The sequence below is a fragment of the Schistocerca nitens genome, chromosome 2 (genome assembly GCF_023898315.1).
Source record: "Schistocerca nitens isolate TAMUIC-IGC-003100 chromosome 2, iqSchNite1.1, whole genome shotgun sequence".
NCBI classification, from domain to species: Eukaryota; Metazoa; Arthropoda; class Insecta; order Orthoptera; family Acrididae; genus Schistocerca; species Schistocerca nitens.
The window spans coordinates 414,290,811-414,434,989 of record NC_064615.1 but is presented as its reverse complement, the minus strand read 5'-3'; positions in this window follow the sequence as shown (position 1 = coordinate 414,434,989).

Below are 144,179 nucleotides of genomic sequence, written 5' to 3'. Positions count from 1 at the left end.
AGGCGCCAGGTGGAAATGGCATGGCAAGCCGTTCCACAGGACTACATCCAGCATCTCTACGATCGTCTCCATGGGAGAATAGCAGCCTGCATTGCTGCGAAAGGTGGATATACACTGTACTAGTGCCGACATTGTGCATGCTCTGTTGCCTGTGTCTATGTGCCTGTGTTTCTGTCAGTGTGATCATGTGATGTATCTGACCCCAGGAATGTGTCAATAAAGTTTCCCCTTCCTGGGACAATGAATTCACGGTGTTCTTATTTCAATTTCCAGGAGTGTATATCTGAGATCTTGCATGCACCGACGTTTAACAACACAAGCACCCTTCTCCACCACAGCGTTTTCACTCAACATACCAGGAGAAGAAATCCTACCAATCACACACATACTCGCGAACGCGAAGAGCACGCTGTCCGCCGAAGGGCTCGTGACTGCACAGCACCGCAGGGAGACAGCTGTGCCGCGCATGTCGACCACGTAGTCAGTTAAGCGCCAATCTCCCGGTATTCACACACCTGCCGTATCAGACGCTCAGAGGCCAGAGAGAGTATCATTGTGGCCGCCCAGCCATTAACGTCTAGCTGATTGTATTAAGATGGCCATCTCTCCATGTGTAGGTGGGAGATTGAAATTTTGTTAAAAGATATCGTCGCACCGAAAAAATGCCTAATTACTGTCCCATCTACTAAATCACGTCCGTGGTTTTCTAGCCCTCGCTTCCGCCCACATGGTGCCACATCATTGACACCAAATTGATAGGCTAATTAATTAAATTGACCATAAGAGTCTTTTTACATGGCGAGTAATTTTTTTCCAGCAGTCGGATTACTCTCGCCAGGTAGCTCACCTGGGAACACCCTGGAGGGAATACGATGTTCTTTTCGAGGAACGCTATTGCAAACCGACATTTGAAGTTGACCGCAGAAGGATTCCAACGCCACCAACATACATTTCGAATAAGGACACAAACATAAGATAAGGGAAATCAGCTATCGTAAGCAAGCATGTAGGCAGTCTTTCTCCCTCGCTCTGTTTTCGAGTGGAATAAGAAATAGAATGACTAGAAGTGCTACAGGGTACTCTCCGCCACACACTGTATAGTGGCTTACGAAGTAAGCAAATAGATGTAAATGAAAATATAGGCTACCTATTAAGATGTCACTTCATCCATTTATGGCACACAAAAATCGCAGAAGTATGTTGTCTCTTATTTATCTAGAAAACAAAAGATGGAACTTCTGCTGCTGATTGTTTCTCGGTAAAAATTTCCATATTAGCTCTTAATTTTATCACTGCAGCCACTTCGGGAGGCGAACGTGAGAGGCTGTAACATGTTTGCCCACAACCCTTAGAAGAAGCGGTATAGAGCTAAGCTCTCAAATACCCTTTCGTCAGAGTATCGCTCGCCTGCTGTATTCCCACGAATCTTCAGTCTTTGATATATAGCATATGAATCCACATGATTTCCTCGAGTAAGAGGGGTCCCCTACCAAGTCACAGACCCCTGCTAACTCTTTCGGAATCCCATCACGATCCGACAACACTGTTCCATTACTTAGAAGTTTGTCTAGTCCTCCACCAGTCACTGACTAGGTAGAGGGTGATCACAACTACAAAAATGGCACACAGATGTGCAGGAGGAAATTCACAACCATACAGAGTATACACAGATTGCCAATAGAGCAAGGATAGTATGTACAGTTAGTTGTCAATCTCCCCTGTGGAGGAATGGAATGATTTTCGTATACCTAGGTAAGCATGTACATACCTTTGTGCCTCCATATTTTTGGTCGTATTTTCATCATTTTACGTATTTTCCATCAATTTTCGTAATTTTACCTGCTTTTCGGTAATTACAATGGATTTTACTCAATTACTAGAGGTGCAAACCACAACTCTCAATGAGTAGTCACATCAACAAAGCGTCTTACCATGTCGATCTTGTTAGTCTATCAGCAAGTGACGTAGCAGCGTTATTCTCAATTTCTATATCGGTGCTAAACCACCTCCTCCACTATTTTGCGGGGGTGTGGACATATTGCAAACTCTGTTACACTGCCGACATCACATGACAAAATGCTGTCTGTTAGTGTAGAAAACAGCTATCAGCAGAGAGAAGGTGCAAAAACTATATCCCTTAGCCGAAATGTCTCCGGCCATCCTGATTTAGGTTTTCCGTGATTTCCCTGAATCGCTTCAGGCAAATGCCGGGATGGTTCCTTTGAAAGGGCACGGCCGATTTCCTTCCCCATCCTTCCCTCACCCGAGCTTGCGCTCCGTCTCTAATGACCTCTTTGTCGACGGGACGTTAAACACTAATCTCCTCCTCCTCCTTAACCGAAACACATTTTTAAATTCGGTTAGATTTTATAACGATTTGCCTCTCCCCCTATGTGGATGAGAGCTATGAAGTATTCTCTTATTTTTGGAAATTTGTCTAATATCTTATGGGACCAAACTGCTGAGGTCACCGGTCCCTAACCTTAGACACTACTTAATCTAACTTAAACTAACTTATACGCTAAAGACAACACACACACACACACATGCCCGAGGGAGGACTCTAACCTCCGACGGGGGGAGCCACACGGCCCGTGACAAGGCGCCCTAGACCGCTCGGCTACCCCGCGCAGCATTCTCTTTTTCATAGGATAATGGCGGATATTCAAAGATCTAGCACTTCACCCTCTATTTTAAAACGAGCTAACCCTTCGTTGAACCTATTGGCTAAGGACCCTGAGCAAAAATCTAGATGGCCTCTCTCTAGGCATCTCGTAACCCTTCCTCTGTTTTTAACCAACCCTCCCTGTAATATTATCTCTGATTTAATTTGGAACTGACCAGATGTAGGAGGGTCTATACCTGCTACATTTAGTGTCTAGTGAGGGAACAGAACGAGATGAGTTCCGGGAGTTGTAGGCGCTTCAGTCTGGAACCGCGCGACCGCTCCGGTCGCAGGTTCGAATCCTGCCTCGGTCATGGATGTGTGTGATGGCTTTAGGTTAGTTAGGTTTATGTAGTTCTAATTTCTAGGCGTTGATGACCTCAGATATTAAGTCCCATAGTGCTCAGAGCTATTTGAACCATTGGAGTTCCGCGTAATCAATACACTTCGATATTTTGCATTCGCCAAAAGAGTACAACACGTGTTCCAAATTGAGGCTGACAGACGCTAGTGATATAGACCTGTATCCTTTCCCAAAACTGTAACTGCCATTCTGCGAAGACTGTTCCATACCAATGTTACTCACGTTACCCATCCAGTTACGCACGATTAATCTAGATGCCTGCATGCTGAGGGATCTAACTCTCCTTATTGGTGTATATCAGATACGAGCATGATGCATTTGAGGGTATTGAGGGAATACAACAGACGATTAAGAAGAAGAAGAAACGTAATATTTATGATAATGGAGTTTAAAACATTTTACACAAAGCCCTCTGTGCTATCAACTCTGTATAATTGTTGTAGTGCTTGACTGAGAATGTACTGAGAACGGAGAAATGATTGTAGAACATAAACACACACTCCTAATGCTACATGATTCTGCTCTTAAGCATGCTATAATGTTCATGCAGCGTGGTTTCCGATGTATAGTCATGTGGAATGAAACTCTGTTAATACTCCAATACAGGAAATATGTTCGCAACGCTTGACATACATCCCACCCAATATGGTGAGAAACTTTAAGATGATAAAATTAGTACATCCTACAACAAATGAAGATAAATCATAGATTCTTTGGGATCCATGCACTATACAGCTTTCTGGAGGAACCATATATAGTGTCTACTGTTCACAACTGATTGTTGTTGTTGTTGTGGTCTTCAGTCCAGAGACTGGTTTGATGCAGCTCTCCATGCTACTCCATCCTGTGCAAGCTTCTTCATCTCCCAGTACCTACTGCAACCTAGATCCTTCTGAATCTGCTTAGTGTATTCATCTCTTGGTCTCCCTCTACGATTTTTACCCTCCACTCTGCCCTCCAATACTAAATTGGTCACCCCTTAATGACTCACATCATGTCCTACCAACCAATCCCTTCTTCTAGTCAAGTTGGCCACAAATTTCTATTCTCCCCAATTCTATTCAATACCTCTTCATTAGTTATGTGATCTACCCATCTAATCTTCAGCATTCCTCTGTAGCAGCACATTTCGAAATCTTCTATTCTCTTCTTGTCCAAACTATTTATCGTCCATATTTCACTTCCATACATGGCTACACTCCATACAAATACTTTCAGAAACACCTTCCTGACACTTAAATCTATACCCGACGTTAACAAATTTCTCTTCTTCAGAAAAGTTTTCCTTGACATTGCCAGTATACATCTTATATACTCTCAACTTCGACCATCATCAGTTACTTTGCTCCCCATATAGCAAAACTCATCTACTACTTTGAGTGTCTCATTTCCTAATCTAATTCCCTCAGCATCACCCGACTTAATTCGACTACATTCCATTATCCTCGTTTTGCTTTTGTTGATGTTCATATTATATCCTCCTTTCAAGACACTGTCCATTCCGTTCAACTGTTCTTCCAAGCCCTTTGCTGTCTCTGATACAATTACCATGGCATCGGCGAACCTCAAAGTTTTTATTTCTTCTCCATGGATTTTAATTCCTACTCCGAATTTTTCTCTTGTTTCATTTACTGCTTGCTCAATATACAGATTGAATAACATCGGAGATAGGCTACAGCCCTGTCTCACTGCCTTCCCAACCACTGCTTCCCTTTCATGTCCTTCGACTCTTATAACTGCCATCTGATTTCAGTGCAAATTGTAAATAGCCTTTCGCTCCCTGTATTTTACCCCTGCCACCTTCAGAAATTGAAAGAGAGTATTCTGATCAACATTGTCAAACGCTTTCTCTGTCTACAAATGCTAGAAATGTAGGTTTGCCTTTCCTTAATGCCGGCCGTTGTGGCCGGGCGGTTCTAGGCGCTTCAGTCTGGAACCGCGCGACCGCTACGGTCGTTGACTCGAATCCTGCCTCGGGCATGGATGTGTGTGATGTCCTTAGGTTAGTTAGGTTTAAGTAGTTCTAAGTTCTAGGGGACTTTCCTTAATCTATCTTCTAAGATAAGTCGTAGGGTTAGTATTGCCTCACGTGTTCCAGCATTTCTACGGAAACCAAACTGATCTTCCCCGAGGTCGGCTTCTACCAGTTTTTCCATTTGTCTGTAAAGAATTCGCGTTAGTATTTTGCAGCCGTGACTTATTAAACTGATAGTTCGGTAATTTTCAGATCTGTCAACACCTGCTTTCTCTGGGATTAGATTTATTATATTCTTCTTGAAGACTGAGGGTATTTCGCCTGTCCCATCCATCTTGCTCACCAGATGGCAGAGTTTGGTCGGGGCTGGCTCTCCCAAGGCTGTCAGTGATTCTAATGGAATGTTGTCTACTCCTGGGGCCGTGTTTCGACTTCATCTACATCCTATCCCATTTTCTTAATATTTTCCTCAAGTACATCGCCCTTGTATAGATCCTCTATATACTCCTACAACCTTTCTGCTTTCCCTTCTTTGCTTAGAACTGGGTGTCCATCTGAGCTCTTGATATTCATACACGTGATTCTCTTTTTTCCAAAGGTCTCTTTAATTTTTCTGTAGGCAGTATCTATCTTACCACTAGTGAGATATGCCTGTACATTCTTACATTCGTCCTCTAACCATCCCTGCTTAGCCATTTTGCACTTCCTGTCGATCTCATTTTTGAGACTTTTGTATTCCTTTTTGCTTGCATCATTTACTGCGTTTTTATATTTTGTCCTGTCATCAATTAAATTCAATATATCTTCTGTTACCCAAAGATTTCTACGAGTCCTCGTCTTTTTACCTACTTGATCCTCTGCTGCCTTCACTATTTCATCCCTCAAAGCTACCCATTCTTCTTCGACTGTATTTGTTTCCCCCATTCCTGTCAATCGTTCCATAATGCTCTCCCTGAAACTCTGTACAACCTCCGGTTCCGTCAGTTTATCCAGGTCCCATCTCTTTAAATTCCCACGTTTTTGCAATTTCTTCAGTTTTAATCTGCAATTCATAACCAATAGATTGTGGGCAGAGTCCACATCTGCCCCTGGAAATATCTTACAATTTAAAACCTGGTTCCTAAATCTCTGTCTTACCATTATACACTCCTGGAAATGGAAAAAAGAACACATTGACACCGGTGTGTTAGACCCACCATACTTGCTCCGGACACTGCGAGAGGGCTGCACAAGCAATGATCACACGCACGGCACAGCGGACACACCAGGAACCGCGGTGTTGGCCGTCGAATGGCGCTAGCTGCGCAGCATTTATGCACCGCCGCCGTCAGTGTCAGCCAGTTTGCCGTGGCATACGGAGCTCCATCGCAGTCTTTAACACTGGTAGCATGCCGCGACAGCGTGGACGTGAACCGTATGTGCAGTTGACGGACTTTGAGCGAGGGCGTATAGTGGGCATGCGGGAGGCCGGGTGGACGTACCGCCGAATTGCTCAACACGTGGGGCGTGAGGTCTCCACAGTACATCGATGTTGTCGCCAGTGGTCGGCGGAAGGTGCACGTGCCCGTCGACCTGTGACCGGACCGCAGCGACGCACGGATGCACGCCAAGACCGTAGGATCCTACGCAGTGCCGTAGGGGACCGCACCGCCACTTCCCAGCAAATTAGGGACACTGTTGCTCCTGGGGTATCGGCGAGGACCATTCGCAACCGTCTCCATGAAGCTGGGCTACGGTCCCGCACACCGTTAGGCCGTCTTCCGCTCACGCCCCAACATCGTGCAGCCCGCCTCCAGTGGTGTCGCGACAGGCGTGAATGGAGGGACGAATGGAGACGTGTCGTCTTCAGCGATGAGAGTCGCTTCTGCCTTGGTGCCAATGATGGTCGTATGCGTGTTTGGCGCCGTGCAGGTGAGCGCCACAATCAGGACTGCATACGACCGAGGCACACAGGGCCAACACCCGGCATCATGGTGTGGGGAGCGATCTCCTACACTGGCCGTATACCACTGGTGATCGTCGAGGGGACACTGAATAGTGCACGGTACATCCAAACCGTCATCGAACCCATCGTTTTACCATTCCTAGACCGGCAAGGGAACTTGCTGTTCCAACAGGACAATGCACGTCCGCATGTATCCCGTGCCACCCAACGTGCTCTAGAAGGTGTAAGTCAACTACCCTGGCCAGCAAGATCTCCGGATCTGTCCCCCATTGAGCATGTTTGGGACTGGATGAAGCGTCGTCTCACGCGGTCTGCACGTCCAGCACGAACGCTGGTCCAACTGAGGCGCCAGGTGGAAATGGCATGGCAAGCCGTTCCACAGGACTACATCCAGCATCTCTACGATCGTCTCCATGGGAGAATAGCAGCCTGCATTGCTGCGAAAGGTGGATATACACTGTACTAGTGCCGACATTGTGCATGCTCTGTTGCCTGTGTCTATGTGCCTGTGGTTCTGTCAGTGTGATCATGTGATGTATCTGACCCCAGGAATGTGTCAATAAAGTTTCCCCTTCCTGGGACAATGAATTCACGGTGTTCTTATTTCAATTTCCAGGAGTGTATAATCTATCTGAAACATGTCAGTATCTCCAGGCCCCTTCCATATATACAACCTTCTTTCCTGATTCTTGAACCAAGTATTAGCTATGATTACGTTATGCTCTGTGTCCATTCTATATTCACCTACTACGTTACCTCCTCTTCCTTTTACTACTATCGAATCCCAGTCACCCATGACTATTAAATTTTCGTCTCCCTTCACTATCTGAATGATTTCTTTTATCTCATCACACATTTCATCATTCCGTTCGTCATCTGCGGAGCTAGTTGGCATATAAACTTGTACTACTGGGGTAGGCGTGGGCTTCATGTCTATCTTGGCCACAATAATGCGTTCACTATGCTGTTTGTAGTAGCTTACCCGCACTTCTATTTTTTTTTATTCATTATTAAACTTACTCCTGCATTACCCCGATTTGATTTTGTAACTACAATCCTGTATTCACCTGACCAGAAGTGTTGTTCCTCCTGCCACCGAACTTCACTAATTCCCACCATATCTAACTTTAACCTATCCATTTCCCTTTTTAAATTTTCTGACCTACCTGCCAGATTAAGGGATCTGACATCCCATGCTCCGATCCGTAGAACGCCAGCTTTCTTTCTCCTGATAACGACGTCCTCTTGAGTAGTCCCCGCCCGGACATCCGAATGGGGGACTATTTTACCTCCGGAATGTTTTATCCAAGAGGACGCCATCATCATTTAACCATACAGTAAAGCTGCATGTCCTCGGGAAAAATTACGGCCGTAGTTTCCCCTTGCTTTCAACCGTTCGCAGTACCAGCACAGCAAGGTCGTTTTGGTTCGTGTTACAAGGCCAGATCAGTCAATCATCCAGACTGTTGCCCCTGCAACTACTGAAAAGGTTGCTGCCATTTTCAGGAACCACACGTTTTTCTGGCCTCTCAACAGTTACCCCTCCGTTGTGGTTGCGCCTACGGTACGGCTATCTGTATCGCTGAGGCACGCGTTTCTCCCCACTCACGGCAAGGTCCATGGTTCATGGCGGGGGGGGGGGGGGGAGGGTTATGGTTCGTAAATTGTGCTATACTCACGTCAGTCCTGTAAAATGACTTCAGCAACGGAAAATGAGTGAACCAACTACAGGTTACGAGGAATTAGACAAATGGATACCAGCGGTGTTTGACATGTGAAATTACACAATACACTGCTCTAACTCCATGAATGGCACACTGTGTCTTCCACATACGACATCTGTCGAGCAAATGTATACACAGCGATTGCAGTACCTCAAAAACCTCTGTCACTAACTTAGAATCACTGCAGTTATGAAACTGAAGACTTGAGTTATGTTCAAGACGTGGCAGGGGAATGGAGTACTTCACATACATCTTGTTCGTCTAGAGGAGCTTGCCGAAATAAGCTTTCCATCGGTTTGATAGACATGATTCATCACACATGCGTTAGAATTCCTCTGATGACTGTGGTATGGGGAGGTTTGCTGTTAACCATTGCTTGTAGATAGCGCTCTGCGCCACACAAAGAACACGCATTGTATATGTGTCGAATGTGTGATAAATGGTCTGCTGCAACGACTTCCTCTCTGTAGAATGCATCTCTCTAGAAAACCTCGTTTTAAGCCTTGTCAACCGATTACACCATCTACTTTCTATCACCCTTTAACGCAGATCCATGTCAGTTTAGAGGCAGATGATCCTCTTTTCCAGGATAGCGTGAAAGACTGCATTCAACTTGTATGTATCTGTATTACTTCAATAAACATACAGCAGAATGTTGTTAAAAACCATGCAGCAACTGTTCTGTAGGATATTTGTTAGCTAACATTGCATGGTTGTGAATGGTAGTGACTGCAGAAAAGCACATTGTAAATACTGACTGTTAGATTTTAAAACAAGTAAACAGTCTTGCACAGAGTCAAACATGCGATCCATCCCGTAGTTTTTTACTGCAGCTCCCAAGCCGGTAATACAATTGTCTTTAGCTAAGGACACTTTCTAAAAATCTATAAGGTGGTGCTGATAACTTTGGGCTCACACGTTGCCTTATGATCTGACATAGATAAATTTATTACTCTACATTTGGTGGTCAAGTATGTTAAACATTCTATTCCAGCAGCCTTATCGCTGTCGACGAATAAATGACTGTTTCTCTGGTACCCAGTGCTTCCATGTCAACTTTTTCTCGTATTCATCTTGCTAACACACCATCGTTCCCTTTTAAGAGCAAGAATTTTCCTGCACCAAGCAGACATGTATATACTCCTACATTCTCGTTCAACGTCGCCCGCATTTTGGCGTAATTTTCCCTCAATTTATACGTATTTTCTGCCTTTTTTAAAATTTTACCGATTTCATGTCAACGAGTTGATTGCTGTCTTTGATGATTTCCTGGAAAACTGACATGGATCTGCGTTAGAGGATGCTATATATTCGATGAAGTAATCGGTAGCCTGATGATGCATTCCAGAGAGAGGAAAACGTTGCGGCAGGTCATTTATCACACATTTAACCATTTTTTTCCGTTGTTCTCTTGAGATGTATCAGTTGTGTTGTATAACCTGCTTTCGAATAATACACAACTGCGTGTTCTGTATGTGACTTAGAGCGCTACCTCCATGCAATCTTTGCCGGCCTGTGTGGCTGAGCGGTTCTAGGCGCTTCAGTCTGGAACCGCGCGACCGCTACGGTCGCAGGTTCGAGTCCTGCCTCGGGTATGGACGTGTGTGATGTCCTTAGGTTAGTTAGGTTTAAGTAGTTCTAAATTCTAGGGGACTGTTGACCTCAGATGTTAAGTACCATAGTGCTCAGAGCCATTTGAACCATTTGAACATGCAATCTTTAAAAGCAAAGCTCTTCATACCGCAGTCATCAGAAGACTTCCAACGCGTGTGTAATAAATCATGTCTATCAAACGGATGTAAAGCTTATTTCGGCAACGTCCTCTTGACGAACGTAGATGTGTGCGAAGTACTCCACTCCCCTGCCACATCTCGGACATAACACAAGTCTTCAGTCCAAAACTGCAGTGATTGTAAGTTAGTGACAGTGGTTTGTGATGTTCTGAAATCCCTGTGTATACAGTTGCTTGACAGATGTCGTGTGTGGAAGAGACTGTGTTCCATTCATGGAGTTAGAGCAGCGTGTTGTGTAATTTCACATGTCAAACTCCGCTGCTATGCATTTGTCTATTTCATCATAAGATGTAGTAGTTGATCCACTCATTTTCCGTTGCTAACAATCATTACATAGGACTGATGCGAGTATAGCACCGTTTCCGAACCATAATTGGATATGAACAGTAGGCGCTATATATGATACCTCCAGAAATCTACACAGAACCAAAGAAATTGGTACACCTGCCTAAAATCGTGTAGGGCATCCGCCAGCTCGCAGAAGTGCCACAATACGACGTGGCACGGACTCAACTAATGTCTGAAGCAGTGCTGGAGGGAACTGACACCATGAATCCTGCACGTCTGTCCATAAATCCGTAAGAGTACGAGGGTGTGGAGATTTCTTCTGAACAGCCGGTTGCAAGACATCCCAAATATGCTCAATAATGTTCATGTCTGGGGTTTTTGGTGGCCAGCGGAAGTGTTTAAACTCAGAATAGTGTTCCTGGAGCCACTCAGTAGCAATTCTGGAAGTGTGTGGTGTCACAGTGTCCTGCTGGAATTGCTCAAGTACGTCGGAATCCACAATGGACATGAATGTATGCAGGAGATCAGACAGGGTGCTAACGTACGTGTCACCTGTCAGAATCGTATCTAGACGAATCAGGGGCCCCTTATCACTCCAACTGCGCATGTCCTACACAATTACAGAGCCTCCACCAGCTTGAATAGTCCCCTGCTGACATGCAAGGTTCATGGATTCATGAGGTTGTCTCCATACCCGTACACCCTCATCCACCCAATCCAGTTTGAAACGAGAGTCGTCCGCCAAGGCAACACGTTTCCAATCATCAACAATGCAATGTCGGTGTTGACGCACCCAGGCGAAGCGTAGAGCCTTGTGTCGTGCATTCATCAAGGGTACACGTGTGGGCCTTTGGCTCCGAAAGTCCACATCGATGATGTTTCGTTGAATGGTTCGTATGCTGACACTTGCTGATGGTCCAGTATTGAAATCTGGAGCAGTTTTCTGAAGGGTTGCACTTGTGTTACGTTGAGCGATTCTCTTCAGTCGTTGTAGGTCCCGTTCTTACAGGATCTTTTTCCCGCCGCAGCTATGTTGGAGATTTGATGTTTTAACGGATTCCTGATATTCACGGTACTCTCGTGAAATGATCGTACGGGAAAAATCCCCACTTCATCGCTCCCCCGGAGATGTTGTGTCCCATCGCTCGTCCGTCGACTATAACATAACGTTCAGACTACTTAAAATCTTGATAACCTTCAACTGTAGCAGCAGTAACAGATCTAACAACTGCACCAGACACTTGTCTTATGTAGGCGCTGCCGACCGCAGCGCCGTATTCTGCCTGTTTACACGTCTCTGTATTTGAATGCGCATGCCTATACCAGTTTCTTTGCCGCTTCAGCTTATATAATGCATGGATCACACAGAATTTTTTTTTTTGCTTTCCTTTATAGCATGATTAAGTGCAGAACCGTTTAGCCTTAGGAGTGTGTGTATTTATGTTCTGCAGTTATTCTTTCCTTCCTAGTACGTTCTTGGTATGTTTTGCACCTCCTCTCTGCTTATAACTGTTTCCTACACTAAGAAACAGTATTTGTGTCCTGTGATGTAGGCAATGTAACAGAGTTCGCATGTCCACATGCATACTACCCTCGCAAAGTAACGGACGGGGTACCTATACAGAAATTGAGAACAATGCTGCTATGTCACTGGCTGATAGCATCACAAGATCGACATGATGAGACGTTTTCTTGATGTAACAACTCGTAGAGAGTGGTGGTTTGCAGCTCGAGTAACTGAGTAAAATGCGTTGAAATTCATGAAAATCTGGTAAAATTGCGAAAATTGATGGAAAATACGTAAAATTGATGAAAATACAAGAAAAAATGTGGAGTGATATGGGTACTTACATGCTCGCCTGGGTATACGAAAATCATTCCATTCCTCCACCGGTGAGATTGGCAACTGATGGTGCATACTATCCTTGCTCTACTGGTTTAATTCCTGCAGAATACACCCTTGGTCCACATGCGAATACCCATTGTAAGACATAAAAATGAAAGACGCAGTATTCAGAGATTTGGGGGTCAGGATGACTACCACTTAGAACAGTGAAACCGCGATCACATACCTGGATGCAATACGCACCACCAGTATGAGGAATCAAAGTTCTGGGTCTCTTCGGAAACAGAACAGCGAGACGTTTGCTGCCCCGCCACTGTGGAAGATGAGATTAAATGTAGAGATCATCACCTTCGGGTAGCTGTTTTCAAGCGTTCCACAATGTCGCAAACTCTTCAAGTTTCCATGTATTGAGATGTCTTCCAAACTTTTGTTAACGAGAAACACTGTCCCTGTCACATTGCAACCATCTTGTGTGTTGGGAGCAGCTTAATTTACAACAGGCGTGTCCAGCTTTTGTGAGAGCTGATGAAACGTGTTGATGCCATTTCAGCACTTGACACCCACGTGGTAGAAACTCTTCATGAAAACTGACAGTGGCCGACAGAGCGGTGTGCTGATAACGAGCCCCTCATCCAGTGACGCCTCTCGGCTGAGGGTGACACAGCGCTCGGTCGGTACCTTTGTAGCTTCCTTGCCCTGTTCGGAGAGAGACTATTATTGAGTGGGAGACCCCATCTGGAGTGGTTCGATGACTTGCGCATCGATGGAGTGAAGAAAATCTGTGACCTGCCTGGGAACCTAATGAAGGTCCCCACGATCTAGAGGATGAAGCTAACCGCTAGATCACGAGCTGCGTACTCAGATAATAGTTTCGAATACGAACAAGCTCAGCAAGCCGAACTGTTTATTCGTAATCGTGCTACGGTCGGGTTGTGACGTCATCAGACTGCTGCCTGTAAGAAGACAAAGTAGCGCGCACGTGTGTTATTGAGCTTGTAGTAAGGAAGACTTGGCACTGTTTCTTTCATTTAGTACTAAGGCCCACAACCTGTCTCATTTCAGTCCTCCTCCTTTTCTCTTAAAGCTGATTCTGTGCTTCTGAAGGATTCTCTTCTCTCGAGGAATTCTTTCCAGCTCCAGTTGTTTTTGTGCTTTCGCAAGACTGAAATTAGATAAGTCGTAGGCAGTTGTTTTTGTGCTTTCGCAAGACTGAAATTAGATAAGTCGTAGGCAGTAGCGTTGAATAAAGCGAACAGTGCCAACTCTTCCACATTACTAGCTCCTTAACTCATGGCAGCGGTGCTCCACAGACTTGAACAATTAATCTTGCTGGGCGTAATGCCCATAAAACCAAAATTCCTCCTCGTTATTGTATGTGCGAAGTGGTCAGTTACCTTAGAAAAATCTGTGTTTCGTGCTCTTTCATTTTCTACATACATTTGTATGCCTACATCTTCATCTTTACTCGACAAATCTCTGTAAACTGTGTGACAGAAGATAACTTTTATTGAGCCATACATTAAAGTCTGTTCACGTTCTATTCACGAATGGATCCTGCGGAGAATAACTGCTTCTACGCCTCTGTGCAAGCTTAATTTAATCTACACAATCTCTACGAAACAATCACCTAGGGGTGATGAACATATGTGGTTTCTGCGCAGAAAGATGAGTCTTGGAGGTGTCCAAACACGTTCACGAGCGCTGTACACTCTGTGTCCCATCTTTTGCAGATATTGAAAGTTTATTCAAGTATTTTATCGTATGACCCTTTCATACTAGCAGTTGCTGACAGCATACGAGTGATATGTTGTAGTGGTAAGATAAGGAAATTGTATTCACGAGGACGGAGATTTAAATTCCCATCCGCCCATATAGTATGACGTTTTTCGGGTTTTCCCTCCAAATCATTTGAAACAAAAGCCAGAATGTTTCCTTAGAAAAGGATACGGCTAATTTATTTACTCATCCTTCACGTAATTAAGTTTGCGCCCCTTCACGAACGACGTCGTCGTCGACGGGACGTTAAACCCTAAACTTCCATCTTCATTTCTGACAGTACAGTACCTAGGACGTCTTATGCAGCTGCAACCGTCTTACTCTCAGACTAAAAGGCCTTAGGTGATGTATTTATTCTTTCTAGTGATTTATGTTGAATCTGAAGAGGGTAAGCTTATGTTTTTAAGACTCCATTGCTTCACTTCGTTCGTTACAGTTTTTACTCTTACGAGTTATGTTTTTCAGAGCCATAAGATCGGCAGTGGATCTGCTTTTAGGTGTACTGTCAGTTTCTTATTTGGCAGCCAATACATTGGATTTTTGTCTTTAGTGGAAATAATAATGGCACAAGTTATCAGATCCCACCACCGTAGTACGCTGCAACCAAAAAATCTGTTGGTGTTCTCAACTGTTTCGAAATATTTTGATTAGCCTATTGGCCTCAGTAGAGTTGCTGAGCGCCCAACCTTCATTGCTGTCAGATTTTCGCCATCCCCTATGACGTCATAAGCTGTTGTTAGATTTTCTCCCTCCCCCCACACCTCTGACATAGGCCAATTTTCCTATGTATAAGATGATGGGAAATTCAAAAATAGCCTAACTATGCTAGAGGCTTCTCCGTCACTCTTGTGACACATCTCAGTGCCTAGTTGTCCTAAGTGTAAATTGGCAAAAAATGCAAATGGGATATTATCTTTTCAAATTCATAAAATTCAAGATCGCTGACTTGGGAATATGAGCAGAACTGTAAGATATTTCAATCCAAGACGGCTGACTTCAGTGCATGGTTGTCAGATTTTATGGTCATGACGTCACAGTCCGAGATGACTGACATTAACATAGCCCCTATGACATCACAGCCCAGTATGGCGAACCTTAGTACAGCATACGTGGTTTTCAGATTTCATATGTGCTCCAAGTTTAGAAGCCTATCCTAAGTGTTCAGCTGACTTTCTCGAAGTTTAGAGTCCGCTTGTGCCATGCTCATTTTAATATTTAAACAACTGTCACCACTGCTGACATGATATAGCAACAATTGAATTTTTATTCAAACAAAAACTACACTGACAAATGCCTGGCCTATTTTCCTTTCCTTTTCTTTCTTTCTTTTTTTTTTGTTTTCTTTGAGTCATCAGTCTTTTATCTGGTTTGATGCGGTCCACCACAAAATTCCTCTCCTGTGCCAACCTTTTCATCTCAGAGAAGCACTTACATCCTTCACACTCAGTTATTTGCTGGATGTATCCCAATCCCTGTCTTCCTTTACAGTTTTTACCCTCCCCCCAAGAACCACGGACCTTGCCGTTGGTGGGGAGGCTTGCGTGCCTCAGCGACACAAATAGCCGTACCGTAGGTGCAACCACAACGGAGGGGTATCTGTTGAGAGGCCAGACAAACGTGTGGTTCCTGAAGAGGGGCAGCAGCCTGTTCAGTAGTTGCAGGGGCAACAGTCTGGATGATTGACTGATCTGGCCTTGTAACATTAACCAAAACACCCTTGCTGAGCTGGTACTGCGAACGGCTGAAAGCAAGGGGAAACTACGGCCGTAATTTTTCCCGAGGGCATGCAGCTTTACTGAATGATTAAATGATGATGGCGTCTTCTTGGGTAAAATATTCCGGAGGTAAAATAGTCCCCAATTCGGATGTCCGGGCGGGGACTACTCAAGAGGACGTCGTTATCAGGAGAAAGAAAGCTTGCGTTCTACGGATCGGAGCGTGGGATGTCAGATCCCTTAATCGGGCAGGTAGGTTAGAAAATTTAAAAAGGGAAATGGATAGGTTAAAGTTAGATATAGTGGGAATTAGTGAAGTTCGGTGGCAGCAGGAACAAGACTTCTGGTCAGGTGAATACAGGGTTATAAATACAAAATCAGATAGGGGTAATGCAGGAGTCGGTTTAATAATGAATAAAAAAAAATAGGAGTACGGGTAAGCTACTACAAACAGCATAGTGAACGCATTATTGTGGCCAAGATAGACACGAAGCCCACGCTTACCACAGTAGTACAAGTTTATATGCCAACTAGCTCTGCAGATGACGAAGTAATTGAAGAAATGTATGATGAAATAAAAGAAATTATTAAGATAGTGAAGGGAGACGAAAATTTAATAGTCATGAGTGACCGGAATTCGGTAGTAGGAAAAGGGAGAAAAGGAAACGTAATAGGTCAATATGGATTGGGGCTAAGAAATGAAAGAGGAAGCGGCCTGATAGAATTTTGCACAGAGCACAACTTAATCATTACTAACACCTGGTTCAAGAATCATAAAAGAAGGTTGTATACATGGAAGAAGCCTGGAGATGCTGACAGGTTTCATATAGATTACATAATGGTAAGATAGAGATTTAGGAGCCAGGTTTTAAATTGTAAGACATTTCCAGGGCCAGATGTGGACTCTGATCACAATCTATTGGTTATGAACTGTAGATTAAAACTGAAGAAACTGCAAACAGGTGGGAATTTAAGGAGATGGGACCTGGATAAACTGAAAGAACCAGAGGTTGTACAGAGTTTCAGGGAGATCATAAGGGAACAACTGACAGGAATGGGGGAAAGAAATACAGTAGAAGAAGAATGGGTAGCTTTGAGAGATGAAATAGTGAAGGCAGCAGAGGACCTAGTAGGTAAAAAGACGAGGGCTAGTAGAAATCCTTGCGTAACAGAAGAAATACTGAATTTAATTGATGAAAGGAGAAAATATAAAAATGCAGTAAATGAAGCAGGCAAAAAGGAATACAAACGTCTCAAAAATGAGACCGACAGGAAGTGCAAAATGGCTAAGCAGGGGTGGCTAGAGGACAAATGTAACGATGTAGAGGGTTATCTCACTAGGGGTAAGATAGATACTGCCTACAGGAAAATTAAAGAGACCTTTGGAGAACATAGAACCACTTGTATGAATATCAAGAGCTCAGACGGAAACCCAGTTCTAAGCAAAGAAGGGAAAGCAGAAAGGTGGAGGGAGGATATAGAGGGACGATACAAGGGCAATGTACTTGAGGACAATATTATGGAAATGGAAGAGGATGTAGATGAAGATGAAATGGGAGATACGATACTGCGTGAAGAGTTTGACAGAGCACTGAAAGACCTGAGTCGAAACAAGGCCCCGGGAGTAGACATCATTCCATTAGAACTACTGATGGCCTTGGGAGAGCCAGTCCTGACAAAACTGTACCATCTGGTGAGCAAGATGTATGTGACAGGCGAAATACCCTCAGACTTCAAGAAGAATATAATAATTCCGATCCCAAAGAAAGCAGGTGCTGACAGATGTGAAAATTACCGAACAATCAGATTAATAAGTCACGGATGCAAAATACTAACGCGTATTCTCTACAGACGAATGGAAAAACTGGTAGAAGCTGACCTCGGGGAAGATCAGTTTGGATTCCATAGAAATGTTGGAACACGTGAGGCAATACTGACCCTACGACTTATCTTAGAAGCTAGATTAAGGAAAGGCAAACCTACGTTTCTAGCATTTGTAGACTTAGAGAAAGCTTTTGACAATGTTGACTGGAATACTCTCTTTCAAATTCTGAAGGTGGCAGGGGTAAAATACAGGTAGCGAAAGGCTATTTACAATTTGTACAGAAACTAGATGGCAGTTATAAGAGTCGAGGGGTACGAAAGGGAAGCAGTGGTTGGGAAGGGAGTGAGACAGGTTTGTAGCCTATCCCCGATGTTATTCAATCTGTATATTGAATAAGCAGTGAAGGAAACAAAAGAAAAATTCAGAGTAGGTATTAAATTCCACGGAGAAGAAATAAAAACGTTGAGGTTCGCCGATGACATTGTAATTCTGTCAGAGACAGCAAAGGACTTGGAAGAGCAGTTGAACGGAATGGACAGTGTCATGAAAGGAGGGTATAAGATGAACATCAACAAAAGCAAAACGAGGATAATGGAATGTAGTCGAATTAAGTCGGGTGATGCTGAGGGAATTCGATTAGGAAATGAGGCACTTAATGTAGTAAATGAGTTTTGCTATTTGGGTGCAAAATAACTGATGATGGTCGAAGTAGAGAGGATATAAAATGTAGACTGGCAATGGCAAGGAAAGCGCTTCTGAAGAAGAGAAATTTGTTAACATCGAGTATTGATTTAAGTGTCAGGAAGGCGTTTCTGAAAGTATTTGTATGGAGCGTAGCCATTTATGGAAGTGAAACATGGACGATAACCAGCTTGGACAAGAAGAGAATAGAAGCTTTCGAAATGTGGTGGTACAGAAGAATGCTGAAGATTAGATGGGTAGATCACGTAACTAATGAGGAGGTATTGAATAGGATTGGGGAGAAGTTTGTGGCACAACTTGACTAGAAGAAGGGATCGGTTGGTAGGACATGTTCTGAGGCATCAAGGGATCACCAATTTAGTACTTGAGGGCAGCGTGGAGGGTAAAAATCGTAGGGGGAGACCAAGAGATGAATACACTAAGCAGATTCAGAAGGATGTAGGTTGCAGTAGGTACTGGGAGATGAAGAAGCTTGCACAGGATAGAGTAGCATGGAGAGCTGCATCAAACCAGTCTCAGGACTGAAGACCACAACAACAACAACCCCCATTTTTATTAAATATTCGTGTAGTACGTAAAGAAATATGAATTTTTTAGTTGGACCACTTTTTTCGCTTTGTGACAGATGGTGCAGTAATAGTCACAAACATATGGCTCACAATTTTAGACGAACATTTGGTAACAGGTAGGTTTTTTAAATTAAAATACAGAACGTAGGTACGTTTGAACATTTTATTTCGGTTGTTCCAATGTGATACATGTACCTTTGGGAACATATATTTCTGAGAACGCAAACTGCTACAGCGTGATTACCTGTAAATACCACATTAATGCAATAAATGCTCAAAATGATGTCCGTCAACCTCAATGCATTTGGCAAGACGTGTACGACATTCCTCTCAACAGCGAGTAGTTCGCCTTCCGTAATGTTCGCACTTGCGTTAACAATGCGCTGACGCATGTTGTCAGGCGTTGTATGTGGATCACGATAGCAAATATCCTTCAACTTTCCCCACAGAAGGAAATCCGGGGACGTCAGATCCGGTGAACGTGCGGACCATGTGATTCGACGACCAATCCACCTGTCATGAAATATGCTATTCAATACCGCTTCAACCGCACGCGAGCTATGTCCCGGACATCCATCATGTTGGAAGTACATCGCCATTCTGTCATGCAGTGAAACATCTTGTATCGTGGATTTTCCGTTACCCAATAGCGTATATTATGCCGGTTTACGTTACCGCTGTTGGTGAATGACGCTCCGTCGTTAAATAGAACGAGTGCAAAAAATCTGTCATCGTCCCGTAATTTCTCTTGTGCCCAGTGGTAGAACTGTACACGATGTTCAAAGTCGTCGCCATGCAATTCCTGGTGCATAGAAATATGGTACGGGTGCAATCGATGTTGATGTAGCATTCTCAACACCGACGTTTTTGATTCCCGATTCTCGCGCAATTTGCCTGTTACTGATGTGCGGATTAGCCGCAACTGCAGCTAAAACACCTAGTTGGGCATCATCATTTGTTGCAGGTCGTGGTTGATGTTTCACATGTGGCTGAACACTTCCTGTTTCCTTAAATAACGTAACTATCTGGCGAACGGTCCTGGATGCCGAGCAGCATACATAGCACACGCCCGTTGGGCATTTTGATCATAACAGCCACACATCAACACGATATCGACCTTTTCCGCAATTGGTAAACGGTCCATTTTAGCACGGGTAATGTATCACGAAGCAAATACCGTCCGCACTGGCGGAACGTTACGTGATACCAGTACTTATACGTTTGTGACTATTATAGCGCCATCTATCACAAAGTGAAAAAAGTGGTCCAACTAAAACATTCATATTTATTTACGTACCGGTACTATACGAATATGTAATAAAAATGTGGGTTCCTATCTTAAAAAACGCAGTTGATATCCGTTTGACCTATGGCAGCGCCATCTAGTGGGCCAACCATAGCGCCATATGGTTTCCCCCTTCAAGCTAGACAAGTTTCGTTCTTTGTAGTTTTTTCGTTTGATGCTTATTTCGTGAGATATTTGGCCCGGTCACTACCAGTGGACCACCCTATATATATATATATATATATATATATATATATATATATATATATATATATAGGGTGAGTCACCTAACATTACCGCTGGATATATTTCGTAAACCACATCAAATACTGACGAATCGATTCCACAGACCGAACGTGAGGAGAGGGGCTAGTGTAATTGGTTAGTACAAACCATACAAAAATGCACGGAAGTATGTTTTTTAACACAAACCTACGTTTTTTTAAATGGAACCCCGTTAGTTTTGTTAGCACATCTGAACATATAAACAAATACGTAATCAGTGCCGTTTGTTGCATTGTAAAATGTTAATTACATCCGGAGATATTGTAACCTAAAGTTGACGCTTGAGTACCACTCCTTCGCTGTTCGATCTTGTGTATCTGAGAGCACCGAATTACGTAGGGATCCAAAGGGAGCGGTGATGGACCTTAGGTACAGAAGAGACTGGAAAAGCACATTACGTCCACATGCTAACACCTTTTTATTGGTCTTTTTCACTGACGCACATGTACATTACCATGAGGGGTGAGGTACACGTACACACGTGGTTTCCGTTTTCAATTACGGAGTGGAATAGAGTGTGTCCCGACATGTCAGGCCAATAGATGTTCAATGTGGTGGCCATCATTTACTGCACACAACTGCAATCTCTGGCGTAATGAATGTCGTACACGCCGCAGTACATCTGGTGTAATGTCGCCGCAGGCTGCCACAATTCGTTGTTTCATATCCTTTGGGGTTGTAGGCACATCACGGTACACATTCTCCTTTAACGTACCTCACAGAAAGAAGTCTAGAAGTGTAAGATCAGGAGAACGGGCTGGCCAATTTATGCGTCCTCCACGTCCTATGAAACGCCCGTCGAACATCTTGTCAAGGGTCAGCCTAGTGGTAATTGCGGAATGTGCAGGTGCACCATCATGCTGATATCACATACGTCGACGCGTTTCCAGTGGGACATTTTCGAGCAACGTTGGCAGATCATTCTGTAGAAACGCGATGTATGTTGCAGCTGTTTGGGCCCCTGCAATGAAGTGAGGACCAATGAGGTGGTCGCCAATGATTCCGCACCATACGTTTACAGTCCACGGTCGCTGTCGCTCTACCTGTCTGAGCCAGCGAGGATTGTCCACGGACCAGTAATGCATGTTCCATAGATTCACTGACCCGTGGTTTGTGAAACCCGCTTCATAGGTAAACAGGTAGAACTGCAACGCATTCTCTGTTAATGCCCATTGACAGAATTGCACTCGATGATTAAAGTCATCACATGTAATTGCTGATGTAGCGACACATGAAACGCGTGAAAGCGGTGACGATGCAGTATGCGCATGACACTGACTCAGTCCACCGGCTCTCGCAATGTTCCGTGTACTCGTGTGGGTTCATGGCAACAGCAGCTAACACACCAACTGCACCCGCTTCTCCTGTGACGGGCCTGTTACGGACCCGTTTGCGTGCTACGACCATACCTGTTGCATACAGTTGGCGGTAGATGTTTTGCAATGTGCGGCACGTTGGATGCTCTCTGTCCGGATACCGTTCTGCATACACCCTGCAGGCTTCAGCTGCATTTCGTCGACACTCGCCATAGATGAGTATCATCTCCGCCTTTTCAGAGTTCGAATACACCATGGTCACAGTTCCTACAACACTACACTATCACAGACGTCTGGTAAGACGGTGTACTACAGTTGGTCTGCGTGCGGAGACGAATGCAGAATAACAATAGCAGCAAGCGCTACATGCGGACACTGCGACAGCTAGACCAAACCGCAACAGTGCACTACAGCCACACTCGTAAACACGGTCGTCATCGTAAACATGTCCCTGCAGATGCTGCTCGCCGACCGTGGCCCGTGTTTGTTACAACACGCAACTGAACGTCGGAGGTTTCAAGCGTCAACTTTAGGTTACAATATCTCCGGATGTAATTAACATTTTACAATGCAACAAACGGCACTGATTACGTATTTGTTTATATGTTCAGATGTGCTAACGAAACTAACATGGTTCTATTTAAAGAAACGTAGGTTTGTGTTAAAAAACATACTTCCGTGCATTTTTGTATGGTTTGTATTAAACAATTACACTAGCCCCTCTCCTCACGTTCGGTCTGTGGAATCGGTTCGTCAGTATTTGATGTGGTTTACGAAATATATCCAGCGGTAACGTTAGGTGATGGCTCTGAGCACTATGGGACTTAACTTCTAAGGTCATCAGTCCCCTAGAACTTAGAACTACTTAAACCTAACTAACCTAAGGACATCACACACATCCATGCCCGAGGCAGGATTCGAACCTGCGACCGTAGCGGTCGCGCGGTTCCAGACTGTAGCGCCTTTAACCGCTTGGCCACCACGGCCGGCAACGTTAGGTGACTCACCCCATATATATATATATATATATATATATATATATATATATATATATATATATATATGATAGTAGCTGAAAAGATTGTGGGACAAATGTTGTATGGGACAACGGGGGCCATAGTATGACGTTGGTTTTTTGTTGCTAGGTGGAGTCGCTTCAGAGATATGAAGGTCAACTTTTCATTTTAAATGTAATGCTATAGTTTGGTACTTATTTTCTGATAGCAGCTATCGAGATGAATTCAATTATGTGTAACAGTAATGTCTTTGAAGGTCAACGAAGGTCACAAATGTGGCATGAACGTCCATTTACAGAAGGTGTTCAAGTGGTGACCATTGGTATCAATGCAGTGCTGCAATCTTCTTATCATGAATTGAGTGGTGTTCATTATCACTTATCACTTTGGCACTCATCGAAGCACATGCTCTGACAATTCTCTGTCGTATATCGTGCAAATAGTAAATATTCGCCGAACACGGCGTATCCATCTAAGGTGCCATTGACATGTAAGCACCAATCGACGGCTTCACAATACAACACTAATAGGAACGGTAAGACTAGTATCGTCGAATCAGGCGGATGTGAATGATGTATTCCTTCCAAGAACAAGTCGATATACTTCTCATTTACCGAGAATGCCAACGAAGTTCAGTGAGAGCTAGAGACTTATTCGCTGAAGGATATCCTCAATGTACTCACCCTACACGTCGTACATTTAAATATGTATATGGTAAATTGAGAACAACTGGATCTTTAACGCATCGGAAACATATCCGGCAAATGAAAGTTACTAACGAGGAAACGGAAATTGGTACGCTTGCCACTGTGGTTCGAGCCCCTTGTGTTAATTCGCGTCAAATCGCAAGGGAATCTGGCATGAGCCAGAGTAGTGTTGTTAGTGTTCTGCTTCGCCGTAAATATCATCCTTACCGTATCAATCTCCACCAAGAATTATCTGGTACGGATTGTATGCGTCGCATTGAATTCTGCCGATGGGCTCGACTTCAGATTCAGAGGGATGAAACATTAATTACTTATTGACGTGGCTACATTCACGAGCCACGGATTTGCATAACATGCATTATTGGGTAACTGAAAACCCTGTTGGCTGCTGCAAGTTGCACACCAAAAACAGTGGTCGATGAATGTATGGTGTGGGATTCTGGACGATAGAATTATAGGCCCCTTTTTCATCGAAGGAAACCTTAATGGTAGGAAGTATACCACATTCCTGAAAGAAACATTAGGTCTGTTATTGGAAGAAATACCTTTAGGAACAAGGAACAGAATGTGGTATTAACACGATGGGTGTCCAGCACATTTTTCGCTGATAGCTAGAAATAAGTTACAGAGAGAATTCCCAGATCGTTGGATTGGACACGGAGGAGGTGTGTCGTGGCCGGCTCCTTCGACCGTCTTGACGCCTCTGGATTCTTTTCTTGTGGAGATTCGTAAAAGACATTGTTTATAAAGACGTTCCAACTACACCCGAAGATATGGGAGAGAGAATTGTCAGAGCATGTGCTACGATAAGTGCTGATGTGATAACGAATAGCGCTCAATCCACGATAAGAAGATTGCAGCGCTGCATTGATACCAGCGCTCATCACTCCGATCACCTCCTATAAATGGACTTTGATGCCGTTTTCGTTCACCTTCAAAGACCTTACTACTACACACAATGGATTCGTCTCCATAGCCGCTATCAGAAAATAAGTACCAAACTATAGCATCCCATTTAAAAAAACGAAGTTGACCTCCATATCTCTGAAGCGACCCCACCTAGCATCAAAAGACCAACGTCATATTATGGCGCCTGTTGTCCCATGCAACTATTGTCCCACAAACTTTTCAGCTCCTATCATACTTTCGGAGTTATTCTTGGTGGCAATAGTTAGTGACGCACCCTATTGATCCATACTTTTCCCTGCGGGGTTGTGTCTTTCTTTGCTCTACGATCTCGTCTTGTTTGTCTTTCCCCATCTTCGCAGTGCTCTGCCGCTTGCGGCACAGCCCTGCCCACCGTGGCGTATGTCGTCGTCCGCGCCTCTGCCACAGAGGTCGTCGAGCTATATAGTGTGTACTAGTTGAAGCTCTTTGCTGGCCTTCTTATTTGGCAACTTTTTCCTGAAATGAAGGTGGTATTTTGATTTAATGCTATCTAGCCTCTGCTTCATTCGTTACCTGCTTTCAGCAGCAAGCTTTGTGCTCCTTTCCTATTTCGAAGAGATGAGGTTCGATTTCTTCTGAATTTTCGGACTTTTCTGTCGATGATCCTATTTCTGAAATTGAATTTTATATTGCTTCTTATTGTACAGGATCAAATGGCTCTGAGCAACATGGGACTTAACATCTGAGGTCATCAGTCCCCTAGAACTTAGAATTACTTAAACCTAACTAACCTAAGGACATCGCACACGTCCATGCCCGAGGCAGGATTCGAACCCGCGATCGTAGCGGTCGCGCGGTTCCAGACTGTAGCGCCTAGAACCGCTTGGCCACACCAGCCGGCTTGTACAGGATCAATAAGCGTTTCTTGCTGTGACTCGTTTGTGGATGTTATGAACATTTTTTTTTCGTCGGTCTTCCTGCAGTTATTTTTGCCGTATCGCTATTGACGGATTATTCTCAACCGGTATAAATCTTGCCTTGGTTACTGTAATCTATCTTTATATTATTTCCAGTAACTTTGTTACTGTAGTTATCGATTTACTGGAATTCAATACGACACCTTTTTTGGGATCGCTCTCTGATCTGGTGTTTGAGTACTCTGCTATCTATTCTGTTTGATGGTTTTCCTCAGTATCATTTAAGGTAGTTTTGCTATAACGGCATTTTGATCTTTCTCTGTATGTGTGCAAGGGTTGGACAAAAATATGGAAACACTGCGGGAAATGCATTCTTGAACGTAAATGTAGATGCTATTCAAGCCTGCAGCTTAAGCTGTTGCATTTCACCACGAACAGAACCTGTGCAAAGTCCTCAATACTTTCCAAGTGTCAGTCGTGGTCGGAAAGGGTACCATGTAGTTGTCGGTGCATTATGTCAGAGCCAAGTGCAATCAAACTTGTCCAAATTGTTGGTGCTCGTAAGGTGGGAGCTTCCGTAACCAAGGTAGCCGACGTGTATGGTGTTGCAAGAGGAAACGCACGAAGATGTATTCAGTATACCGGAAAGCAGAGAGACCTCAACCGCTAAGTCTTAACGTTGACGAAAGCGTTTGTTGAGTGACCGTTATCGACTGTCATTGAAGAGGATTGTGGCGAAAAATAAGAGGACAGCAGCTGCAGAAGTTGCTGCAGAATTGAATGTCGCACTCACGAACTCAACCAGCACCAAAACAACACAAAGGTAGCTCCATAAGCAGGAAATCAAAGAGCGAGATGTAATTCCAAAATTACTCATCAATGACGCAAGTGCAAGTAACAGGAAAATGTGGTGCCGAAGCCTTGTAAACCTGGACTATGGAACAATGGAAGATTGTTATTTGGTCAGATGAGTTTTATTTCCCACTGTTTCCAACTTCTGGGCGAATGTACGTCCCAAGAGTGAAACATGGCAGGGGTTTGGTGATTATTTGAGCAGCCATATCGTGATATTCCATGGGTCCCATGATTATTTTGCAATGTCACATTAATGCCAAGGATTATGTGACCTTTTTGGTTGATCAGGTCCATCCAATTGAACAATTTTTTTTGTTTCCTAATGTCGATGCTGTATTCCATGACGATATCAGTACATACAGCTCGCATAGTCCAGGACTGGGTTTTGTGAGCACAAGGATGAACTGTCGCATCTCCCCTGGCCATCACAGTTACCAGATCATAGTATTATTAAGCCTTAGTGATCTACTTTGAAAAGAAGGGTGCGTGATCACTAATCACCTACATCATCGTTACTTGAACTTGCTACTATTTTGTAGGAAGATTTATATAAGATTCCCTTGAAAGCGGTATAGGACTCGTATTTATCCATCCCGAGACGAGTGAAAGCTGTTTTGAACGCCAACTGGTTTTGCTGCGCCGTATTAGTAATAGTAATGTGTTGTGTTTTTTATGTTTTCATATTTTTGGCAGCTCCTGTGTTTGTTAGTGTTTTTGGCAGGACATCAGTGTCCTACGGCATGGTAGCCATCTCTGTCCCATTTTGAGTAGGGTTGTTGGAAATGTAGTTGTCTGAGAGTCCTGTACGATGAAGATCGTTCATCATGCAGTCACGCCACTGAAACTACACTTTAACATTATGGAAATGGTTTGATGTGATTTAGAGCTAGCGATGTATGGCTAGGTTATCAAAAGGCACCTGAGATCAGAGGCGACGCGACAATGTCAGTAGCTACCTGGTTGAGTTACCTTCTCCCTGAACCCAGGGTCAGCATACCTGGAAATTGATACGGTTCGTGGCCACCTTCACACCCTTCTGCGACGACTATTATCTGCCGTGAAAGCCGAGGTCGCTAACGAACGTCTTTGCGGTGACGCTCGACTCATATAAAAATGTTCAAATGTGTGTGAAATCGTATGTTACTTAACTGCCAAGGTCATCAGTCCCTAAGCTTACACACTACTTAACCTAAATTATCCTAAGGAGAAACACACACACCCATGCCCGAGGGAGGACTCGAACCTCCGCCGGAACCAGCCACACAGTCCATGACCGCAGCGCCTCGGCTGAATCCGCGCGACTCTCGACTCATACAAACGCTGATTTGGTTCCCGGTGGTGGATGAAATTTTCACTGATATTTTGACCAACAAGGAGAGGAGAAGTGGTGTAAAGTTTCTGATCACCAGACTACGCGCCAATGATCAATTTGCATACCTTTTTGCAGAGTCTCATGAATTGAGGGCATGTGCCACTCTTGATGGTGATCTGAGAGTCACGTAGGAGCCTTAAGCCCGGTGGCTCTCTTGATGCTATTCGAGAGTAGTAGTTAAAGTGCCTCCTTTCTCCCATCAATTTCACGATACAACACAAGCATAACACCAAATTATACACACATTCATTATATTCATTTAAATTCAACAAATATACATATAACACACATCTCACATATCCGCAGTGGAAGAAAACCCCTTAAAGACTGTAGTCGCGACGGCATAAAAAGGTCTCTGATAACTCGCAATTGTGAAGCGAAAACTGCTGCAGGTAAAAGCAACAGACTCTATAGAGATGAGGCAACGCTGAAGCGTTGCCATAGAGACGTTTACAAAATCACTTTAGGTTACTGCTACATGTAAGCAACCGCACCCAACCCACTGCAGCTGTCACGGATCGACTTACAATGAGGTGACAAAACTCATGAGATACTTCCTAACATCATGTTGGACCACCTTCTCCCCGGCGTAGAGCAGCAGCTTGACGCGACATGGACTCTATATGTCGCTGGAAGTCCCCTGCAGAAATACTGAGCCACGCTAACTCTACAGCCGTCCTTAATTGCGACAATGTTGCCGGTGTAGCGTACAGCTCTGTTGCTTTAAGTATTGGTGACTGCAGGCGATAGTTACTGGGCGGACGCAAATTCCGTGTGCACCTTCGTTTCTGACACCCCTTCTTCCCGTTAACTGACAATGCTTACACTGGCTGAGCTTGAAATGACACTTCGAGGTGTGCTGACAGACCAAACAGTGTACACAAGGGGCAGTGTGCTGCGTTCACCTCTGGAGATACAGGGCTGCACTGAGGTGGTTCTCTTTTCCCTCCATCACACAGATGGCTCCACGTAGCGGTTTCATGTGGTAAGGTTTCCAAGTAAAAAAGCACAAACTATGCAGTAATGTGGATAGCGCAAAACATTTTTTAGTGAATATTGCGTTGACGCAAAAGACGAAGGAGACATAGAAAAATTTCTGCTTAACACTGAAATCGAGTTTTAATTTTTTTTCCTTTTTCAGCCAAAATGCATTCATTTTTGTGTGTAGCTCAGTTTAGTTTAAGTTAGTTTCTGTACGTTGTTGTAGAGAATAGATGAAATGTGATTCTGGAAGATATTCAACTCCCTCTACTTTAACTGCTGAACTCATTCATTGGACCCTAGAAGTTATTCAACCGCAGTTTCCTTAGATTTGGGATTGACGGTAAAAGTAGTTCCATACTCATGGACTGATTGTGGTGGAGCAGACAGGGAAATCCAGCAAGCTGCTCAAGGAGTTTGCCATTGCTTCCTCTGACCTCTTATGAAGTCTCAAGCATGTATATATGTCGTGTGGATGGCTGTGATTAGTGCTGGCATAGAATAGTGTTGGGTATCTGTTGTCATGGATCAAAGGGAAGGGGACTGTGGAACTTGGTGCCGGCACATAGCCCACTCCTCCTAAATAGCGTCCAGCGAGCCAGTCACCATTAGCAGTGCTATGTGCCCTCACTTCAGGAACTGCTGAGTGGTCTGAATTGAATTCAGGACATTTGTGCAAGGACTGCTGATCAGGGAATTTGCGCCACAACCTCTTCAAACTGTGCTGGGCAAGTACCAGCAGCAAAAACGTTTCACCATCAATATTGGAACTGGCTTGCTTCCCAGTCGAGAGTCATTGGACCATCGTGCGTTAGCGACCTCGGCTATGATGGTGGTTAGACTTGGGATTAGATGCAGGAACTAAGTTGCGAAATCTGCTGAATATGGTGGACGTCGTGACAGTCTGTATTTCATGTTCCACAGTTTCCTTGTTGCTAAAGCGACCTTGTAGGCAAGGGGTTTGCCCTGGTGTTTTGTTTCTATTCAAGAACCTTGAAACATGTCAATCAGGTTGGGACCGATACATTTCGTATGCCACTGCTATTACACCAATTTATTGGTTGTACCAACTGGTACGTATAATTGTTGACTTCGTGGAGTGTATCGATGACTGCAAAGATCGAGTCATTAACAAGCAACTCAGTTCATTTTCCAGTCTGTATATTTAGCTGTATAACCTCTATTGAATGCATTATATGGCCAAGTGGCGTCGTAGGTAAACCACATCGCACAGGAGGAAAAGCCGGTCGCGGGCAGTGGCTGAGTCCCTAGGGAGTAGAGGCTACTTCTAAAGGAAGGGCCGCTACAGGCAAGGGGTATTGGTCCAAATGCTCGGCAGCAGGTAGGGTGTGCCGTTCGTGCAGTGTTATCTGCTGCAGCTGCAGCAGGACGTGTTCAAGTAAAATTCTTCAGAACTGCAGCTCCAGCAGTGTGTGGTTGTCTGAGGGACAATGACGCGTGTCTAGGCCATTGCAAAATAAGTTGTTTTACTGCTCAGAATCTCTGCTCAAAGGGCATCCTAGCGTCGTGTTTTTCGACAGTCGGCCTTCCAAGAAAACTGGAAAAATTGGGCTGGTTGAGAGGTAGCCTTCTCGTTGCAGGAGTCATCATCAAAAACTTATTCTTCTTCTACTTATGAGGCAAGTTTGGCAACATCTGAATGCCACTCCACAACGACTGCAAATTTCTCTCTCTTGTAACACGGGAAAGAAGTTCATTGGTTGACTTTAAAGAATATCAGCTACAGGGGTTGGACCAAAGTATGGAAACACCACGGAAAATGCATTCTTGAATATGAGTGCAGAAGCCTGGCTAGCCAAGACTGCAGGTTGCGTTGTTGTATTTGATCTCAAACGGTACCTCTGCAATGTCCTCAACACGTTGCAAGTGTCGAAACTAAGTGAATTCTAGCTTTGGCAAGTTCTTGGTGCTCATACACAGTGTTTCTCAGTCCATTTATGACTGTGAGTATGAAATTCCAAATTTCAATGCTATCTCGTGGCGAGTTGTGGCATTACGATCTTTGGAGTTTCGACAACAGCCGTCTAGAAGGTTAAAGTACTGGCTTCACCGCAGCAGGCGTTCTGACTGCAAATGTAGCAGACGTTTTTGACACACATCAGAAAACTGCGGTGGAGCAGCGACGCAACACGATGTTTTTTGAGGACTACATCGTTCGTGTGCGAGAATTCGACCCGAATACCGAGAGGCAGGTTCCTGGTTGCTCCTGGATGACAATGACCCACCCGACGAAGTGAAGCTTGTGATCGTTTTTTGCCAGCAAATGAGTCACAGTCCTGGATCAACCGCCGGATTTGGCCACAGCCGTCTTCTTGTTCCCTGAACTGCAACTCAAAATGAAAGGACACAATTACATCTACATCTACATCCATGCTCCGCAAGCCACCTGACGGTGTGTGGCGGAGGGTACCTTGATTACCTCTATCGGTTCTCCCTTCTATTCCAGTTTCGTGTTGTTCGTGGAAAGAAAGATTTTTGGTATGCCTTTGTGTGGGCTCTAATCTCTCTGATTTTATTCTCATGGTCTCTTCGCGAGATATACGTAAGTGGGAGCAATATACTGCTTGACTCCTCGGTGAAGGCATGTTCTCGAAACTTCAACAAAAACCCGTACCTAGCTACTGATCGTCTCTCTTGCAGGGTCTTCCACTGGAGTGTATCTATCATCTCCGTAACGCTTTCGCGATTACTAAATAATCCTGTAATGAAGCGCGCTGCTCTCCGTTGGATCTTCTCTATCTCTTCTATCAACCCTATCTGGTACGGATCCCACACTGGTGAGCAGTATTCAAGCAGTGGGCGAACAAGTGTACTGTACCCTACTTCCTTTGTTTTGGGACGGCTTTTCGTTAGGATTCTTCCAATGAATCTCAGTCTGACATCTGCTTTAACCACGATTAATTTTATATGGTCATTCCATTTTAAATCACTCATAATGCCTACTCCCAGATAATTTATGGAATTAACTGTTTCCAGTTGCTGACCTGCTATATTGTAGCTAAATGATAAAGGATCTTTCTTTCTGTGTATTCGCAGTACATTACACTTGTCTACATTGAGATTCAATTGCCATTCCCTGCACCATGCGTCAATCCGTTGCAGACCCTCCTGCATTTCGGTACAATTTTCCATTGTTGCAACCTCTCCATATACTACAACATCATCCGCAAAAAGCCTCAGTGAACTTCCGATGTTATCCAAAAGTTCATTTATATATATTGTGAATAGCAACGGTCCTGCGACACACCCCTGCCGCACACCTGAAATCACTCTTACTTCGGAAGACTTCTGTCCATTGAGAATGACATGCTGCATGCTGGATGCTGTTACGATACAACAGCGGACTTCCACGAAAATTGTACTGCAGTACTAAATGCACTTTCAAAGAAACAACTACAGGGTCTGTTTCAAAACACTTTTAAAACTATTTTAGCTGTGTATTGATTCAGGAGAAGACTTTTCGTAGCCACAGTCCTAACGGAACTGGGTCACTCCGTGTTTGATGGGTGCTTCGGTAACCAAGAGTGTCCAAGTATTTGGTCTTTGAAAAGACACTATATTCAAAATTTATACTGCGTGTAGCGAAAGCAGAAAAACGTGAATTGTTAAGCCACAACGCGGATGAAATGGTGTGTTAAGTGATCGTGGCTTAAAATAAGAGAACAACAGCTGCAAAAGTCACTGAAGAGCTGAAAGTCGCCCTTGCGAATCCTGTCAGCACCAAAAGAACACGAAGGGAGCTCCAGAAGCAGGTAACTGCTGGGTGAGTTGGAATTCCAAAATGACTCATTCGTAATTCAAATTCCTGTAACAGGAAAACTTGGTGCCGAAGCCATAAAACCTGGTAAAGCATTGGAAGAATGTCATTGGTCGGATGTGTCTTGTTTCCCATTGTTTCCAATTTCTGTCCAAGTTTACGTCCCAAGAGTAAAACATGGCAGGGGTTTGGTGATGATTTTGGCAGCCAAATCATGGTATTACATGGGTCCCACGGTTATTCTGTGAGATAGCATTAATGCCAAGGATTATGTGACAGTTTTTCCTGATCAGTCCCATCCGATGGTACATTGTTTGTTCCGCAGCAGTGATGCTGTACTCCAAGACCACTGGGCTCTTGTTCACACAGCTCGCATCATTCAGGACTGGTCTGCATGCAGGAGAATGAATTGTCGCATCTACAAAGGTCACCACAGTCATCACATCTCAATATTGCTGAGACTTTATAGTCTACTTTGGAGAGAAGTGTGCAGGAGCACTATCCACGTCCATCGTCGTTACTTGAACTTCCCACTGTTCTGCAGGAAGAATGTGCAAGGTTCCTTGAAAACCATACAGAACCTGTATTTATCCATTCTGACATGACTGTAAGTTGCTCTGAATGCCATCTGTTTGCCTACAACATATTAGGCATAGTGATGTGTTGTATTTTTAGTGTCTCCATATTTTTGTCCACCTACTGTAGGTAGGAATTTGGAACTCTGGGTGTCAAAATTTCGTTTGTGAGAAGGCAGCTCATTGGGCGACTAAAAAGCTAGCTGCTAGATTGGGTAATGGAGTGCAGTTTAGAAAAATCCTATTGGTTAATCAATGGCTGAGCCTTTATCGTTGGTGGAAGCTGATTTGCGCATATTTTGTGCAGACCAGAGAGGAATAATACAATTTTTGAGAACTTTGGATAGGTACACAGAAGGGTACACCATCGCTCGAGGCACGGAGACTAAGGATAGAGATCGGAAGAAGACAGACTTGGCGTGGAGCCTGAGCCGTTTGGCGAGGTCGATACCTGGTACCTGGTACCTGGTACCTGGTACCTGGGCAGCTAGCGCTCTCTGGCGAAGGAAAGGTGGAGGTGACAGTCGGGCCAAGGGTTGGGGGGAGTCTTGGAGAGGACGGTGCACGAGGCGGAGCCTACTTTCTTTGGGTTAGCGTGACCAGCTTACCCGGTGTGCGCATGTTCCAGCAGCGGGCACCGTGTGTTGGCGCTGGTGGTATAGAGCTCTGTGGCAGTTATCGAGGGGTTACTAGTGTATTCCGACCGGACCGTCTGATCAGTAGCTTGGCTGGAGATTTGCCCAGTTTGCTTGCCATGCTTGATCGGCGATAGAGTTTGGGATTTGCTGCTACCTGTTTTAATGGTGAGCGTTCTTTAACATTTCTATCACCCTCGTTCCGGCCAGTGGTTCTTGTTTATGCTGCAGCGGTTTAGTAATTATTGACTGCCTGGTGCTCTACCCACCGCCGTCCGTTTTCCAGTCTTATTTCTATAATGTCTATTGCTGAACTTTTGTCATCCCTCGTAGTCAAACTACTGGACATATTACGGCTAATTCCTCTTAATCTAAAAGCGCAGGTACCTCAGGAAAATAACTTTAGGTCAAGTCTTTTTAGTGTTATTGGCGTTTAATTTCCTTTAAAGGGCCTTGTGACCTGCATGTTTTGTTTTTACTTTAACTGTTCAGCTTTTGTTTATCAAGAAGGGAGCTCCTTTTGGTAGTATTAAGAACTGTTGTGCAGAAGCATTAGTAATTTGTATTTCTTGTCAAGTTTTAGCTAATGGTTGCCTGATCATCTTGTGGTGTTGCAGTTCTTCTTGTTATGTCCGTGCTTGCTACGAAATGGGAAGAGGAATTCCGCCTTATGCAAGACACCTTTTTTTCTGTTTTGTTTCACCCAGACATGTTTCAGCACGTTTTGTGCTATCTTCAGTAGGTTATTTTTTATTTTCTAACTTACATGATACTGTTGGACATTTGTTTTGGTATCTATTCTGCAACACAATCTACAACTTCTCATGGTTTTTGATTTTGTGGTGCTTACTCACAGAGTGGTTGGTGATTAGAATATTGCGTTAAAAAAAAAAAAAATGGTTCAAATGGCTCTGAGCACTATGGGACTTAACATCTATGGTCATCAGTCCCCTAGAACTTAGAACTACTTAAACCTAACTAACCTAAGGACAGCACACAACACCCAGCCATCACGAGGTAGAGAAAATCCCTGACCCCGCCGGGAATCGAACCCGGGAACCCGGGCGTGGGAAGCGAGAACGCTACCGCACGACCACGAGATGCGGGCTTGCGTTTAAGAAAAATCTAAATGCGGAAGGATATTAACACGTTTTACAACTTTCTCTACTGCATGCGGTAGAGGAATAGTTCGGAGATAATGACTGTTGGTGTCAGCACGGTCGTGCGTCCTGTCGTAAAGCAGGATATGTGTCATTTCTTTGTGGACAATAACATTTCTAAAATGGGCTGGCCTGCTCATAATCCCAACATGAGCCCATTGGAACATCTTTGGGGTGACTTAGAACGTCGACTTCGCTCCAGACCATGGCGTCCAGCATCGCTACCTTATCCGGTGTAACTGAAAGCGTCCCAATGAGAGTTCAACCTGTCATAAAAGCGAAGGGTTGGCACACCTCATATCAGTGTCCACTAACAGGTGTCGGGCTCCTTTTGATCACATAGTGTATTCTTGGGGATATACTGTGTAGCTTTGCAAATTGGTGAACGAATATACAGACTACATAAAAGGTGTCATACATCTTACAGGTTTTGGAGATAAGATCACTTCAGTTCTAAGTACTTTATTTATAGGCACGGCCGGTTTCACAGCATTTTAGCTGCATCAGCAGGTGCAGTAAAATCATGTTCCGATCGAGAAAAGAGAATGGGATGACTTAAAGTTTATGGTCAGCAGTACTAGCTAGCTACTTACAGAAATACTGGTGGCCATGAACGCTAGGTCATCCCATTCTCTTTTCTCCATCAGAATATGACTTGATTTTACTGCACCTAAAATGCTGCGAAACCGGTCGTGCTTATAAATAAAATACTTACAGTTAAAGTGGTCTCATCTCCAAAATGATACATCCAGGCTGTGGCTGCCCCGACATCAAAGTCTTCTGCGTATTTTAGACACACTGCGCACGGAAAATTTACGTTGAATAATAAGTGCTGTCTATACAACAGATGGATGAATGCATCTCGAGAATCCGAGAAAGCGAATGAGTTACATACAGGGGAGTCCCACGTAAGCAAAGACGCGCCGACAGAATCCCGGTAAGTAGATGAATGCAGCCTGTCGGAAGATGGGGGCGTTGCGTGTGATAAATTTGCCTGTGCCGGCTGGGAACGTAACAAATGGAGAGAAATGGCAGCGCGAGCAGCAGCCCGCCCTCTCAGCAGCGCGACGGCCGCCGCCTACGGCAGCCCGTGCCGCTGTACGCCAAGTGGCGCTGAATCATTGATCAGACGCCGGGGCGCGGCGACGGCAGCGCCCTGGGCGGACAGCGGCCGACCGCTGAGTGACGGCGCGGCCGAGGGCACATATCGACCTGAGTGGCTCGACTCGATGCGGCTCGATCCCAGTTTCCGGCGCGCGTAAACGTACTCGCACACACAATTTGGTACGTTCGCCCACATTGATCGTCACTCTAGATCTCCCAGTTAGTTTGTATGGATTAAAAACACTTTGAGATCTTTCTGCTACATGGAAATGAATCGTACGTCCCCACAAGTAGTTTTAGACTTTTAACCTACGACAAGGTAACTTGCAGAACGATGTCGTGACTATTCATGAACGACCCTCAGACCAGAGGTGTACTTTTGAATTTCACACTGAACAAGTCGACAATTTTAATCAAAATTTTAAAAAATCCCGAGAAATGGAAACCAAACAGCAAGAGAAATTTCGAGCAACTCGTGTACGAGAAAAATGAAATTATTCGTGACTTAGTTACAACAATGAAATGTAACACCACCTAAACTCACGCTTGTTGCTTCCATTAAAACGCCGCGTGTTTCCATGTATGGTGTATCCGTAAAACTGTAAACGAATGCCTGGCTGAGTGTGTTTCCAGTCGCGTCAACTTGACTCAGATTTCATTTGTTACAGACGGAATTAGGGAATTTCTTTCTTACAAGAGACACCTTTGATCTCTAACGCTCGGAGCCGCAAGAAGCCATGATTACAATAACACTCAGGAAAAATCGTTGCAATCTATCATAAATGACGTTTTAATATAGGGAAACAAAGTAACAAAGTGTCAATAACATTGTACGTAATTCAATGATGTCAGAGTATCATTACAGTTTCAATCAACAGTGCCAAAAACCCTCCGCTTAAAGTCATCATAATGGTGCAAAACACACGTATCCTACACACCTTTTAGTGCTCATATTAGTTCTCATAGGGCAGATGCGGGATTTCGATGAAGTGGTTAAAACAAAGTGGAAGAGAACAACGTGCACACCTCACTAAAGCCACGTTTTTCATTCAAAATCACTTTCGCATTTAAGAAGTGCAGTATTAAAAGCCATAACGTGCCTTTCGCCAAGCATATTGCAACACAGGTATATACTTTGGTGCAGAAAATTGATTGTAGACCACAGGGTGAAATCTGATGATGAAAGTATCTTCACTTGTGGTTTGACACATTTTAGTCTTGTAGTCCTTCGGATAAAGAGCTTATATTGCTGAAAGAAATATTTTGTTGTTTTCGCTGGCGATACCTTCAGATTAACATCTTTGTTCGGAAAACTTGCATCTAGAAGGGATCTATAGGCTCTTTTTTCTTGTCGCATGTTCGCCAAGTTAGAAAACGTTTCATGTGTTCTTTAGTTGTTTTTCCGCTTTTTCTTGCCTCCACATGATTGTTTCGTGGGCAGGTTGTTTCCAGTTTCTTTGAAATATTTGGGCCGAAGGTGACTCGTACCTCTCGAAAACAAATGTGCGACTTGTTTGATAGTCTGTCTGTCATTGCTAAAGCCACATAAGTCGTGTAGCTGTGGGTAGAGCTATGCACAGACTGCAACACACTATCTGTAGTTTTCTCTCCTCTGTGAGGCAGTGTTGATGATGAGGACATTTCATACTGGAATATACTCTGGTCGCTATTCCAAACATTTCTTTTCTCCATACCATACTCTGTCATAAACACGCTCACTTCCTCCACAAACTGTTGTACCTTCTCATGTATACTGTTATCATCTTCTATGTCTTACGTGTTCAAAATGGTTCAAATGGCTCTGAGCACTATGGGACTCAACATCTGAGGTCAATCTGAGGTCATGAGTCCCCTAGAACTTAGAACTACTTAAACCTAACTAACCTAAGGACATCACACACATCCATGTCCGAGGCAGGATTCGAACCTGCGACCGTAGGAGTCACGCGGTTCCGGACTGAAGTGCCTAGAACCGGACGGCCACTGCGGCCGACTGTCCTAAGTGTGATAAATGTAGCAATATGCCTGAATGAAATGCCGTCTTCAGCCTTAAGATTGTCGATAAAATAAACCGAAGCTGAAATTGTCCAAACCAATCATTTCAGACTCTTCTAGTGCCCCATTTGCAGGTGCCAATAGTGAACTGTAGATCCGTCCACCTCGGTCTATCAAATTGCAGTATGAAATGATCTTTTATAGTTTGTAATTGCGGCAGCTTGTTTCCTTTGAAGCGGGCTCCTGCTCGCCTTTTAGGTTTAGAATTGATTTTCAATTTGATTTACCTTGAATGCGCTTATAAAACCTCAATAGTTTGCTATATGAATTGAAGCCACGATTGTAACAGTCTTCAGAAATGTTCTCCAGTATGCTCTCATTAGCATCTTCTAATACACTGGCCTCGAGTGCTTGGGTGGCTATAGTTGGTACTCACTTTGACTGGACTGTTTCTGTTGCTCTGGAGATGAACGTCGTGCACTGCTTGAACAGCCACATTCACGATCAGGTTCCTCCTGTCATCAAAATCAGTATATCTATCCAGCGTAACGTCATGTATTTTTACATCATCCCTATTACATTTCTGAATTATTATGCTGTATAACATATCCGTGAACCTCCTATCCTCGAACCCAATTTCATTTCCACATTCAGCACGTCGCAACTTTGTCCCTAATATTTGGATCACATTCGTAGGGTTAATTCTCTTCATGACAGCGTTGGGTTATTTCTCTTCATGATATCACTGTACACACTTTGTGCACTAACCCGCTTGCGAACACTCCAAGAGACACATTCGTACTGCAGCAACTGTACCAATCACGCAGCTACGCAGCCACGACATGCCACCAGCTGATAGTGCTAGTAGATAAGTGCGGAGTCCTCGATGGAATTGACACAGACCACTGTTGTTTTGATGCTCGAGTGTTAGTCTAAGAATGGCTTCGTGCAGCTCCGAGTGTTCGATGTCGAAAGTCTCCCTGGTTAGGTGTAACCTAGAAGAATCACTTGTGCTATTCACTCTTTTTCGTATTCACCAGTCCATTATCAGAAACTATTATTCATTTCTTTTAAAATGTCGACCGAGTGGACAGAGTAGGCAATTTTAGGAATTTAAAGCAGAGAAAAAATTATCAAGTAGCTCGTTCGTACTCAAAACAAGTTTATAAATTATTGGATACAGTAACTAGAAAAGCTAAAAAGGTTAATTAAGATTACGTCACGCTATTGCCAATGGAGGTCAAGCGAGGGAATGATAAGCTTGTTTGTCTTTAGAAGGTGTTAGAACCGAATTAAAGAAAACAAACGAAGTTAAAAATATCTTCTGCGCGAAGTTCTTCTGGCGGCATATCTAATTTTATTTGTTTCATTTGTTTCCTCGGTTAGAATCACCGAAATTACTTTTGATTCTTTATATAACATAAATATTCCCCGCCTGAACAGGCCCTGCAGGCTTAACGGCACCGACCGACCGACCGCTGTGCCATCCTCTGCACAGAGGCCTCACTGGATGCGGATATGGTGGCATTTCCGGGCGTTGAAGGTTTACGAGACTGCAGCCGTACTTCTCGATCCAGTAGCTTCTCAGTTTACCTAAGAAGGGCTGAGTGCACCCCTCTTGCCAACAGCGCTCGGCAGACCTGGGCGGTCACCTATCCAAGTGCTAGTCAAGCCCGATAGCCCTTAAGTTCGGTTATCTGACGGAAACCGGAGTTACCACCGCGACTAGGTCGTTGGCATGAGGTAAATACTATTGAACTAAAAACTTCGTATATTAACATTTATAAGCCAAAATATCAATTAGTTTAAGCGCATGGAAACAGTTAGGCAAGCAGTTAAAACTTACAACAAATTTCCATTGATCGTAATCTACGGTAACTGTGTTTTCATGAGAGTCCTACATTACTAGGCCAATGTGCAACAGCTCAGAAAAACCCTTTGCGTCAGCACGTAAGTCAGTGGTGTATTTTCCTCCTGACTCCTCGGCCCTGCTGACAAGAAAGAGGCTCAACTAATCTATTGACTCAGTGTTCAAACAGTCCCTCCATTCTGTTCATGTTAGTACAGACATCCACCAAGTACGTAAAATTAAGTATCTAAGTATCTAACACACCTGAGTTCCTAAAGATATACACCCCTTCGGAAGACATTTCAATTGCTGTTACGTTAGTAAAAGCCACCTTGAGACAAGAATTGATGGACTCTTCTCCATTATGGTTGAGAGGAAGTACTGTCACGTTGTTGCGCATGGAATGTAGTAACTGGTAGTGCAGTGTCGAACACCAGTCATGCGACAGTTAGTAAATTACTTCAGTTTTTAAAATTGTAAACTTTCGAGTGATTTCGTGTAGTGCTCCATCTCGTCCTAATCTGTAGCGAACTGTACATCTCTGCATGTCTTCCACAGCCAGCACCTTTCATGAGGTGAAGTGTGTTCTGTGCTCTAGTTTTTGTTCACAGTAGCGCCCCTTCCAGTTACCTACGCATGTAAGATATTGATTTTTCTATGGGCTTTTCGTAGACTTTTCGGTGTAAGTCCGTCCAATTAATTTATAACAAACCATATATCAGATTCTTCTTCTTTCCCCCTGCTCCAAGTTTAACTTCCATCAAAATTGGGGTCAATACTTCCATCACCAAAGAGTATTCCTGAAATCAGTATCAATGTCTGATACCATTAGAGCTACTTGATTCGCCACCGCCTTTCAGGTCCTGACATCTCCTTTGCGTCGACCATATCGAGCGACATTTCACTTGCCTCTTCCCAGTTCTGATATTTAACAATCTATTACGCTCGTTTCTGTTAGTATTCAGTACTTTTGTCTTGCTCTGCGTCTTCATTTTTTGAGCGGAAAAGCTGTGCCATCTGCGAACCTGAGCATTAGACTTCCACTTTTAATCCGACCCTGAAAGTTTCACTCACACTTGTCACTGATTCTTCGACATAAAAATTACACAACTTTAACGATAAGAGCAACTCTGCACTTTACTCTTATGAAAGCAAATTTGTCTTTCTCGCCTCTCCACACCTGATAAAACAGACACCACCATCATCTAAAAAATCGTAATTTTTAACATCGTCACCAGTCATTTGACGCGCAATGCTAGGTGTATCTCTCTTCCAAACGTATCCACTCATTAACCACCTGTGCTTCACCTGCATGTTTTCTAGCGTTATTTACTCCTCCCTTGCTCACCTTACATGCCAGTTCCTTGCAGTCATTTTTGTACAACTTCAGCGTATAACTTACATAAACTTCCGGAGAATGTTTTGAAAGTTTTTTCACTGGAAGTACAGGTCACGGATCTTTAAGGTACAACGGACAATTTCGTTACATAAATACTGCAACCAGCAGAAACTGAAGGTTTCAGTTCTGAATAAACTTCTACCCAGAGGAAACTTCTAGCCAGAGGAAGTTTCACTCAGCTAGTGTATTGACTGCAAATATGCCTGGTATTATCCTTACCAATTTCATTCAAGTGAGGAAGTTATGTGTAATGATGTTTACTTAACAGCACTACATTACCCAAGGTTTAGATTGGACAAACATGCTTTCTCCTTTGTTACCGATGACAGTGCTGTTTACTTCCGCCGGATCGAAATGTTTTGAACTCCTGATCGTTCGTATACTTTAAATACTTAAATGTTGTTGGTGTCTCGGACTGCCTTCGCATCCTTTGACTGGTATTAAACTCGTTAAAGGGGTGCATGCCAACTTGACTTAAGCCTGTGTTGCTTCTGCGTGACTCACTCAAGAAACTCGTTGTTCGTTAGCAAGAATATACCGACATTTTGTATGCAGTGATTTACAAAATGTGCCATACGTGGTGGCTTAGAGTACATGCAACTTGATTCCGTCTGAACTGTGTTAACACCTGTCTCTGTTTCTAAATATGCTCCTAATCCCATCGAAGTCCATTGACTGTCTGTCAGTTACAATAATCATAAGTCGTATGGGAGCTAGACTAGGTCACCCAACTTAAAGATTTACAGGTTCAATCCCGGGAAACGATCAGATTGCTTTCTGGTATCATTCGCACCAGACGCATTCGCGGCTAATGTTGAAGTAGCGTTTGAGGAGAGGACCTTTCTTCTCAGGCCAAATCTGATTAGTTTGTACTTGTCACACTGGCCTATATCACCGCCGAGTGAAAGGAACTGACTGGTATCCTTCCACACATCCCTACAGAACACTGAAGTGTATTTAGTTCCTCTAAATGGTTTTGTGTTTTGCATACATCTTCATGTAGGTGTAACATCGGCATGTGAGCTACTTAGGTAAGGACTGATCTGCACCTTTTTGCGCTACCTGTGATGCACTACTGGGAGAAGCGGGTGTAAGATACTCGTCCAGACATACAAGTCTAGATTTCCTGTGGTATCCCAAAATTTTTAAAGCAAATGGAAACGTGATCTCTTTTTATGAAGCACATAGCCTAGATTTCCTGTGATTTCCCAAAATTTTTAAAGCAAATGGAAACGTGATCTCTTTTTATGAAGCACATAGCCTATTTCTTTCGCTATCTTTGTCCAAGTAATTTGCTACGTCTCCAGTGGTCTCGTTGTAAGACGAGTCGTTAATTCCACTCTTCGCTTCTTTCTGAAGCACGTGCTGTACCCTTTCCAGCGCCGTCTTTAAGAATTATATCATCAGAGATGATGCGGCAAACGCACGCAATAGGCCTTCTTCGTGTTATTATGAATCACTCTTTTCATCTCCTCCTCATTGCATTGCATGCGGCTTTTCGCGAATGATGCTGTAGTGTACAGGGAAGTTGGAACATTAGAAAATTGCAGCGAATTGCAGGAAGATCTGCAGCGGATAGGCACTTGGTGCAGGGAGTGGCAACTGACCCTTAACATAGACAAATGTAATGTATTGCGAAGACATAGAAAGAAGGATCCTTTATTGTATGATTATGTGATAGTGGAACAAACACTGGTAGCAGTTACTTCTGTAAAATAAATGGGAGTAGGCGTACGGAACGATTTGAAGTGGAATGATCATATAAAATTAATTTTTGGTAAGGCGGGCAGTGGTGGGACACCAACCTGAATGTTGCTCACCACACGGCCTGACAGCCAAGAGTAATGATCTGGGGTGTCATTTCTTTTCATAGCAGGACCCCTTTGGTTGTTATTCACGACAACCTTACAGCACGCCGGTACGTTGACGATATTCTACGGTCGGTTGTGTTCTCCTTCGTAACATGCCATCCTGAGATTACATTTCAGTAGGATTATGTCCACCCGCATGTGGCGTCTTGTGTCTTCGTGCTTGCCAAACCCTGCGTTGATCAATAAGGTGGAGTATCTCTCCCCATTTGAGAACGTTTGGAGCATTATGGGCAGAACCATCCAGCTGGCTTGGGGTTTTGACGACCTAACGCCCGAATTGGACAAAATTTGGCGCGATATGCCTCAGGAGGACAACTTCATCAATCAGTGCCAAGCCAAATAACTGCTTGCATAAGTGCCAGGGGTGGACCAACGCGTTGTTGTATTGCTCGATTTGTGAAGCTCTTGTATATGTGTTTCTAAAAGCCCGGCTACCCCTACCATGTATCAATATGTCGATTTTTCTGAATTCTCGGTAAGCCGTAAACTGTTTCTCTGCAGCTCAGATGGCTTCCACCTAGCAAACAATGTGAAGACCCTTGCTTGTATTTTAGACCTGCGCCTCACCTACGTAATGGACTCTATTGTTCATTTGGCTTTGGGCCTTCAATAGGTTGAACGTTGTTTTTCTCTAAGCTTCCGTGCAGACTGCAGAAAGGCTGGTTTCACTCCCAACAGCAGAGGCAAGTGTGCTGATTCACTCCAGTAGTCTCCATACACCAGTATCGTCGCTGACACGTATTGGGCAGTCGTGGAGCCAGTGCCCCCAGCAGCCTTCTTGACTTATACCAGTCATCTTCCCTGAGGACAGTTCGAACAGATCCGGCGCATTGGATAATGCAACAGTATCACAGTTCCTGCGCAACGTTGGTATGTTATGCTTGACGCAGGCAACCACTTCCACTGTCGCTGCAACCCAGAGCAAAAATCTGAAACCTGTCGAACGCAGTCGACAAGTTCCTATCACTCTTCGAATAGATAACTATTCCCCCTTACAAAATATTATTTACTGTGTAAACTAAGGCACAACAGCACCTAACACCGACCAGCTTGGTAGATAATTTATTAGCGTGCAGTTTTCTTTTGGACAGCGATACTCAAATAGAAAAAGGAGCAGTCAACGCCGATATATCCGTTTTTACGAGTACACTGTTTCTCATCAAGCGAAACGATTACTCAAAACAGTATGGGTTGAATATGATGAACATTATTCTTATTGTGGAACACATGACACGGCAGCAATGAAACCTAAAAAGCACAGATCGTGGCAATGAATTTGTGAGAAAACAGTTGATTGAAATATACGAAACGGCCGTGCCAGTTAGATATACGACAAGTGAGCTACTTAGAAATAACTCAATACGTATGGCTACACTAAAGCATTTATTTATTATTTATTTAATATCCGGATACGTTTGGAATAACTTATTTTCATGGCCTTCCTCTATATTCATCCCCCCCCCCCCTCTTTCACACACAGTACTACCATTAATAAATTAACTATTCCGTGTCATTTCACGATGCATCTCATCAGCCTTTCCCTTCTTCTAATCTCTTTGTCCAATGAAGCTTATTTTTGACCAATTCAGTTTAGTGCCGCTACATCAGTTACTCGATCTTCCATCCAATCTGCAGCGTTTTTCTTGTCTGTGCTGCTTACTGTCCTCATTTCACTTCCGTGTAAGGGTACATTCCTGACATATTTTCACATGAGTTCCTGAATCTAAAATTTATAATAAGTACTAAGATGTATATCTTCTTCTGGAATGTTTTTTTGCTATTGCCAGTCGACATTTTATGCTTACTTTTCTTGGCTCACTGTCAGTTATTTCGCTGCATGAATGATACTTTTAGTGTATAATTTCTTAAACTAATTTCCTTATCATTACGTGATTTTGTTCGACTACGTTGCCTTACCTTTGTTTAACTTGGATTTATATTCATTTTTTTCAATCAACTTTCGGACTTGCAGGCGGTCATCGTTTGCTACATTTCACAATATTTTGCCTGGGTAACTGCTAGTCATGCTCAGACGGGCCATTGAAAAGTAACATGAGGCTAACTTATAGGTGTGCCGTCGAAATATCGTGGAGCGTAGTATACAACGACCGGCAACAAGCTCGAATTTTTATTCAACTGTCAGTTAGTCGAGAAAATTTCAATATTGTATTAATTTTATAACCTCTTTTTCAAGACACTATCCATTCTGTTCAAATGATCTTTCGAGTCTTTTGCCGACTTGACAGGTTACGATGTCATCTATCAAATATTAAAGTTTTTATTTGTTCTTCCTGGACTTTAATTCCCTTTCCAAATTTCTCTTTCATTTACTTTATCACTTTCTCAAATACAAGCTGAATAATACAAGCCACAAACCTGTCCAGAACCCAGTCAACTACCTCTGTTTTATGTCCTCCAACTCTTAGAACTACACTATGTTTCCTGTATTTTATCGCTGATATGCAAATTGGAGAAAAGTAAATTCGCAGTTACAAAACTCATGAAGTCCAATGAAAAGAAATAGTACAATAAGTTATCAAAAGACTTTAATTTGTAAAAAAAACTAAACGATTCAGTTACTAATAATAATAATATATGTTTTTGAGTGGGGTCCGCCTTTAGCAAAACACGATTTTGTTTTTTGTCCCAGACATGTTTCACTGCAGTTGCAGCATCATCAGTGTTTTTTTTATTGTTATGGCTGTTAAACATAAGGAATGTTCTTTACTGTTTAAATACATACAAATATTAGTTTCTAAATCGTAATTACAGGTTTTTGAGGAGCACATAAAATCGTGTATTCAGTTACTTTTTTCCCTACAGATGAAAGAACGTGAGCGTCTTCAGAGGATGCAAAAGGTTTGTTCAAATGAAAAAAAGCCTTTTTGCTGCTGGAAAAAATGTTGTTGTCACTAAAATCAAACACTATCCATTCTGTTCATATGATCTTTCAAGTATTTTGCCGACTTGACAGGTTGCAATGTCATCTATCCAATACTAAAGTTTTAATTTCTTCTTCCTGGATTTTAATTCCCGTTCCAAATTTCTCTTTCATTTGCTTTTCTTTCATTTACATTCTCAATATACAAGCTAGATAATACAAGCCACAAACCTGTCCAGAGTCCAGTCAACCATCTCTCTTTTACATCCTCCAACTCTTAGAACTGCAGTGTATTTGCTGTATTTTATCGCTGATATGGCAAATCGCAGAAAAGTAAATGAGCAGTTATAAAACTCAAGAAGTCCAAAGAAAAGAAATTGTACAATAAGTTATCAAAAGACTTTAATTTTTTTAAATACTAAACGAGTCAGTTACTTTTTTTCCCCTACAGATGAAAGAACGTGAATATCTTCAGAGGCTACAAAAGGTTTCTTCAAATGCAAAAAAGTCTTTTTGCTGCTGGAAAAAATGTTGTTTCCACTAATGTCAGAGATGTGGTACTAAATATTACTACAATATCTTCGATGTTTTCAATAGTTTTTGATGATAACGGCGGGAATATACTTCGTGGTATAAGTGGGCGACCTTTTTTTCGAATTGGAAAAGAACGTCCTGAACGATGTTTGTACCGTAGTATTTTCGTAACAATCTCTGACCGAGGGTATTGGGAAATCCTACAGATACCTTTGCAAAATGTAGTAAAATGAACCTCTACCTTTAAGGCTATTACACAAGGTTGTTAAAATATTGTAAGTTCCTACATTTATAAACAGCTACATTTGTATTTGTATTAGAAAGTTCTCCTTACAGCACTAAATAACATTAGGCAATAATACAGCTGCAACAAGTTTCAAGGTTGTATTGTAAATAGTAGTAATTTCAAGGAATCTTAAAGAGGCAGTTCTGAGGTCATGTTCTACTGTCAGCTCCGTTCTAAAGTTTACATGCAGTCGAGCTAAAACTTTTTCAGTAACTAAAGCAAACTTAATTCTGTTTGTGTAAAATTAAGAAAATTGTAAATTGTGAAATGACAGAGTTATCAGTTAACACGTGTCCGATAAAGGGGCCATTGAGATGCTGCCACGGTTTATAGCAGATGTTCCGTTTGGCGGTCTGCTGCGCCCATACATAAATACGGCCAGAGAGGCAGTGAGAAGAGACACTTCGCACCGAGACGTCAACTTCTTCGCATCAGCCAAACACCTGCGTGCGTTGGGCCTCGGATAACTTCAGAGCTGGGCGGACTTGAATATGTTTTCCCTAAGAGTAGGAAGTTAACTCACAAGGACTGTACACCGTCCCGGGTCGCTTGGATTTCACTGAAGTAACTGTTTGTGTGTCGCCCGTAATGTTGACAAAACTGCGTGGCAAGTGGCGAGACTATTTTCCAATTTTAAGCCGAGACAATTTTACTTAGAACTTCCCGTAGAGGTCGCCTTTGAACTGTTAACAGTGCCGTTTCCGATAGGGATGTTATTTCTGTTAATAAGGGTATTATTATACTTCGTGCATGTGAATTTTTGAAGAGTATATGAAACTGTTAGAAAACATTTTTATTTTTAGTCATAGTTCCTGATCCCGCTTACTAATCAGCAAGTAGGAACTTTTTCTTTTAGGGAATACAAAGATTAATGTGGACTCGCAGACTGTAAATTATGGTTAGTATGTTCTCCACTGCTTTCTGGCTGAACGCAGAAATAGTTATCCAGCTATTGTAAACGGCGAAGGTAAGTGTAATGCACGCACAGGCAGTTTAAGTGTCTTTTCATAACGAGACAATGGAGTAACGACCAGTTTGACTATTTACCCGCCGCGTCACAATGTGTCCAAAACCGTCATTCACCAAGGCAACAGAGCATCGCATTCGTATAAGACAAGGACTTTGTACACAGCAGCTGGGTCCATTTTCTCCACTGGCGTTAGCGGCAAGCAGTTGCGATCACTGAATACCAAAGAACGTTGCGAGACGTTCCGCCTAGGTTCCGTAAGCGTACAAATTCCCATTTACTGCCAAAGGGGTGGCGGGCGCCAGCGCTATAACTTCCATGCTCTGTAGCGTCATTGGATGGCGTTTCCTGAAACGGGTCCCTATCATCCATTTGTTCCTCAAGAAACCCTCTACGACCTCTCGAAGTTTTTCGCAACATTTACGGCATCCCTCCAGGACAGCTAGAGGCCCACTCAGCCTGCTGTCAGAATGAGTACTGGGATTCTTCCTAGAGGGCAAAAGGCATGAGGGGCCGCCACCTCTCCACCCCTCACCCTCCTAGAGTCACGGCGAATAAAAACCCGGCACTTTATCTGCATTCAGGCGGACAATGCTGCCACGGGCACGTGTCACAGGTTTTACATTTACCTTTATATACCTTGGCTGAACCAAACTTACGAAAAGTAATCAATACCATATTGGCACCTAGTGTAGTAATTACTGACATTATTATTCATTCTGAATTAAACGGGCAGATGGGAGTCTAGGACATAAAGTGTATAGAAAAGATACGCACACCGACCATTGCCTCCACAAGGATTCGAACCATCATCCCAGGCAGAAGAGAGGTGTTATTAAAACATTAGTGGACGGAGCTAATAAGATATGTGAGTCAGTTTATTTGCAAGATGAACTAAATCATTTGCGAACGGCTTTCAAGAAAAATTTGTACGCTGACATCGAGATATATCGAGCACTTCAACTCATAAGAAAAGTGTCTGACAACATTCAGCCACAAGAACCGTCGGCTGGAAAAGTTTTTCTTCCATTTATTCGCAATATTACGGACTGTACTGGGAAAGTTCTGGCCAAATTTCAAGTTGAAACAATCTTTAGACCCACTAAGACGATTAGTGAGTGTTTAAGATCGGCGAAAGACGCACGACACCCTTTAGCAACTCCAGGGGTGTATAAAATTCCGTGTAGCTGTAGGAATGTTTATATTGGAACAACGAAAAGAAGTGTCAATATCCGCTTAACCGAACGCAAAAGGTACTATCAACTGGGACATACCGACAAATCACCTGTAGCGGAACATGTTTTTAAAGACGGCGATCATGAAATAAAATCTAGCACCAGGACATCGCATTATTATGCACGTATAATAGAAAAGCTAATAGAGATTCAGAAACACCACAAAAATTTTAATAAAAAAGACGGCGGGCGACTTTTCACCAACGATCTGACTCGATTACCTTCAATCAAGAACAATGACATTCGTCAGATATAGACTTACAGTCGCTGCCACGTGACGTATGGTGGTGCCCTCTGTGCGCACTATATAAACGGGACCTCCACGGCCTGGCAGCCAGTCGTTGGCTTACCTCGGAAGATGCAGTTGGCAACGAAACGTCAGGAAGAGGAAGTTTTACAGATCGACCACGGCCTCTCAGCACGGAAGTTTTAAGTAATGAAGACGCCGGCCGTGAAAGGCTACACGCTATGATTGAACTGGGGTGTTCACAAGGATTTTCGTAAGAACAGTGTTGTGAATCTGTAACTGAAGTGTCTTACTCTTTTTAAAGGTTTCTGAAAAATCCACATAGATGAGTATCACATATTATTCGTGTGGTACATCTCTAAAAAATGAAAACTGCATAAGAGAAGTGCATAAAAAACATTACTGTTTTACTACTGAATTGAAATGAAGAATGTTAATCGGCACCACCTAGCCGAAATGTTACGTATTTAAGGTTGATTCGCACCTGACATCATATTATGTCACGTCAAAAACAGTAGACAAAGTATTTCAAGTGACGCTATCCGCAGTAAGTGCCTCAGAGCGGAACGGCGTGGAACAGCAGCGGAAAGTCTCCCTCGCAGGCGGACAGCGGCTCGTAACAGTGCAATTGTTGTCTGCCAGGAGCTGACGTTAACCTATTCTTGTCGCCCTTTCTTGTGTGAAGTCTGTGTTTTTGCTATCTCTTATTCGTTGATTTCTTGGTTGCGTTTCTTGCAAGTGACACATTACTATGGTAAAGTGAGAAATTAATGCAGCTGAAACATCTCGGATTTTTCTGCGTCAATCCGCATTGTGTGCACAACGTTTCGGAAGGTTATGTTCTCGGCAGGTGATGGAAGCAGGAAACATACCTTTTGACATGTTGCGCGCGCACTGCAGGTCTAGAGGATTTTACTGCTCTGACACGTCGAGAGAACCTTATTTTTTTCTTTAAGAGTCCTCTCCAGCAAAAGAGACGCTTTATTTGAAAGAGAGAATTTTGATTTTACAGTACATGGGCAAAGGAAAGATTGCCACCAAGCATAAAGAGCAACATAAAAAATGCGTTATATTAATTAAACCAAAACCTTATTAAGCTTTGTTTCACAAATCTTATTATTATTATTGTTATTGTTGAAGGACCTAGGTTTTGGTTTATGAGCCCATTTTCTAGTATTACACTGACCCAAAGATAGCAACCAAGCAAAAATAAACATGTCAGCTTCGTAATCTATCGATTACTGACTGAAATTGGTTACCGTCTTTGGAATCAGTTATTTGCTACAATATAGGCTTACAACCGAAACCTAAATAATAATGAAGTTTGCGAAAAAGGCTAACTAAGTCTTTCACCAAGAACTGACAGCTGGATCAAAATAAATAGATACCCCTCAGAGGTAGTTTTTTTTTTAAATGCCTTAACAAAGATCCAATTAGTACTGTTGAGGGTAGGAAGTACAGTTTTTGACATTATTTCATTCGAGAGGAAGAGGATGAATATTGTTGTTCGCGTACTTGTATGAATTTTCTGGAGCAAGTAATTACCAGCTGAAAAATGCTCCTGTCAGAACGCAGAATATCCTCCTCTTTAAAAGACTCTGACAGAAAATTGGGAACCATCTGCCTCAATCCTCATTGTGCCTTCCTCATCAAAAATTTCAGCCCGCGAACCTATTTGTGCTTTTTCTACTGAAAGAGAGTAGGAGAGAGACAGTAACGGTGGAAGAGAAATCAGGCGGTGCCGGGTGTTAAAATTTGAGTCATTTTCTGTGGTTAGTTATTTGGATAATTGCGGCCAACGAAGAAAAAATGGCCAAAATCTGTTTTTGCTCTTTTCTGTATATTTACGATAACTCTGAACTTCTGGATCTCGGTAACCGATAATGATGCTGAAAAATTTTTCAGGAGGATATATTGTAAAAATATCGATTTGCCACGAATAGAAATTATACTTGTGACCATCCCCACAACTGGCATTTAAAAATCGTGGTTTTTCGGGATTTTCTCAGATATACAGTGGTGATGAAATTGCTAACTATCCGAATGGCTTCATCAGCCAGGAGTAATTGGAGACGGAAACCAACCCTCAAAAATCGTGATTGGCGAACAGTATAGAGGATGAGTCACTCTTGTCTTGTTTCGAACAGAAAGCATATACACTCCTGGAAATGGAAAAAAGAACACATTGACACCGGTGTGTCAGACCCACCATACTTGCTCCGGACACTGCGAGAGGGCCGTACAAGCAATGATCACACGCACGGCACAGCGGACACACCAGGAACCGCGGTGTTGGCCGTCGAATGGCGCTAGCTGCGCAGCATTTGTGCACCGCCGCCGTCAGTGTCAGCCAGTTTGCCGTGCCATACGGAGCTCCATCGCAGTCTTTAACACTGGTAGCATGCCGCGACAGCGTGGACGTGAACCGTATGTGCAGTTGACGGACTTTGAGCGAGGGCGTATAGTGGGCATGCGGGAGGCCGGGTGGACGTACCGCCGAATTGCTCAACACGTGGGGCGTGAGGTCTCCACAGTACATCGATGTTGGCGCCAGTGGTCGGCGGAAGGTGCACGTGCCCGTCGACCTGAGACCGGACCGCAGCGACGCACGGATGCACGCCAAGACCGTAGGATCCTACGCAGTGCCGTAGGGGACCGCACCGCCACTTCCCATCAAATTAGGGACACTGTTGCTCCTGGGGTATCGGCGAGAACCATTCGCAACCGTCTCCATGAAGCTGGGCTACGGTCTCGCACACCGTTAGGCCGTCTTCCGCTCACGCCCCAACATCGTGCAGCCCGCCTCCAGTGGTGTCGCGACAGGCGTGAATGGAGGGACGAATGGAGACGTGTCGTCTTCAGCGATGGGAGTCGCTTCTGCCTTGGTGCCAATGATGGTCGTATGCGTGTTTGGCGCCGTGCAGGTGAGCGCCACAATCAGGACTGCATACGACCGAGGCACACAGGGCCAACACCCGGCATCATGGTGTGGGGAGCGATCTCCTACACTGGCCGTACACCACTGGTGATCGTCGAGGGGACACTGAATAGTGCACGGTACATCCAAACCGTCATCGAACCCATCGTTCTACCATTCCTAGACCGGCAAGGGAACTTGCTGTTCCAACAGGACAATGCACGTCCGCATGTATCCCGTGCCACCCAACGTGCTCTAGAAGGTGTAAGTCAACTACCCTGGCCAGCAAGATCTCCGGATCTGTCCCCCATTGAGCATGTTTGGGACTGGATGAAGCGTCGTCTCACGCGGTCTGCACGTCCAGCACGAACGCTGGTCCAACTGAGGCGCCAGGTGGAAATGGTATGGCAAGCCGTTCCACAGGACTACATCCAGCATCTCTACGACCGTCTCCATGGGAGAATAGCAGCCTGCATTGCTGCGAAAGGTGGATATACACTGTACTAGTGCCGACATTGTGCATGCTCTGTTGCCTGTGTCTATGTGCCTGTGGTTCTGTCAGTGTGATCATGTGATGTATCTGACCCCAGGAATGTGTCAATAAAGTTTCCCCTTCCTGGGACAATGAATTCACGGTGTTTTTATTTCAATTTCCAGGAGTGTATATTTGGCAGACGATCTAAAATTTTCGCGTGTTGGAGTACTTACCTTCAGACTGAGTGACGGTGATGGTCACTGCTCTCGAAGAACTACAACGGCCAAAGATGCGTTGGACTACTTGCGTTTGGACTGAAAGATGATGACTGTCACTGTTTCTTAACACGCCATTTGTCCTAGCATTGTTCTCGAAGGAAGCAACGGTAAAAACATTACCTTTTGTAATAATGACTTCATCTACCAGAATGACAATTGCTAGTTCTGTTGAGGTGCTGTCTGGTGCAACGTAGGTGAACTGCACATCTCCACGTTTAACAACAACGAGACATGGTAATCTGAAACATTTGTGGTCGAATTTGGGGCGGAGAATCAGAAGTAAATTTCCTCCTCCATCATTACTGATAGTACTAATTGACAGTGCGTAAGGGGTGGAACAATATTCATCTGGAGATAGTTTAAAAGCTGTGCATGCGTGCACGACTGGCTGTAGAATGAAACACGATTGTTCAGCTGTTTGCATTAGTTTAACAAATTAATTCATATTTTTCCATCTCTTGGAAAAAAAGTAATCTGGTACGAGACGCGCTTGTCAGCAGTTTTATGCATCTTCTTGCCTCTGTACCAAACTCAGTATCAAAACTGATTCGTGCAAAAACAGTTTCTAGTTGGTTGCCTATCTGAGGAATAATTCCAAGGAATAATTACGAGAACATTTCTGGGGTTTGCGTTTCTGACAATAATAACTGCAATTAAATGGCATTAAAGCAGCGCACGAATCTACTTATACATACTCTACATGTCACTGTGCGTTTCGTTGCAGAAGGTACTTCGTAGCAAAATTAGAGAACTTCCGTCGCGCGGAGTTTCTACGAAGCTCACAATTTGCAGCATTGTCCCTAGAACTGATCGTGGCCTCCTGGTTCAGGATCGAGTGGAAGAACTGAATCAGAGACTTCAAAGTTTATGTGATGCGACTTCCTTGACTTGTGCCATGGGTTGAGAATTGTATGCACTACACACCAGAGGCTGCTATCCAAGTAGCTGACTGTGTGTGGGAGGCACACAAGCGTTTTTCGATTAGTCGTCTCTCCATTCAGTCCAGATTAAGAGAGCTGTAGCAGACCCCAGAAGTATCAGCCTAAGATCCAAGGAAATATTAAAATCTTAGTAGCAAATGCCAAAGCAATAAACGTGATTAAAACGTGAAGTTAATAGCAATGAGATTTTTGGAGAAAATTGAAGCATATATTGAGAGGATAGAGATGGTGTAATTGTCGCAGTAGACAAGACTCTCAATTGAATTGAAACAGAAATTAAATCTTCATGCGAGATTGTTTGGGCAAGCCTTAGTATCAAGGGTGGGCATAAAATTGGACCCTTCTATCGACCAACAGAGGTACCTCCTGATGTAATTGAAAACATTAGAAGAAACCTCAGTTCCCTTGGACTTACGTTCCCAAACTCGTTGTAATCATCATCGGTGACTAATCACCCACCAATCAATTGGGAGAATTGCAGTGTTGTTAGTGATGGGCGTGACAAGAGGTCCTGTTAAACATTATTAAATGTGGTCTCTGATAACTACCTAGAATAGATGGTTCGGAACCCCACTCATGATGGAAATACATTAGATTTAATGGCAACGAACGTACCAGTCTAATGCTCCAAAATTACCCCTTTTGCATCTCGAAAAATAGTATGTATGACTTTTCCTGCCGATGGTGGAGTGCAGAACAATCTCGGTTTTGGCGAAGAGCTATAGTGCCATTCCTTGTTCGATATTTGCGTTTCAGTTTGGTGACTGTGCACCCAGTTTTCATCTCCTGTATCATCTCAAATGAATAATGTTCCTCAAAGGCATCGATGCGACGATCTCTCAGTCCAGCAGGCAAATGACGTAGCACCTACCTTGCGGACACTTCATTGACACCATAGACAATACTGTGTGCTGAAGCAACATTAATATCCAACGTAGTCACTATTTCGTTTACAGTAATTCGCCTGTTTTCCTTCGCAAGTTGTCCCGCTGCGGCAACGCTTTCGTTCGTCACTAAGCGTAAGCGCCGTGCCTGGCCTGTTTCGGAGAGTCTTCCACGGAAGCTACGCCTCTTTTAAACTTACTTTTCCACTCGTGCACTTGCTGCACTGTACTGTGCTTCCATCCTGCGATGTTCTTCCACAGGTTCAACAGTTTCACTGTCCAGCCCTGGTAGCTGAGTGGTCAATGTGACGGCATGTCATACCTAACGGCCCGGTTTCGATTCCCGGCTGGGTCGGGGATTTTCTCCGCTCAGGTACTGGGTGTTGTTGTCCTTATCATCATCATTTCATCTCCATCGACACGCAAGTAGCCGAAGTGGTGTCAACTAGAAAGACTTGCATCAGGCGAACGGTCTACCCGACGGGAGGCCCTAGCCACACGGCATCTCCGTTTAACAGCTTCACTACTCAAGCAGGGCAATCGCAGATCGCTGCTCTAACGCGGTGCAAGCCGAAATCGGGCGGCTGTTTCTGTATTGATACAATTTTCTTTTCCGTTACCCAAAAACAGGCTGCCAACTGTTGATAATTTATCGAAGCACTAGAATAACTCTGCAAACTTCGAAATCGACGGTACTAGTGCACTAGTTTTATTGCACTTGTAAGATTTTCATTTGCATCACTCTCGTACGTTGGTGGTGCTATGTATCTGCCATTTGACAGTGAGGTCGATACTCTACAACGTCCGCTATCGACTCCGGCGGCGGGTAGATCAGCCAGCAGGCTGTCGCAGGGACCACTATCTCTGACGCGAAGCTGGAGATAAATTCCTGCCGAAGGACGGTTGCATGACATTTTAAATGGTGCTGTGCTAAAGTCTCTACCTCGTTTACACCATAGTTCTGTAACCGGGGTGTTTACTGGATTTCATTTGGGCTACGTTTTGGGTTGCTGTTCTTCGTAGAACTGGCTTAACCCTTGACCATCTGGATTATTCTCTTGTTATGTTCTACAATTTACGACCACCCAGTGTGAACTTGAATTGTGACCTATCGAATAATTACAGTGTATCCGTATTTTCTGCGTAATAAAGAGTGTTTTGTGCCGTAGCAGGTGTAACAGATGGTCACATAGTTCTTCTTGTATATGGGTCCTATAAATTAATAGAACAATGTTTAGCGAGAACAACGTCGACTTTCCTCCAGAGATTTCCATAAAAGTTCCCCGAGCACCTACGTTACAGTTTCTATGTGCTATACCGATCTGTTGCTATCGTAGCACAATGCATATGAATTCGTTCTATACTATTTATGCTGCCAAGAGTCTTTGATAAAGACTCAAAACGCTGAGACAACAGTGAAGAATTGATAATACTTGTTTCTTTTCTGTTACATGTTTATGACACTTGTATAATGCCTGATTTACAACAAAGTTCCTTGTTAAAATTCTGTTTAATTTCTGTACGTCATCTGCAGCGGCCTGATAAGCTGAAAAATGTTAGATGGGGATCTGTGTATCACCGTATGATCATAGCCTGTAGTATAGAAATATTTTTGATGTATGCTTTGATCTGTGACTGTCCCACCCGAATACATCTCTGTGTCGAACATGTGAACAGTGCTCGCTAGTTTTGTGCTGTCGGATGTAGGTAACGATTTTATTTAAGGTGTTTGATGAATGAATTAAGTAAGTAAACATGGTAAACATATTGCAGTGTTAAGACATACGGTCCCACAGTATAACGATTTGTGTTTTGCTGGTACTGTAGTGGCTCAGCTGGACGTAGCGGGGCACGACGGAATAGCTGGATTCGGTAGCCAGAGACCGTTTTGTTAGAGGGCGACCTGGTTTTCTTGGTGAGATCCTAGTGAAGATAAGTTTGCACCAGCCTGCCTCCAATGTGTGGGTGATGTGTTAGATAGTTTGTATCTTGTGGGTAATTGTGATGAATGCTTATACTGATAGAAGGGGAGAGGGGGGAGAAGGGAGGGAGGGAGGGAGAGAGAGGGAGAGAGAGGGTTAATTTTTACTATTGATGATTATGTAAATTGATTGCAAGAAGAGAGGAAAATGGTGAAACATTGTGCTGGCATATAACCTTCTCATGGCGATTAGCCCCAGATGATCGCCACCTCTAAACATTACAATTCCCATCCGACGGATGAATTCTGTCACTCCAGGGGACAGTAACTGTGAGGTGTGAGTCTGACCGAGGATATTGGTGCACGATCAGCTAGCCTGTTACACAGCGGCGATAGAAACACCATCCGCCCCCAAGTATCGAAATATTCATCCTCTAGACGAGTGTTTCCCCTCTGTCTTGTGTTAACTCTCGCCTTCGTATGGATCATTGTCATGTCACTTCGTTAAAAAAGTGTCGGTGCCATTTTGCATTACAACGGATGTTCAGCGGTTACAGCGAAAAACTACCGTATAGATCAAATGGGGGCAAGTCTTGCACACGATACGTACAAGCGTACCTTGAGCCACGACACACGAGAACAGGGGAATTATTGTCATAGCAATGCTGTCCCAATTCTTATATCGTGAGTTTGTTGCTCGTTTCTGTCGTCATTGTTGTTAAAATAGAACTGATTGCTTTCCCCATTTTCTGTAATAACACAATTTCAAAACCATGCATGGGACATGCTCGTACAACTCCAACCCAGTTCCAACCAATGCCCTGCCCTTATATATCTCGTGCATGCGATACCAGCGCAATCTGTACATATGCAGATCAATACCTCTTGACCCTTGTCACCTCAGTGTAGATAACTAGTCACTATTCAGCGTACATGGTAAGAGTGATATTCTATTCATTATGTCCGCCATCGTTTTTGCTGCATCGTAGTCACACTAATCCGTGTGTATTCCGTAAAATCAAAAAATAAAGAGAACATTACCAAATACACTCGTGAACTGTTTTTAATAATAACAATAATGGGATTCCAGTCCGAAGGAAGATCAAACTGAACTTTCCTATTAGTCTGGCAATAATTTATACGATTTTTTGAAACTCAAAAGGAAATGGTGCATAAATAATTGTGAACAGAAACATGACTACACTATAGACGCATCCATTACCCTTATCTAGACTCTACAAATACGCAAACGATAAAACTCTCACATATTTGCAAGGGAAGTGTGCCAGTACGCGCGGAAGAACACCACCCTTTCCGACTCTCGGCTGAGCCCACTCAGTGGAATTTCCCAGCTAATAGTGTTATACGACTTTTACTTTAATCGTATGTCAGCGACCTCAGGTGCTGAAGGCAGGCTTGTTTTGCGCTGACTAATTAAATCTAAATCACAACCTTCGCCCCGCGGTTTGAGGCGTCACGTCACGAACTGCGCCGCCCCTCCAGCCGGAGGTTCGAGTCCTCCCTCGGGCATGGGTGTGTGTGTTGTTCTTAGCATAAGTTAGTTTAAGTAGTGTGTAAGTCTAGGGACCGATGACCTCAGCAGTTTGGTCCCTTGGGAATTCATACACATTTGAACATTTTGAACAAACTTCGCGGTGAACGAAACAATAAGAGATGTTTCATAAAACATTGAGATCTTTCCTGCAACATATTTTTCGATATTGAGGTTATATTTCCGTATATCGTTCTTGTAAATCTATTCCTGTCCAATGCACCATCCGAAGCGACGATGGAAAAGGGTGGTGTGCCACACCACGAAATTAACAAGCCTAATTGGACTTTTTTGTATATTCATTAGCACAGGATATCATAACTAACCATCATCATGATGGTGCTTGTTGATGCGTCAAGTTTCTGATCGTTGTCGCTAATGGTGCTCCCAGATGTTAATGTGGAAAGTCCAAGGATTCGCAAGCAGTTTCCGTAGAAGCACTGGGATCTAAAGCGAATATGTTTAAAAATTATTTTACCTTTCAATACTCAAATATTTACGAACGTATTTTTTGCCAATGGAGTGTACAACAAGATACTCGGAACTATGTTCTGAAATGTCTGCTAGTTGTTGATGTGGTAAATTAGAAACGATTTTAATTTGGAAATGTTCAAAACGCGTTGAAATCTTATGGGACTTAACTGCTAAGGTCATCAGTCCCTAAGCTTACACACTACGTAACCTAAATTATCGTAAGGACGAACACACACACCCATGTCCGAGGGAGGACTCGAACCTCTGCCGGGACCAGCCGCACAGTCCATGACTGCAGCGCCCCAGACCGCTCGCCTAATCCCGTGCGGCTTTAATTAGGAGATGAGCATATATAATTACACATACGGCTTAGAACACAGTTACTCCTATTTAATTTTAAGATGGACCTTATTTATTCCGAGGCTCAACGTAGTAAATACAGTACTTACTTTCGCTTCCTCAACGTTTTAGCGTGCCCCTGCTACACTAGTAGGGGCAATACAATGGTGACGTGTAGCTTATACAAGTGAATTACGGTACGTGACCAAAGGTCCCCCGATGCCCATTCTTATTTTTTCCCAAAAAAAGTCGCGTAATTAAAATTGTTAGACCTCGTTTCGCCACTATTGCGGCGTTAAATTGTGGATAAGGGTTTTGGCTACGTGTTCGCACAGTGAAGATTGAATTTATTCAAATTCTGCTTGAAGGACCGTGAATAACTGTTGCTTAGTTTTGCTGTCAATTAATCCGGCACAAAACCGGTCGTTCTTGTTCAACCTAAATACGTTCAATGAGGTTCGAGGCTACGAACAGACCAGTTTAGCAAATCCACATGAATTTCTACGAATCGCCGTGCAGTGTGGTCTTTATCTTCTGGGTAAGATCATTACATTTTTATATCAAATCAAGTAATCGTAAGGTAAAGATACTTGCTTGTTTCCACAACTGAAAAAAACTGGTTTACAATGTATTTATTTGTCCAGTGGTAGTTGTATTTCGAGACCCTTTTTCCATTGTCGCTTCGGATGGTGCACAAAATACTGGACAGAAATAGATTTACAAGAACGATATACGGAATATAACCTCAATATGGGAAAGAATGTTGCAAGAGGAATGTCAGTGTTTTATCCCACACTTCCTACTGTTTCATTCAGAGCGAAGTTTATGATCTAGATTTAATTCGTGAGCGCCAAACACGCCTGCCTCCAGCAGCTGAGGTCGCTAACATACGATTGAATTAAATGTCGTATGACATTGTTAGCTGGAAAATCCTACAAGTTAGGTTCAGCCGATAGTCGAAAAGGGTGGTGTTCTTCCGCGCGCACTGGCACCCTTTTCTTGTGGATATGTGAGAATTTCGTTGTTTGCGTATTTGTGAAGTGTACATGAAGGTAATGGATGTGAGTATGGTCATATCTTATGTTTCTGTTGTTTGATGAAATTGAAAGAAGGAAAAGGGTGGAACTTAGTGTCGGTACACAGCCTACTACTCTCGAAACATACCAGTGTGGCCGCAGAGCCTAATGTCCCTACTGACAGGTCATCGTCAACAGTGTCACGAGACATCGCGGAGATGTTTGGAGTGTATCAAAAATGGTTCAAGTGGCTCTGAGCACTGTGGGACTTAACTTCTGAGGTCATCAGTCCCCTAGAACTACTTAAACCTAACTAACCTAAATACATCACACACATCCATGCCCGAGGCAGGATTCGAACCTGCGACGTAGCGGTCGTGCGGTTCCAGACTGTAGCGCCTAGAACCGCTCGGCCACTTCGGCCGGCGTTTGGAGTATAATCCAGAGCATTGGCGCAAAGACTGGTAATCGGGAACTTTACGCAACAACATCTCCAACCCCTGCCGAGCAAATACTGTGAGTGAAAATTTCATCTACCTCCAGGATTCAACGGGCGTCCCTTGGGTCGAGCGCCACCGCATGGCGTGCGTTAGTGACAATGCTCCATTTTCCTTAAAACATGATTTGTCTGTCATTTCTATGAAATAATAAAGGACGAAGGACATTATGGTAATAGAGATAAATTAAAAACTTAACAACTATTCTTTCATAATCCACAATAAAAAGAGAAAGTAGCAGATTTGCTGCCGGTGTCTACATAATATGCCTTTATCTGCTTGTAGCCCTTGGAGAAGGGCAAATGAACACGAAAAACAGTCTTCTTCAACCTCAGTTTTCACCCTTTAGAACTGACTGTTCGTAATGCCCAAAATACTGATATGATCCCTGATTACAACATGATTTTAAGCATAGTTTCAAAAAATTAGAATCAATACTAGCGATTTTTTTCTACTGTTCAACCGCTTAACACTTTTCTTTGTTCGAGTTCTACGTTTATTACAGGAAATGATAAGAAAAAACTGCCAGAAACCAGTTACTTTGATCGATTTTAACAGTCAGGTTAAACTGGCGTGAAAAAACGATATAATCAAAAACCGGTTGTTTCAGCGATAACCGGCATCCGTAATATGAGGGTGAGTATTATCCTTAGTAAAGGATGGTACAAGGTTACTGACTGATCAGAGATAACGCATGAAGATGCAGATTGTGTGTGATATGTGCTGTGCCGACAGGGTTACCTGAAACACTTCCAGAGGTGACTGAAATCATACACGATGGCTCTTCACACAATGGGGCCAGAGAAAACACCAGTCTGATCCTCCTCCATCATGGGAAGAATGCGGCCTGTCCACTTCTCTCGGCGATGGTCGTCAGAGGTCGTGCAGCACTTCTATCGCTGAAAATGATGCGACACTGGTCGTCAGCAGTCCCACGTACGGCACCGTCCCACAGGTAGCCGCTTATGTCGTGGTCCTAATGGCAGCTTATACATGGGAGGTGATTCACTAGCCCAGCTTCTGGCAGTCTCCAGCAAGTGTTGTGGTATGACACGTGGTATTATAAAGCATTCATTACTTGTACCTGCTAGTAGTTGCACGTGTGAAGAGGTTACGATGTGCTTGATGCACCGTTGTCTCGGTGTTGGTCGATCAGAACTGGGGAGATGAACGATACGTGTCATCCTGCCTAACGCTGGCCACTGTCACATCAAAGCTCCTTACATGCCGGGATGTAGCACAGATCTACGTATCGGGGACATGCAAACCCACAATGATGCCCATTCAAACCTTGTCATGCGCTAGCAGCGCTGTCTCCCTAACCGTCTAACACATTGCACACACATTCTACACCTTCTCAGGCTTAACAAGGTTATGTCATGAGAACACTATTGCAGTTCTGACCGCTGATGATATGCATGTGTACGGATTTTCATCTAAAACGAACCTTTACTTCCAGGTGCTTAATTTTTTTGTCACTGTGTGTAGTTTGTCTCATGAATGTATCCTCGTCGTTCTGCCAGAAGTGGTTCTAGGCTTAAGTTGAAAAAAGACCTAGCGATCTTCTGCAGTTATTTGCAAAACTTAATATTATGAATGAAGACGCTGTATTGCTGAATGTTCTACGCTATTGACTGTGATACAGGCCCCGTTTTGGCTTGGCACTTTCAGGTAATGTGCAGAAGATTAATGGTGTCTTTTTACCTTCCTACAAAATAGAGTCCCTATTAAGTTCATCTAGGGAAACGGACATTTAAACTGTTTAAGCATATAATTATCTATCTTTCACTTTATGACTGCATATTATTGGTACTTATTATGCATGAAGAGTTGTAGAGAAATTCCTACTCTTTTATATTCTTGTTGTTTATTGATATTTTTACCATTTGTATTTCAACTTGTTAAGTGATATCACAAAAGTGTTTGGTTCTCTAATCGTTTCTGTTCGTTGCGTACAGGCAGGCTGCATAAGAAGTTGACAGCGGGCCGTAATACTACAGGACATTCACAACTGCATCTTTTCTTCTCTTGCAGAAATTCTTATGTCAACCTGCAACATTATATCTCTCGTGTAATTAAACAATTTGAATGTCTCATATGAACAGGCACCGATATCTTTAGTTTTATATCTCATTAAGATTAAAATCAAGCGAATCAAGACAGATGTTAAAATTGCCATTGAAGCTAGGTGTGCTGGGACACGTTTTGAGGAACATCAAACGACGCTGTATGGTTTTTCAAGACAGTTTATGTTTTGTCTTGACGAAATACCAAAGGGGAAAGTATTTATCTTCAAGGAATGGAGTGGGCAATTGTTACAGTCACAAGAAATGACAACTTTATTTACATGTACAAATTCACGATAAGATGGTTACACAATATGAATACAGAAATAATTTAATAAATAAATAACCAACTACGTAATGAAAATACATTCACAATATTTTAAGTATGTAATGAGGCAGTAGGGAATTCTATTTCTTACAACAATGAAAACAACAAATGATAGTGGACATTTAATGTATACTCCATAATAGCTTCTCTGAGACGAGGAGATACTGCATGTGATGTTTAACCTGTGTGAGATATTCTTCTGCGTATAATTTTATGATTAATACGAGAGACGTTTGAAATAAATAAGAGTTGAAACGTTCAGTAAGCACTCATAGTGTAGGAGATTATAGATTGGTTAGAAGAACTACAGTGAGCGAAGTGAACAATTCTTTGAGAACACTTTTGCTAACTAGGACCAAATACTAACTAGCATTGTTAATAGAAGTCGAATCAGTCCATGATCTGCGTTGTAACTAGATCTGAGTAGTTAAATTCACTAGTTCCCTCTGCCTATAGTCAAATGAAAAAGCGAGTACGTCGTTTCTGCAATCAAAACTGTAATAAACATTAACAACTAAGAAAACATTAAATATTCGATTTCTGAATGCTTACGCAAGAAATTCTAAGTACCTGAGCAATGGAATTACTGAGATCTACGTCCACAGACTGCCGTGCATGACAATTGCCACGACTGAAAAACATTGCTTCTTAACAACAATGCCAATGTTATGACTTCTGCTCACTGGCCTTTCCGTTCAGAGAATTTCGGTATACAAAATATCGTCTTCTTAATACGAAAATTCCAAATTTAGGCCATTTCAAGGTGATGACGAGTTGATTACGAATTCCGAATACTGTCAAGGACATTTTTAGAACTTACAGGCAGCAACATCTGTTATTCTTTTCATGCAGGCTCACCGTTCAAATATAAATTTTTCTTACATTAATAAATAGTAAATACACGTGCGAAACTGTAACGACTGGAAAATCTTCGATATCACTAAACGCACAAAGTGTGACGTGGATTGGTGACTCTGTTTTGGTTTTTATTATAAGTACATTTACAACGCTATTTTAATTTCTTAAAATTGAAGTACAAATTTAATTATCTGGAGTTAAGTGACGATGTTTAAGTGCAAATACTCTCATGCTCTGGGAATCTGATATCTCAAATGATGAAAATACAACAAACATTTACAAATGCAACAGAATGCTAAAGTTCAATCTCGTAAGGGCTTAAAAGTAATCGCATTGCAAAGCTATACCAAGAATTTTATCAAAAAGAGGTTCCCACAATTTAGCCGAGTCTACTGCTGTGTTCCCACATCTGTTGACATTCAGTAGGAGACATCCTACAAAAACTACATGTTTGTTCGCGCTATGGTGTTTGAAATCGCCTTAGACGACAATTTCACAGTAAGGCAACCGTATCTTTAGTGTTATTTGGATAATTTCCATAATCTTTACGATTCGATCGAGACTGGTTAGGACTGGCTGTAAAATATAATTCTCGACGAGAGCCAGCAGTTGCTAACTTCGTCACACATCCGGTTTGGCAGTTCAGTTCTAACTGGAATCAGTTCTTAAAGGTACAGTACTAAGTGTGAAACTCTACAGTGAACGCGGTATAACCACGAATAACTACGCTCAAGTGATCTGGTATATAAAGTTAAGTACTAAGATCAAACAGTATGCTTACGTGTAAAAGTGCTGGAAACTTTGATTAAACGAGAACCGTGCATCGCTCCCATGCCATGAGAGCTGGTCTTCTTTCCACAGGTGCTAAACTGAATGAATAGCTCGCGCTGATTTCTGTGATAAGATGATTCGATCGTATGTGAAATGGATGAAACTAAAATATCTGAAGCAATACCGCTTTCTTCCGAAGCGGGTCTTATACTAGACGCTTTTGAATAATTTAAGAATGATCGTTATGATTGTATGTTGGTGGCTAGATCCACGCAGTAATAGTAAATTTCTCGTATCTATTAACCCCCTTAAATTCAACGGAATAGGTTGTTTTAACTAGCAGGTATCCATTCTTCCCCTTTCCTCTAAGCAGTCCGCCTTTGTTGCTCACTCCATTTCGAGGACCGTCTCGTGAAATGTGAACACATTTTTGACTTGTTTGCGAGGACAACGACACGCCCGAGGAAGTCGCCGGAGATGGGAGGCGGTAGCAGGCTGCCGAAGCCGGAGACGGAGGGTGTGGTCGTGGTCGTGGTCGGGGGCGGAGGCTGGGGGCGGCGGGTGGGAGGCGGCTGTCGTCGTGGTCCCAGGGCTCGCGGCAGGGCGCGCCCTACATGATGACGCACTTGCCCTTCTCGGCCCACGGGTTGTTCTTCTTGTCCGGCGCGTGGATCAGAGGGTCACTCTTCTCGTTCTCCTCCACGTACTCGCGCATCCTGCAACACAACACCACACGCCGTTGTCAGCAACGTGTCTAGAACATGACTTTATTACACAGCGGTTCAGGTTATTAACGGTTCAAATATGACGGGCAGTCAAATGAAAAAGAAACAGACGGCAACGAGTAAGTAAACTAGTTATTACTTCAAAAGTAATCGCCATTACTATTAATCCATTTGAGGCAATTTGAACCACAATGGCTCAAAGCACAGAAAAAAGTTTTGAGAAAAATAGATGTTTTTTGTGGAAGTGAAATTTATAGCCATAGTCTCATAGGCCTGACATCTTTTTTTACACAAGTCTCAACATCTTACGTTTCCTATAAAAGAACAAAGTGCCCATTAATATTATGAAACCTTAATTAATATTTAGGTTTATTATTATTACTATATTATTATTAATGTTAATCCACATAATTTTCATTTATTGGATAGTGGCAGTAGTGTAGTTTTGACTGTTGTGTAATTTAATTTGAAACTAGAACCAGAACGTAAAGAATAGCTGCTACATGTACTCCCCCCCCCCCCCCGTAAACACACACACACACACAATTATGACCTATCCCAATACTTCATGTTCTTCGGTATCATCGTTTTCATCAAGCACATTCTCTGACTTGAGGTTCATGTAAAACTGTCTGTTCACTTCAGGCGTGTAGTAATAGTTGCTTTGTTGAATCGTGTTTCAAGCTTGATCTAGTGGTTTTGTTAAGCCTTTGTGTTTCGTGGCTGATATTTTCCTTCCACCTATGTATATGGGCATTATATTTTACAAGGCATCCACGACTCCAATGAGGACATGTTACTTTAAACAACAGTTCATGGCAATCTGTTGAAAACATGATTGTAAAATTTCTGAAATGTACATTGTTACCATGAACATCAGCTTTTGGTTTGGTAGTGAGGCCGGTGACAGTCTTAAGGATTCTGAAATCCTAGGCACCCATTTTACAGACATGAATGTGAAACCGTGGAACGTGGGTTTACGGTGGGGCATTACTCCAAGAGCTTCAAGGTTTTAAGAAGAAATGGGCGTTAGTGTAGCCAGTGAGCATTCCTTCAGTAATGTAAAATTGCGCTTTTGGCCCATATTGAAGTGAATATCAGAGAAAGAGTAGAGACAGCTTTTCGCAAATGTTCATATATACGGTGTAGCGGTGCAGCAATGACAAAGCTTGATCGACGGATGTCAAGAGCATGAATGCATTCTACAATGTCAAAATCGACGACTGAGTGCTTTACGCCCCCACGGTTCTCAGCGCCTCATTTATTGCACTGTGAGACAAGACTGTCAGTACCCAAGTGGAAAAGTGTTTGCGGTTGCCTACTGAACCATGATTGTACCCAAGCGTACACCTCTTCGTCTGAAGCAAATCAACGACCGCAAATGTCGTTCTACGAGGCTCCAAAAACATAAAGATCTCACGGGGAAAGGTCGGACTGTATGCTGGATGCGTAAAGGTTGCCCAGCGAAGCTTCTGCGGTGTATCTAAACAGGAGGCACGCCAGCTAAGGGTCCGCTGCTCACTGACTTTCTGGAACTCCGCGCTCCACTTTGCAGAAACTGAAGCGCGCCGTCAGAATGTTGACGGATGCCGTCATTCTGTTGCAGGATAATTCCGACCACAGGCTGTCAATGTTGAAAAAGTTTTGCTGGGAAGTCGTTACACATCCTCCGTACAGTCCCGAACTCTTCCCAGGCAATTTCCATATGTTTGGACCCCAGAAGAAAAACATTCATGATGGTCGTGTGTCTTTGGACGGGGAGATGCACGAATGCGTACAATGATGGTTCCACTGGTAACCGCAAATCTTTTTCCATGAAGGCATTGACCGTCTTCTCTCACAGTGGGATAAATGTATTAATAGTTATACCGATTACTTTCGAAATAATTAACAGTTTACTTATTTCTTCCCAACATCAACAACTGAGGAATATATTTGTAGAAAAAAAGAATCTTCTTCAGTTGCCACTAATTTCTTAATTTGTTGCACGACCGGTTTCGAAGCCTAAGGCTTCATCTTCAGGTGCCACCAAACATAGGAACATAAATGTGTTGCGATCGGACCAGTCAGTCACAGGGTGTCACACCCACGTCAAACAAACGCATGGGAGCGTAGAATCAGCAACCACAGCGCACGATACTGAAGGCACTTTTTCCCCATTTGTTTCGTTTTCATTTGACTGCCACTTATATCTACAGGATGGCCAATACCTTTGCGCACGTGGCTGTCTTATGAAAAATCCTACGGTTTGGGTTCAGAAAGGTAAAAATTCAGCATCTGAAATTGTCTCCGAAATACATTCCCCCCATCTCCGCAATATCCTTTCTTTCAGGAGTGCTAGTTCTGCAAAGTTTGCAGGAGAGCTTCTGTAAAGTTTGGAAGATAGGAGATGAGGTACTGGCAGAAGTGAAGCTGTGAGGACGGGGCGTGAGTCGTGCTTGGGTAACTCAGATGGTAGAGCACTTCCCGCGAAAGGCAAAGGTCCCTAGTTCGAGTCTCGGTTCGGCACATAGTTTTAATCTGCCAGGAAGTTTCATATAGCGCACACTCCGCTGCAGAGTGAAAATCTCATTCTGGACTCTAACTGTTGTTTATTTTCTACTATTGCCAATTTTTCGCTATTGTGTAGTATCTCTGCACGAAGCCACCAAACAGTCCGCCTACCAACGTAAGCCGGGCAAATATACAAGTGGTCATGTGTACAAATGGTATAAAAACATTTTAAAAATTATCAGTTAAGAAGAAAACACTGCCCAACACGAGTTAACTGTAGTAAAATAGCTGTCATAGCACCAGCAATTGTCAAATAAGTAATAACATCAGCATCTGTGTAGATTGATGTGGTGTTCTTGTTCCCGTCAAGGTAGTCTGCTTTTAGAAAGAGGTGGGGGAAAAGCTCCTAATAACAACTAAACATGAGACAAAAAGACAAAAACTTATCTCCAGTAAATGTTCTGAACTTTGATTTCTCGTCCTTTGTTGTGAAAATCAGGAAAACAGGACAGCAACATCAGGGGGGAAGCACTAACTTAGTCCAGCCAAGGATTGATGATGAGCTATGTCGTGTATTTGGAAGGCACTGTTCCGGTATTTGATGAAGTGAATTAAGGAAGTCACATAGCCTAACAGGACATGAATTTAAGGTGCGCTCCTTTCGAATAGAAGAGCATTGTCTGGAGCGCTGTGCTATCGAGCCTCGCTGAGATACGTAATATGCGATTAAAAACCTTAGCTTTTTTAGAAAGGTACTGCGCGCTATCTGTGTAAGACTTGCTAATAAACATTTTGTAGTGTTACCACTGACAGAATCTCTTTTCTTCGCTGTATTTAGGCGGATACTTTTTTTTTTTTTTTTGTATACCCATCAAGGTATGACAGCGTACCGCTCATTTTCTGCTTGTCCTGCTTGTCATTGGTCACGCGTATGCGCACATGAAATACGCGAAAGTAAGAAAAAGCGAAAAAATTAAAACGTATCATGGCGAATATTATTAGTAATTTCTGCACATTTGACTAAATCTACTTAGAATATATTTGAACCTAATGATTCAGTCTTAAGTGACCTGAGAAATTTTTCTATGTAAGTGTCTCAGATTTGAGAAATCAGTAGTTTAAAATTGGTGGATATCTCATGTTTGGAAAATTCTTGTGTGTTTCTTCCTATTGTAGATTGTGAGGAGAATCACGTTAGTTCCAGGTCAGCAAGCGTAATCATTTCAGGGGAGAGGAACCCTACACAGATATTACACCAAATAGCTCGCTGGCTGCCAAAAATGCTGAACAACTTGGAACAGAACTCTCGTGATCTTTGTATGAAGATGGACTGAATCTGCAGATCCAACACACATCACTTTGTGTTGACGATGTGCCGAGAATGCTTTAAATCTCTAAAAGTGTTGCCGCAACGGCAATAAATATCTGAGTACGTTCGCGTCTGCTGAGCGAAACTGGTCAAATAACTCATTTGGTACGCTACCTTTGGTGGCTTATCTGCACATTCATTTGTTTCATAAAATTTTTTAAATTAATATAAAATCTCGAGAATTGTTAAGCGATTTACTTCAGATTGTTCCACGGTGCTCTAATAAACGTTCGGACAGGCATAAGCTACATACTAAGGAGTAACGTTGTTAGCAAAAAACTCGGAAAGTTCTTGAGCGAATTACTTCAGATTTTTACACTATGCTCCAATAAACATTTGGATGGAGATATTGGACGAACGGGTGCCATATATTTTTTAATATAGAGGTTGTTCGGAAATTTCCGTTAAGGAATTTTAGAGGGAAGTAAGTGCATGGCATTTTGGATAGGAATCTATGACCGGAAACGCACCATTTCCGTTCTACGGCGGTTTCAATTCACAAGTGTAACGCATCCACGTCTGCTGAGGGAAAGAGAAATGTCTTAGAATTGCATACTTGATTTTCCTACAAAACATACTGGACCCGCTCTTGGAAGATGTGCCATTGAATGTTTGTCAGGAAATGTGGTTTCAGCGTGATGTGCACTACCTCACTTCTGACGGGAGGTTCGGAGACATCTCAACAGACGATATGGCGACAGATGGATAGGCCGAGGTGGATCAACCGCGTGGCCGCGCGATCGCCGGATGTAGCTCCTATGGACTACTTCCTGTGGGTCGAGACAGAGGAAGGTCTGCTGGCCCGAGTATGGTCGCTGCAATAAAAACTGAAGAGACACCAGGTTGGGCGGAGAATGTGTACCAGTACATGCATCGTAAGTACAATGTCTGTAACAATGTTGGTGGTTGTCACTTCGAGCCGCTGTTGTAATGCATAAATACTGTTCTGAATGTACAATATGCTGGGTTCTTTTCTGTTTTGGAATAATGCAAATACGTAATGTTAAAATGTTAATATAAACAAATGTGCTTGAGTGATAAATGGATGTTTCGTTCTGTTTCCTGTCGGATAGTTACCTAGTAATTGTATTTCTTCACGCCTAATTCAGCTTGTCAAGCAAAAGTGGACGAGTTAAACGTCTGAAACTATTGTAGAACAGGAATTTTCGAATATCCTGTATTATATATATATATATATATATATATATATATATATATATATATATATATATATATATATACCAGAAGATTTCTGCTCGCCTCTATGTCCCAAAAAGTTTCGGAGCACATTTCCACTGGATGTGAAACGCAAACTAGTGCAGCTAACTGTTCTGCCGAACCTCCACTATTGTGTTGTAGGCCTAACTCAATATGGCACGAATAGCGAAAACACAAGTCGGTTAGAGCTAACCATGAATGCTTGTATAGTACGACGATTCAACAGGGTCTCGGCGAACAGTGAAATTTCGGCACTATCAAATCCACAAAATGGATGAAATCTTAATTGTAACATATGAAGTAAAGATTTGTATGATAGGAACACATGGAAAGAACCCTTTATTTTACTTCTGTTTGTTATCTCTTCTCCCCTGCTTTCTCTTTGAGTACTTGCCATTATGTGTCACAAGGGATTCTGCGGAGCGGTGTGCGTGTGTGTGTGTGTGTGCGAGAGACGCATTGCTGACGCACAGACACTACGCAGACGTTCCATATGATGGATGGGGAGCATTAAGCGAAGGGCTGCGACTGACTGATGGTCCCTAGCGGAACATCTGAGGGCTATCGAAACATATACACGGGGCAGTGACAGCGCTGGCGTCGCGGATGAGGAGGCAGCTGAGCTTTTAGTAATTGCCGTAACATCGCAAACTGACACACGCTTGCCCATAAAGAAAAAAAAAAGAAACGCTTCTATGATGTAGTCTCTCCTCTCAGCTATAACAAGCTAACAGAGCTGATCATAATAAAGACTAAAAATTAGTGAACATAAACATTAGCTATAGTAAGGCCGGATAGGCCTTGATCGTGACCTGGACTTATACCTGTCTCTCGGCAGTGTCCGACATAATTTTGTCCACAGTAAATATAATAGCATCTGCTGATTTGTTTCTGCACAAAACTCATTAACCCGACATCCGAAAGAATAAAATCTACGTTATGTGTGTACTAGATTTTTAGCTATAGTATCTTGTTATTGAGTTATAGATATTAGATAGAGAAACAAGAGAAACTATAGGTCAATTCTTTTTATCTTGGCGGCTCGCGCATGCCCGCCCAGACGCGGGAGATTGCTGCGTTGCCAGTTGCACGCGTCAAGAGAAGAAGCGCCATAGTGTAGTATATTTCGCAAACTTACGTTTAGGGGGGGGGGGGGGGAGCGCGCAGTTTTGAAGTAAAGCCATCACGGCCACATTAACCCTTTCGCTGCTACAGAGACGTACTCCCCGCATTCCGCTCTGTGCGCGATTTTGTCATCACTGCACTGCTCGCCTGTGCAGACACATGGTATTCCGACTGCTTTGACACACTTATCATTCGATTTCACAAAAACTATTTGGCCCAAAAATTTGAATTTTGCACATCTTCTTGACTGATACCTTCCCCCCTTAAATGACTTAATTTTGTTTCGATGATCCACGCAGTTATTGTGCAGCATTAAATGTAGTAAACCATTGCACGAAATTTTGAAGAGTTTGCAGAGGTAAAAGCCCATAGCGTAAACTTTCCGTATGGTCGATTTTAGTTGCCACGAGAAATTTCAAAAAATTACATTCAAACGAATAAAATTCATGAAGAAAGACACTTCGATATTGTTTTTAAATAATGAATATGAAGCACCAAACAGAACCTTTCGCTTAGCACCCATACACCTTAACCATTACACTAACGCAGCTCATCATTCAACAGAACACGTAGAGTACTTTAAAATGTCACGCAAAATACCGATAAACACTGTTGGTATGACTATGAATTACTCACGTTTCGTCGAAGTACAATAGGAAATAAACTATTACCGCTGTTCTTTATATGCGAAAACGCGGTTAGTGAGAATGATGCAAACACCTTTCCTTGCTATCGCCTGAATTAGGAGGTTTATTGCTTATTTGGTTTAATTAATTAAAAGAATATGAAGCAACTGGTATAAAGAATGCTTTTTCCAAACTTTCTATAAAAGAAAGTCTGCTATCAAGACATTGCTTTTGTTCAATTACTTTATGATTGACTCCACATTCTTTGATCAACCTTCCCTATTATTCTCTCGAAATCTGCAAGAGAATTCGAAGAGGATAAGAGTGTTTACTAATACAGGCAGCCTTCAAACATGAAAAGTTTAGGGGTCCAGTTTAAGCAACTGAAAGGGGTCCAGTTTAAGAGAAAGTATCCTAAATTTTGTTAAGCCAACGAATTTTTAACTAAGCAGTTAAAGTAAACGGTTTAATCGTAAACATTAACCTTACACCTTATTATTCAAGAGCAAGTGTCGTTGGAAACGCTAGTCTGCAGATATCTAAGAGAAATAGTAAAATATGTAACACAGCGCAAAAACATTTTCCATTGTCAAAACACGTAATGGCGAACTCATCAGTAGCAAGTCATCCGAGCGACTTTTCCACCCCGCTACAGAGTCGTAGATGCCTAAACTACCGGGTACAGCAACTCACGAAGGTCCAGTGTGGGCTGTAATTATCGTATGGCCGAGAAACTTGGTAAGTATGCTAATGGGCTTATGCTGAATCGATTTCCGCTAGAAAAAAAGACAAATACACTGTTTGCATGACGGTATGACACCCCAGCTGTCATTTGACAAGCCAAAACGTGGGTGAGCATTGCAGCTATCGAGAAGAGAGACTGTACGTTGTTAATGAAGTCGTTTTTCGTGAACGGCAGAAATTACAGCGCTGCATTGAGAGAGTATCGCCGACTGAAAGGACCGAGGAGAGGCCCTATATCATTAAATGGTTTAAAGAAAGTGATAAATTCGATAACACGGGTGAACTTGTTGTGCCACCTGGATGTGAAAGGCGTCCTACGTCCTATTCTGGTGGAAGTTATTGACGAGGTCGCTGTTGCTGTAGCTACCATGCAGCACGGGCCCCGGGTAGTGCTAGTGCTCGTGCAGTGTCATGTAACGTGTAAAAAAAAAAAAAAAAAAAAAAAAAAAAAAAAAAAAAAAGAAGTTATGATTTTTCGTTAAAGGAAACAACAAGTTTACTGTTACCAGTCACTGTTTATTTATCTCCACGAAGCGTTTCAAAGGTTTAAACCTCCATCATCAGGTGGATTTACATCTGTTAATACGACATTTATGCGTGTGTGTTGTGTTATGATTTTTTGGAGTAACTTGTGGCACTGTCTAGTGGAGAAACAAAACACTATTTCAGGACATGGTTTTGAGTTTCTTTTGACAACAAATTAAACGTGTATCTAACGGTTAACATAAAATAACTAAAATAAAGTACTTCCAGTGGTCACAGGTTCCTTTCACTGTCGTACGACAGATACACGTTTAATTTTTTGTCGAAAGAAACCCAAAACCATGTTCTGAAATAGTGTTTTGCTTCTCCACTAGACAGTGCCACAAGTTCCTCCAAAAAATCGTAACACAACAGACACACAAATGTCATATTAACAAATGTAAATCCACCTGATTATGGAGGTATAAACCTTTGAAACGCTTTGTGGAGATAAATAAACAGTGACTGGCAATAGTAAAATTGTTTCATTTAATGTCGTTAACAGTCACGGTAAAGCCTCACCTAAAATGTTCGCATTTACGATTTTTCGTCACGCGTTACGTAATAGAGACGACTCAACTTAGTCTCGACAAGAAAATGGATGTTTAAACTTTGTAAAAGATATGTTTTAGTGTGCACTCCTCTGACATGTTATAGTATCTAAAGACCGAGAGAAAAAGTTGACGAAAACCAGGTCGCAGTCAGAGATGCTCCATCACCAGAGCGAGTGGGTAGCAATGCGAGTCAGCGTCGCTACAACTACGCCAGCTGGCCACTAAGAATGAACTTAACATGCACAAGGGATAATCAACGTTCTAAGATTGTTCGAAAAATGGTTCTTATTTCGATCCTCGAGGAAGGAAGAGTGAGTAGTTGCTGTTATGACTCAGATGGGAAACGGTCGGACGTAGTGGTGTATAACAGGACACTGACGTGTTGTATTTTGATTCTGAATTCTCGTTCGTCATCAGTAATGATATACTCCGACTAGTTAATTGAAATTAATTTGTTCAAGATTCGGCAGACAGTCTTGAGGTCGGGAGTTTAATCGATTGGATTACTACTGAGAAGTGTTGGTGTCTGCGTGGCAGCTCAACGTGATTGCTATACAAGCGCATGATAATTTAGATTCGGAAGATAGCTACGTGGGCGTCCATGTAACGCTACGCGCTGTGGATAATGAGTACGGAAATACCGCACGCGATTATATGGTAGATTTGATGGTGAATTTTGAAGAACAGCTCATCGTACCAGCTATTAGACGTTGTGGAGGTTTCTTTTTTTTTTTTTTTTTGGTTAGGGATTTATGTGAATGATGGAGAACTCATCCGTTTACTATCCAATATTCTGGATAGTTTGGAGTATTGATCGCGTGCACAGTAGAGGGTGACACAGCTGATATAATAGTGGGTGTAGAGGAATAAGGAATGAGTATCAGCCAATTAGGATTATTATTACTGCGTCTTCTAAGGTATCTGAACAACGCTTGAGAACCCCACGCCCACCTACTGAGGTGAGACTTGTAGTTTTGAGGTCCGGATGACGCAACTTTACGTCATTGTACGTTAATATACTATACCATATATCACGAATGTTTTTGAAAACAGACTATCTTCCTATATTTTTGACAGATCCAAGACAGAGAACGATTCACTGAAGAACCATTTAACGAAGGGACGAACAGTGATTACTTTTTACGATTCAAGTGCTGTAATTGATTTAGTAACTTCAAGGTGTAGTGGGTACGCGCATGTCAACGCCTGAAGAGGTCAGAATTTTGCTAAAATATTAAATTAGAATACAAAGTGTCGGTGACACTTAGGTTTTTCGTTTGTGTGTCTTTTTTTTAGTTTGTCTTCCGATTAGAAGGGGAATAGCTTATAAAAAGCACTTCAACCAACCACTATAAACGGTGACCATTGAGATTTTCAAGATAAAAATAAAATTGTTTGTTTATGTGAACGTTTAAAACTGTGATCTGCGTGCGTCGTTTGTAGTACAGAGAAAGTACTAAAGAAAGTTTTCATTCTTTTAGTAAACAGAAAGAACGATACAAAGAGACTAAGATAAAGAGAAAAAACAGAGATAAAGGTGATTTTTTTAGTGTTGCTTTGGGGCAGGTAATAAAAATAAAGTTAATCCCATTTATTAGACTTGGCAAGGGCCAAGAATATGATATTACGTAAACATAGAAAATTTTGGGAAAATAGAAAATTTTGGGAAAATATGTAATAATAACTGTACTGTGTCGGATTTGGGCAAAAGAAAAAATCTTTGGAAAGCAAAAGATAGTACAAATACTTAAAGAGAGGCAGCATTGCGAAAGAATATGTTCGCAATAGATTTGGAACATTGGAATAAAAATGATGAATTCTCAGGTTTCGAATAATACAGTCGCTGATTCGCAACGGAATGCAAATAAGACGTAATAATCATATCGTTGCTTCATCAGAAACGAACGGTGTACAAATACATAATATTTCATGAAAGTATACTAAAGCTCAGCAGTGTTAGATTTTTTTTAATGTGAATAGAGCTGTTGGTTAAGTTCATATCATTCGATGGCTATTGCGTGTGTCCCATCAAAATACTCGGAGAGGGACATTGATATTTGGTGTCGACGTGTGTTGTTACTAAGGACTACGAAAAGCTGCATGCTAGTGGGGAGTTCATACTCAGGTTTCAACGTTGTTGCATTTACTTAATGCCTGCCAAACTAGTCTCATAGGGGTTGGTTATCGTAGGAACTCTGGAATTTTTCTTGTTAATTAAAGTCAGATGCGTTATCCGAAAACTTTTCAACTACGATATCTAACATTGGCAATCTAGCCCGAAATTAGTATTGTGTCAAGGTTCAGATTGGTGTTGTATTTGTCAGCGGCACTCTTCCTTCGGAGATCAGCCATTGGTTACGTCGTTGGTGAATTCTTCGTTGCCGGCCGAAGTGGCCGTGCGGTTCTGGGCGCTGCAGTCTGGAACCGCGAGACCACTACGGTCGCAGGTTCGAATCCTGCCTAGGGCATGGATGTGTGTGATGTCCTTAGGTTAGTTAGGTTTAACTAGTTCTAAGTTCTAGGGGACTAATGACCGCAGAAGTTGAGTCCCATAGTGCTCAGAGCCATTTGAACCAATTCTTCGTTGTAAAAGAAATAACTGCAGTTCACTTTTGGGCAAGGTATTACAAAAGTGGCTCGCCTAACAAATCGAAACTGATATTCCGACAAGTTCCATCATATGCAGTGCAGTTTACCATCCATTATTCGTTGACAAGTGGGCTGGGTATACCAGGATTGAAAATGTGTGCCGGCCAGAGTGGCCGAGCGGTTCTAGGCGCTACAGTCTTGAACCGCGCGACCGCTACGGTCGCAGGTTCGAATCCAGCCTCGGGCATGGATGTGTGTGCTGTCCTTAGGTTAGTTAGGTTTAAGTAGTTCTAAGTTCTAGGGGACTGATGACCTCAGAAGTTAAGTCCCATAGTGCTCAGAGCCATTTGAACCATTTGATTGAAAATGTGGATTTTTTTCTAATCTGTCAGCTGCGACATGAGGTGTCAATCTGATCTGCACGGCGCGTTACAGTCACTAGAATTGCCATGCCATGGTCAACAGTATTGGTACCCGCACATAATCCAGACGGTGCAGCAACTGGAACCTCATCCGCAGGAACTTTCTGAATTTGCTCTTCGGTTTCGGGCAATGTTTTATGGAGTGACGACGAGGCACAATTTACGATAGAGCGTGTGTAACTGTTAAACTGCGTGTTAGGCACGAAGAGACATTGCACTCGCTCTATGTCGCTGTGTGATGTGGACCTTTTTTCTCGGTCTGTTCTTCTTTGAAGAGAATATCACCCAGATGGCCTGTCAGGTTTACCGTGACGTCTGCACGTTATCGATGCCTCCTTCTAGAGTATGTGATTCCTGCTATGGAAGAGCGCAACTAGTGTTTTCATGCAAGTTTGAGCAACACCTCATGTCGCTCGCTCAGTGAAAGATCTGCTTAATGCAACCTTTCGCAAACGTGATAGCTCCAGAGGTTTCCCAGATACATTTTGTGCAAGAGCACCTGATCTGAATCCACGTGACTTTTGTCTCTGGGGATATCCATCTGATCAGAAGGCCGGTATACGGGAACACGTTGCTCAGATTTCACAGGAACTGCTGCGAACAACTGTTGATCACGTCGTTCTACGGATGCAGCATCCCGTCAACATCTCCGGTCCTCATATTGAACAAATTGTGTAGGCAGTGGTAATAATAAAATCAACATTATGCATTTCTCATTTGTTTGACGTTTTCTGCCGAAGTCACATTCCAAATCAATTACACGTGGAAACATTCTATGTGTCTTTCTTGCATTCACAGCTCTAGATTTGCACATGGTGGCTAAAACTGGAATGATTTCTTTCTTCCAGCATGAATCGATTCCGCATTAACGGAAGTTTCGCTGCCATACGATGATTACAGCCTGCACTGGAGTCTGTGAGTAGCTGCACTTTAATTACACTACTGGCCATTAAAATTGCTACACCAACAAGAAATGCAGATGATAAACGGGTATTCATTGGACAAATATATTGTACTAGAACTGACATGTGATTACATTTTCACGAAATTTGGGTGCACTGATCCTGAGAAATCAGTACCCAGAGCAACCACCTCTGGCCGTAATAACGACCTTGATAGACCTGGGCACTGAGTCAAACAGAACTTGGTTGGCGTGCACAGGTACAGCTGCCCATGCAGCTTCAACACGATACCACAGTTCATCAAGAGTACTGTCTGGCGTATTGTTACGAGGCAGTTGCTCGGCCACCATTGACCAGACGTTTTCAATTGGTGAGAGATCGGGAGAATGTGCTGGCCGGGGCAGCAGTCGAACGTTTTCTGTATCCAGAAAGGCCCGTACAGGACCTGCAACATGCGGTCGTGCACTATCCTGCTAAAATGTAGGGTTTCGCAGGGATCGAATGAAGGGTAGAGCCACGGGTCGTAACACATCTGAAATGTAACGACCACTGTTCAAAGTGCCGTCAATGCGAACAAAAGATGACCGAGACGTGTAACCAATGGTACCCCATACCATCACGCCGGGTGATACGCCACTATGGCGATGACGAATACACGCTTTCAATGTGTGTTCACCGCGATGTCGCCAAACACGGATGCGACCATCATGATGCTGTAAACAGAACCTAGATTCATCCGAAAAAATGACGTTTTGCCATTCGTGCACCAAGGTTCGTCGTTGAGTACACCATCGCAGGCGCTCCTGTCTGTGATGCAGCGTCAAGGGTAACCGCAGCCATGGTCTCCGAGCTGATAGTCCATGCTGCTGCAAACGTCGTCGAACTGCTCGTGCAGATGGTTGTTGTCTTGCAATCGTCCCCATCTGTTGACTCAGGGATCGAGACGTGGCTGCACGATCCGTTACAGCCATGCGGATAAGATGCCTGTCATCTGGACTGCTAGTGGTACGACGCCGTTGGGATCAAGCACGGCGTTCCGTATTGCCCTCCTGAACCCACCGATTCCCTATTCTGCTAACAGTCATTGGATCTCGACCAACGCGAGCAGCAATGTCGCAATACTATAAACCGCAATCGCGATAGGCTACAATCCGACCTTTATCAAAGTCGGAAACGTGATGGTACCCATTTCTCCTCCTTACACGAGGCATCACAACAACGTTTCACCAGGCAACGCCGGTCAACTGCTGTTTGTGCATGAGAAATCGGTTGGAAACTTTCCTCATGTCAGCACGTTGTAGGTGTCGCCACCGGCCCCAACCTTGTGTGAATGCTCTGAAAAGCTAATCATTTGCATATCACAGCATCTTCTTGGTTGAATTTGGCGTTTGTAGCACGTCATCTTCATGGTGTAGCAATATTAATGGCCAGTAGTGTATCTACCCACTTTCCCACTAGAGTTCAGGAGAATGCAGAACCAAGGGTCTACTTTAGGCCAATTTCCTATAATAATAGTAATGGAACCAATGACACAGGATTTAATTATTTATTTTAATGGGCCTGGCTGTAGGGAGGCGAGGCATCGTTCTCCGGCCATGTGCACAGGCAATGCGGCTGGCCTATGCTCAGCCGGCATCGATCCGCGTGGCCGCTCGCAGCCGTTGTTTGCCGACGCCGGGTGGACAGCGCTGAGCCGGCCAGCACACAGCACGGCGCCCCTAATGGTAGGCATCCGGCGGTGCCCGCCACCGGCAGCTGTAGCCAGAGGCCAGCGCCTGCGTGCGTAACACAAACGACACCACCATGCACAAGCCTTTGATCCTCATCCGCGAATACTAAAAACTTGTAAACGGTATTTACCAGTACCATAGCTCTCATTGGACTGAAGAGCTCCTACCAAACAGAACACTCCATGTCATTCTGATCGGAAAGAAGTTTTCAGAAGTTGTTAACCCAGGGCTTGCCCCAGGGGAGTGGTCCAGGATGAGTACGTTTTACAATATACATAAGTGACTTAGTAGATAACGTCGGAAGTTCCAGGCGGCTTTCCGCGTATGATGCTGTTGTATACAGACACGTCACGACGCTAGAACATTTTAGTGACATGCAGAAACACCTACAACAAATGTAATGTATTACGAATACATAGACAGATAGATCCTTTAATGTCCGCGTAGACAATTGTAGGCTAATGACTGGAAGCACACATTTCCATAAAATATCTTGAAGTAAGCATAAGAAGCGATTTGAAGTGGAATGATCACATAAAATTAACTACGGATAAGGCAGATGTCAAACAGAGCTTCGTTGGAAGAATCCTCATGAAATGTGGTCCAGCAACATAGAAAGTAGCTTACAAAACACTCGTTCGGACCAATACTCGAATATTGTTCGTCAGTATGGGATCCGTACGAGATAAAGGAAGTAGAGAAGATCGAAAGAAAAGCAGCACGTCCCGTTACAGATTTATTTAGCAATCGCGAAAGCTTCACGCAGATGATCAGCCAACTCTAGTGGCAGACTGCGCAAGAGAGGAGTTCTACATCACGTTTTGGCCTACTGTTAAGGTTCCGAGAGCGTGCGTTATCAGAAGAGTCAACAAAAATGTTAGTTCATGCTATGTATATCTCACGAAAAGAGTATGAAGATAAAATTAGAGAGATCCGAGCTTACACGAAGACTTACCCAGCAATTATTCTTCCCGCGAACCATAAGCGACTGTACATGGAAAAGGGGAAAGTGATACTGATACACAAAGTACCCTCCGCGACACACCGTAAGGTGGCTCGCGGAGTGTAGAGGTAAATATAGATGAAGGTATCCGCAATGCGTAAATTTTCGTCTATTCAAGTCAGACCTCGTAATTTACACTCCACTGACTAGGGCCATAGAGGCTGATTTTGGCCATATTTTAATACGACGAAAGAACAAAATAAAAAATGCATCAAATGGAGCAGTCGAAAGGCAATACAGACGTCTAAAAATCATACTGGCAGAAAATACAAAACGACTAACGTAAGCGGAATTGGCTGGAAGACAAATGCGAGACTGCAGATCAAAGCACGAACAAGGAAAGATAGATGCCGCCTATGACGAAATTGAACAGATCTTTCGAGAAAAGAGAAGAACTTGTATAGATTTAAGAGAAAGCTGGAAGGCGATGGGAATGTGTAGAGGGTCTATAAAGGGGAGCAAATTCTTTTACAAAGTTATAGAAAGGGAAGAGGATGTGATAGGAGGTATCATACTGTTGTAAGAATAAATCGTGGGTAGAAGCAGCCACAATGAAAATATTCCACGCGGTGTGCAAGATTTCAGTTGCAAACAAAGCAGGTCCCGACACGTATTAACATTACCGAACTAACAATCACGGTCCCAGAATACTAACTCGAAATGTTTACAGAAGAATGGAACAACAGGTAGAAGTTGACCTTGGGAAGATCAGTTTGTGTTTCGGAAATGTGTAGGCACTCACCCTTTGACTTACTGTAGAAGTTGACTTGAAAAAATGCAAACCTACATGTTCAGCATTCGTAGATTCAAGGAAAGTTCTTGACCATAATGACTGGAACAAACTCTTTGAAATTTTGAAGGTTTCGGAGTCAAACGCAGGAAGCGAAACGTTATTTACAATTTTTACGGAAACCAGACTGCTGTTGTAATAGTCGAAGGCCATTAAAGGGAATAAGTGGTTGAGAAGAGAGTGAGGCAAGTTCGCAGTGCGCACCAGCGAAACGGAGGTTGGCTGGTTCAAATGGTTCAAATGGCTCTGAGCACTATGGGACTTAACTGCTGAGGTCATCAGTCCCCTAGAACTTAGAACTACTTAAACCTAACTAACCTAAGGACATCACACACATCCATTCCCAAGGCAGGATTCGAACCTGCGACCGTAGCGGTCGCGCGATTCCAGACTGAAGAGCCTAGTACCGCTCGTCCACTCCTGCCCGCGGAGGTTGGCTGGGTAAAGGTATTACCTGACGACACTGCTGAAGAGGATCACGAATTGGTGAAGGAGAAGACCGTTTGCCTTTGTTTGATCTCTTGGAGTCTTTCCGGTTGACAATGGGAGACTCAGATATTTGTTGGATGGACGGATGTAAAAAGTCTTCAGCAGAGTATTCCTTCTATCCTTTCGGGCCTGCCAGTTGTGTATAAGGTGATTCGCCGCAGGCGAAGATGTGGTGGCTTGTTGCACAGTTGGAGGAGGAGGAGGAGGAGGAGACAGAAATGCTATCGTGACAATGGGCGATTTTACGACAGTGTTGTTGGATTTGAAAACTTAAGTCAGTGTGGTTGTGTCCTTCGTGGAGTGAGGAATGGCAAGAACAGTGCTGTAAGTACCAGATGGTAAAACGCATGGCTTTCGACTAGCCAACAACTTGTGAGCGAGAGGGTGAGGCACTTTTTCCTTCACCCGGATCTCCTGGACGGCCTGCTCATCGAGATACGCAGGATATTCTCGGGATGAGGCATGATTGCTTGCCATGGCAATTGACACAGCGAGGAGAAGTAGGTGGGCAATTGCGCTCGTGAGCATCCCTACCACAAGTAACACATTTGGCTATATTTCAACAGGACATTCGAGTGTGGTTGTAATGTTGACACTGGTAACAGCGCATCAGGTTTGGAATGTATGGTCGGACCGTGATGGCTTCATAGCCTACTTTGATATCTTTGATGGAAGCACTATCCTATCAAACTTGAGACAAAGAGAGCGTGTAGGCACTAAGATTGCACCACCCGTTTTCATTACCAGGTCAGAGGTAAGTTTTGATTTCTCCATCTGTTTGGAAATTTGGAGATTTGTGGTAAATACAATCTGGAACCGTGCGACCGCTACGGTCGCAGGTTCGAATCCTGCCTCGGGCATGGATGTGTGTGATGTCCTTAGGTTAGTTAGGTTTAAGTAGTTCTAAGTTCTAGGGGACTGATGACCTCAGATGTTAGGTCCCATAGTGCTCATAGCCATTTGAACCATTTTTGTGGTAAATTCCAATGGGACCAAACTGCTGAGGTCTTCGGTCCCTAGGCTTACACACTATTTAATATAACATAAACTAACTTACGCTAAGGACAACATACACACCAATGCCTGAGGGAGGACTCGAATCTCCGACAGGTTCTCCGTCTGTCAGACCACCAAACAGCTTAGTGTAAATAATATCAAGCGAAGAATTCAGCGTTCGATGGACCTCAACATGAACAGGATAGCTGTGGAGGAGCGAAGCTGCAAGCAGTCGTTGGGCTTGAGAACAACAATTCGTCTCCAAAAGCAAAATGCCATTACGTAGACGAGAGTAGGATTTCACAGGGCCGGCAATCGCATCAACACCTTTCTGAATTATAAACGGATTAACCGTAGCAAAGGACTGACCTCCTTTAGTAACATTTCTACGAGGAATCGAGGTGCTGCTGGTAGAGTCCTGGAATCTTTAGCCTGATTCAGTTTACGTGTAGTAGAAATAGACTGAGATGGTGATTGACTCATTGCGAGAAAATCTCACATAGTTCCCAGCGTCTCCGATGGCGTACTCCTTCGAACTACCCCTCCCCACTCAGATGGAGGCTCACCCACCTTATGTGATTGTTCACATCTCAGATTACAACTCCTGAACTCCTGACAGAGGGACCAATTGATAACGTGGGAATGTAACAGCTCCCTGTGCCTGGTCTGTACCAGGAGGTACTTGCGAATCCTACCTGTCGACTGGGGTCTGGGAATTACGTGTTACCCATTCACCTGTTACGGGGCAGACACGGGGCAGGCCTTCAGGGGCACACAGGCAGGTAGAAGAAAGAAAGAGGAACCTCAAACGCCGAAGCGGAGAAAGGATAGAAGACGGAGAACTAAGACAGAAAGAAAGAAAATGGTGTGGGGACTGTTCTGATGTCAGGATACTGAAAATTCAGAACATATTCCCAAAAATATCCCAGACATGTTCCCCAAGAGAGGGAAAAAGAATATCAGAGGGATAGACAGGCAGCACGGAAGGGGAAATTGCTGCATAGTCTGGGGCCCCGTGGTAGCCAAGCACGAACTCAACAAAGAGTCGTGAGCCCCCTTGGGGGGGGGGGGGGGGAATCCTTAGTAAGAGAATGGTACTGGTAAGATTGCTAGCCATATAACACGCGTTTAATTTTTTTGTGTTTGTATTTCTTCACTGCAGACAACGCCATGTTTTGCAGATATATAAATAAATCAGCAAATCTGACTGCTTAAAATGCAAGTAACTCTGGAGGTAATTTGAATTTTCGTTGGGACTGCCTCTGAACTGATGAGGACGGCCACAACAAGTAAAATTCACGATATGCGTTCAGCAAGTTCAACATTTCGTGCTTGCTTTTAACAAACGGATTCACTCGTGAGACGAGACAGACGCGGCGTCCCATCCAGATTCACAAATAGTTTGTAAGTGTTTGCTACATTTCATTAGTATCAGCTTAAAAACTAAATTGTATCAAATGCCAAATACTCACGCCAAGAACCCAGGAGCACATTTTACGATGCACAACCTTATAATTACATGCGATTTATAAATTAACTTCTAAACTTCATAATAACTATGACAAATCGAGAAATGGTAATCAGTTCATCTTGATGTGAGACTATAGAAAGTTAAACTTCCGATTCTTCCAATCTAGCCATTTCCTAACAGGTGATGGACAAACAGTACAGAGTGAAAAAATTGTGTAGAATGAAAAGCATAGTCTTTTTGTATATAAAACAAGTAAAAGTATTAGATTTCCTGAAAAACTAGCTAAGGAAACGGATATCACCTTGCTCCATTTACGTCGTAGGTGAATTCTGTTTTCGCGTAAGAGTTACCTCGTACGAACGACGTAATGCATAGCAGTAATACCTGAAGGATTCAATGCAGGCGGCGAACTTGCGCAGCGCCATTCTTCCGATCGGTGATGTCTAACAGTCATTCCCTGTGAAAGGGGTCCTATACCTCTACGTAAGTTCAGTTCCTTTTATGCTGGTCGCTCATACTTGTTCTTTTGCGAAAGCTGTCTATGGGAGAAAACAAGCCAGAGTAATTGCCTGAGAGGGTACGTCATGTCACTGGAGACACTATAGCTGTATATTTTAAGAAATATTAATCTTCAAATTCTCAGTTGGATGTTTATAAATGATATCTAATTTCGATCAATGATTTCTTTGGATATGAGTAGTTGCAAATCGTAATCAGATAAAATTCTTTAAATAAAACTACCATGGGAGAACTTATACAGTAAAAGTAGTACCGGTGTGATAGATTTTATTTTACTGTGTAACTTCTTTCTGAGCTGCTTCATTCAAATAATACTGATGTATCAGAGTTTGTGAGTACATGGCAATGGAGGTGATAAACTGACAATCGAAATGAGCCGCGATTTGTAATATATACATCTCAGACTGCGAAGATAAAGTGTTGTTGTTGGGCGCCAATATACTGACAAAACGTGCTTGATTTTGTCTGTTTCTTCTTCTAATTGTACAACCGCAAACATTTTGTCTCACACCAGTCTTTACTGAATTGGTACGGTCATTGAGAGGGTTGCGCTTTTTTTACCCCGTCGGCGTATTTAGGTTCCAGTTTTTATCATCCCAGATAAATTTCTTTTCGACTGCATTGTCACTTGTACAATCACTTCAATGAGCATTATTTGTTTTTTTGCGCTGAAAGTGCTTTAGCCTTTCACAGAAAGTTAAATCGACTGATTTTATAGTTTTTACCTGAAATGCACAAAATGGTGACTCGGGTGAATACCTGAAAGACCATCATTAATCAACCAGATCGAGAAAACCCGAGAGATCACAATATTTGATTTACTTCAGATAAAAATTATAAAATCAGTTGATTTATCTTTCTGTGAAAGTTAAATCAACTGATTTTGTAGTTTTTATCTGAAGTAAATCAAATATTGTGATCTCTCGGGTTTTCTCGAGCTGGTTGATTAATGATGGTCTTTCAGGTATTCACCCGAGTCACCATTTTGTGCATAGTATTCCGACGACCGACTCAGCCGCCTCCTTCAGGTGCTGCGAGTTTTGCTGTTTACATGTGCTCGCTGTCTGGTCTCCAACCAGACTGGCAGTCATTGTTGATCATGCGGCGTTACTTATAGGTGAGTTTGACTTTAGACGCCTACTACTTTCTCTGATGCTCGTTTGCTTTTCAGAGTCCGCAGAGAGTGTTAATATGATGTTTGATTGTTGGGAACGTATGTATATACAACTTGTTAGGGAGGCCATTGGGCTGAGAAGTCGACCTTTCTTCTCGCAGCGATAATCCAACCTGGGTACGTTGCGGAATACGTGAAATGCATTCGCAGTTGCGAACACGAACAACCATCATTTGTATAAGGGTTAAGGTTTTCTCGGGGTGATAGTTACCCGCGGGTTTTTCAAATAAGGGCACAGAAGTAGCGAGCAAGTTTGTCAAACTTAATCTCAGTTATTAGGCAGCTGTCACGCTGTGCGTGTCGTGTCGCAAAGTATTTTGATGCTGTTGGGCAATGTAAGTCGCGCAATGCAAGATACAAACTTCAGATCTAAGGAATTACTGACACTGGCTGCGAGCGGGCATTGATTGAAACCAAAGGGTAAAGTTGAAAATTTGTGCCAGACCGGGGTTCGAACCCGGGTCTCCTGCTTTCTAGGCACATGCCTTGACTATTTTTTTGTCTCTTTTATTAGTCATTGTTTTATTACAGAGGGCAGATAACCCTCTGACGGAACACGTCGAGGTACCGACTATTGAGCCATCCAGACACAGCGGTCATCGCAACTGCACAGACTATCTTAGCACGCGTCCCGTCAGACACAAATTCGCAACTTATCCACACGATATTTGGAAATTGTGGTAAGGCCTTATAGGACCAAACTGCTGAGGTCATTGGTCCCTAAGCTTACACACTACTTAATTTAACTTAAACTAACTTACGCTAACGATGACACACACACACACACACACACACACACACACACACACACACACACACACACATGCCCGAGGGAGGACTCGAACCTCCGGCGGGGAGAGCCGCGCGGACCGTGACGAGGCGCCCCAGACCGTGCGGCTACCCCGCGTGGCTGCTCCATTGTAAATCCTCTTGAAATATCAGCATGACCGGAATTACACGTTATGAAATTTCGACATTTAGAAACAACAATTTATTTATAATCCTTAGATGAACGCACTTCTGAACTTTTAGGCAGATTCAGCCGGTAACATTCTAGTAATTAACAACTCGGTTTGTGAGAGAAAAGTGCATAACGGGAGCAATAAGTGTAGACTCGCATTTACTGTATCACATTATGTTTATGTTTTGTAAATAAATTGCAATTATGCAGATTAAAAGGCAACGTGTATGCCTTCTCAGCTGTTCAACTTCACCAAAACTTTTGTAAGAAGAATGGTACAACTCTTGATTTGTACCACTTTACCTTTCACTATGGGTAAATTGCTTAGAGGAAGAGTGGTACTCCAACTTTTAGGGACAACAAAAAGGAATTTAAGATACAAATAACTAAACTGCTTTTAGTAAACGTAATTATAATATTTCATTTGTACAATTCACCAAATGAATCACGAATTATTGTAAAGCATGAGTTTACATTGAACGAAACGCGAAACCTTTCATTTTGCAGAATTAGGAAATTATAAATTATTATTATTATTACTATTAATTATCATTATTAACGAATGTTCCCACAGGAGAGCCGGCCTCTGTGGACGAGCGGTTCTAGGCGCTTCAGTCCGGAACCGCGCTGCGGCTACGGTCGCAGGTTCGAATCCTGCCTAGGGCATGGACGTGTGTGATGTCCTTAGTTAGGTTTAATTAATTCTAAGTCTACGGGACTGATGACCTCAGATGTTAAATCCCATAGTGCTTAGAGCCATTTCAACCATTTGAACCCACTGGAGAACGATAAACAGGTGATTTTCAATCTTTCTAAGGGTTCTTCTTGTTTTCCCAATATTTCTTCATTATCCCCCCGAAAGCCTTCTTTCTTTCTGCGGTCCATTTTGGTCGGTATTGTTTTGGTTCCATCTCTGGAGTAAATTTCCACTTATCAATTTAGCTTCTTAATGTATCCCTATCTGATGTGTCTGTTAGGTCAATCTTTGCTTTTGTCAAATCCTATGTTTTATATTATGTATATAGTGTCACGTCCGGAAGAACAGACACCGCATAACAGGTATCTCAAAGTTATAGATAACAGTCCGGCACATCAGCCGGATAGACGCGCGCGTTAGCACGTCGCTTCCAGCATTTGGAGAGCTGCGCCGCCCCGGGTCGAATCGCGAATCCCCTCCCTCCCGCCTCCCTCCGGCCCCTTCCTCCATCCCGAAGGATTAACGACGAGCGCCGGTGTGCCGGCAAGTCTGGAAGCAGTTTTTAGGCGGTTTTCCACATTTGACTAGTTGGGCATTGGGCTGGTATCCACGTCCGGCGTCAGTTACACGGTTCACAAACTTCCACAAAACGTCCTTCCCCGACAAAAAGGGAACCCTGCTGCTCTCTACCACGAACATCATCAAATCCACATTAACATGCCGATCATGTGTAGACAGTAAAAAGAGAACAAAGACAACAGTACTGGCTATTGTTTGACAGGTTCGAATCCTGCGTCGGGCATGGCTCCTTAGGTTAGTTAGGTTTAAGTAGTTCTAAGTCTAGGGGACTGATGATCTCAGATGTTAAGTCCTATAGTGCTTAGAGCCATTTGAACCATTTATTGTTTGACAAACACATGCGTAAATGGTCGAACTCTGGTGGTCAAACTTTGTTGTCAAAACGACTTTCAATCTAATTTCTCCCATATCAAATAGTATTTATGTTCGACAAACACGTCAAACAAAGCAGCGTACTGGCAAATAATTTGATGATCACTTGAAGTTCGATAAGTTCTTGGATCGTCTACGTGAGACTTAAATGGTTAAAGTCCAGCAAGCGAGTAAACATAACAGAAAAAACTAGCAGCACCTAAACAAGACGTCGCATTATTGTACATAAACTCTGCAGAATACCCGGCAGACAACCATTACCATTTCCAATATTTTTCCGCCTCTAATGCGTAACCGGACGTACAGTTGATGCTCCATCAGAAAGGAATGCTTGCTTCCTAACATTTTCAGATAGTCACTCGTTGTCCGAAGAATGGTGTTGAGCCTTTACCACACCGTGCTGGCGCGTGTTTAGAACTCACACAGCAAACAACACAGGAGTGCGCATTCCCGGACCGATAAACTTGGCTGTTGTGTAGCATGGCGAAGCGGCAGCGGAGAGCGCGGCTCGCGCTATTGATGAGACGGCATTGCGCTAACGAATGCGCCGCGCGTCGCATCACGGCAGCCGAGCTCGTATCCAGCCCTGAATATTTCAGCGGTCTCTGTGTTTGTGTGTCTGTCCGTCTCCGTGCCGATACGCAGAAACCTCTCTCCTGTCTCCACCATCTTGCTTACTGGCTGCCTTTCCTTTACGTTACTTGCGCAGGCGTTCGTGAACGCAATACTACAACAACACCCGAATTTCTATTGCTAGTATGGGAGTTTCTGGATGGCAGAGTTACTTCTCAGCTGCCATCACACGACACCATGCAATGAAATAATTAATGTAGGTTGATTCTTTCGAATGAGAAGACAGCAGCCAGTCACTATTGATGGTGCTATTTATTCAAATAAGTAGCCCTGTAACCGCATTCGAACCGACAGGTTCTTCTCAGACTGCTATTCGCATGAAGATGCACATTTGTTGAAGTTTACATAGGTTTCATGCTCTTTATTTCACCTTGTGACGAAATATTCTTGGGTTTGTGCTGCCATCGAAAATTCTGCATCACTTTGTCAGAATGTTGTTGGCTCGTATTGACGAAATTTTGTATAGTATATACAGCACTTGTAACCACATTGCCTAAAGCACGAGCTCACGCACACACACACACACACACACACAAAACCCAAAATGTTTTTGTCACGTGGGAAGAGGAGGACATTTTCAGCACTTATTTTCCATGTGCAAAAACTTTTTGGTGTGTGTGTGGGTGGGTGGGTGTGTTTTACGCAAAGCGATTACTCTACAGTATTTCGTGAATGGAAGCCAACAAAATTCCAACAAAATGATGCGAGATTTTCGAAGGCACCACCATCCCAAGAATCTTTCACCACAAGGTGGAATAAAGAGCCTAAATCTTATGTAAACTTCAAGAAATGTGCGTCTTCATGAGGATAGCCGTCCGAAGATGAACGCGTTGGTTAGAAACCGGTTACGGGGCTATTTATTTGAATAAATAGCAGTATCAATAGTGACTGATTGGTCTCTTCTTCTTCGAAAGATTCAGCTTGTATTTTGGACACAGCCACGGTCAAAATGTTAGTTTTCGATAAAATAGCAGAAGTGATTGGAAATAGGAAATGCTGTATAATTCTAATATGTAGGACTCACTATAATTAAACTACATGTCTATGTAACTTCATTAATATTCAAAATGTATTCATTGACAGACATTTTTATTTATTTATTGTTTTCACACATAGATAATGGCAGAAAAGAAACAAAGCTTCCTGCGATCATCCGTGTTACATTTCGCAGTATTTTGTAGTGATATCAGTACTTAGTAACTCCAGAATTACGAGAATGAAATTAAAGAAACTCCGGAAACGTACAACAATGAGTAACAACTTTAGCGATTATTACTATTAATTATCGATGCCACAGCATAATTGCTCTGATAAACTTGCTGAAAACTTGGAACAGTGCAGTGTGTAACTTCCTGAACGTTAACAGCGTACTCAGTCACATTAATCAGGGAGGGAGGAAGATCATGGTTAGGTTAGGTTAGTGTTTCTTAACGTCCCGTCGACAACGAGGTCATTAGAGACGGAGCGCAAAGCTCGGGTTAGGGAAGGATGGCGAAGGAAATCGGCCGTGCCCTGTCAAAGAAACAATCCGGGCATTTGCCTGAAACGATTTAGGGAAATCACGGAAAACCTAAATCAGGATGGCTGGAGACGGGATTGAACCGTCGTCCTCCCGAATGCGAGTCCAGTGTGTTACCACTGCGCCACCTCGCTCGGTGGGAAGATCATGTTTAACATTCTGTCAACGATTAGGTCATTAGAGACGGAGAATCAGCTCTGAATGGCGACAGGAGGAGACAGTAAATTGGCCGTGTCCGTTTCAAAGAAATCTTCCTGGCATTTGACTTAAGCGTTTTATTTGAGAGGCAAGGCGTTACATTGCTCTATAATGTTACGTCTGTCAAGAAGTTACTTCGTCTCGACTATGTAGTAAACGCTAATGTTTTTGACAGTAGGCATAATAGAAGTATGCGTCCTGTCAACTTCTGTGGTACAGTAAATCCAATAGTTCGTAGATTATTAACAAGGTATATTGGGGTGGCTCTTTTTCTGCAGCATGTACGGACACACGAATGAATAAATGCCGATGAAAGCAGATGTACTATAATGCCTGTGGGAGCATGGTCATAGCAGCGGTCGACATGGAAGAAAAGTCATATCTTTCTTTTATTTATTTGTTACTGAAACCGAGTCCTTACGGCTAGTCACATTGGTTCAAACTGTTATTTGAACTTATAAGGCTTCACGCATGCACACACGCACTTGTTGATATTTCATTATACAGTGTGCTTCAAAAACACTTTTACAAACACTGGGGACAGGTACTTTATATTAAAACAAGAAAAAAGCTCGTATAAACAAATTTCCGAAAATTCTTCATTTTCGAGTCATTGATGAAAGTTGACGTTTAACGGCTTTCCAGGTACAACCCAGCAACATCACTTACCTACGCAACTCATTGTATCCTACATGGCATTGTGTTTCCAGGGAGACTTGTTTACATTCGTTATTCGTCTGCCTTCCACGTGTCCATTGCGTGGACGTACAACAGGTAGCGAGTTAATTGAAAGTGTTCTGTTCAAACATGGCAGTATGTTCGTTTCGTGAGCAGGCAGAGATTTTTTTATTTACAGTCGCGCAAATGGTAATGGATACGAGGCTGCACAGCTATACCAGATGGCGTTTTCAAACCGAAAATAGACGAGTCGTCCAACCTTTAGTTCTGTGTATCGTTGCGTTATTGAGACAGAAACCGTAGCACCACAGACTACTGATCAGCAACTCGTGTATCCGTTTCATCTTCAGCGTGTACAGGGCCTTACGCCTGCCGGTCACCTACCATGGGAGAACTTTTGCCGATGGTTTGTTGCACAAATTCCTTCTCTTCAGCTTTGATTACAGACGAGACAGCGTTTGGAAGAGATGCTTTGTTGCACAAACTGCCAATCCATCGTTTATCTCTTCGGCTTTGCTTACAGACGAGACAACGTTTGGAAGAGATCGAGTAACAAATTTCCATACGATTCCATCGCAATCATGATGTCGCAGTATGGGCTTGACATTGGCGTCAGTTTAACATTAACATTCGGGCTGTAATTGTAGGTGACTGCCTAGTAGAGCCATTCGTTCTCCCAAGACGTCTTACAGGTGGTGTCAAAAGGGAGTTCATTCAAGACACAGTCAAGACCTACTAGAAAATCTGGCCCTGCAAATAAGAAGAAACATGTGGTTATGGAGCTCCAGCATATTTCAGTCTCTGTACCAGAGATTCACTGGCTTGTATCTACCAAGTCAGATGAGTAGGCTGAGGATAGCTAAAGAAGGACCAGTTACATGTCCTGTTTGTTTTTCCGACCTCAGTCCTTTGAATTATTATTTCTGAGGGGCACCTTAAATAGTATTGATCTATGCAGCACACCACTCTTCATTCCCCTTGTAGTGTGCGTAGTTATCCTGCTGGAAGGTGCCATCGTCGTTGGGGAAGAAGTCAAGCATGAAGGGATGAATGTGATCCGCAACAATGTTCGTGCAGTCCACAGCTCTCACGATGCTTTGGAATACTTACAGGTCCCCTGGAAACCCAGGTGAATGTACTATGTATAGTAATAATGGCCCCACCCGCCTGCTTCTGCGGCGCGGTACACGTGTCGAGCAGGCGCTTGCCTGGGTGATGGCGTATCCGGACACTAGCCTCGACCTGATGTACCAAGAAACGCGAATCATCCAACCAGGTGAGACGTCTCCATTGACCCGCGGTCTGATTTGTAGGATCCAGTGGCCAATGGAACGCTGTCGTTGGATGTACGTGGAGGCGTGTTGGGGTTTGCGGAGCTTCATTTCCAACAGTGTGTGCTGAATAGTGTGTTTCGAAACACTTGTGTCTGCACTAATACTGTACTCTGTAGTCATATCTGTTATACATCGCGGCCAATTCTGCTTTACGGAGCGGGAGAACCCCCGATTTACACGTTTTCTGCGGAGGCGTTGTTTCATCGTCCATCAGTCACTTTCCATAGGTGCAGCATACCTGGTTAGTAGGCACCTCTCGTTCGGTCCTGTGGCCGGTGAATACTAGATACCTACTGAGCCGGGAAGTGTCAGAGAATATTTTGTCTCTGTCAAAAGTTGTTTCCTATGACGCGACCTATAACCCCTAGCCGTTTGATGCAAAAACTTTGCAGAGCGCAACAGAATGACCTTTTTAAAATTTGGGAGATTGCAGATGTTGAAATTTTAAAGTTTTGATATAAGGAACCCACATCCGGAAATGTGAAATAAAATTCTACAGCACTGTGCAGTTTCTAAGCATTCGGTAGGCTAAATGAAACATCAGAGTACTGTAGTCTGAAAAACATTGTTGGTAGCAGAGCACAATCAAATACTGTATATTGAATCTGTGGTTTCAGTACTGTTAATGTTCAATGTTTCGACCATCACAGATAATGTACGACGACGAACCATTTTTTGTCTGATTCTCTTTGACTCCGCGCTTCCCTCTGCTGGTATCAAACACTGTAAAGATGCGCACAGTAAGCTCACGCCCTGTTCCTACTGGTGATGACTACACAAAGGACTTTAAATAACACCATCGGGAAAAGTCAGGAGGAATGAGGTCAAGGGAGTGCGCACAGGCCAAGGGACCGGACATCCCCTTCCAATAACTCTCCTCCTGAGGTTGTCAGTGAGATTTCCGCTGGCCCGACGATTGAAGTGCGCTGAAACACCATCGCTCTGAAACCACAAACTAGAGCGCCGTTGCAAGTCAACCTACTCCATACGTTCAGGCAAGACATTCCCCAGAAAGTTCAGATACGAGCACCATGCAGCTTTCAAAAGATCCAGTAACATATGTGGTCCAGTAGGATGATCTCCAACAATTCCAGCGCATATGTCACTGAGAATCTTCACAAGTAACTTCTCGTACACGTAGTGCGTGGATTGTCAACAGCCCAGTGGCTGTAGAAACTCGATTTCGCACTTTCGGCTACAAGTTCGTGGTGTCAAAAACCCTTCGAGATTTATCGTCTACAATATCCTAAAGTTTAAAAAAAATGTTCAAATATGTGTTAAATCTTATGGGAGTTAACTGCTAAGGTCGTCAGTCCCTAAGCTTACACACTACTTAACTTAAATTATCCTAAGGACAAACACACACACCCATGCCCGAGGGAGGACTCGAACCTCCGCCGGGCCCAGCAGCACAGTCCATGACTGCAGCGCCTTAGACCGCTCGGCTAATCCCGCGCGGCAAAAAGTTTTAAAACATCATTCTGTTACATCCTATATGTGTGCTTTCCAGTACAGATGAGGTGCGCCTGGAGTAATGAGTTAAACTTTCCACACCTCTGAGATAGTGAAAGTAGACAACTAATGTATGATCAAGACACCCTTAGCACTCCCGTTCGTTGGGACAGGGAGGGGTTTGGGGGGGGGGGCGGGGATTGGGGGAAGAGATGATTTGTGAGCATAGCTCTGGAGCGCCGGAGTTGATACAACCAAATCTGCTGTATGAATTACTATCTGGAAACATACTGTTGTGGTATACCAGCATGAGGAGTGCAGTGCTGGGTGTGAACGTAAAGCCGGCCGCGGTGGCGGAGCGGTTCTAGGCGCTACAGTTTGGAACCGCGCGACCGCTACGGTAGCAGGATCGAATCCTGACTCGGTCATGGATGTGTGTGATGACCTTAGGTTAGTTAGGTTAAGTAGTTCTAAGTCTAGGGGACTGATGACCTCAGATGTTAAGTCCCATAGTGCTCAGAGCCATTTTTGTGAACGCAAAAACAGTCGAAAGCTTACTGTATTGCTGTCAGATAACATAGTTTCCGGAGTTGCTGCACTGATTGTCGACAGAAACAATGACATTTTATGTCTTAGGACCGGGATGTGGCTGGGTGTGGGGATAGAAAGGGGTATCATATGAAGCGTAGCTCTGGAACATATGGAAGCATTATTTCAACCAAATTTGGTATGCGTATCAATTTCTACCTGGGAAAAGAAGCTATAGGACTAGAACAGTGGTAGCTCTCTTAGAGACAGGGAAGGAGGGATAAATAAGGAACAGAGAACCACCAGGGAATCAGCTAGTAATTGAATAAGATCGAAGAATGCTGCGGGGCTCCTTTATTTCACCGCTGTTTGGAGACACAGAAACACACAGCCTGTTACGAGCGGCAGACTTGTTTGCCGTACTTTCGCCGTTGCCTCTCGCGCGACAACCAGACGGCAGCAGCCCGCGGCGGCGGCGGCGGCAGCGCGCTAGTCCTCTGGGCGAGCTCGCCGACAGCGTGACGTGGCCGTGACGTCACGGGGGCGAGGCGCGGGCTATAAAAAGCCGCCAGCCCTTTTGCCTATTTGTGCGGAACGGCGCGGCTGCTCTTCCGTTCCTGCGTGCATCGCCGGCGCGTCACGCCGGTAACATTCGAGCGAGCCGAGCCCGAATAAATTCCGTCAGAGTGGACAAAAATTCGTCTGCTGACCTGGAAGGCTTTGCAAGGAAGCTGATGGCGTGGAACTATCTTGGGAACAGAAGTGACTTTAATTGGAGTGTCAGGAAAATCCTTTATGTGTATTCCATATTGAATTATTCTTGCCTCAAGTAATTGCAACATAGTGAAAGAACTGGAAGCGAGGTGTAGCAAAGCTAATGCAGTGAGCGCTCAGCTACGATCTACTCTCTTCTGCAAGAAGGAAGTCAGTACCAAGACTAAGTTATGTGTGCACCGTTCAATCTTTCGACCAACTTTGTTGTATGGGTGCGAAAGCTGGGTGGATTCAGGTTACCTTATCAATAAGGTTGAGGTTACGGATATGAAAGTAGCTAGGATGATTGCAGATACTAGTAGATGGGAACAATGGCAGGAGGGTGTCCACAATGAGGAAATCAAAGAAAAACTGGGAATGAACTCTATAGATGTAGCAGTCAGGGCGAACAGGCTTAGATGGTGGGGTCATGTTTAGAAATCGAGTTGTTCTTACCAGGGCTTAAGTCAGGGGAGTGCAGTAGGTGGTATAGCACTTAGCAGCCCCCATCAGTCAAACAAATCAGTAACAGCTTCCACTGTACGTGCTTGAGCATTGCCCGGCAAAATGATGGCCAGGTCCTGCAGAAAGTGTCACCGCTTCTTTCTCTGTGCTGTTCATTTTTGAAACACAACCTATGACCAGCTTAGAGACAGAAGTGATGACACTTTCTGCAGGACCGGACCATCATGTTGCAGGACAATGCTCAAGTACGTACAGTGCAAGCTGTTACTGATTTGTTTGACTCATGGGGCTGCTAAGTGCTCTACCACTTACTGCACTCCCCTGACTTAAGCCCTCGTAAGTTCAGCTCGATTTCTAAACAGAAGGAAACACATCACGGCATTCGCTTCAGAACTGCTACAAATTCGTTGGGCAATAGATCGCGCCGCTCGAACTGTCAACACAACTGGTACTGCTAAGAGTATTCTACGATTTTCACATCGCTAGCAACGGGTTATGCACAATGCTGGTGACTACTTTGAAGGTCAGTAAAACTTTGAAACACGTATCTACTTTGCACGAACAGTAAATAAATAGTTGTCACTATTAAAGTTCCAACCCTCGTAATTCAAAATTAAGTGCCTGGCAGAGGACTCTCCGAACCACTTTGAGACTATCTCTCTACCGTTCCAAACACTAATAGCGCGTGAGAAACATGAACTGTTAAAGCTTTCCACTCGAGCTCTGATTTTTCACTATGTAGGTTGGTGACAGTCAAATATTGTCATTTTCAGAGGAGAAAGTTGGTGATCGCCTTGTTTTAATGATTGCCTTCCCGACAATTACCACGTTTCACATCACAGTGATAGGGTGTCTAAGACATTTTGTAATTGCTTTTATCGTCTGATGACTTTACTTATCGGTAACCGACAGCATCATCTACGAACAATCTAAGAGAGTTGCTCAGATTGCCTCCTAAATTGTTTATATAGATTAGGAACAGCAGAGGGCCTATAAAACTTCCTTGAGGAACGCCCGATACCACTTCTGTTTCACTCGATTTTCCGTCTATTCCTACGTGCTTTGGCCTTTTTGACGGCAAGCCGCGAATCCTGTCGCACAACTGAAGCAATACTCCGTATGCACGCAATTTGATTAGAAGGCTCTTGTAACGAAAGGTCTCAAAAGCCTTCTAGAAGTCTAGATATATGGAATCAATCTGTGATCTCCCGTCAATAGCACTCATTACTCCGTGAGAATAAAGAGCTAGTTGTATTTCACAAGAACGATATTTTCTGAATCAGTGATCACTATGTGTCAATGGACCGTTACCTTCGATATTCATAATTTTCGAACACAGTATATATACCAAAATCTTACCGCAAATCGACATCAGTGATATCTTACCGCAAATCGACATCAGTGATATGGCTCTGAAGTTCAGCGGATTATTGCTGTTTCCTTTCTCGAATATTTGTGTAACCTGTGCAGTTTTCCATTCTTTCGGCACGGATCTTTCGTCGAGCGAGCGGTCGTGTATGACTGCTAAGTATGGGAATGTTGTATCAGCTTACTTTGAAAGACACCTAATTGGTATGCTATCTGGACCGGAAGCGTTGCGTTAAAGAGTGTTTTGAGCTGCTTTCCTTCATTGAGGATATCTACTTCTAACTTACTCAAGTTGGCAGTTAACGGTTCAAAGTTTGGGACATTTACTTTGCCTTCTTTGGTGAAAGAATTTCGGAAAACTGTGTTTAATAACTCTGCTTTAGTGGCGTTGTCATCGATAATATTGCCATTGGTATCGTTTAGTGAAAGCTTTGACTGTGCCTTGCCGTTGCCGTACTTTATAAACGACCAGAATGTCTTTGGATTTTAGGTTGGATTTCGTGACAGAGTTTGGTTGTGGAAGCTATTAAAAGCATCTCGCATTGAAGTCCGCCCTAAGTTTCGAGCTTCAGCAAAACATCGCCAATCTTGGAGATTTTGAGTTCTTTTAAATTTGGCATCGTATAGTTCATTCAGCTGTACGTAAATATTTATGATTGTCCATTAACTATGCTTTATCGATTAATTAGTAGATGTGTTGCCAATTTCCTGATAAGTGATAAAGTAAAGCAGGTGTAACGCCCAAGAATGCCAATGCATCCCATGAAAATTAGGTTTAACTTTGAATGGATCTGGACGTAAACAGAAAAGTAAATATTGGGATCGAAGGCGGCATATTATTTATAAAATTAGCACTAACTTATTAACTTCAACGTTGGAAATGGAAAGCGTTACTCCACCAAGGACCAGTCTGGTATTTATCAGACTCTGTGTTGGTGTTCATCACCTAAGAACTAATTAAATAATTAATCTTTCTTTCCTTTCCGAACTGATGTCCCTCATCGACATCAGTATGAGGTGTCACTCGCACGGGAAGGAATATGCTCTTACATTCGTCGTGGCGTGAAAGCAGACAACCTCCGAATGCCATCTTGAGGGGTTTCTTGCGATGTTTGAAACACAGGTGGTATCAGGTCTTACCAAATGAAATCGGGACTCGTCTGACCACGCCACGCTTTTCCAGTCGTCTAGGGTCCAACCGATACGATGACGCGCTCAGAAGCACTGCAGGCGATGTCGTGCTGTTAGCAAAGGCACTCGCGTCGGTCGTCTGCTGCTATAGCCTATTAACGCCAAATTTCGCCGCACTGTCCCAGAGGACACGTTCGTCTTACCGCCCAGATTGATTTCGGCGGTTATTTCAGGCAGTATTGTTCGTCTGTTACTACTGACGACTGTCGTGCGGCCATAATTAGATCGGGAACTTTCACGTGAACTGCATGAATTTCTCATGAATCGCGTAAATACAAATATTAAAAAAACTAAAAACCCGCCTCGATTGCGAAAAAAGCACCTAGTGTTAAGTGTTAACCCAGCTTTCTGCGTAGACACCTACACCTTCTTCAGAACAACAATAAAACCCACAAGTGCCTAAAAAGACCTTTGTCAATGATTAAAAGAACACCATAACTATACAGTTATAAACGAAAAAGAAAAGGAAACACAAACAGTACATATGTACCAAGTCAAAACCACAACTTAACTTAATGTTGTTCCGAAGAAGGTGTAGTTATCTACGCCGAAACTTGGGTAAACACTTAACACAAGGTGCTTTTTTCGCAATCGAGGCGGGTTTTTAGTTTTTAAATATATTAACCAACGATTGCTGACGCGCTGCGATGTTGAAGGTTCGTAAATACAAATGACAACTCCGCCAACGCACTGCACTTTTATACCTTGTGTACGCAATTCTACCGTCATTTGTGAATGGGCATAACGCTATCCCGTGACTTTTGTCACCTCAGTGTATTGTTGTTGTTGTGGTCTTCAGTTCTGAGATTGGTTTGATGCAGCTCTCCATGCTACTCTATCCTGTGCAAGCTTCTTCATCTCCCAGTACCTACTGCAACCTACATCCTTCTGAATCTGTTTAGTGTATTCATCTCTTGGTCTCCCTCTACGATTTTTACCCTCCACGCTGCCCTCCAATGCTAAATTTGTGATCCCTTGATGCCTCAAAACATGTCCCACCAACCGATCCCTTCTTCTAGTCAAGTTGTGCCACAAACTTCTCTTCTCCAGAATCCTATTCAATACCTCCTCATTAGTTACGTGATCTACCCACCTTATCTTCAGCATTCTTCTGTAGCACCACATTTCGAAAGCTTCTATTCTCTTCTTGTCCAAACTGGTTATCGTCCATGTTTCACTTCCATACATGGCTACACTCCATACAAATACTTTCAGAAACGACTTCCTGACACTTAAATCTATACTCGACGTTAACAAATTTCTCTTCTTGAGAAACGCTTTCCTTGCCATTGCCAGTCTACATTTTATATCCTCTCTACTTCGACCATCATCAGTTATTTTACTCCCTAAATAGCAAAACTCCTTTACTACTTTAAGTGTCTCATTTCCTAATCTAATCCACTCAGCATCACCCGATTTAATTTGACTACATTCCATTATCCTCGTTTTGCTTTTGTTGATGTTCATCTCATTTCCTCCTTTCAAGACACTGTCCATTCCGTTCAACTGCTCTTCCAAGTCCTTTGCTGTCTCTGACAGAATTACAATGTCATCGGCGAACCTCAAAGTTTTTACTTCTTCTCCATGAATTTTAATACCTATTCCGAATTTTTCTTTTGTTTCAAAAAATGGCTCTGAGCACTATGGGACTCAACTGCTGAGGTCATTAGTCCCCTAGAACTTAGAACTAGTTAAACCTAACTAACCTAAGGACATCACAAACATCCATGCCCGAGGCAGGATTCGAACCTGCGACCGTAGCGGTCTTGCGGTTCCAGACTGCAGCGCCTTTAACCGCACGGCCACTTCGACCGGCCTTTCTTTTGTTTCCTTTACTGCTTGCTCAGTATACAGATTGAATAACATCGGGGAGAGGCTACAACCCTGTCTCACTCCTTTCCCAACCACTGCTTCCCTTTCATGCCCCTCGACTCTTATAACTGCCATCTGGTTTCTGTACAAATTGTAAATAGCCTTTCGCTCCCTGTATTTTACCCCTGCCACCTTCAGAATTTGAAAGAGAGTAATCCAGTTAACGTTGTCAAAAGCTTTCTCTAAGTCTACAAATGCTAGAAACGTAGGTTTGCCTTTCCTTAATCTTTCTTCTAAGATAAGTCGTAAGGTTAGTATTGCCTCACGTGTTCCAACATTTCTACGGAATCCAAACTGATCTTCCCCGAGATCCGCTTCTACCAGTTTTTCCATTCGTCTGTAAAGAATTCGCGTTAGTATTTTGCAGCTGTGACTTATTAAACTGATAGTTCGGTAATTTTCACATCTGTCAACACCTGCTTTATTTGGGATTGGAATTATTATATTCTTCTTGAAGTCTGAGGGTATTTCGCCTGTCTCATACATCTTGCTCACCAAATGGTAGAGTTTTGTCATGACTGGCTCTCCCAAGGCCATCAGTAGTTCTAATGGAATGTTGTCTACTCCCGGGGCCTTGTTTTGACTCAGGTCTTTCAGTGCTCTGTCAAACTCTTCACGCAGTATCTTATCTCCCATTGCATCTTCATCTACATCCTCTTCCATTTCCATAATATTGTCCTCAAGTACATCGCCCTTGTATAAACCCTCTATATACTCCTTCCACCTTTCTGCCTTCCCTTCTTTGCTTAGAACTGGGTTTCCATCTGAGCTCTTGATATTCTTACAAGTGGTTCTCTTCTCTCCAAAGGTCTCTATAATTTTCCTGTAGGCAGTATCTATCTTACGCCTAGTGAGACAAGCCTCTACATCCTTACATTTGTCCTCTAGCCATCCCTGCTTAGCCATTTTGCACTTCCTGTCGATCTCATTTTTGAGACGTTTGTATTCCTTTTTGCCTGCTTCATTTACTGCATTTTTATATTTTCTCCTTTCATCAATTAAATTCAATATTTCTTCTGTTACCCAAGGATTTCTATTAGCCCTCGTCTTTTTACCTACTTGATCCTCTGCTGCCTTCACTACTTCATCCCTCAGAGCTACCCATTCTTCTTCTACTGTATTTCTTTCCCCCATTCCTGTCAATTGTTCCCTTATGCTCTCCCTGAAACTCTCTACAACCTCTGGTTCTTTCAGTTTATCCAGGTCCCATCTCCTTAAATTCCCACCTTTTTGCAGTTTCTTCAGTTTCAATCTGCAGGTCATAACCAATAGATTGTGGTCAGAATCCACATCTGCCCCTGGAAATGTCTTCCAATTTAAAACCTGGTTCCTAAATCTCTGTCTTACCATTATATAATCTATCTGATACCTTTTAGTATCTCCAGGATTCTTCCAGGTATACAACCTTCTTTTATGATTCTTGAACCAAGTGTTAGCTATGATTAAGTTATGTTCTGTGCAAAATTCTACAAGGCGGCTTTCTCTTTCATTTCTTCCCCCCAATCCATATTCACCTACTATGTTTCCTTCTCTCCCTCACCTCAGTGTATATAGTATACAAAAAAATTAACTGAACACAACATCTCAGAGAGAGAGAAAAAAAAAAAGAAGCCGCAGGCATAACGCGCTCGGAAACACGGAATGACCGTGTCACCCCTCATCGAGTCTCCGATACTTGTCAATGCAGTTAAAGTCCGCGCATACTTTTCCAGCCGGATGAAAGTGAGGCAAGGACCAGAGGAGGAGCTGTGGCCAGCGCAGCGCCAGATGACGTGAGCGAGGTGTGGGCGCCTCGCCGCCAGCCACTGTTTGTCGCGCATCGACCCGCGGCTCGCGGCCGTTTACCGCCGGAGCTGCCCGCAGCAACGCGACGCGTGTCTCCAGCCCGCTACGGCAGCTGCTGCTGCTGCCGCTGCCGCCGCGGTTCTCATTAGGGGACGCCTACTCACACCAGCCGCCGCTCCGCCTCTCGCTTCTCCACACTCCCTAGACTCCAGCCGCCTCATCAGTGAGCTGCTTACGAGACACCGGAACAACTTGTCACTGTGTTACGAGCTGATACACAAAAGTGCTTTAGAAAGCATCGTTCCTGCGAAACGCAACTCGCCCTTTTTTCACACGGTATCTTGCGAACCATGGATGAAGGGTATCAGATGGATGCCATATTCCTTGACTTCCGGAAAGCGTTTGACTCGGTGCCCCACTGCAGACTCCTAGCTAAGGTACGAGCACATGGGATTGGTTCCCAAGTATGTGAGTGGCTTGAACACTTCTTAAGTAATAGAACCCAGTACGTTGTCCTCGATGGTGAGTGTTCATCGGAGGTGAGGGTATCATCTGGAGTGCCCCAGGGAAGTGTGGTAGGTCCGCTGTTGTTTTCTATCAACATAAATGATCTTTGGGATAGGGTGGATAGCAATGTGCGGCTGTTTGCTGATGATGCTGTGGTGTACGGGAAGGTGTCGTCGTTGAGTGACTGTAGGAGGATACAAGATGACTTGGACAGGATTTGTGATTGGTGTAAAGAATGGCAGCTAACTCTAAATATAGATAAATGTAAATTAATGCAGATGAATAGGAAAAAGAATCCTGTAATGTTTGAATACTCCATTAGTAGTGTAGCGCTTGACACAGTCACGTCGATTAAATATTTGGGCGTAACATTGCAGAGCGATATGAAGTGGGACAAGCATGTAATGGCAGTTGTGGGGAAGGCGGGTAGTCGTCTTCGGTTCATTGGTAGAATTTTGGGAAGATGTGGTTCATCTGTAAAGGAGACCGCTTATAAAACACTAATACGACCTATTCTTGGGTACTGCTCGAGCGTTTGGGATCCCTATCAGGTCGGATTGAGGGAGGACATAGAAGCATTTCAGAGGCGAGCTGCTAGATTTGTTACTGGTAGGTTTGATCATCACGCTAGTGTTACGGAAATGCTTCAGGAACTCGGGCAGGAGTCTCTGGAGGAAAGGAGGCGTTCTTTTCGTGAATCGCTACTGAGGAAATTTAGAGAACCAGCATTTGAGGCTGACTGCAGTACAATTTTACTGCCGCCAACTTAACATTGCGCGGAAAGACCACAAAGATAAGAGAGATTAGGGGTCGTACAGAGGCATATAGGCAGTCATTTTTTCCTCGTTCTGTTTGGGAGTGGAACAGGGAGAGAAGATGCTAGTTGTGGTACGAGGTACCCTCTGCCACGCACCGTATGGTGGATTGCGGAGTACGGATATAGATGTAGTGTGGCTCGGTGAGTGTCAGACTACAAAGTTCCAGGCTTCGATCACCAGTCGCCACTGAGAGTTTTTCCTGCCATTATCGCTTCAGTGGCATCTGGCATGTTTGTTCGTGAGAAACGTGCGAAGTTGCAGCGCGTTTCGGAATACTCGTACAAGTGTAGGTCCCCATATAACTGAGTGGGTAAGTTCAAAAGGTCAAAGGAAGGAAAGAGCATGCCGCCAACGAGAGGATGACGGCCAGGAAAGCGCACTGTGTTCAACCTTCGGGTGAGGACAAACGAAAGGCTGTCAGAGGACTAGACACGACCCAGGCGTATTTGCACTATTTGGACATAGTGTGTGTGGTCGTGCTGATACGAGGGCTACTCGTTTATTAAGATGTGATCGGCCGCGAAATGGAAAGCGCAGTGAAAATCCTACGAAGCCTTGCACAGAAGTGTTCGGCAGTGTCTCTAGTATGTCTGTCGATCCCGTCAGATTGTTCTCTTCAGTTATGACGGTCTAGTGGGCACGTAAAAATGCCTAGGAAATATTGTCACCCACCAAGTGTGAGTAGCAGCTGGGAGATGTAGTGCGCTTTCATCCAGACCACATAACGTAACTGTCATGCATTTCCATCTTCATGACAACTGGACCACACTCTCCACGGGTAATGAAAATGCTGCTTTAGTGTTTTCGATGGGAAATGTTTGATCACCCACAATAGAGCCTGTAGTTGGTTCCCCCTGAGTTTCATCTTTCCTCACTTGAACCGCTGGCTATGAGGACAACATTTTGCCACAGACAACGAACTGCTGACCAGCGTAGAGCATTGGCGGAAAGCACAGGCGGCTGCCTTCTGCGACGAGGTTATTGGAATGTTGATACAACGCTACGACAGATGTCTGAGTCGAAGGGGCGACTATATAGAGAAGAAGCTGGAAAGTGTAGCAAACTGGTGCAAAAATTTTTTTTTTGATTTTCACAGTGGTTTCCATTTCGTAACGATCGGACCTTACTTTCCAAATAGCCCTCGTAATACCTTATGTTTATTACTGATGTAATGTCGCATGAAAACTGTCTTGGTGACTTTGTTAACTAGCTCAGTTATGGCTCTTTCATGCCTATAATTTAAACAAATAAGGAATACAGTAAAAAGTGCTTTAGCGTAAACGTCAACTCCTACTTTCTCTTTTTCTTAATTTTCAACGTTTTTCTAATTACTGCCGATAGACATTTTTCTTCTGCAGAATTGTAGCGTTCTATGGTTCCCGATGGTTCCGCGACTTACTAAGGCGTGAAGAACATAATGCCTCCGAATTTTTATGTGAAAACTCAAACATTTTTAAATAAAACAAAGGTTAGTAACATTCAACGTTTTTGTTCCTGTGTCTACTTGTTTATTTCTCAGTTTAGTCACCCTGGCGACGAACATATTTCTCCCAACGACAGACCACTTTGTCGATATCGTCACTGTATAATGTTTGACTTTGTTAACGGAGCCACACCCTCACCTCTGCTTGTATCGCCTCTTCACTATCAAAGTAAAACCCTCGAAGGTGTTCTTTACGTTCTGAAAACAGATGAAAATCGGATGGGAACTAGTCGGGTCTGTATGGAGGATGATCGATGACAGTGAACCTAGGACGTCGGATTGTTGCAGATGTCGCAGCGCTCATGTGTAATCTCGGCATTGTCATGCTGAAGCAGAGGGTGCTCCATGTGTGAACGGACTCTCTGAATTGCAAACTATTACAACACGCCGTTTCTCATGCACCGACAAAGTTACCTTCCAACCGCAGTATTAGACGCTACAATTCGGTGTCCTCTAATGGCAGAGGGCTGCAAATGTGTAGACATAAAGAATAAAAGTTTAGACTGTTAATAAAGTTTGTTTTATTTAAAAAGTTTTAGGAATTCACACATAACAAATTCGGAGGCATTGCTTTTCAGCATGCTTCGTAAAATGACAAAGAGCCCGTACGTTCCGAAGATACTCTTGGTGCTCATTTACGTCAAGAATTTTCGAATTGCTCAGAATTCTATGTTAAAGCTATTGCCGCCTGCTGACAGTATAAGTAGATGCAAACGACGAACGAAACTTAATCATGTGACTTACATGTGAAGTACCCGAGATTTGAAGTTTCTTATCTGCTAATACAAGGCTTGTCCAGAAAGTAAGTACCGATCAGTCACAAAATGGAAACTACATTCAAAATCAGAAATGTTTATTTGCGACAGTTGGCTCCACTTCTCTAAATAGTCGCCGCTCCAGCTAGGACAACTGTCGCACCCTTATACCAACTTTCCAATATCCTCGTCATACAAGGCAGCCGCCTATGCTTCACACCAATTCTCTACGCTCATCTATAGCTCGTTGTCTGTACGAAAATTTTGCCTTCATAGCCAGTAGTTAATGTAAGCAGAGATGAAACACAGAGGGAGCCAATTACCGCCTGTAGTGCCGATGATCAAACGCTTCCCATCGAAAACGCTGCAGGATCATTTTAATTGCCCCTGCAGATTGCGACCGAGAATTGTCACAAAATAGGAAACGTATGACAGTTCTGTAATGTGGGCTGCATAACATCAGGCGAAATCTCTCACCAGAACCTCATACTCGGCGGGAGACACTATTTGCTACCCATCTTTATGTGCTCACCATGCGCTCAGAAGCGAAAAGAGCGAAGTGATGCAACCGACAGGGATACTAGAGACACTGTCGAACACATATGTGAAAAGCTTTATCAGATTTTCACAGTGGTTTCCATTTCTTGACCGATCGGAACTTACTTTCCGAATATCCCACGTACAATAAGGTGGAAACTAACTAGAGACAAAATTTGCTCTCCTTTCGTGTTTTCGCTCCTTCCTTTGGTTCCCTTCAGCGTTTCTCTCTCGGCGGTAAGGTCATCTTCACCCATGTCTGATTGGCAGTTATTTTTATATTTGCGGCCGAATGCAGTCTCTGTCACAGTGACCGTTAATTATACTAAAGAAAAAAATTATGGCCGCTTCAGGTCAATCGATCGTCTGATATTTTTTATTTTATACCTTTTACTGTTTCTGCGTCAACTACTAAGGTGAACAAGGAGGAAGAGGTAGGTATTTGCGTAGATGAGAGTGAGAAAAAAACTAACTCCAGCGCAACTGTAGCTCTAATACCATGCGTCTATGACAGATTGTAGTGATGGGGAGGGGGAAGGGCAGTACTGCCAGCCTCCAGCCACTCAAGCTTGACAACTCGCATCATGTATCTGTGCTATCAAAACGGGCGAGAAAGCGAGCACGTGGACAAGAAAGAAGAGCGATTGGCCAGAGGCTGGTCCTCGTCAGTCGGCTCGCTGAAACGTCAATCACAAAGTTATTTAAATCGTGGTGTATGCACCTTGTGGTGTTTCTGATTCGTATTTGACATTCTCAGGTTCCCCATTCATCGGGTAAATTATCGAACAGCATGCTGATGACGCTGCTCCGTAACCTGTGTCTCGGCCGAGCGAGATATGGCAATGGTTAGCATCCAGGACTCACATTCGGGAGGACAACGGTTCAAATCCGCGTCTGGCCACACAGATTTAGATTTTCAGTGATTACTGTAAATCGAAATGGCGGGATGGTTCCTTTGAAAGGGCATGGCCGATTTCTTTCCCCATCTTTGAAACATTCGGAGCTTGTGCTCCGTCTCTTACGATCTCTATTTCGACGGGACGTTTGCTAAACAGTCGAAAGGTTCGCTGACCGTCTCAGTAACCGAAGTAAGCATCATGCACACTTCAGCAAAGATCAGTACTAACAAAGCGCTAACTCGCTTGAAACAAAACTTGTGACGAATTGGAAGTCTGCAGAAGCCAGAGACTGAGATGAGAAATTAGTTTCTCAGGCAGTTTTCAATGTAGGCGAAACGCGCAAATATAATCAGTAACGTCACGCTCATTTCAAAACATGCCAAATGGTTCAAATGGCTCTGAGCACTATGGGACTTAACTGCTCAGGTCATCAGTCCCCTACAACTTAGAACTACTTAATCCTAACTAACCTAAGGACATCACACACATACATGCCCGAGGCAGGATTCGAACCTGCGACTGCCGGCCGGTGTGGCCGTGCGGTTCTAAGCGCTTCAGTTTGGAACCGCGTGACCGCTACGGTCGCAGGTTCGAATCCTGCCTCGGGCATGGATGTGTGTGATGTCCTTAGGTTAGTTAGGTTTAAGTAGTTCTAAGTTCTAGGGGACTGATGACCTCAGATGTTGAGTCCCATAGTGCTCAGAGCCATTTGAACCATTTTTTTTTTAACCTGCGACTGTAGCGGTCGCGCGGTTCCAGACTGTAGCGCCTAGAAGCGCTCGGCCACTTCAGCCGGCTCAAAACATGCCACATTGTCGTGTGGCTGCCTTCCTTAATTTCCTTGTTTATCTCATGTTGATTCGTAAGCCATGTCCATACACTATCTTTTTGGGGGGGGGGGAGGGGGAGGGGGGATGACAGAGGGTAAGGCAGAGCAGAGATAGCGGGGTGTTATTAACACATCCTTGGTGTGGAACACACTCCCATTGCATTCAGGCACGGAACATAGCAGTACCATAAGCTGTATAGGAAGGAGTCAAATCTTCAGCTCATCAGTATACACTCCTGGAAATTGAAATAAGAACACCGTGAATTCATTGTCCCAGGAAGGGGAAACTTTATTGACACATTCCTGGGGTCAGATACATCACATGGTTCAAAATGGCTCTGAGCACTATGGGACTCAACTGCTGAGGTCATTAGTCCCCTAGAACTTAGAACTAGTTAAACCTAACTAACCTAAGGACATCACAAACATCCATGCCCGAGGCAGGATTCGAACCTGCGACCGTAGCGGTCTTGCGGTTCCAGACTGCAGCGCCTTTAACCGCACGGCCACTTCGGCCGGCTACATCACATGATCACACTGACAGAACCACAGGCACATAGACACAGGCAACAGAGCATGCACAATGTCGGCACTAGTACAGTGTATATCCACCTTTCGCAGCAATGCAGGCTGCTATTCTCCCATGGAGACGATCGTAGAGATGCTGGATGTAGTCCTGTGGAACGGCTTGCCATGCCATTTCCACCTGGCGCCTCAGTTGGACCAGCGTTCGTGCTGGACGTGCAGACCGCGTGAGACGACGCTTCATCCAGTCCCAAACATGCTCAATGGGGGACAGATCCGGAGATCTTGCTGGCCAGGGTAGTTGACTTACACCTTCTAGAGCACGTTGGGTGGCACGGGATACATGCGGACGTGCATTGTCCTGTTGGAACAGCAAGTTCCCTTACCGGTCTAGGAATGGTAGAACGATGGGTTCGATGACGGTTTGGATGTACCGTGCACTATTCAGTGTCCCCTCGACGATCACCAGTGGTGTACGGCCAGTGTAGGAGATCGCTCCCCACACCATGATGCCGGGTGTTGGCCCTGTGTGCCTCGGTCGTATGCAGTCCTGATTGTGGCGCTCACCTGCACGGCGCCAAACACGCATACGACCATCATTGGCACCAAGGCAGAAGCGACTCTCATCGCTGAAGACGACACGTCTCCATTCGTCCCTCCATTCACGCCTGTCGCGACACCACTGGAGGCGGGCTGCACGATGTTGGGGCGTGAGCGGAAGACGGCCTAACGGTGTGCGGGACCGTAGCCCAGCTTCATGGAGACGGTTGCGAATGGTCCTCGCCGATACCCCAGGAGCAACAGTGTCCCTAATTTGCTGGGAAGTGGCGGTGCGGTCCCCTACGGCACTGCGTAAGATCCTACGGTCTTGGCGTGCATCCGTGCGTCGCTGCGGTCCGGTCCCAGGTCGACGGGCACGTGCACCTTCCGCCGACCACTGGCGACAACATCGATGTACTGTGGAGACCTCACGCCCCACGTGTTGAGCAATTCGGCGGTACGTCCACCCGGCCTCCCGCATGCCCACTATACGCCCTCGCTCAAAGTCCGTCAACTGCACATACGGTTCATGTCCACGCTGTCGCGGCATGCTACCAGTGTTAAAGACTGCGATGGAGCTCCGTATGCCACGGCAAACTGGCTGACACTGACGGCGGCGGTGCACAAATGCTGCGCAGCTAGCGCCATTCGACGGCCAACACCGCGGTTCCTGGTGTGTCCGCTGTGCCGTTCGTGTGATCATTGCTTGTACAGCCCTCTCGCAGTGTCCGGAGCAAGTATGGTGGGTCTGACACACCGGTTTCAATGTGTTCTTTTTTCCATTTCCAGGAGTGTATTTGGAAGACAAGGTGCTTTTATAAAGTTCTATGACTGGTATCGGGAAAGAAAGAAAACAGAAGATACAAACAAAATACATTTTTCAATGGTCTCAATATGCAGATGTCAACGTTTGCCAAACTCCTGCGAAGACATCTTTAGTAATCGAATGAAGCATCGAAGTCGCAAGATATTTGGGACATCTGTTGAAAGGTAATGCCAGCGGTGGACTGTGTCTCTTATCAATGCCTATCCTTCTCCAGAACATACTGGCACTATAAGTACAATATTGCAGTTCTGTGTTATTCCGAATTATGATGCAATATTCCTTCGGAGATGCATGCATGTTTGAAGGGAAAGGCACCGCGGCGACTACAGCCGTTACGAAATAAATGAAAAATTTGCAGTTGTGAAAATGTATTACCATCAGCTGTATGTCTCCCCTGTACGGAGATATACATAATGGATGTATGAGTACAGGCTGTAGAGACATGGCTTACGACATATGGAAGTTTAGGTCTGGCCATGAGTCGTGCTAGTATAGCCAAATGGTAAGGCGACCGCTAACGATCAGCGGGAAATCCGGGTTCTAGTCCTGGTCTGGTACAAATGTTCATTGTCGTCATTCCGTCATACAGCTGATGGTAGTTCATACTCGCCACTGTGAATACATTTCATGTTGCGGTACCATTGACAGCTCTTCGTGATGATGACGTGCAGAAGAGCTGGATATCGGTCACACATCTTAATGAAGTCTCCACTAGCTTTTATCTGTACCAATCTGTATGACACAAAGAGAGAACACATGTTCTACTTAATAAAATGGTTGCCAATGAGGACACTGAGACACTGCCCGATAATCCTGATCCCTGGCGATATCTGTCTCAGAGAGTTGATGACTGTCAGCATTTGCTACACTTGCTCGACGTTGTCCAACGTTATACTTTCCAACAATCGACCTGCACGATGCTGGTTAGCAGCAGTTTCCTTTTAGCGACGGGTGGGCTTGAACCGGTCAGAAACGCATTTCCTGAACACAGCTTCTGGTGCGTTAATGTGTGCCGTCGTTTGCGTCTCTGTCGCAGCTTTTAACAGTCTGGAACAAATTTTGGTATTTAGCATTGCTCCATTGCAATACGGCAAGAATCTAGACATTCATAACGTTAGAATGAGCCCAGGAACAAATTTTCTTCACGTTCTCTCAGCTTCAGCTAAATTATTCAATAGCGTTAACCACGTTATTGCCTTCATAACACGTTTCGAGAGCTAATGCTCCCATAATTAGACAAAACTCGTGGAATAACCTTGTAAATTACAACCAGATGAATAAATACGAATATTATTCTTGTCATACAATAAAATGTCTGATTGTCCTCGCCTCGTCTGATAACAACAACGTGCGTTATTCTGCGCCAGCTCCGTCACAACGGCTTGCTCCCTCCGGTTCGGCGCCTTCCATCGGAAGTGCTGAGTGCTGGTCCCCGATAGTAATGAGTACCAGTGACCTGGTCTCGTCATCCAGCCAGGTCATTTGCCAGCTACCAGCTGAACTGCGAAGAATCTGAGGGAGGGAGATAAGGATACCTTCGACGGAAGACGGTGAGCCGGAAGGGGCAACCAGTTATGAATGAGATGGCGCCGTTGATACCAAGTTAGACGAAGACAATTAGTCTGATGTTTTGTTATGTGGCAGGACATTTTATTCGTTTTTATTCATCTTGTGGAAGCTTGTAAGATTATTGTACGAGTTTTGCTTCATTAGTGGGAATAAACGCGTAGTGTATATAAATGAGATTAGAATTATTGAACAGTATACTTTAAGCAAACAAATGACTTTCAAAACCTTTACACAATCACGATCTCTCATCCAGTAAAAATAGGTGAAATTAGTTGTTTCAGGTTAATGAGTTCTATACTACGCGGCGCTTCTGTACATCTCTCCCCGTTCGTATGCGTGTTTATGCGTATCAGACACACGCTACCATTTAGATATTGGTGCAGTAAGTGAATTGTTTAACAGAAATAAATATCAGAGGAGAGCATTGCGTTTCTGGGACGACGTAAGATTCGATACATGTTTAGTCGGGACAGGTGATCGCATAAATGGAAGAAAATAGAACTACAGGAAGAGGTCACCTCTAGCTTTTTTGTAAATAACGCAGTAGGATGCACCTGTGTTATTGTTTAAGGAACCATTTTCACATTTTTTCGAAGAGGTTTACGGAAACTGGAAAAAATGTAACACTTGGGCAGGAACTGTAGCACCTCGTTGTAGCGCTGCACCACTGCCTCCGATAACAGAAAGACGAAGGACAAAGAGTAAGGGCGAAACGGCTGCAACGGAACGGTAAGAGACGGAAAAATTTTTACAGCACCATCTAAATGCCTGTAGTAAACGTCGTAATTCAGGCGTCTTAGAAGACCAGAATACTATCAAGTCTCCTGCAGTTCACAGCTATTCTTTTGGAGAACAACAAACGTATCACACAGTAGGGGCATAGTTTTGTTATTCCCCCAGTAAATAACGTTATGTCACATCCCTTTGTAAAACACTCTTTCACATTGTTTCATTTCGGTGTTTCGCTTTTTATGCTATATTGCTAGCTTCGGAACAACATTTTCCTTGTGAATCCTCCAAATGCTCGGAGTTCCATTACGGTGGTATTCAAAGTACAAATTACTGCTGAGTGTTCATTCCAAGTTTATTAACAGTGAAATATGTTTGGTTATGAAGATATATTTAATTACGATGTTTTCCTTGTTTGTGTACACAGTAAACTGATGGAGCCGATTACTTGTTCCATATACATAACCTGCGTTCCGTTCCTACTGTCCACTCTGTACAGTGAAAATTCTTTTTTCTTTTCTCTGCCTCTTTCTGCATTATATGTTGATGAAGAAATTTTTTGTTTTCATCTTATTATTTTTATTTATGTATCTGACATTTGCAGCAACGATAGATGCGACGCTACATCAGGAAATTTTTGGTGTTACATTAGACCTGAAATTATAATTACACTGTAAAGAAATAATGCCATAATGTACTAAAAATAAAGGACGTGTACGAAGTATATTTCGAGGTATTTCGTAGAAGCACGGAGAACTAACGATGTAATGCACAAGAGGTGACACGCTTCATTAACATGAGATGCTCCCTCTAACCACTAACACTGATGCTTCACAAATTTTGACAGAAAATTAGTTTAACAAACCTCATACAGAACACGCACAAAGCAGTTCGCCTTTAAACTGTGTGATTGTAAACGAGTGAATAGGTTATTCCCCTTAAACTTTTTTGCCCTAAAAGGTCGACTAAGGTCCAGGTCCTTCTTTAAATTTACCAGAAATAAAACCAATAAACGAAGAGCGTGTAGCAGACGGCTACCAAATTTACGTCTTGCAGCGGTTCGAGTCCTCTCTCGAGCATGTGTGTGTGTGTGTGTGTGTGTGTGTGTGTGTGTTTGTGTGTGTTGTTCTTAGCGTAAGTTAGTTTAAGTTAGATTAAGTAGTGGGTAAGGCTAGGGACCGATGCCTCAGCGGTTTGGTCCCATAGGAACGTACCACATTTCTATTAGCTTGCACTTAAATGTCGTTATGTTGTCTTTAGTTTTCAGAGTCAACAGTTTCTTATTTTCCTTTCTCGTTATTGAATAAGGGAATAATTACTACTGTAGTGTGCCGGCCGGAGTGGCCGTGCGGTTCTAGGCGCTACAGTCTCGAACCGAGCGACCGCTACGTTCGCAGGTTCGAATCCTGCCTCGGGCATGGATGTGTGTGATGTCCTTAGGTTAGTTAGGTTTAAATAGTTCTAAGTTCTAGGCGACTGATGACCTCAGAAGTTAAGTCGCATAGTGCTCAGAGCCATTTGAACCATTTGAACTACTGTAGTGAATATCCGAGAAAGTTTGCTTCAATAGTCGAAGTATTGCAGTAGTATTGCGACACTTCTGTTCAACACGTTTATTCTGCATCGGAAATGTAGTGTCTGTGGTGAAATGATGGAATGAGGTCTGCCTTTTTATGTAAAACAACAATTCTTGATACCTTTACTCAAAGGTGTTTGGACACATCTTTATTTCCCATCTAAACATTTAAAAATGTGCGTGGTAATAGCAGTTTTGGTGTATTCCGAAAATCTGGTCAGTTTCCCATTACTACTGCGGTTTTATCTTTTCTTTGCCTCGATTACCGTCCAATTTTTGTTATAGACAATCGACTACTCAAACTTGACCAATTAATGATACAGTCGAAAATCAAGCTACCGTTGAGGTAAAGAGACAGTTCATATGAAAATAGTAATAACAAATGGTTTAGATCTAATTTTCAGATCTTATCATTATTGTTGTTAAAATATATTGTTAAAAATATTAATGGATTCTTTCACCACTTCTTGGTAGATCAGTTTCATATTTAAGATTGAAAAGCAAGCAAACCACATTTTGTTCAATTACTATTTGTTCATTACGATCCTTCTTTCGACTTATTAGATCTTCATCACATATCAGTTTTCCTTTTTTCCTTTAATACTCGTGATTTTAATCCTTCATTTTTAACAATCTCGCCGTGAATTTGTTTGTCCTCCCCGTGTCTTCTACACGTAAGGCTTCATCATATCAGTCTTAAATCTTTTGTATAAGGTTGTTGTAAGTTTCCTCATCCACCACATTTTCCGTTGTTTTTCCAACTCTTGCCTTTTATAAAAATATTAATGAATATAATGAGCATTATTTCGGTTTATTTGCAACATAACTGACGTAGAAACTGAAAATAAATAAGGACTCGAACTCACGGCTTTCTGATTACCGTCCAGTATTCTTTCCGCCGCGCCAACAGCATCCCGTAAGTTACGTTAACATAAAAGACCCATGTATCAAAATCCGCGCCAAAAATGCTGTTTCTTCTAAACGCTTGGCCATATGAAACTTCAGTTTCCGTTACTTTCATTTCTGGTCAAGCCCTACTTATACCAAAAATCTGGACGAAATCGGTGACGACAACTATGTGCAGTTCACTTCTTAAATAATTTTAGAATGGTGTCAAAAGTACAGTATCAATAGTATAGATTCTATCATCATAAACGCCTTGCTCTACTGTAATAGAGGCAACGGCCGCGTGTACTCACTGTGTGGCATGAAATAACCATGTGTCTTTCCATTAGTTGTTTCTTCAGGTATTTATCGCAAGTTATGGCTTGTTGGAAAACTACAGGCCCAGTAATTTGTGTCGCACGAGTTGCGCACCACACACCTATTTCCACAATCGTGCAGGGAATCTGTATGTGACTGCTGAGGATTTTCGAAACATCAACGTCGTTTGTTCTATACGTCTACGTACCCATATAAGTGCAGCGATGCTTCGTGAGAAAAATAGAGTATATCAGGATCAGCTACTTCAGCATGCGCAAACTGCAGTGCCCAGTTGCAATACTGACGTCGAGCAACAGTATGTGACCTAGTCAGTCGATGCACTACCGTTCTTTCGGAAGATTTCAGTTTGAATTCGTGCGTAGTTATGTCAGCAGATGCCGCTGACACAGCGCTGAAAGGCGTAACGACTTTTTAGGACTTTTGTCCAAGGTCGCGGCTAACTCTTCCACTTCGGCAGCTAGAACCTGTACGCCACACGGGACAGTCCGTTGAAAGGGCTGGAGGTACGCGGAGACCGGTGCATGTCCCCACGATATTGCGTCCCGCGCGATGCAAGATGTAACTCTTCCGTTGTATTTTAAACACTCTGTATAATTCAGGAACAGGTGTGAACCGATGTATGAGATGTGCCATTAGTTTCATTCAAAACTTCACTAAATGTTTCGTATTGTCCAACAAGAAATACTAGATTTTACAGGTAAAGCGATTTAGTTCCTACTGCAGCTAGTGCCGAATGCAGTGACCCAATAACTCTATTCGCATCTTCACAACACAACATTCTATCTCATATAATATAGCTACCTTTATTTTTTATTCTCGTGATACTCCAATTCCCTTCAAAGCGACTGCGCCATTTTAATCTAAAGTTATCCATCAAAGTTTAATTTTGTGTTCAGTGTTTTATGCTGATACTAAATCTTGGTGAATGTCGTTCTGGAGATCGCTTAGAGTATTGAATACACTCGCCAAACTGTATGTGTGTGCTTTATAGCTCTGCTGCAATATCGGCGAACTGCTCCAAAGCGGATATAGCGTGACGCGTGCATGCTACAGGTGCACTGATTCCCAGTACCATGCTGGAAACATAACGCGCTAGTCAGTTCCATTTCGTTCCAGATACGTATGCGACGCCTACTTCCTCAAATGTAGGAGATTCATTGCGCACAACGGCGCTATGTGGTTAATTGACAGTGAATATGGCCTAGTTATTTATGCAACCTCAGTAGGTACTTCCAGGAAATTTCTACACACCATCGAAAGACTAAAGGACGATGAAAACATTTATCAGATTTCAAATTAAAGCTGAACCAATGGTGAAGGACGGATGCACAAGTCACATTTTTGTGTTGTTTTAAATCATCTGGCATAATTCAAGGCAACTGTACCTGAAAAAGTTACTGATTTGAGCTATTTAATTTCTAACTGACTTGTTTTTCAAGAAACATGGTGATATTCTCTACTACGTAGCGTAACGTTTCTGTTGTCGATCTTTCACAGTATTTGTAATCTCTTTACCCCATCTTCATTATATGACTTGCTTCCTCTCATGTCATCCTGCCAACTTACATCAATAATATCCATTATTTTTTCAAGTCGAATGTGTTTCTGACTAGCGAAATACATACTGTCTTAGCTGGGATACCTAACGAAACTGACAAATCAGGAAAATTTCGACCAACATCAACTTAAACAGCAAGTTAAATGAAAGAAATAAAAAATAAAAAAATAAAAATTAAGCACCAGTAAGTGATATACAAGATATCGTAATTCTACATCCACCTCTCGAACAATAAATACGATTCTACATTAAAAATACCAACTGGTGTGCGTTTGTTATGACCTTTGGACAACCTTTAGCTGTGCTGATTTAGCTCACCTGTTTTTTGTTTATTTCGGTGTCTAGGAGATCTACTGCTCGCTCGAACACAATGCCCACTGAGCTCTCCGCGGGCTCAGTGACCTTGAGGTGGCTACGGTGCAAGCCACAAATCAGTGCAGGCTCACACAGGTGTTGATCCTTCTAAAATGTCGTGGTCCATTCCTACTTTACACTTGACCAACTTTAGTGATCTCTATGCCACCCAGAAAGTCAGCTGTAAGTCACAACTAGAAAATGGACACGTATCGTTACACAGGTAAAGAAAACTTGCCATATTTCATTACACCATGAGTGGAGTGAGAGACTGTCAAAGAAGGGAGGTAATTTAACAGGTTAGGATACTTTTCCTCGGGTTTTAGGGATCCAAGGGTATGCATTTCTGTATGAGGCTTTGCGAAGGATTGTAGTGCTAGCAGAAGGATTCTGCAACAGTGTATGGTCTACTCTAACGTTCTGATTGTTTTCATTGATATCAATGATGGAGGTAGAATCAAAATTATAGTAACAAGTAGTCTTGCCAGAAGGCGGCTAGATGGAGAGGCACCAATCAGAAATGTCAGTTGTACCTACTGTTGTGGCTAACTGATTCTGAGGATGTTGATCAATGTTATAGATAAATTTTCTTTCTGCGAGGGTAAGAAATGAGAGAGAGAGAGAGAGAGAGAGAGAGAGAGAGAGAGAGAGAGAGAGAGATGAGACCTGGCTTTGAAGGCGAGGCAATTTCCAGACGGGCAGGTGGAGTTTAAAGTGCAAGTATAAAGTGATTTCACGGGATGTATGCGGATGGAATAAGCACAGTTGAGATTTTGTGAAGGAGTGAATTACGTTTCAGCGGCAGTCTGTGTCGGATTATACTTCTCAGGCGAGCTGAATATAGATGAGGTTCAAATGGCTCTGAGCACTATGGGACTTAACATCTATGGTCATCAGTCCCCTAGAACTTAGAACTACTTAAACCTAACTAAGGACAGCACACAACACCCAGTCATCACGAGGCAGAGAAAATCCCTGACCCCGCCGGGAATCGAACCCGGGAACCCGGGCGTGGGAAGCGAGAAAGCTACCGCACGACCACGAGCTGCAGACTATAGATGAGGAAACGAAGTTGGTTATGAGATGAGTTTTGCTATGTTGCAATACAAGATATTCCTCTAGAAACTTCTGCGTTACTATTTATGAGACCATTAACTCTTACTCTGAACTGTGACACAGAGTCTCACTCTCTAGAGGTGCAAGGAGAACCTGTGGAGGGTGGAGCAGTGATAGCAAGCGCTGTATGTAACCTGGTCCAGGGGTGAGATCAGGAATTTTCAAAAGCGGCCCCGTGAAATCAATTAGGCGACCATTATAAATCCATGTTGGGATTATGATGGTCAAGGACGTAAATGTTGGCCCACCAATTAAACGTTTCCGATGGCGGACGTGAGGTGACCACGAGGCATCGTCAGTGTCGCACCGTAGGTGGACCAGCTTGCCAGCTACAGCGGATGTTTCTTGTTTACGAGGAAGAAGGAAATATTTTGAAAGTAATGACATCGTTCATCGTCACCTTAGCCCATAAGGTCCGTCTCCGTGACTAAATAAAAGCCTGTTTAATTCACCATCTACACCGTACTAAGTGCACGCTAATATCTAGAGTAAAACTTCCAATACTTTAGAAGACAACTGAATATCGATGACTCGCGGCGTATAAGTGAACTATGACCGCACATAATCGCTTCAGAATCTTCGAAAATAAAACAAGCGAAACACGAATAGCAATGAAGCGAACAGTCAGTTGTCCGCAGAGACAAACCTTGTACACTAAGAAAATATTCAGAATCAGTTTAGCGAGTGAGAAACTAAAGAAGTGTGAAACTGATATCCATCGACAATATTTCAGACGTTGTTCAGAGATATTCGAGTATTTTGTATGGAAGACCCGTGGTCTCCAATGAATCGTTACAGAGTAAAAATATTTATTATTTATTCGGTTAGGTACTCTAACTACTTTTGTTTCGCAGCAGTGAAAAATGCTGTAACATTAAGTCATCAAAACGTATACATGAAAGGCAGAGTAATGCAAGGGTCCTCAGATGACAAGGTACTGTGGTGGGCTGTGTAACGCATCTTTTGATGAAACCAAAAATGTGGGCTCTTGTGCCTGATTAAAGTATTTGTGGAACGGTAATTACGCTAAATTAACAGTGAAAGACTGTACTTCTAAAAAGACAAAGGCTTTTTGAAAAATGCGTATCTGTAAACTCTTGATATTGTACCAATTTTTGTTTTATGAACTGCCGTCCTAAGTGGCCGAGCGGTTCTAGGCGCTACAGTCTGGAACCGAGCGACCGCTACGGTCGCAGGTTCGAATCCTGCCTCGGGCATGGATGTGTGTGATGTCCTTAGGTTAGTTAGGTTTAAGTAGTTCTAAGTTCTAGGCGACTCATGACCTCCGAAGTTAAGTGGCATAGTGCTCAGAGCCATTTGAACCATTTTTTTTTGTTTTATGAACTTGCAACCGCGTTATCTACGTGGTAGCAGCCATGAGTTTGTTTCTATCTTTCCCTTTTTGTCAGAGGCACAATACGTATGCGTCTTGATTACAACTCTGGAGCATTTTATTTCAAAATGCATTTTTCTTTTATGATATGACCAACCTTTCAGTTTTCCTGTGTTAATAACATGAAGCAAGTCATTACTGGTCGTTTGTTTAAGTTGGAGGCGACTAGCTTTGTGACGCCACGATCGAGTACCATAAGCGCTTTACTGTTACTACTTTTATCTTTTGAAGCCTGCATCTTTATTCGACGTCCGATTAACTTTTTGCAAAGCAATTTCCTTTTATGAATGTTAACTATGTACACGCTTATTCGTCACGAAGCGCGTCCTTAACCAAGAATGATCATTTTGGTCCGAATTTCATTTTCATTTTTAGGTGATAAATTAATTAAGTCTCACTTTATTCCACCTGAAAATAATCAGCATTTACAATAGTTTCAGTAAAAATGAGAGCGGTTATATTTTCCTCTTTTTATTGACTCTGGATTCTCTTTATTTAAAATTAGATTACTAAACCCTCATAAAATTTACGATTGCATTAGGGTATAAAGTAGGACATTTTGTACGCAACGTACCATTGTATGCGGATTGGTCCATGTCAGACAGATTATGCTAGGCTGTTTTAAATGTCTGCTTGTATTACGTAAGATGGTGTACGTCGGTGTGGTAAGTTTCGTGACGTTCCGTCAGGCTGACTTTAGGGCTAAGGGCAGATCCAGCGGACGAGTGCCGGGGGACGTTACCGGGAGATACAGCACGGGCTGACACGGACGCTTCGCCGCCGAGTTACCAGGCGGGCGCGCTTCTCGCACAAGTTTGGCCGTCACGCGCCGCCTCATCGCTCACCCCGAGGAGTTGGCAAAGTACTCGCTGGTCTCGTCTCCACAGCACGCGGGCAGCGTGCGTCTCGTTATGTTTTACTTGCTACACAAGGAAGAAACACTGTACCAAATGTACAAGGTGTCCATAACTAAAGTTCCAGTTTCAAAGGCTGTACATGGAGAATCACTGCTGAGAATGACGTCAGATTTGAACAGAATATTGTAGACGCAGGGAGGAACGTCATGGAAAATTAAAAAATGTTTAACGAACACTTGACCGGTACATGATGCTGTAGGCGTCACAATGTGCACCCCAACAGACGCGCGGCACACAGCTGTCCCAGCGTCGAGACCCCCCCCCCCCCCCCCCAACACGACTGTCTTCATGACGGATCGCACGCTGCTGGTAAAGCTTTTTTACAAGAACAGCGAGAGTGCTACAGTATCGCATCAGAAATTTTCGACAGTCAAGGGTATAAAAAAAGCCACTAGTCTGATGTCTGCTAAGGGTCTGACAAAATGATTATAAAATTCGAAAAGACGGTTGGTATGCAATGTGTCGGAGGGAGGAAAACATTTGATTCGACGTCTGTTGCCACAGCATTGCAGGAGGGATAGAGCGGTGGTGCGCAAACGTGCAGTGCACGGGGAATTGCCAGAACGTATTTTTCCGACGACATGAGTCGTGCGGGTAGTGTTACCTGCACCGTAACTGGGAAACGGTATGAGTGTCATTCCAACCCTTCAACAGGGTGGATGTGTGGGTAAGATCCTTTTTATGCAAGATGCACATTACGTAGCCAGACAGCGAAGCTGCTGCTACAGCGCATTTCGAAAATGCTAGAATAATCGGCCGTCATTTCGCTACTGCCTGGCCGTCCTGGCCGTGCGATTTCTGCTGAAAGATGTTCTGTTCAGTGCTTCAATTTCGAACGTAGCTGAATTGAAGGCACGCACTGCGCAGTGAATCCCGAGTCTCTCCGATCTGCTGTCGGACGTGTCGTTTCTTGATTTCAACTTGTAGCAGAAAACGGTGCACAGCATACTGAACATGTCTCTCGCCAGTCTCACGACAAATAGAACCGGATGTCATTTCGCTTTTAATGCGGCCTTTCGCTCCAGGACCGAAAGAACACATACCATCTTCTGTGCTAGATGCACACGCATTGCCCGAACTCTCACGCGACTCGGCACGATTGTCTGCCGCGAGTAACGAGTGTAATGGGCAGGGACACTACGAATGTGGTGTGTGGACATTAACTTGGGAATGTGAGTCTCACGGGTAGCGTGCAAGGGATAAATCCCTGCAGTCGCACTATCCTCTGTGCCCGCGGTGGCTCAGATGGATGCCGGCACGGTAGCTCAGCGTGTTCGGTCAGAGGACTGCTCGCCCTCTGTAATAAAAAAAACTGAGTAAAGGAATCAACGATCAACTTGAACGGATGTCTTGTGACGTCCGCCCAGACCAAACTCAACGAACAATACCGAACAAAATGAAAAAAAAGATGGACAGAGCGTTTGCAATTTAAGCAGGAGATCCCGGGTTCGAGTCCCAGTCGGGGTACACATTTTCAACTGTCCGCGTTGATGTATATAAACGCATGTCGACAGCTTAGGGTGTTGATTTAATTATCATTTCAATTAAAAACCAGTACCATTTTACTTTTTATGCGGTTTATTGCCTCAGAACAATTAAAAACAGATGTTTCCTATCCGAGTGGTACGACTTTCCCGTGTTGGATAAGCTTACTTAATTGATAGTGCGACAACTCGTACATGTCGAACTTGTGCAGTGGTGCACATTGAACAAGACGGATCGCGTAATGTGCAACTCAGATCACAGGCGTCGTACTGCGATTCATCTGTCATTTATAGCCGATCCTATTTGCGTTAAGACGCATACAGCGCCATCTATTGGTAAAATTTTCGTTTTTTTTTTTGGTTCTATAACGAACATTGGAGGACCATCGGATGTTCAGCTGTCGTGACACATCTCGTTCGCTGCTTGAAGATCGCAATCTGCGTCCAGCATTCTCAGCCGCGGCAACAGCAACTTCTTCAACAATTTGTGGTGCCATGAGCGTCGGGATGTCCCGGGAGCAATACCCAAATCACTAGTTAATTCGAACCTCCGAATCGTGTTCTTCAACTCTTGTGCGGAAAGACGAGCTCACCGTATTCCTTTAATGCCTCGATACTTGCGAAGAGCAGCAGCACTATTGCTGCTGTTTTAATAAAACAGTTTTACCACCAAAGCCCTGCTCATCTTGTCCAGACTCATGTTGGCTGTCTGCAACGTTAATGAACACCGATGCTTTTGTTTCAACCCTACGTCGCCATACCAGTAACGGCGCCTAACGGCAAGTCAGAACTCTAACCGTATTGACAACGCAAATCCTGCAGTGCACCGTCTGAACATCGTTCCTGTAAAGTTAGGTACCCATACGGTGAATAGTTTTCTGTCTAAAGTGACTCAAGTAGCGGAGGTTTATTATTGCTACATCTACATCTACATTTATACTCCACAAGCCACCCAACGGTGTGTGGCGGAGAGCACTTTACGTGCCACTGTCATTACCTCCCTTTCCTGTTCCAGTCGCGTATGGTTCGCGGGAAGAACGACTGCCGGGAAGCCTCCGTGCGCGCTCGAATCTCTCTTACATTCGTGATCTCCTCGGGAGGTATAAGTAGGAGGAAGCAATATATTCGATACCTCATCCAGATACGCACCCTCTTGAAACCTGGACAGCAAGCTACACCGCCATGCAGAGCGCCTCTCTTGCAGAGTCTGCCACTTGAGTTTGCTTAACATCTCCGTAACGCTATCACGCTTACCAAATAACCCTGTGACAAAACGCGCCGCTCTTCTTTGGATCTTCTCTATCTCCTCTGTCAACCCGACCTGGTACGGAACCCACACTGATGAGCAATACTCACGTATAGGTCGAACGAGTGTTTTGTAAGCCACCTCCTTTGTTGATGGACTACATTTTCTAAGGACTCTCCCAATGAATCTCAACCTGGCACCGACCTTACCAACAATTAATTTTATATGATCATTCCACTTCAAATCGTTCCGTACGCATACTCCCGGATATTTTACAGAAGTAACTGCTACCAGTGTTTGTTCCGCTATCATATAATCATACAATAAAGGATCCTTCTTTCTATGTATTCGCAATACATTACATTTGTCTATGTTAAGGGTCAGTTGCCTCTCCCTGCCCCAAGTGCCTATGCGCTGCAGATCTTCCTGCATTTCTCTGCAATTTTCTAATGCTGCAACCTCTCCGTATACTACAACATCATCCTCGAAAAGCCGCATGGAACTTCCGACACTATCTACTAGGTCATTTATATATATATTGTGAAAAGCAATGGTCCCATAACACTGCCCTGTGGCACGCCAGAGGTTACTTTAAAGTCTGTAGACGTCTGTCCTTTGAGAACAACATGTTGTATTCTGTTTGCTAAAAACTCTTCCATCCAGCCACACAGCTGGTCTGATATTCCGTAGGCTCTTACATTGTTTATGAGGCGACAGTGCGGAACTGTATCGAGTGCCTTCCGGAAGTCAAGGAAAAGGGCATCTACCTGGGAGCCTGTATCTAATATTTTCTGGGTCTCATGAACAAATAAAGCGAGTTGGGTCTCGCACGATCGCTGTTTCCGGAATCCATGTTGACTCCTACAGAGTAGATTCTGGGTTTCCAGAAATGACATGATACGCGAGCAAAAAACATGTTGTAGAATTCTACAACAGATCGATGTCAGAGATATAGGTCAATAGTTTTGCGCATCTGCTCGACGACCCTTCTTGAAGACTGGGACTACTCGTGCTCTTTTCCAATCATTTGGAACCTTCCGTTCCTCTAGAGACTTGCGGTACACGGCTGTTAGAAGAGGGGAAAGTTCTTTCGCGTACTCTGTGTAGAATCGAATTGGTATCCCGTCAGGTCCAGTGGACTTTCCTCTGTTGAGTGATTCCAGTTGCTTTTCTATTCCTTGGACACTTATTTCGATGTCAGCCATTTTTTCGTTTGTGCGAGGATTTAGAGAAGGAACTGCAGTGCGGTCTTCCTCTGTGAAACAGCTTTGGAAAAAGGTGTTTAGTATTTCAGCTTTACGCGTGTCATCCTCTGTTTCAATGCCATCATCATCCCGGAGTGTCTGGATATGCTGTTTCGAGCCACTTACTGATTTAACGTAAGACCAGAAATTCCTAGGATTTTCCGTCAAGTGGGTACATAGAATTTTACTTTCGAATTCACTGAACGCTTCACGCATAGTCCTCCTTACGCTAACTTTGACATCGTTTAGCTTCTGTGTACCCTGTACATACGCTCTTCTACACAAGGGAAAGGTGTGGAATTCGGGTAGGGGGTTTAGTGAACCCTTCCTCGGCATTTTCTGGGCTGCCGTGTTCGTCTCTACCCCCGTGCTCAAACCTACGCTCATGTATTACACAAGGACCAATAAATTTTGTCTCTGCCGCTTCAGCGCCGCCCCTTGCTGCTGTAAGATTCCGGGAGGCATGTAAAGTGAGTCGGGCTCTGGTGCGGCGCTTTGTGCTGGTGGGCTCGCCTCGTGTGCTGCGGCTGTGGCTGCGGGCGCCGTCAATGTTGCAGCAGCAGCGCCGAGAGCAGAGCGGGGGAGCGCGCGCTGGGTCGGCCATTATGCAAGCCCCACACGCCCTCTCGCCGACACGCAGTATGGCAGGCGAATGTGCCGAGCTGCGCAGGTCCGTGCGCTCACAGCTCTAGTTAATGTTCTGCCTGCGCCCGACAAACACGTCTTCGTCTCGAATAAAACTCATTTCAGTTTTAGGCAGTGTCATTATGAAACACTAAGATAACTGAAAAACCAACATTACGGTCGTCTTTCCAACTGTACTCCTCAGGGCGACTGAACTGCCGGTTTACGGGGATAACCTTCCCCGTACAAGGCATCTGATTTACCTTGACCACCCTGCGAGGTGCCGGGGTGGAGAAGAGTTTGTACCTCTTTAATTCAGACGAATTTTGCATGAGAACGAGACATGCACTCGTCCCCTCCTTATCTACCAGATAATTAATTATGCGCACAACGGTCTATCTATCTATATCCGAATCCCGCTCCAGCTACTGCCAGGTCTGGGTGCTGACGAGTCCTCTCCATTTGGCTCGGTCCTCCCACCACCTTTCTTCCTCCACTTGCTGGCAGGTCACACCTCTCCTTTCTACAGATATTCTCACTCCCATTTTCCACCGTGTTCTTGGGCGCCCTCCAGGTCTTTTCCCATCCATCTTTAGTTCTTCCATAATTTTGAGGAGCCTCTGCCCATGCATCCTTTTAACATGCCCATACCATCTGAATCTCTTTTTTTTTCAATTTATTCTCTCATACTTTCTTGTTTAAGGTCCTTTCTAATCTCTACATTCCTTACACTGTCCATTCTTGATTTTCCCTTAACTGCTCTGAGAAATTTCATTTCCCCTGCTTGCAGTCCCTTTCTGTCATTGTCCATGTTTCTCCACCATAGGTGACAATAGGGAAGTAATAATTCTCATAGATAAGGAGTTTTGCTTTTTATGAAACTTCCGTATTCCAAATCAGGTGTTTTATTGTTTGTTAGAAATTGCCTCCCTTCTGTAACCTCCTATTAATTTCGTTAGTTATTCTTCCATCCCTAGATATTTCACTCCCTAAATAAGTGAAACTTTGAGGGGCTTCTCCATTCAAGGTAATATTTCCGTTGATCCCTTTCTCTCTTCCAAATACCATTACTTCGCTCTTATCTTTATTTATTTTTAATCCATACCTTTTAATTATTTCCTTCCACGCATCGAGCTGTAACTGTACATCTACCTCTTTATCACCCCATATTATCATATCATCTGCAAAAATTATATTTTTGACTTTTTCTTTTACTATATCTTTAACTGCCCTGTTCATTCCCTCCTTCACAACATTAAAAAGTGCAGAAGATAGAATACTTCCTTGCTTAAGTCCTTGTCTTATTTCGAAGCATTCAGACTTCCCCAATGGTGTTATAATTCTACAATTGTGTCCTCTTTACATTGTCTTTATTACATTGATGTAACCATCTTCTATATCTATCTTCTTCATTTCTTCCCAGAGTCTTTCCCTGTTAACTGAGTCATATGCCTTTTCTATGTCTATAAAACCCATTACCACCCTTTTGTTATACTCCCAACTTTTTTCCATCAGTTGACAGATACAAAATATCAGGTCGATCGTGCTTCTTCCTTTCCTAAACCCATGCTGTTCTTCACTCAGCTCCTTTTCTATCTTTTCACTTATTCGATTTAGCAAAATTCTTTAAAAAATATTGGCTGTATGACTCGTAAGGGTTATTCCTCTGTAGTTTTTACAAAGTGTTTTATTGCCTTTTTTGAAGATGGGAACAATGTCTCCTGTTCTCCAATCGTCAGGTATTGCACTATTTCTCCACACACTTGATAGTACTCTATACAGCCACTGCATTCCCACTGGACCTGCTGCTCTTATCATGTCCACTGATACTTCATCAGGTCCTGGGGCTTTCCTCCCATTCATCTTCATCACAGCTTTTTCCATTTCTTCCCGTGTAATTTGTCCTAATTCTGCTTCCCGCACAACGGTAACGGAAGGAAATGATGGTGGACCCTGCTAGTTGGTAAAATAAGGAGTGCACACTCACAATAATTTAATAAGAATCGTAATCTACTCAAAAAAAAGAGAACTTTATCATAATAAACAACAGGAAATCGGATTCTGCCTATATCTACGAAATGATATGCGGATTAAATATTACAATGAGATTTATTATATATCAGAACATAAATGCACATGATTGTCGACACACACAGTAGGTTAAAGGATAGGGTATACTGAAATATTATGAGAATAAGAGTTGGCTCGAGAACAAGGTGCTCCTAGTCTCTGTGATGCAATAGATTGACGATAATGACTGGAGGTCCTAATGAATCAAATATTAATCTCCCGACTATATAGCAGTATCGCAATTAGTAGTGAGAGCTCAAATGGGATCACATGGAGAAACAAGCAAGGTGGACTTGTAGCAAAGCGAGCGCGCGTGGTGCTGAGTGATTCAGTATAAAATTGAGAAGGTCCTACAATGCCGGAGCCGCAAAATACTGTACCAGTACTGAAATCTGCAGCACGTCGTCGGTAGGCAGCGTCCTGATGATGTAGGCGCCGACTTCTGCCGTGCGGCAACTCTGTGTCAACCCCTGGCCGCGAAGGCTGTCCGAAAATTCTAAGTTCTTCCGAAAACGAGCGACCAAGTCGCAAGACCGTCCGAGGAAGATCAAATCCCGAAATCCCTGCCCGCGCAACGCAAGAGCGAAGCCAACATTGCTCTACTCCCTATTCTCCTCGAAAAACTGCGAATCAGCATTCAGTTCTGATTCCAAAATTCCCCCACACTGTCTCAGAACATAATTTACGTCAATAGCGACCGTTCCCTCCAATTTCGAGCAGGGCTTTATGAAGTCGACTAGCCTCAGTTTAAGTTGACCAATCACGCCTCTGCCATTCAGCTGAGAGCACTGAACTTGCCGTTTGACCGGCTACGAAAACAACCTGCCTAGACCACCTGCCATCCGGCACCAGACAGTCGCACCCAGCAGGGCACAGTCCACAAGTATTCTCAAAATCAAGAGGACAATGTAGTCAGTCGGTGCCACGAATTTTCGTTCCGGACGCGCCGGAACGGTAAAACACATAAAGTGTGGCGACACTCAGACGACTCATAGGTCTTTTCACCCTGCCTACAACAGGCGAAACTCGACCGACGTCAGTCGTTCCGCCAGGCGCTTAAGCCTATTGTACGAACCCCTCAGAATTCAGGGACTTGCAGCCCCCAACCGGTAACGCAGTGTGCCGCGTCCTCCGATGCTCGCCTCGCACAGGCCACCCAGGGAAGTAAAACAACATGTTTAGGAATCAAGTGAAAAGTATTTTTGGAGCTCTCAGTACGAAAACTCTCATTACAATAACCTTATTCGGTCTGGTACTACTGTGAAATGACATAGAACATTAATAAAATTGATGAAAATGAGAGGCGACATGCAAAAGAGGGCATGGAACCTGTCAACCCCAATTAATTTTTTGTCCTGAAGCAAAATAAAAGAAATGCGTCAAGGAAATGTTTAGCTACCAGGGAGACATTAATCAACATGATTGTCATTCTTGTATGTTCGTTCCTTATGAAAATGTGTGCAGCAGTGTGTCTTTTTTAAATATCACCCTAAACTTTATTTGGTAACCCGTTTTGTCTTCTCAAAAACGTTATCACTGTGTACCATTCACATAAACATTACGTAACAAAGGAACTTCGGATGTACCCCGAGGTAGAGTTACACAACCATTACTTTTCACGATATGCATGATCATTCAGTTGCCCCTACCTACGGCTTTTATGCAGTGCACAATGCCTTCAAATACTACATGCAAATTGTTATATTCTTTCACTCGCTATGTGAAAACTATTGGTCATACAGAAAAAATGAACACGACCATTTTGTAGGAAATTTAATGTAGTTAAATTTCGTACCCTGGTGTGTTTTCGCTAGAGGTCGTAGTTTTCTAATTATTCAAGAAAAATATACGAAAGTGACTTTCTTGGATAGCTCGAAAACTGTGGCCTTCAGCACAACCGTATCCTGATACAAAATTTAACTACATTAAGTTTCCCACGAAAATATTCTGTTTTTTTTTTCCGTAGAACTAATACGAGGTGCGGCTAGAAAAAACCGGACTGATGCTGGAAAAAACATTTATTTACAATTATTTACAATTTCATGTTATCTCCTTCAATGTACTCTCCTCCTCGGTCTCTACACCGCTCCATACGAATTTTCCACTGTTCATAGCAATGCTGCAGATCATTTTCGGTAAGTCCATACATTACTTCCGTCGCTTTTTCTTTTACTGCTTCAACAGTCTCAAATCTAGTTCCTTTCAAAGCTGACTTGACTTTAGGGAAAAGAAAAAAGTCACAGGGGGCCAAATCAGGTGAGTAGGGTGGATGATCTAAGATGGGAATGTTGTGTTTTGCCAAAAACGTCTTCACTGACAACGCACTGTGAGCTGGGGATTTTCTTGGTGAAGGATCCATGACTTTTTTCTCCACAAATCGTTCCGTTTTCTCCGTACTCGCTCACGTAGGGTAGCCAGGACATTAATGTAGTAATGCTGATTCACTGTTTGTCCCTCTGGTACCCAATCAATGTGCACAATCCCTTTGATGTCAAAAAAAAAAAAAAAAAAAAAAAACCAATCATCATTGCCTTGAATTTCGATTTTGACATTCGTGCTTTTTTTTTTTTGTCGTGGAGAACCAGGAGTTTTCCAATGCATCGATTGGCGTTTAGTTTCGGGATCGTAAGTAAAAAACCACGATTAATCGCAAGTAATAACATTTTGTAAGAAGGTGGGATCACTTTCAATGTTTTCCAGGATGTCAGAACAAATCATTCTTCGGCGTTCCTTCTGTTCAATTGTGAGACACTTTGGAACCATTTTTGAACACACTTTGTTCATGTTGAAACTTTCATGAAGAATCTGCCTTGTCAACTCCTGTTAACTCAGACACTGCTCTGATTGTTAAACGGCGATCTTGTCGAACAAGTTTACCGATTTTTTCAATGTTTGCATCAGTTTTTGCTGACAATGGTCTGCCAGTGCGAGTGTCATCACTGGTGTCTTCGCGGCCATCTTTAAATCGTTTAAACCACTCAAACACTTGTGTTCGCAATAAACAATCATCGCCGTACACTTGTTGTAACATTACAAACGTTTCACTTGCAGATTTTCCTAGTTTGAAACAAAATTTGATGTTTCACGCTGTTCTTTCTGTACACTCAACATCTTCCGACGCACAGACAAAACGTCAACTACTTAAAACAGACGCCACGGGCAGACTGAGTGCAGGAGGCAGATGAAACTCGAGCAGTAGGCGGAGCGAGAGTCACGTGACAGGCCACGAGACTTTCAGCCTTATTGCATTCGTTTTATTGTTTCACCAGTACTAGTCCGGTTTTTTTCTAGCCACACCTCGTAGTTTGCATGTGGCGGGCGAGAGAAAATGAAATCTCACACGTGGTTTTCGAAGGTGCTGCTGATTGCATAAAACCCATAGGTAGGGGCAGCTGGATCCACTCTGTATACAAATGACCTAGCGGACAACGTCGGAAGTTCCATGAAGCTTGTCGCGGATAATGCTGTTGTATACGGAGAAGTCGCAACGCTAGAAATTTTGAGAGAAACACCTGCAGAGAATCTACGCTTAGTGTAACGATTGGCAGTTGACCCTCAACATCAGCAAATGCAACGTATTGCGCATAACTAGGCAGAAAGACTCATTATTGCCTACCTAGGCGATTGCAGAACAATAGCTGGAAGCATTAACATTCATAAAATATCTAGTAGTATTTAAGCTAGTCTAACCACATAAAACCTATAGCAGGTATGAAAGATGGCAAACTGGCATTCATTGGAAGAATCCTCAGGAGGCGTAGACCACTCACAAAGAACACAGCTTACAACACCGTCGTTCGCAATACCTGAAAGCTGCTCGATGGAATTGGGTCTCTACAAGATCGGATTGGTAGACAAAACACAGATCCAAATAAGAGCAATATGTTTCTTTACAGGTCCATTTAGTAAGTCCTAAAGCGTCACGGGGATGCACAATCAACTTTACCACTGACACTGCAAGAGAGTTAAGGTACCAAGGGTGTTTGTCAGTAGAAGATTCAATCAACATATAGCTACCTTCCAAGTGCACCTCACGAAAAAGCCATAAAGGTGAAACTCCTGACACTCGAAGCCACACGCAGTGTTACCAACAATCGCTCTTCCTGTGAACCATTTGAGACTGGAACAGGAAGAGGAGGAAATAACAGTGGCATACAAACTACCCTCTGCTACACACGGTAAGGTGGCTTGTGGACTGAAAATGTAGATATACATGTAGACCGAAAATTTAGCACAAAACTGACTGACACAGCATATATACCCAGGGTACTAGAGTGGAGAGTAAATACACACATCAATAAAAGTTTTGCATCACCCTGGTTCCCAGAACTCCTGAAGATAGACGTTGACTGTGGATATTGTATCACAGACACAATCCCTCTGACTGTTCAGAGATGTCACTAAACGCGCCCAAAGATGTAAACAACCATGCATGAGCAGCGCCTATTAGACGGAGGTGGTCCGACAGCCGAACAGTTGCAGTCATTCCACCAGGAAGGAGATACACGGCTCGTGTTGTCTGTAGTTCAACCATGCCTAGGCGGTCAATACTGCGGTTCGATCACGTCCGCATTGTTACTTTGTGCCAGGAAGGGCTCTCAACGAGGGAAGCGTCCAGGCGTCTCGGAGTGAACCAAAACGATGTTTGTCGGACATAAGAAGAGATACAGAGAGACAGGAACTTTCGATGACATGCCTCGCTCAGGCCGCACGAGGGCTACTACTGCATTGAATGACCGCTATCTGTGGATTATGGCTCGGAGGAACCCTGACAGCAACGTCACCATGTAGAATAATGCTTTTCAAGCAGCCACAGGGCGTGTGTTACGTTTCAAACTGTGCGAAATAGGCTGCATGATGCGCAACTTCACTCCCGACGTCCATGGCTAGTTGCATCTTTGCAACCACGACACCATGCAGCGCGGTACAGATGGGCCCAACAACATGCCGAATGGACAGCTCAGGACTGGCATCACGTTCTCTTCACCGATGAGTGTGGCATATACTTTCAACCAGACAATCGTCGGAGACGTGTTTGGAGACATCCCGGGCAGGCTGAACGCCTTAGACACACTGTCCAGAGAGCGCAGCAAGGTGGAGGCTCCTTTCGGTTTTGGGTTGGCATTATGCGGGTCCGACGTTCGCCGCTGTACGATACGTGAATGCCATCCTCCGACCGATAGTACAACCATATTGGCACGTATTGGTGAGGCATTCATCTTCATGGACGACAATTAGCGCCCCCATAGTGCATATCTTGTGAATGACTTCCTTCAGGATAACGACATCGTTCGATTAGAGTGGCCAGCCTGTTATCCAGACATGAACCCTACGGAACATGCCTGGGACAGATTGAAAAGGGCTGTTTATGGACGACGTGACCCACCAACTCTACGCCGAATCGCCGTTGAGGAGTGGGACAATCTGGACCAACAGTGCCTTGATGAACTTGTGGATAGTATCCCACGACGAATACAGGCATACAGTAATGCAAGAGGACGTGTTACTGAGTGTTAGAGGTACCGGTGTGTGCAGCACTCTGGACCACCATCTCTGAAGGTCTCGCTGTATGGTGGTACAACATGCCAAGTGTGGTTTTGATGAGCAATAAAAAGGTCGGAAATGATGTTTATGTTGACCTCTATTCCAATTTCCTGTACAGGTTCCTGAACTCTCGGAACCGTGGTGATGCAAAACTTTTTTTTTGATGATCGTAACGAACAAAGACACAAAAAAGGCAGTCATGTTGGTTAATGTCCCCTCGTAGCTAAACAACATTTGCTTGATACAGCTTTTATTTCGCTCCTGGACAAAAAGGTGTATAGGATGATCAAAATAAATGGGACGCCCTGTATACACAGATTGATTTCGTTATCAGGCAACAACGGAGGTCACGCACAGGTGTGTCATTTAGTTCGAGGTCAAGATGCCCGCGGAGGGGAGGCTGTACGGTGAAGTATTACCTCTGCGAACAGGTGATTCGCAGAGGACACGATTCGGCAGATTGTACCCAGAGGCCACTCGGCAGCTCTAAGTGCCGACGTGTTATGTTGGTGTAGTCGGGTTTTTAGGAGCTGCTGCCTGCAAATACACGTGGCTAGTTGGACTGGAATCGTTGGCCGTGAGGCATCAGCGTATCTCTGCAGAAAATACATTCATTTTTTTTGTGGAAGACTTTTCCGCCATTTGGTTTAACTGTTCATTTATTTTACACAATCACGATTTCAGCGTTTTAGCCATTCTTAAGCGCATGTTGAAAGATTAAAATAAGTCTGACCTGTATTTTAATATTTCAACATGCACTTGAGAATGACTGCGAAGCCTAAATTATGATTGTGTAAATTAAATGAACAATTAACAGTCAAATGGTGGAAATGTCTTTCAAAAAGTTCTACAGAAGTGATCCTCCATGAAGGGGAGATCACTAACATTCATAATCATGGATCACTGAGATAAATAAATCTGGCACATAGCGCTCTGTGATTAAGAATTTATTATTTCGTATATTTAATATAACTTCTTAAGTTCTTTAATGAGGGCAAATTCTTTGCATTTTATGTTTGTACAATTTTGCACCTTAACATCTCACCATTAATGAATAGACATTCTTTAATTGTAATGGTATGTCTTCCCATGTGAACATGAGAGAAAGCAGGAGGGAGAAATTATTCGAAGGAAAGACAAGCCTCGTAATCGCTCACGCACGTCAGACTCAGACGTATCTAACGGTTTTTCGGCGTGAGGGAGGGATTGGCGGGTAAGTCGTCGATCGCGGCGGCTCTCGATGGAAGCTTAACGTGTCACGTGCTGGACCTACATCGTCCGCCACAGTTTGTTCTGCTCTCCTGCGACGGAAACAAATGCCGTGCGCCACTGTTGACAAATGACGTGTCAGTCGCGTGGCAGGCTGGGTGGGAAGCGCAGATGGAGGGGTGGCTGAAGCAGCGAGCTGGTGCTCTCTCCCCCCCCCCTCCCCCACCCCTCCTCATCCGGCCTCACTCCCTCTGCGGTAGAAGCCGAGATCCAGCTGGGCGCAGCACGACCCTGATACCGAAAAAAAGTTCTTGTTCAAGATGACCTGCGTGCGGCTTTCGAATTCAGGGTAACAACTCACAGTTCGCTGGTCACTAGACAATGCACCTGCTTCCAGTCTTTCGAATTGAATCGCAAATCTCTCTGTGGTAGGGCACGTGGTCCTCTTGGCATTACGGCGGAGCTACCTGTATGACGAAGCCGCGTTCCATTACCTCTTTTACTGACGTTTTTTAAAATAAAACAGTCCGCAGTTTGGCGTAAAGCACAGGCGACATTTTTTACATATCGACGAGGCGAGAGGAGCGGTCCTGCATTAAAAAAAATTACAGAATTAAGCAATCCTGATTCTAAAGCGAAGCGAAACATTTCGGGATGCTTCATTTGAAATTCAAGAATCTTTCACTATTCATTGTCAATATGAGCGATTCTACTGTTATAACCTTTCAGAAGAAAAGTTTTAATTCTTATTTTATTCTTGGCTTCCAAACTAGTGTGCCAAATGTTTCAGCTTTCTTTATGAAATCCGCCGAGTCACGTTGTTTCTTATACAGCAATATTGAATACAAAATCTTTTGGACAGAAACGCAACAAAATCAAAGATTCGCCTGCCCGTATCACACATCATTGGTTAACAGTACTTTCCAAACGCTCAAACAGAAACCTACCCCACTAGGCTTTTAGGAATGAATCTGAGTATCGGATAAATGTTGACGAGTAAGAGACGGGCAAGTGATTAATGAATGTTAGCGATATCGTAGGTACGATTCGTTCCTTCGCGTTTGTTTTCGTGATATCCTACACAGTAGAGGTGCACCAGAAATTCTTCATAAGTAAGTCACCAAAATGTCATGCGTACATTTATTGAGCTATGTTAGCGGATTGAATGTGAATGGCGTTCATCAGAAGCACATAGCTGTAACTCATGTCCCATGAAAAAACTACGATGGATAGGTTTGGTGCTATTGTTCAAAACAAGCAGGAAGACAACTCGACAATGGTTCTTCCATTCGGCGCCCTTCTTAATTGAAAAATGAGCATAGGGAGTATATAATTTCTGCGTATTTTCAGTGCAAATATATTCTTCTTGTCTTCACAAGAACATCAGTTAAATTTTAAAATTATATTTTACTAGTTCGCCACGACGATACCCGGCAAATGGCGAACACAGATGTTCGTGAAGAGTCCAGTCTGTAGCCTATATGGACTGGAAACACTTAAAGAAATGAAATGTGTTACGTTAGTGCTTAAAATACCTACAATTACACACCATATTTTCCGGCATGGAAATAAGTTTTTGTTAGTGCTGTGTTTTTGCTAGTCGATCGAAATAAATTTCTCTTCCAGAACGTAGCGGTGACGAGTATGTTGTGGTGCCGCAAGGCGATTTCTTTTTCACGCGTTAAAGAACACCGCGAAAGAGCGTCTTTCACGGAAAGGAGGAAGCCGCTGGGCCGTAGGCGCGGCCCTTGATCTGGTGGCAGAGAGGAAGAAGAACCAGAGATTAAAGTCTTAATGAGGTGGTGGGCCGCGCTGATCAAGGCAGCGGACGCGCAGAGTCTGCAAGGACTGCAGAGGAAATGATTCTGATGGATCTAATGCAACATTAAAATGACGAAAAGATTAAGGAAAAAAGGATTTGGGGATTAGGTGCGAATTTGTCCGTTGGACATCCTGGAAAATGAAGGAAGGATGCCGGCCGGAGTGGCCGTGCGGTTCTAGGCGCTACAGTCTGGAACCGAGCGACCGCTACGGTCGCAGGTTCGAATCCTGCCTCGGGCATGGATGTGTGTGCTGTCCTTAGGTTAGTTAGGTTTAAGTAGTTCTAAGTTCTAGGCGACTGCTGACCTCAGAAGTTAAGTAGCATAGTGCTCAGAGCCATTTGAACCATTTGAAGGTAGGATGCAGTCATTCTAGATTATGCCTTACAGCTTATGCTATTTAACGAAACCATAGGAAACCTACATCTGGATGGACAGACGATTTGAACCACCCCCTCTCCGCCTCCGCCTTACCTGCGAATCGAATGTCTTTTCATTGCACTAACTTGTTCAGTTCGGTTGACCATTTTTACAAAGAATCGCAAGAGTTTTATCTCATACGTGCTAACTACGTGATGACCTTACCTACAGAGGCACATTTTGTTTGCCTTGTTAACACTGAAAAAATCTTATACCGACATATTCTCTCCTTGCCCGCATCTCGTGGTCGTGCGTAGCGTTCTCGCTTCCCACGCCCGGGTTCCCGGGTTCGATTCCCGGCGGGGTCAGGGATTTTCTCTGCCTCGTGATGGCTGGGTGTTGTGTGATGTCCTTAGGTTAGTTAGGTTTAAGTAGTTCTAAGTTCTAGGGGACTGATGACCATAGATGTTAAGTCCCATAGTGCTCAGAGCCATTTGAACCATATTCTCTCCTTGTTGCTGTGGCTTTACAAATCAACGTGGGTCTTTGTCATTTTAACCACTTCCTTTTCTGCCCTCTCGTTTACTTTCCTTCTCCATCCTCTGATTCCTAAGGCTGTGATGTTTTCTTCCACGTTGTCCAGCCATCGTTTACGCGGTCTTCCTTTGGAAGTTCTTCCCGCCGGTCGCTATTAGAAGACCTTCTCTGCAGTTCTCGTGTCCTCCATCCTTAGGACGTGCCCCAGCCAGGCTACTCTTACTTTTAATTAGCCTTGCATTATCAGCTCCTTGTAAAAGACGATACGACTCATAATTCGCCATTATTTCGAATTCCTTCATAAATTTTCGGTAATATTCTGAGTTGTTGTTCATCAGTACCGGTTAGCGTCCATGCGTCACATCCATATGTAACCACTGCCCTTATCGTAACCTTATATATCATCAGTTTTGGCTGTCAATTTATCATCCAAGATGTCATTAGCTTTTTATTAAGTGTATGATGACACCCGTTACCACTTAAAACGCGAGCTTTTATTTCAGTGGACTTGGAACTTACTTTACTAATATTAGCCCCAAAGCATTCAAAATCATCTAGGAGCTCAAAATGAAAACCTGCTGCTGACCAGTTGCCCATGTTACCTTTCCGTGTTCTACAGCGTTACATATATATCGTTTTTTATTCGTTAATTTCCAGTTCTCTATGCTGTGTGGCTTCTTTCAATTCTACCGACACTTTCTTCAAAGGTATCTTTCGTCCACTAATAACTGCAATAACTGCAACGTCATCAGCGTACACAGTTAACTGCGTGGTCATTATACCCACATGCCGAGTTATTCAGCTGTCGTAATCGATATTACGTCCCTCTCAGAGCTTTGGGCGACAGTTGGGAAGAGAAGTCTTCTGAAGTAAGAGTGATTTCAGGTGTTCCGCAGGGGAGTGTCGTAGAACCGTTGCTATTCACGATATACATAAATGACCTTGTGGATAACATCGGAAGTTCACTGAGGCTTTTTGCGGATGATGCTGTAGTACATCGAGAGGTTGTAACAATGCAAAATTGTACTGAAATGCGGGAGGATCTGTAACGAATTGAGGCATGGTGTAGGGACTGGCAATTGAATCTCAATGTAGACAAGTGTAATGTGCTGCGTTTACATAGAAAGTAAGATCCTTTATCATTTAGCTACAATATAGCAGGTCAGGAACTGGAAGCAGTTAATTCCATTAATTATCTGGGAGTAGGCATTAGGAGTGATCTAAAATGGAATGACCATATAAAATTAATCGTCGGTAAAGCAGATGCCAGACTGAGATTCATTGGAAGAATCCTAAGGAAAAGCAGTCCGAAAACAAAGGAAGTGGGTTACAGTACACTTGTTCGCCCACTGCTTGAATACTGCTCACCGGTATGGGATCCGTGCCAGATAGGGTTGATAGAAGAGATAGAGAAGATCTAATGGAGAGCAGCGCGCTTCGTTACAGGATCATTTAGTAATCGCGAAAGCGTTACGGAAATGATAGATAGACTCCAGTGGAAGACTCTGCAGGAGAGACGCTCAGTAGCTCGGTACGGGCTTTTGTTGCAGTTTCGAGAACAAATTGCAAAAAGGTGGGAGTTTAAGGAGGTGGGACCTAGATAAACTGACTAAACCAGAGGTTGTACAGAGTTTCAGGGATAGTATAAGGGAACAATTGACAGGAATGGGGGAAACAAATACAGTAGAAGACGAATGGGTAACTCTGAGGGATGAAGTAGTGAAGGCAGCAGAGGATCAAGTAGGTAAAAAGACGAGGGCTAGTAGAAATCCTTGGGTAACAGAAGAAAAATTGAATTTAATTGATGAAAGGAGAAAATATAAAAATGCAGTAAATGAAGCAGGCAAAAAGGAATACAAACGTCTCAAAAATGAGATCGACAGGAAGTGCGAAATGGCTAAGCAGGCATGGCTAGAGGACAAATGTAAGGATGTAGAGGCTTATCTCACTAGGAGTAAGATAGATGCAGCCTACAGGAAAATTAAAGAGACCTTTGGAGAGAAGAGAACCACTTGTATGAATATCAAGAGCTCAGATGGAAACCCAGTTCTAAGCAAAGAGAGGAAACCAGAAAGGTGGAAGAAGTATATAGAGGGTCTATACAAGGGCGATGTACTTGAGGACAATATTATGGAAATGGAAGAGGATGTAGATGAAGATGAAATGGGAGATACGATACTGCGTGAAGAGTTTGACAGAGCACTGAAAGACCTGAGTCGAAACAAGGCCCCGGGAGTAGGCAACATTCCATTAGAACTACTGACGGCCTTGGGAGAGCCAGTCGTGACAAAACTCTACCATCTGGTGAGCAAGATGTACGAGACAGGCGAAATACCCTCAGACTTCAAGAAGAAAATAATAATTCCAATCCCAATGAAAGCAGGTGTTGACAGATGTGAAAATTACCGAACTATCAGTTCAATAAGTCACAGCTGCAAAATACTAACACGAATTATTTACAGACGAATGGAAAAACTGGTAGAAGCCGACCTCGGGGAAGATCAGTTTGGATTCCGTAGAAATGTTGGAACACGTGAGGCAATACTGACCTTACGACTTATCTTAGAAGAAAGATTAAGGAAACGCAAACCTACGTTTGTAGCATTTGTAGACTTAGAGAAAGCTTTTGACAATGTTGACTGGAATACTCTCTTTCAAATTCTAAAGGTGGCAGGGGTAAAATACAGGGAGCGAAAGGCTCTTTACAATTTGTACAGAAACCAGATGGCAGTTATAAGAGTCGAGGGACATGAAAGGGAAGCAGTGGTTGGGAAGGGAGTGGGACAGTGTTGTAGCCTCTCCCCAATGTTATTCAATCTGTATATTGAGCAAGCAGTAAAGGAAACAAAAGAAAAATTTGGAGTAGGTATTAAAATTCAGGGAGATGAAATAAAAACTTTGAGGTTTGCCGATGACATTGTAATTCTGTCAGAGACAGCAAAGGACTTGGAAGAGCAGTTGAACGGAATTGACAGTGTCTTGAAAGGAGGATATGAGATGAACATCAACAAAAGCAAAACAAGGTTAATGGAATGTAGTCGAATTAAGTCGGGTGATGCTGAGGGAATTAGATTAGGAAATGAGACACTTAAAGTAGTAAATGAGTTTTGCTATTTGGGGAGCAAAATAACTGATGATGGTCGAAGTAGAGAGGATATAAAATGTAGACTGGCAATAGCAAGGAAAGCGTTTCTGAAGAAGAGAAATTTGTTAACATCGAATATAGATTTAAGTGTCAGGAAGTCATTTCTGAAAGTATTTGTATGGAGTGTAGCCATGTATGGAAGTGAAACATGGACAATAAGTAGTTTGGACAAGAAGAGAATAGAAGCTTTCGAAATGTGGTGCTACAGAAGAATGTTGAAGATTAGGTGGGTAGATCACGTAACTAATGAGGAGGTATTGAATAGGATTGGGGAGAAGAGAAGTTTGTGGCACAACTTGAATAGAAGAAGGGATCGGTTGGTAGGACATGTCCTGAGGCATCAAGGGATCACAAATTTAGCATTGGAGGGCAGCGTGGAGGGTAAAAATCGTAGAGGGAGACCAAGAGATGAATACACTAAGCAGATTCAGAAGGATGTAGGTTGCAGTAGGTACTGGGAGATGAAGGAGCTTGCACAGGATAGATTAGCATGGAGAGCCGCATCAAACCAGTCTCAGGACTGAAGACCACAACAACAACAACCTTCACCGAGGAGTCAAGCAGTATATTGCTCCCTCCTACGTATATCTCGCGAAGAGACCATGCGGATAAAATCAGGCACACCGACAATATTTCTTTCCACGAACAATACGAGACTGGAATAGAAGGGAGAACCGATAGAGGACTGAAGGTACCCTCCCCCACACACTGTCAGGTGGCTTGCGGAGTATAGGTGTAGATGTAGATAAACGGAATCGAACTGTAAAGAATACAAGTTAGGAGTGGCTATTACACGGTATTTTTGGACCGAGATATATCTTATTTTTTCCATACCCGTTCAAGTGTTTCCAATAGTTTTTGTATAATTGGTGGTGTTGTCATAGACGTTTATTCCGTTTATAATACTGAATATTTCGTAAATGGTTCAGAAACATTGCCTTATGAAGTGTGTTTCATGATAAGAAACAACGAAATTAACAGGAGATATCAAAATGGGAAACGCGGAAATAACAACTTTCCTGTATATAACCCAGTGAAATATTAATATAAGGGTGGTTCAGCTACTCCTATACACGACGTTTTATGATACCTCACACGACAGAACAATGTTGTTGGTCATTTCACTCTGGAGATGTGAAGCACATTTTAAATAGTCGCAGTGTGACTGGTACAGTATGCTAAGACAGACCTTCTGCACAGAGCTTGTTTACGAAACTATTTTAGCACATTAACGCGCCAGATCTGATTTTAATCTTGTCATTTAGTTATGTTCCGGGACGTTGTTACTTTCAAACTTCCCATTTTGATATCTACTGTTAATTTCGTTGTTTCCGATGTTGAAACACACTTTATAAGGCAACGTTTCTGAACCATTTACGAAAGATTCAGTACTATAAACGAAATAAGCTTGCAGAGACATCCAAAACCTGTATGACTACACCTCTAACTGCACAAAGAAAGACTGGAGGCTCTTGGATAAGTATGGCAGTAACTCTTGGCCAATCCTCAGTTGTATTTTCTACAGTGTGATTCCGTTTACTGTCGCCGAAAGCTCTAGAGGGAACGTATATCGATTACGTGGTTGTATCCTAGATACCTACATCAACATCTACATCTACATCTACATAGATACTCTGCAAATCAGATTTAAATGCCTGGCAGAGGGTTCATTGAACCACCTTCACAATTATCTATTTATTATTCCAATCTCGTATAGCGCGCGTAAAGAATGAACACCTATATCTTTCCGTACGAGCTCTGATTTAGCTTATTTTATCGTTGTGATCGTCCGGCCCTATGTAGGTCGGTGTCAACAAAATATTTTCGCATTCGGAGGAGAAAGTTGGTGATTGGAATTTCGTGAGAAGATTCCGTCGCAACGAAAAACGCCTTCCTTTTAATGATTTCCAGCCCAAATCCTGTATCATTTCTGTGACACTCTCTCCCATATTTCGCAATAATAGAAAACGTGCTGCCTTTCTTTGAACTTTTTCAGTTTACTCCGTCAGTCCTATCTGGTAAGGATCCCACACCGCTCAACAGTGTTCTAAAAGAGGGCGGACAAGCGTAGTGTAGGCAGTCTCCTTAGTAGGTCTGCTACATTTTCTAAGTGTCCTGCCAATAAAACGCAGCCTTTGGTTAGCCTTCCCCACAAATTTCCTATGTGTTCTTTCCAATTTAAGTTGTTCGTAATTGTAATACCTAGGTATTTAGTTAAATTTCCTGCTTTTAGATTAGACTGATTTATCGTGTAACCGAAGTTTAACGAGTTCCTTTTAGCACTCATGTGGATGACCTCACACTTTTCGTTATTTGAGGTCAACTGCCACTTTTCGCACCATTCCGATATTTCTTCTAAATCGTTTTGCAGTTTTGTTTTGATCGTCTGATGACTTTATTAGTCGATAAACGGCAGCGTCATGTGCAAACAACCGAAGACAGCTGCCCAGATTGTCTCCCAAATCGTTTATATAGATAAGGAACAGCAAAGGGCCTATAACACTACCGTTCCCGATACGGACGTAGTGCGGTTCGCAGAAAACGGATGGGTAGAGGCAGCTGAATTACCCTGTATTTGCCGTTTTCGCACACCCTACTCCTCTCGAAAAACACTGAGCTGCCTAGCCTAATATTCACGTACGAACTATTTACAATTTTAACTCTCTTATCGTCTACTGCCCGTGGATGGAACAGGAAAAGAGGGGATGGGGACGAAGACAATGGTAGCGGAACAATGGACTGTCACGCACTGGAGGGTGGCTCGCAGAGTGTTCTAGATATAGATGTGGAGCGTCGGCCGGTGGCGTGCCGGCAGCGTGACTGCCCCCGGGGCGAGGCTGTTTAATAATGCGGCAGCCAGCGGTGGCGAGCTGGCGTTGCGTTGACACAGGCTGGCCGTGGCCCCCGGGCTCGGGTTGGTGTTGGGGGGGGGGGGGGGGGGGGGCTGGGCGGCCATTCCGGCCGTGGACCGCACGCAACCCTTCCAGAAGAGCTGCCGGTGCGGCGGAAGACTGCGTCAGCGCGTGTTCCTCTGTGTTCACGGTAGCTACACGCTCTCACAGAAAAATGTGTCGAAAGAGGCCGAAGGGCCCCTCTAACGTTCCCAGCCCTAGCAAATGCCCATGACACGCTATCAGTAAATAATTTGTGACTGAGCATAATAAATATTGGTGTTTTGCTAGAGCAGGCATTGCTTGCACCGGAAATAGCGACTCTTGAAATTAAGTTTATCAGGGCAGTCACAAGTCACAATCAAAATGTTTTATTTTTACGGTTTCGTTATACAATTTTACAAGAGCATCATCAGAAACTCTGGAATTTACACTGTAAAATGTACAACAAAGTGTGACAACGCGAAATATCACATTAACGTTAAACAACGTATATGGCAACTAACGTTTAAAATACGCACTAGTCGGCTAATTACACCGCCGGATGAGATTAAGTTTGCCGTATAACAGTGGTGGGTATTCAAAGATAATTTAGTTTTCTTATTGATCATTCGTTCGAATCTACTTCAAGGAAAACCAATGCGTTTCAGCTACTACACTAACCTCGAAATGTGCCAGACTACTGCCATTTGTTACGAAATTCATATCATTCCAATCGCCACTTTTAGGGGCGTGTATATAGATACGTCATTTCTGTACTGGCCAAAATTTCATTGTGCTGCAATGTTGCGTTAAATTTGGCACCTTGCGGCGGGCCATCCCAGATGAAAACACACACACAAAACACACACACACACACACACACACACACACAGAGAGAGAGAGAGAGAGAGAGAGAGAGAGAGAGAGAGAGAGAGAAAGAGTGTTTTTGTGTTTAGTCCCCTTTATATTTATTTACTGTTTGACATTTTCAGCTTCGTTATTATGGTGCTGTCAAACGTGACATTTACTCCATATATGCATCTGGCACTCTACGTGCAAAATCTTTTTCAATATCGTTCTTTGACGATAACGACCTTTTACGACGAAAACCGATTAACGAAATAAACTGACACTGGAGAACATCCATACATTCGTGCTTTCTATTCATAACATTAAATTGCATTTATTTCTTGAAACGCATGTGTGATGTGCAGTTCATGTTCAAGACAAAGGGAAAAACCTGGTACTAAAATTATTCTTGTCACATTTGTTGATCAGAATATAACATAGATCATATTTATCAGTAATTACACTTATATTTATATTTTTATCAGGCAAAACGACGTTGTTTTTCATGTATATAGCGTGAAAATGAAATGT